General features: G+C 46.5%; 1 protein-coding gene across 3 annotated transcripts; it reads left to right on the forward strand.

Moving 5' to 3' along the window:
• Positions 1–31831: 31831 nt before the first annotated feature.
• Positions 31832–111008, forward strand: LOC144506652 (SAM domain-containing protein SAMSN-1-like). Of its 3 annotated transcripts, none has more exons than XM_078233053.1 (8): positions 31832–31894; positions 86938–87018; positions 90507–90665; positions 94451–94577; positions 99310–99464; positions 100847–101053; positions 104167–104311; positions 108109–111007. In XM_078233053.1, the coding sequence occupies exons 1-8, from the start codon at positions 31865–31867 to the stop codon at positions 108306–108308; spliced, it is 1104 nt and encodes a 367-aa protein (XP_078089179.1). In that variant the 5' UTR covers positions 31832–31864; the 3' UTR covers positions 108309–111007. The 3 variants fall into 3 exon arrangements, with proteins under 3 accessions (XP_078089179.1, XP_078089177.1, XP_078089178.1); XM_078233051.1 differs by lacking the exon at positions 31832–31894 and adding an exon at positions 49204–49364; XM_078233052.1 differs by lacking the exon at positions 31832–31894 and adding an exon at positions 49228–49364 and having other exon boundaries at positions 99313–99464; positions 108109–111008.
• The last annotated feature ends 881 nt before the right edge of the window (positions 111009–111889 follow it).

Genomic DNA, 111889 nt, shown 5'->3' on the forward strand with positions numbered 1-111889 from the left:
TTCCAGACACTCACCACCCTGTGTGTGGAAAAAATTGCCCCTCTGGACACTTTTGTATCTCTCCCCTCTCATCTTAAACCTATGCCCTCTAGATTTAGACTCCCCTATCTTTGGGAAAAGATGTTGACTATCTAGCTGATCTGTGCCCCTCGTTATTTTATAGACCTCTATAAGATCACCCCTCAGCCTTCTACGCTCCAGAGAAAAAAGTCCCAGTCTATCCAGCCTCTCCTGAGAACTCAAACCATCAAGTCCCAGTAGCATTCCAGTAAATCTTTTCTGCACTCTTTCTAGTTTAATAATATAACGGACTAGAGAAGGTTACAGAGGGAAGGAGGGATTAATCTTGAGGAGTTACCAGACTGGGAGCTAATGTAGATGAGCTAGCGAGCAGTCACAATATGGGCAGCAGAGCTTTGAATGATTTGCAAGTTATGGAGGTTGAGAGACCAGTCAGGAGAACACTCGAGTAATTAACTCTGGAAGTTGAAAAGTCACAGGTGAGCATTTCAGTCAATGCTGAGCTGAAGTAGGGATGTAGCCGAGTCGATCTTAATCCGAACGATAACATGGGCTTGGATGGATCACATGAATAATGATGATAATAAAGTTGAGTGATCAGCTAAGACTTTCATGATGCTGGAGATACAACACAATGAGGGGTGCTGGAAAAATAACCAATTGATTAGGCCTCCATGGACTGACCTGGACGCGGTGATGACGCATTTGTTCGGTTAGCCCATGGTTAGGGCCTATGTGGTCTTCCAGAGGGTTAAAAGTTTCACTGTCAGTGAAATAGCGGGCGGAACTCTCCGGCTGCGCTGGCCTAAAAGCCGGAAATTCCTGCCCGACCGTCAATGGAGTTCCACATTCTCCGCAACCCGCCCACTAAAATTCCAGTGGCGGGCAGGATGGGAGAATTCCGGCCAACAACTCCAAGAAGACCAATCATCACCATCAATCATTTCCATGGATGGCAAGGGACAGGAAGTGAGTGCGGTCTTGCCCACACTCTGAGACGTTCATGTGTCTTTGGTCTTGTGGATCAGGAAGTGGGAGCTGCCCATGACCGTAATAGTGGGGAGAGTGCTTGGGTTTCCCAACTCCACCACTGGTCAGGGTGAAACCTCCTGCCATTATGCAGGATGCGAAGGTTGCCCCTCGCATCTTATGTAAAGTATTGTCATTGGCATCATTGTTTAAGGCACGCCATGAGTCTTTACCAGATAACTTTGCCACAATCAGATCTGGAGATCAAGTGACTGTAAGTGACTGTAGATTGATTTTATGTACACAATTTGTTTTCCGTGTCTATCCACCACTCAATGCACTTTGCTGGAAAAAAATAAGACTGCTTAAATCAGAAAATGTTGCTGTAGTTATGTTTTCTGTAGCTTGGGGATATCTTCTTAAATCAACCCTGCAGACTACTTGCGGTAGTTCACAGTATAAATAGACTCTGTAGACTGTTTGCTCCAATGTGCTGTACAAATAGACTATGTAGACTGTTTGCTGAATAGATAAACTTTGTTTAGTGTAAAATAAGCTCTGCTCACTGTGAGTCCTGCTGTATATCACACTCCCAACCGATTAGCTGACACAATAGTGTCAATTAGACAGGGTTTAAGCAAGAAGACTCCCACACCGTTTTGTTTACATTATTCCTAAGACAACAAGCTTCATCCATCTTGTTTAATTGCTACATATTAATTTTCTGTTTTAATTCTCTTTCTTGAAAGAAATTCCTCTCAGAGGCCGGTATCTGATGGCGCATCCCTGGGTTTGTAGCAATGTCTTTGTTAAACATGTACTTGTGTTTGTCTAAGCGGTAACCCCTTTGTTCTGGAACCTCAGTGACTCTTTTGCTTAGCAAATGCTTTTTAAACCCTTTCGCCATCACACCTTGACTCCAGGGAGCTGTGAAAATGAGGATCTTATTAAGGTAAATAGCATAGACACGTGTAAAGTGACATCAGGTACATGTGAGAGGAAGGAAGGAATGGAAGGATATTTCGGATCGGGTAGGAGGAACATCCTGTGGAGGGTAATAATCTCGCCAGGGCCAGTCTTCTGGTATCACACCCCTTTATTTAACATATAGAAAAGGCGGGTCCACGGCTTACAGTAACACTAGTGTGAAGCTCTGGAACTATAACTCTGGTCGCCTCATTACAGGAAGGATGTGGAAAAGATTGAAAGGGTGCAGAGGCGATTTACAAGGATGTTGCCTGGATTGAGTAGCATGCCTTATGAGGATAGGCTGAGGGTGCTTGGTCTTTTCTCCTTGGAGAGACGTAGGATGAGAGGAGACCTAATAGAGGTATATAAGATGTTGAGAGGCATAGATCGGGTGGACTCTCAGAGGCTTTTTCCCAGGGTGGAAATGGCTGCTACGAGAGGACACAGGTTTAAGGTGCTGGGGTGTAGGTACAGGGGAAATGTTAGGGGGAAGTTTTTCAGACAGAGGGTGGTGGGCGAGTGGAATTGGCTGCCGTCAGTGGTGGTGGAGGCAAACTCAAAAGGGTCTTTTAAGAGACTCCTGGATGAGTACATGGGACTTAGTAGGATGGAGGGTTATAGGTAGGCCTAAAAGGTAGGGATATGTTCGGCACAACTTGTGGGGCCGAAGGGCCTGTTTTGTGCTGTAGTTTTCTATGTTTCTATGTTTCTATGTTTCTATAATACATCGCTTTGAGAGCGTGGGCTTTGAGCCCCTGCTGCTTGTCTCTCAGGGAAACTCAGCCAATCGGGAAAATCATACTTCAAAATTCCACAGGGAGATCTATTGATGATGTCCTGTGTCCTTCGTGGCCAAATATAGAATTAGATCATAGAATCCCGACAGCGCACGAGGAGGCCATTCAGCCCATCGAGCCTGTACTGACAACAATCCCACTCAGACTCAATAGCCAGGATGTACGATTAGCAAAGGAATCAGAAACAACATTGGGGGAAAACATCTGAAGCAGTGAGTGGCTAGGATTTGGAATGTACCGGATGCAGGGGTGATGGATACAGACTGGATACTAGTTTGAAAAGGAGAATTGTAGAAATACTCAAAGGAAGAAAAATTGCGGGTTTGCAAAAAGAGCAATAGAGTGGCACTAACTGGATTGCTCTTTAAATGAGCTGCTATCAACTTGATGGGCCGAATGGCCTCCTACAGTGCTATACAATTCTATGATTCCATAGAAGCTTTTCCTATCTTTTAATCCTTTTGCATTTTTTAAAAACTTTTTAGGTTTTTTTCAATTAGAACATTACTCTGTATTTATGTAGCGGCCTTAATGGGATTTTACAAGCCTCGCCTGAGCAAGGTCGTAAACTATCAGCCCTAGACTCAAAACATTGGCTCTATTCTCTCCCCACAGATGCTGTCAGACCCGCTGAGATTTTCCAGCATTTTCTGTTTTTGTTTCAGATTCCAGCATCCGCAGTATTTTGCTTTCATCTATGGAGACATCATGGAACAAAATCATCAGCATGGAACAGTTGGGCCGAATGGCCTGTTTCTGTGACACCAATTTCTACGTAATTCTAAACAATCACCATTGTGTTTAAAGATGTTTCAGAGCGCATAGAACCTGTGGGGGAAATGTCTGTGCCCAAAGTTAAAACGTCTGTCTTTAGATAAAAGCAAAATACTGAGGCTGCTGGAATCTGAAACCAAAAGAGAAAATGCTGGAAAATCTCAGCAGGTCCGGCAGCATCTGTAAGGAGAGAAAAGAGCTGATGTTTCGAGTCCAGACAACCCTTTGTCAAACCCTGCCCTGACTGCTTTGACAAAGGGTCGTCTGCACTCGAAACGTCGGCTCTTTTCTCTCCTTACAGATGCTGACAGACCTGCTGAGATTTTCCAGCATTTTCTCTTTTGGTTAACGTCTGTCATTAGTTTTATATAGATTTAAATTCTTGGGTTTAAAATGGGGGTTCCTGGTTAAATACAAAATGGAGGATTGGAGAGAATAAGTGAGGATGAGTTTTGATGTAAAGTTTCATCACACCTTTGGATCTAAATGCAGAGTTCTTTTTTATTCTTTCATGGGGTGCAGGTAGCGCTGGTAAATCCAGCATTTATGGCCCATTGCCAATTGTCCTTGAACTGAGTGGCTTGTTACACCATTTCAGAGGGCATTTCAGAATCACTCCCATTGCCGTTGTCTGTCTTTGATTTGATTTGATTTATTATTGTCACATGTATTAGTATACAGTGAAAAGTATTGTTTCTTGTGTGCTATACAGACAAAGCATACCGTTCATAGAGAAGGAAAGGAGAGAGTGCAGAATGTAGTGTTACAGTCATAGCTAAGGTGTAGCAAAAGATCAACTTAATATAAGGTAGGTCCATTCAAAAGTCTGACAGCAGCAGGGAAGAAGTTGTTCTTGAGTCGGTTGATACGTGACCTCAGACTTTTGTATCTTTTTCTTGATGGAAAAGATGGAAGAGAGAATGTCCAGGGTGCGTGGGGTCCTTAATTATGCTGGCTGCTTTGCCGAGGCAGCGAGAAGTGTAGACAGAGTCAATGGATGGGTGGCTGGTTTGGGTGATGGCCTGGAGTAACGTGTAGATCAGGCCAGGTAAGAACAGCAGACTTCCTTTGGGATACGAGTGAAACTGATGGATCTTTACAACAATCGATGATATGTTGGTAGTCACCATTACGGAGACGAGCTTTCAACTCCAGATTTTATGAATGGGGTTTGAATTTATGTCTCCAAAGCTCTGTTTACTGGACTAAGTAACCCAGTCAGATTCCCCCTGGGCCACCACCTGTGTGGGATTAAAACCACGCTCCAAGGTGTTACCTCATTTTTCAGTAAGCGAGCTTTGTAAACATTGCCATTATCATCACAGATCCTGAGCAGGAAGAGCTTTGGCATTTATCAGAACAGGCCATGGAACAGAAACTGTTTTCCACTCAAATTTCACAGCAATCTGTACCATTTATAGAATCCTTAACCCCCAGAGAGCAATGAAACAAATATTGGCTGACTAAAGTTTGCATCATCAAAGTCAAGGGCTTGTGGAAGACAAAGAGAGAAAGAAAAAGATCTTGACTTTTTACCTTGTCTTTTATAACCTCAGGAAGTCCTCGGGTGGTTCTTATTGAACGTGATGCGGTCTCACCCATCAATTGAAGAGCTGGCAAGAACCCTGTGTATTGAGTGCCACTCAGGCACTTAACTGGACAGCTGTGGGCCTTTTCCAGGATCAAGGACCCCTGCGACAGAAGCACACCCATTGAGAGTTGTCGGCCAATCAGAAGCTGGCAGTTAGATCACATGGCAGTGCCAACCGTTGAGACAATTAATCGAGGCCTAGTATCATTGCTGGATCCCACACCACAATGAGTGATGGGGGTGGGTGGATGGTGGTGCGGTTGAAGGTTGGGGTTGTGGGGGAAGAATGGGAATAGTGTCAGAGGGGTGGCTACCAGAGGGCACCACCTTCCTGTTTCTGGATCCTTCAATCAGGCGCTGAGTGCCTTTGAACGAGGGGAACCACCCCACCCCCCCCCCCAGCACCACCACCCCACGGAAGCCCTTAGGCAAATCCATTGGATCGTGTGCCATGCTCACTGCTGCCCAGTGGGCATTGATGACCAATTTAAGGGCCTCAATCGGAGGCGAGGTAGGGAGCCATGCACATGTCTTCCTGCCACGAACTTAATCAATGTTCAGGACTCATCACCCTATTGTCTGATAAATGCCCCCCCCCCCCCAACCACTAAACACACCACAGAGGAGGGCATTAAATCCATCCCAAAGTGCTTTGCAACCAGTGACTTACTCTTGAAATGAGGTTACTGTTATATTGTCGGGAAAAAACAACCAACGGTCACAGCAAGTTCCCACAACAATGGCAACAACTTGTGTTGATGCACCACCAGGTGCATTAGCGATTGAAAATGACATCCATAGAATCCCTACAGTACAGAAGGATGCCATTTGGCCCATCGAGTCTATAGTGACCACAATCCCACCCAGGCCCTATTCCTGTAACCCCACACATTTATCCTGCTAATCACCTGACACTAGGGTCAATTTAGCATGGCCAATCCACCTAACCCGCACATCTTTGGAGTGTGGGTGGAAACCGGAGCACCCAGAGGAAACTCACGCAGACACAGGGAAAAAGTGCAAACTCCATACAGGCAGTGACTGAAGCTGGAATTGAACCCGGGTCTCTGGCGCTGTGAGGCAGCAGTGCTAACCCCTGTGCTACCATGCCACCTACTTTGAGACATTGAGCCATATTAGGCAAAGTAGGAAGATAGCCAAAATCTTGGTCAAAGGGGTAGATTTTAAGAAGTATCTTAAAGAAGGAAAGAGAGATCAAAAGGTTAAGGAGGGAATTCCAGAACTTAGTGCCTAGGTAACCCACCAATGGTGGAGCCGTTAAAATTGCAGAGATGATCAAGAGATCAGAAATAGATAAGCACAGATATCTGAGAAGATGGGAGGGATGGAGGAGATTCGAGAGGCTGGGAGGGGCGAGGCTATGGAGGGACTTGAGAAGAAGGGTGAGAATTTTAAAATGGAGGTGGTGCTGAACACGGAGGCAGTGGAGGTCAGTGAGCACAATGGGTTGACAGGGTGAACAGGACTTAGTGAAACCCTAGAGAGGTTTGGAAAACAAGGGTGAGAATTTTAAAATGGAGGTGTTACTTCAATGGAAACCTGTGCGAGTCCGTGAACACAGGGGTGGTGGAGTGGACAGGACTTGCTGTGAATAAGGACAGAGGCAGTAAGGTTTAGGCAGACCTGAAAATGGAGGATGTGGGAGGGTGGCCAGGGTTGCAATGAAGCAGTTGAGTCTAGAGGTGGAATAGGCATGCTCAATCAACAACAGAGAAGCTGATTCAGGGCAGGATGTCATGGAGATGGAAATAGGTGGTCTTAGCGATGGAATGGGAGTGTAATTTGAAACTGATGTCACAGTCAAGGAGAGCAGCAATTTTGCAAACAGTCTGGTCCAATTTCAGACGGTGTTCAGGGGAGAGGGGCGGAGTCGGTATCGAGGGAACGGAGCTTCAGGCGGGATGGAAAACAATGGCTTCAGTCTTCCCAGTATTTAATTGAAGGGAATTTCTTATCATCTAGTACTGGGTGTGATAGTGAGGTAGAGCTGCGGTCATCGGTGTACGGGTAAAAACCGATGCTGCATTTTCGGACAATATCATGGAGGGGCAGCCTGTTGATCAGGAGGGAGCCGAGGATAGACACTTGAGGCAAACCAGAGGTAACTGCGCAGGAGCAGGAAGAGAAGCCATTCTTTTTGGTTATGTTTAGACAGCTAAGAATGGAGGAGGCTGGAGAGGTATTGGCAGACAAACAATGGTGCAGTTAACTGTGTCAAAGGCCAAAGGGAGGTTAAGAAGGACAAGGAGGGATAATTAAATAAAAGCAAAATGTTGCAGAGTGATAAACCTGAAATACAAACAGAAAGTGCTGGAAAAATCTCAGCAGGTCTGGCAGCATCTGTGGGGAGAGAAAGAGAGTTAAAATTTTGAGTCCAAGGTGTCTCTTTGGAGGAAGGATATTTTATCTTTGACATAGCCATATAGGATATGATTTTTTTACTTTAATAAGAGCTATTTTGGGTGATGTGACAGGGTCAGAAATCTGATTGAAGGGATTCAAACATAAGTTCTAAGAAAGTTATAAAAACATTGGAGTGTTGCAACAAATGGCGTTCCAGACCAAGACCTTCTTTTCTTCAACTAACTCCTCTTGTTTTGTAAGTTTTCTTTCTAAATATCTGTTGCTGTTGCTTTTCGTCCTGGTCTGTCCTGTGTCCATTCAAATTAATTCAGTTTTAATCACTTTATCCCAATCCATTTTTCTCCTCCCTTTGGAGAGTATTTGATCACATTGCAATCAGTATATCTTGACTGGCACTGCTTGAGGAATGCCCAGTGGTCTATGTTGAACACCACTGCAGGAGCGAGGGTGAGTTAGATCGGAAAGCTGTGGTGGGAAAAGTGAGTTTCTGAAACCTATGGATTGCATGAGGGAGTAAGAAGTGAGGATTGAGGGAGGTGAGGATTGAGGGAGGTGAGGAGATCTTGTAAACAGGGAGACTGTTGAAAGAGATGGAGTATATGAAAGCCTGGCCTGATACAGCCCTCTACATAACCTACCTGCCCTGATACCCCGACAATACGTTCCTCTGTGTTGTAGGTGCCCTGTGAACTCTCTCTACCCTGTGTGACTGTTAGGGTGTAAAATGGGTTCCAGCTGCAATGGAAGATGATTGGAACTGTGCAGATCAAAGTAGGATTCCTCACTCCAGGTGAGACATTGCGAATAGTTGGCTTTGCTCTTTGGATGTATGGAGCATGGACAGGCCATTGGATTGTATCGCTTGCTGCAACCTTCCACTTCCCATCCACTCCCTTCCCTTTGGAGCCTTGTATAATAGATACATGAATACGTACGCAGACACAAGACACAGACACATCCACTTAAAATCACACATGCAGGAGACAACATACAAATACACGCACACACACAAGACATACACATGTACACAGCCACTCAGAAACACACACAAACACATACACACAAAAGACATATATTTGTACACAGCCACTCACAAACACAGGGAAACACACACAAACACAAACACGAGACATACACATGTACACAGCCACTGAGACACACACACACACAGAAACACATTTATTACATCAGCTCCTATTCTTTTCTGACTGTGCTTTCTCCTGCTGCTTGTTACAGATTGGAACGTCGATTATCTGTACAAGGAACTTGTCAAGAATCCTGAAGGAAATCAGCTGCTTAAGGTAAAGGGAAAAGAAGCTAGGCTTTCTCACACCAGCCCTGGCTATTCATTACACTGAGATTTTAATACTTGCCAAATTCCAACTATGAGTTATTTGTCACAAGCTGTGTGTATGAGCATTGCTTTGCAGCTAAGCACCAATCAAGCTTAAAGAACTAAATCTAGAAATTTGATTTGATTTGATTTGATTTATTATTGTCACATGTGTTAACATACAGTGAAAAGTATTGTTTCTTGCGCACTATACAGACAAAGCATACCATTCATAGAGGAGGAAACGAGAGAGTGCAGAATGTAGTGTTACTGTCATAGCTAGGGTGTAGAGAAAGATCAACTTAATGCAAGGTAGGTCCATTCAAAAGTCTGACAGCAGCAGGGAAGAGGCTGTTCTTGAGTCAGTTGGTATGTATTCTCAGACTTTTATATCCTTTTCCTGTTGGAAGAAGGTGGAAGAGAGAATGTCCGGGGTGTGTGGGGTCCTTAATTATGCTGCTGCTTTTCCGAGGCAGTGGCAAGTAAATAAATAGAATTTATTTACAGAGTCACGTAATACAAACATGTGTCTCCTAACCCAACAACCACTGTTTTAGTCAGTTGTTATTTGTAGGAATGGAACTAAATCCCCAGTTCATGTCCTCCACCTGCCTGCACTGAAATACAATTCATAGACATTTAATATCTCTACAGCATTCTCCGCAACATTTATCTCTCGGGCTAACATAATTTAAAAAGATGATCTGATTGCTCTTTATGGGACCCGACTGTCTGAAAATTGGCTGCCACATTTCCCACATGAGTACACTTCAAAAATTATTCCAAATCGTTGCTTGGTAATAGGGAATTTGAATACTCCTGACATATTGCTGAAGCTTTTTATCTTGCGCTCATCAGGACAAACACAAGAATGCCAAATTTCAAACGATCAACAATTTATACTTCAAGAGAAAAGAGTGCTGCTTGGTTGCCAATGAGATCTGATTAGCTGGGCTGTTGTCATGGGGAAAGCAATGGACATTCCAAGCTCCTGGGTAATTCAAAAGAAGTGCAAAGCTTGAAACTCCATTTCTCTCTCCACGGATACGACCGGCTTGCTGAGTTTTCCAGCATTTTCTGTTTTCATTTCAGATTCAAAGTCGTGAATGTAGCCCAATCCATCACGCAACCCAGCCTCCCATCCATCGACTCTATATCCCACTGCCTCAGCAAAAGCAGTGACTTACACACCCCAGGCATTCTCTCTTCCACCTTTTTCCATTGGTCAACCTGGAATTTCTACGTTGGAAGAAGACCGGAAGCTACAACCCTCTGACTCGGAAGCAATAATTCTACCCACTGAACGACAATGGAGAGAGTGACAGAGCTGTAAACATGTTTTCAATTAAGAAACTTCAAAGCTTTGAGGCACATTAGGACATCCACGCTTTTGATTGCTTTTCTTTAATATTTCCAACCTTGAAAATTTCCAGCCTGCACAAATATTGGCCTGTGATATTTCTACATTGAATTTAGAGGTTTACAGCATAAAAACAGACCCTTCGGCCCAACTTATCCATGCCGCCCAGTTTTTAACCACAGAGCTAGTCCCAATGGCCCGCGTTTGGCCCATATCCCTCTATACCCATCTTATCCATTTAACTATCTAAATGCTTTTTAAAAGACAAAATTGTACCTGCCTCTACTACCACCTCTGGCAGCTTGTTCCAGATTCTCAGCACAGAATTGTCCCTCTGGACCCTTTTGTATCTCTCCCCTCTCACCTTAAACCTATACCCTCTAGCTTTAGACTGCCCTACATTTGGGAAAAGATATTGACTATCTAGCTGATCTGTGCCCCTCATTGTTTTATAGCCCTCTATAAGATCACCCCTAAGCCTCCTAAGCTCCAGGGAAAAAAAGTCCCAATCTATCCAACCTCTCCTGAGAACTCAAACCATCAAGTCCCGGTGGCATCCTAGTAAATCCTTTCTGCACTCCTTCTAGTTTAATAATATCCTTTCTATAATAGGGTGACCAGAACTGTACACAATATTCCAAGTGTGGCCTTACCATGTCTTATACAACTTCAACAAGACGTCCCAACTCCTGTATTCAATGTTCTGACCATTTACTGCACAGAAACAAACTCAAAAGCAAAAAATGCGTGGCAGATCTGACAGCGGCTGTGGAGAGAGAATAGAGCCAATGTTTCGGATCAGGATGAACCTTGGTCAGCGCAGACAGAAACAGACTACTTGGTCCAAAGTTAGTCTTTATGCACCACACAAGCCTTTTCCTATTTTGTTTCATCGAACCTGTTGTGTCTGTCTCTTTAAATCAGTACAGCAAAAGTGGGTCACCTAATTTGAGGGACCAATGGAAATTGAGAGTGAGTGATCATCCCACAAGTCCTCTCTCTCAGGCAGAATACACCTGGCAGCCATGTAGTAGACATGTAAAAGCTGGAGCGCTGCTCCAGGCAGCCTCTGGCTGGAACCTCCTGTACATAGTTCCTTGTTATCAATAAATACCTTTTGTCCCTAACAAAGTTTGCAACCTCTTGATGTCCGAAGTGTGCCCCACTATTACAGAACCCGATCAACATATTCTCCTCTTCCTTTCTTCCTCATGTAGTCATCTCAATTCTCTTTTTTTTTACAGGTACAACCGGGCAGCGAGGAGACAGAAGAGATTGGAACTTTAAAACGTCTACAGAAACTGGTCTGGAGCAAGAGGAGCCAGGTTTCCGATGATGGAAAGCAAGCCTCACTTCCTCACGGTAAGCATCGCAATCAATTTTCATTCCTCTGTTTCCCCAAGTTTCATTTCCTATCTTTACCCAAGTGACTCAAGTTTACTAGGGTACGTAAGTATTGGCAGCATCGCAACAGATGCCCATTTCTCTGGTCGCAATGGGTTATGCCCTTGAGGTGGACTTCTCTGCAGTGTCAGAAACTGATGCTCACCAACACACACAGACCTCTACTGTCAATCCAATCTCAAGGCAGCTGGTAAGGTATGACACTGGACACTAATACTTTCCCAGTTAATAGATTGATTCACGTAGTGCACATTGTGTATGCCTGTTTAGGATCTACCAATGATCCAGTGTTCCAGCATTCTCTCTTCGTGATATTTTCCCCAGCCAGGGGAAACAGCTTTCTTGCATCAAGCCCTGTGAAATTTTGGAATGCTTCAATGAGATAGCCTCTCATTCCTCTGAACTCTGGAGTGGAGATGCCGGTGTTGGACTGGGTTGGCACAGTAAGAGGTCTCACAACACCAGGTTAAAGTCCAACAGGTTTATTTGGTAGTACGAGCTTTCAGAGTGCTGCTCCTTCATCAGGTGAGTGGATAAAGGAGCATCACTCACCTGATGAAGGAGCAGCGCTCCGAAAGCTCGTGCAACCAAATAAACCCGTTGGACTTTAACCTGGCATTGTGAGACTTTTTGGTGAACCCTGGAGAATACAGGTTCAGTCTCCTCAGTCACATGGTGCAGCTGGAGGAGGTTACCGATATTGGGAGAGTGAGGCCATAGCGGAGTCTCAACATGAGAATGTGAAGTTTAAAGCTGAAGCATTGTCAGTCCAGGATTCAGTGTCAATCAATGAAGACAGAAGGCAACAAATGCTTGCCCTTTCAGATGGCTTTCAACAAAGTCCCACATACGTAATTAGTGTGTAAAATTAAAGCGCATGGGACTAGGGACAGTGTCTTGAGATGGATAGAAAACAAGTTGGCAGACAGGAAACAAAGAGTCAGGAAATGGCAGGTCGGGACTTAGTGGGGGCATCGCAAAGATCAGTGCTGGGACTCCAGCTATTCATATTAATGATTTAGAGGAGGGGACGAAAAGTAATCTCTCCAAATTTGCAAATGGCACCAAGTTGGGTGGGAGGGTGAGCTGTGAGGAGGATGCAGAGATGCTTCAGTGTGATTTGGACAAGTTGACTGAGTGAGCAAATGAATGGAAGTTGCAGCATAATTTGGATAAATGTGAGGTTATCCACTTTGGTAGCAAAAATGGGAAGGCAGGTTACTTTCTGAATTCCCATAAATTAGGAGAGACAGCGGTACCTGGGTGTCCTCATACACCAGTCGCTGAAGGTAAGCATGCAGGTGCAGCAGGCTATAAAAAAGACAAATGGTATGTTGCCCTTCAAAGCGAGGGGATTCAAGTACAGGAACAGGGATGTGTTGTTGCAACTATACAGGGCCTTGGTGAGGCCACACCTGGAGCATTGTGTGCAGTTTTGGTCTCCTTATCTGAGGAAGGATGTGTTGCTGTAGAGGAAGTGCAGAGAAGGTTTACCAGACTGATTCCTGGAATGGCAGGACTGACGTTTGAGGAGAGATTGAGTCAGTTAAGATTGTATTCACTAGAGTTCAGAGGAATGATGAGTAATCTCATAGAAACTGATAAAACTCTAACAGGATAGGACAGGGCAGATGCAGGAAGGATGTTCCAGATGGTGGGGGTGTCTAGAACCAGGGGTCATAGTCTGGAGAAGCAGGGTAGACGGTTCAGGAGAGAGATGTGGAGAAATTTCTTTACCCAGAGAGTGGTCAGCCTATGGATTTTGCTACCATAGAAAGTCATTGAGGCCAAAGCATCTTGAGCGGGATTTTACGACCTTGTTCATCTCGAAACCGTAAAATCCTGCCTGAGGTCAACGGACCTTCCCATTGTCTGCCCCTCTCTCGCTCTGATTCCCGTGGCAGGCGGGGCGGTAAAATTTCAGCCTGAATGTTTTCAAGAGGCAGCTAGATATAGCGCTTAAGGTGAAGGGGATCAAAGGATATGGGGGGAAGGTGGGATCAGGCTATTGAGTTGGAGGATCAGCTATGATCGTAATGAATGGCATAGCAAGCTCAAAGGGCTGAATGGCCTCCTCCTGTTCCCATTTCCAATGGTTCTATGTTACTTGTGGTGGGTTCACTGGGTTTCAATGTAGTATCAGTGAGGAGCCAATGCTGGGTCTGAATATCTCTGAGTTAGGAAATGAAAACCTGATGTGGGTGCATCTGCTGATTTCTATGCAGTCCACCCAAAACGGAATGTTGGTGTATGTTTGCTCTTTTAATTTGTTCTCAGGACACCCTTTGTGAGGCTGTTATTTATTGCCCAACATTAGTTGTTTTGAGAAGATCGTGGTTGGCCTTCTGGAGGAGGCCCCATCTACACTCTCAGGTAGATGTCGAAGATCCCATGGCATTATCTGACCGAAGGGTGGGGAAGTTCTTCCCGGTGACCAGGTCAATATTTATCAAAAGAGCGATGATCCGGTCATTAGCACTTGCTGTTTGTGGGACCAGAATCTTCCAGTCCGGCTGACAGTGCGCTCCCCCCCACCCCCACGGGTTCCCCTGGTGGTAGAGGGTGCAAACAATGGGAAACCCCATTGACAGTGACAGGATCTGAAAATCCCACTGCTGGCCAATGGCAGGTTGTCTCCGATGCCATGAAACATACGTGGGGTGGGGGTGGGGGTTGGGGGAGGGGGTGGAAACGGTTGGGGGGGCACAGGAGGGGTGACCTGGGGAGGGAGGTGAAAAATTCCATCCTGTGTTTTCTACATTACAACATTCACTACACTTCACAAAGTACTTCATTGGATGTGACGAGCTCTCGGGCTTCCCAAGGTCGGGACAGATGCTTTTTCAATGCAAATCTTTCCAATGTCCTTAGAACATAGAACATAGAACAGTACAGCACAGAACAGGCCCTTCGGCCCACGATGTTGTGCCGAGCTTTATCTGAAACCAAGATCAAGCTATCCCACTCCCTATCATCCTGGTGTGCTCCATGTGCCTATCCAATAACCGTTTAAATGTTCCTAAAGTGTCTGACTCCACTATCACTGCAGGCAGTCCATTCCACACGCCAACCACTCTCTGCATAAAGAGCCTACCTCTGATATCCTTCCTGTATCTCCCACCACGAACCCTATAGTTATGCCCCCTTGTAATAGCTCCATCCACCCGAGGAAATAGTCTTTGAACGTTCACTCTATCTATCCCCTTCATCATTTTATAAACCTCTATTAAGTCTCTCCTCAGCCTCCTCCGCTCCAGAGAGAACAGCCCTAGCTCCCGCAACCTTTCCTCATAAGACCTACCCTCCAAACCAGGCAGCATCCTGGTAAATCTCCTCTGCACTCTTTCCAGCGCTTCCACATCCTTCCTATAGTGAGGTGACCAGAACTGCACACAATACTCCAAATGTGGTCTCACCAAGGTCCTTGTCGTGAAGTTGCTCCCACAATGGAGTCATGTAGGGAGTTCCAGGTTTTTGATCCAGCTAGGATCAGTGAAAGCCAAGTTAAAAGGTGGGTGAGTAGAAATTTCTTCACCCAGAGGGTGGTGAATGTGTGGAACTCACTCCCACAGAAAGTAGTTGAGGCCAAAATTATGTGTGATTTCAAGAAGAAATTAGATATAGCTCTTGGGGCTAAAGGGATCAAGGGATATGGGTGGGGGGGGGGAGGAGGCGGTAAGGGGGATCAGGATATTGAATTCGATGATCAGCTATGATCAAATGAACGGTGGAGCAGGCTCAAAGGGCCGAATGGCCCACTCCTGCTTCTAGTTTCTATGTTTCTATATGAAATTATTAAATAATATGGACAAGTTGCGTAGATGAGGCTTGTACAGCTTTGAGTGTAGAGGATTTAAGGAGTGGACGGGGTCCAATCAAAGCTTTTAAGATGGTTAAAGCATTTAATAGGATAGATGGAGCAAAACTATTTCCTCCAATGAGTGAGAACAAGGAGGCATAATTTGAAAATTAGAGCCAGGCTGTTCAGAAGGGATGAGTCCTGATGAAGGAGCAGTGCTCCGAAAGCTCGTCATTCCAAATAAACCTGTTGGTCTTTAACCTGGTGTTGTGAGACTTCTTCCTGTGCCCACCCCAATCCAACGCCGACATCTCCACATCATAACTGAATGGGAGAGCAGGTTCGAGGGGACGAATGGCCTGCCCCCGTTACAATGTTCCTAAATAGCGGCAGCAGCGTCCAATTTGGGGCGGAGTGCATGTCTTGAAGGAAATCTTAAAGGTGATGGTCCCAATCAGACTAAAGATTGAATCATCTTGGCCTGTGATATCTGTGAATGTTCAGACATCCCAGGACCCCACGGAACACATCCCCAGGAAAGACAGCACCTTCAGGAGAAGCGATGATGAAATTAAGGGTAGAACTGACAGAGATGAAAAATGTTTCCCTTTGTTTTAAAACGCTGGCGGCATATTTTACACTCTTACTTGCATTTAATGTCACTATGGCAACCATTTTACGTTTCTCCTGACTCTCCCCTCCTCCCCCACGGAGGTTGTTTTGCCACATCGACATTTTTGAAGACACTGGCCCTTACAAACATTTCTTACACCTGTCACACACGTGTTTTCTTCCAGAGGGTGACATGAGGTCACAACACCATTATTCGTCTTTGAATATTTATTAGAAAACAGCTTTGGAAGTGGAGAGATTTGAGAAACCGGTATCATTCTCCTTGGAGCAAAGAAGGCCAAGGGAGATTTAAAAAACAGATGGCGCTGGAGCGAGGCAACTTCTTGTGGGCTGTCCCCAGCGTACCCTCTCATTCCATCTTTTATTCTCATTCTATGCTCTTAAAACTCTTACTCTTTTAAACTGTCTCATCCTATCTGTAACTGTAACACTATATTCGCACAGTCTCCTTTCCTTCTCCCCTATGTACTCTATGAACGGTATGCTTTGTCTGTATAGCGCACAAGAAACAATACTTTTTACTGTATCTTAATGCATGTGACAATAATAATTTTTAAAATTCATTTGTGGGACATGAGCATCGCTGGTTAGATCAACATTTATTGCCCATCCTTAGGTGCCCAAGGGCAGTTGAGAGTCAACTGCATTGCTGTGGCTCTAGAGTCACATGTTGGCCAGACTGGGTAAGGATGGCAGATTTCCTTCCCTAAAGGACATTAGTGAACCAGATGGGTTTTTCCGACAATGGCTTCATGGTCAAATCCAGATATTTTTTGATTGAAATTCAAATTCCACCATCTGCTGTGGTGGGATTCAAAATTGGGTCCCCCAGAACATTAGCGGAGTTTCTGGATTAATAGTCTAGTGATAGTACCACTGGGCCATTGCCTCCCCTAATCAAATCAAATCAAATCAAAGAAGTATTCAAAATTATGGGGCATCTTGGTGGAGTGAATAAGGAGAAACTATTTGCCCTGGCAGAAGGGTCAGTAACCAAAGGGTGCAAGATTTAAGATCATTGCCAAATGATCTAGGGCTTGGGGGGTGGGGGAGGGGGGGGGTGCTGGGTGGGGTGGGGGGGCTGGCGCAGGGTGATCAGAATTGTTTCCGTACAGTGGATACACTGCCTGACAGGACAGGGCAAGCAAATTTGGCGGTAACTTTTGAGAGGAAGTTGGATAAAGACTCAAAGAGGAAACGTTTAGAGAGCAACAGAGAGGAGTTGGACCAATTGGATCATCCCACTAAAGAGCTACCATGGGCATGATGGGCTGAATGGTCACCTTCCATGCAATTTTGTTTATTCTTTCATGGGAGGCAGGTGTCGCTGGATAAGCCAGCATCTTTACGGCCCATTCCTAACCGCCCCTTGTGATGGTGGTGGTGAGCTATCTTCCTGAACCCGCTACAGTCCATGAGGTGTAGGTAAACCCACAGTGCTGTTAGGGAGGGGGTTCCTGGATTTTGATCCAGCGACAGTGAAGGAACGGCCGATATATTTCCAAGTCAGGATGGAGTGTAACTTGGAAGGGACCTTTCAAGTGGTGGTGTTCCAATGTGTCTGCTGTCCTTGTCCTTCTAGATTGTAGCAGTCGTGGGTTTGGAAGGTGCTGTTGGAGGAGCCTTGGTGAGTTGCTGCAGTGCATCTTATAGATGGTTCACACGGCTGCCACTGTGTGTCGGTGGTGGAGGAATGAATGTTTGTGGAAGGGGTGCCAATCAAGCGGGGCTGCTTTGTCCTGGATAAAAATTTGGGGAACACAAGCTTGGTGTCAAGCTTTGCTTCCTTTCCTGGTTTTCCTTGCAATCGCTGACTTTTTTTGAACCAACCTTTCTATGCTCTGAGTCTGACCCTATCTCCAAGTTTCTCAGTTAATACAAAAGATAAACATGCACCATCTAAATGGAATACCAAGTGAAAGCATTGGCAATTCAAGACTCTTCCACCTATGGCATTGACCCAAACCTATTTACAATACTTGCGAATCATCAATTAGCTGTCTCATTGGATATAAATTATTCAAAAGCTTTTCTTATGTTGCCTGTATCCTAATGTGCCAAATCACATCCACAGAATCCCTTCAATACAGAAGGAGGCCTTTCAGCCCATCAAGTCTGCACCAACTCTGCAGCAGGGCATATCACCCAGGCCCTATCCCTGTAACCTAATGTATTTACACTGCTAATCCTTCTAACCTATACATCTTGGGGCACTAAGGGGCAATTTAGCATGGCCAATCCACCTAACTTGCACATCTTTGTAGTGTGGGAGGAAACCGGAGCACCCAGAGGAAATCCACGCAGACACGGGGAGAATGTGCAAACCCCACACAGACAGTGACCCAAGGCCGGAATTGAATCTGGGTCCCTGAAGCTGTGAAGCAGCAGTGCTAACCACTGTGCCACCGTGCCGCCCAGTCACCTGTCACCCCAGTGCCTGCTGGGACACATTGATTCCTGATCAGAGAGTGAGAGAGGTTTACAGCATGGAAACAGGCCACTCCTTTTTTTTAACCACTAAGCCTGCAATTGCCTGCATTTGGCTCATATCCCTTTAAACCCATCTTACCCCTATAACTGTCTAAACGCTTATTAAAAGACAAAATTGTACCTGCCTCTACTGCTGCCTCGAGCAGCTTGTTCCAGATGCTCACCACCCTCTGTGTGAAAAAAATTGCCCCTTTTGTATCTCTCGCCTCCCACCTAAAACCTATGCCCTACAGTTTTAGACTTCCCTACCTTTGGGAAAAGATATTGACTATCTAGTTGACCTCTGCCCCTCATTATTTTATAGACCTCTATAAGATTACCTCTAACCCTCCTACACTCCTGGGAACAAAGTCCCAGTCTATCCAGCCTCTCCTTATAACTCAAACCATCATGTCCCGGTAGCATCCTAGTAAATCTTTTCTGCGCTGTTTCTAGTTTAATAATATCCTTTCTATTGTGGGGTGACCAGAACTCTACACAGTATTCCAAGTGTGGCCTTACCAATGTCTTATACAACTTCAACAAGACGTCCCAACTCCTGTATTCAATGTTCAGACCAATTAAACCAAGCATGCCGAATGCCTTCTTCACCACCTTGTCCGCCTGTGGCTCCACTTTCAAGGAGCTATGAACCTGGAGCTATGGCCTGCAACACCTCGGTTTTAACATTCCCACCCTTGTTTTCAACTGTGGATTGATGTCAAAATTACACTCCTGGCATATATTGCTCCATTAGAAGTGCTATATAAATGCAGCTTGTTGTTGATCTCTCAGTGGGTGCGTACATACTTGAACATTCATCAAACAAGAACATGCCCCTTTAAGGTTCCAGAACTCTCTCTTTTGTTTTAGTTAGCAATTGATGATGGAGATTTGCTTCAACGTGAGAATTTCAATTACAGCGTTTGCCATTTGATTTAGTGCCCATGTGCTTTGTTCTAGCTGACCTCAAGGTTGCTGATGCAGAAACAATATCCCACAACCATTGTTAGGCAGGGTCAAAGTGACCTTGAGAGGAGGTCACGTACTGCTGAGTGATCATTAGAACGTAGCCAAAACATGCCATCCTCACACTCATTTCCTCCACCTTTGTAAGCCCTCATTTTTAACGCTGTTCCTTTATTGCTCCCCCCCCGACCCTCCACAGTTTCAGATGAGGGCTACCCCATAGAGAGGTCCCGCTTAGGCTAAGGAATGCGAGTGACAATTTCAACTGTTTTGCGGTGAAGCTGTGGTTCTGAGAAAAGGTACCGGTTCTTGCAAAGGCTAAAGCACCCTCAGTAGATATCACTCTAGCCTGAGTCAAAAGCAGTTCTGGTCACCTCACTATAGGGAGGATGTGATTGCACTAGAGGGGGTACAGAGGAGATTCACAAGGATGTTGCCTGGGACGGAGCATTTGAGCTATAAGGAGAGGCTGGATAGGATTGGATTGTTTTCTTTAGAGCAGAGAAGGCTGAGCGGGGACATGGTTGAGGTGTATGAGATTATGAGGGATGTGGACAGGGTGAGCAAGGAGCAGCTGTTCCCCTTGGTTGAGGGGTCAACCACGAGAGGGCATAGTTTTAGGGTGAGGGCCAGGAGATACAGAGGGGATTTGAGAAAATAAAATTCACTCAGAGGGTGGTGGGAATCTGGAATGCGCTGCCTGGGAAGGTAGTGGAGGCCGGAAACCTTATAACCTTTAGAAAGCATCTGGATGAGCACTTGAAATATCATAACATTCAAGGTTATGGAACAAGAGCAGAAAAATGGGATTAGTGCAACTTTAGTGGTAATTATTGTTGGTACAGACCTGATGTGCTGGAAAGCTTTCTCTGTACTGTACCACTCTATGACTCTATGACAAAAGCAACTCCAGATGTTTAAACCCATTAATCCGGCCTGTCACTCCCAATGCCACACTGAGGTTGTGCTGTGCAGTCCAAGTGCTATCAAGGATACAAAAGAATATGAAGCTAAATCTATGCAGCTGAGGTGCAGGTCCTGATCAAATTGAATGACAGGGCAGCTCAGAGTATTCATAGAATCCCTACAGTGCAGAAGGAGGCCATTTGGCCCATCGAGTCTGCACCGACCACAATCCCACCCAGGTCCTATCCCTGAAACCCCACATATTTACCCTGCCAATCCCCCTGACACTAGGGTCAATTTAGCATGGCCAATCCGCCTAACCCGCACATCTTTGGACTGTGGGAGGAAACCGGAGCACCCGGAGGAAACCCACGCAGACACGGGGAGAACGTGCAGACTCCGCGCAGACAATGACCCAAGCCAGGAATCGAACTCAGGTCCCTGGAGCTGTGAGGCAGCAGTGCCAATCGCTGTGCCAGTGTGCCACCCAAGGAATGGGGTTCTCTGGTTCTTGTGTTTTCCTTAATTTGTTCATGGGAAGTGACATCGCTGAGACGGCCAGCATTTATTGACTAGTTTCTCTGGAGAAGGTGGTGGTGAGCTGTTAACTGAGTGGCTTGCTGAGCCATTGCAGAGGGCAGACAAGAGTCAATCACATTGTAGCTCTGGAGTCACATGTAGGTCAGACCGGGTAAGCACGGACAATCCAGTCATCCATGATCACAATTACTGACACCAAACTATTGAACTCCAGAATTTATTTAATTCATTGAATTTAAATTCTAACTGTAGTGGTGGGATTTCACCTGTCTCCCTGTCATTATCTAGTCTAGTTCGCAACCATATGGATGGCACAGTGGTTAGCACTGCTGCCTCACAGCAACAGGGACCCGGGTTCAATTCCGGCCTTGGGTGACTGTCTGTGTGGAGTTTGCACATTCTCCCCGTGTCAAAGAACAAAGAACAAAGAACAGTACAGCACAGGAAACAGGCCCTTCGGCCCTCCAAGCCTGTGCCGCTCCTTGGTCCAACTAGACCAATCGTTTGTATCCCTCCATTCCCAGGCTGCTCATGTGACTATCCAGGTAAGTCTTAAATGATGTCAGCGTGCCTGCCTCCACCACGCTACTTGGCAGCGCATTCCAGGCCCCCACCACCCTCTATGTAAAAAACGTCCCTCTGATGTCTGAGTTATACTTCGCCCCTCTCAACTTGAGCCCGTGACCCCTCGTGATCGTCACCTCCGACCTGGGAAAAAGCTTCCCACTGTTCACCCTATCTATACCCTTCATAATCTTGTATACCTCTGCGTGGGTTTCCTCCGGGTGCTCTGGTTTCCTCCCACAGTCTGAAGATGTGCAGGTTAGGTGGCTTGACCATGCTAAATTGCCCCTTAGTGTCCCAAGATTTGTAGGTTGGATGGATTATCCATGAGAAGTGCATGGGATTGCGGGAATAGGGCTGGGGAGAGAGCCTGGGTAGCAAACTCTGTCAGAGAGTCGGTGCAGACTCGATGGGCCGAATGGCCTCTTCTGCAATGTAGTGATTCTATGAAAACCACCATGCTACATATGCCTGGATTCCTAAGTTGCCCAGTGTAAAAGCACTTACAAATCCCGCTGAGGGGCGACCTGATTGAGGTGTTCAAGATTATGAGGGGCGTGGATAGGGAGCAGCTGTTCCCCTTAGTTGAAAGGTCAGTTATGAGGGGACACAAGTTAAAAGTGAGGGTGGGAGGTTTAGGGGGGATTTGAGGAAAAACCTCTTCATCCAGAGGGTGATGATGGTCTGGAATGCGCTGCCAGGGAGGGCGATGGAAGTGGGATGCCTCACATCCTTTAAAAAGTACCTGGATGAGTACTTGGCACATCATAACATTCAGGGCTATGGGGCAAGTGGGATTAGGTGGGCAGGTCAGGACCTTTCATGCGTCGGTGCGGACTCGATGGGCTGAAGGGCCTCTTCTGCACTGGAGGACTCTGTGATTCTGTGAATGTGCCAACTCTGTGTCTCAGTGGGTAACACTCTCAGCCCTGAGCCAGGATTTGTGGGTGGAACTCCCACTCCAGGGTCTCAAGCACACAACTCAAGGCTGGCATGTCCAGTGGTGGCCAGAGGAGTTGCTGCAGTGGGTTGCCGTCTTTCAGAAGGGATATTAAACGGAGAGCCGGCCTGCCCTCTCGGGTGGATGCTAAAAGATCCTGTGGCGCTATTAGGAACAATAGCGGGGAGCTCTCCCCTGTGACCTCCGGCAGTACTCATCCCACAAACAACATCATTAAAAACAGATTATCTAGTCATTAGCTATAAGTGCTGTTTGACCTTGTTGTGTTGCAAATTGACTGCACCGTTCCCTATATTCCAACTGTGACTAGACTTGAAAAGTAATTAATTATCTGTGAAACATTTAAGGATATCCCGAGGTCATGAAATGCAATATGAAGGAACGTCGGGTCAGGAGGAGGCCATTCAGCCCCTCAACCACATGCCATCAATCAATTAGATCAAGGCTAATCTGTATGTTAACTCTATTTCCCCGACTTGATTTCATATCCTTTAATATGTACACTTTGCCCAACAAGGTCTGTTAATCTGTTTTAAATGTTTCAATTGACATCCCACCCCCCCCCATTTCCTCCCCCCCACTCCCCCTACCCCCCCACTCCCCCCGCCCCCCCCAACCCCCCCCCCCCACTTCCCCCACCCTTCCCCTCCCCCACACCCCCAGCCTCTACAATGTTTTGCGGAGAGTGTGTTCCAAATTCCCAGTTCCCTTTGTGCGAAGAAATGCTTCCTGGCATTCCTCCCCTCACATTTTAAGGTTCTGTCCCCTTGTCCTAGACCGGGGCAGCACGGTGGCAGAGTGGTTAGCACTGCTGCCTCACAGCGCCAGGGACCTGGTTCAATTCCGGCCTTGGGTCACTGTCTGTGTGGAGTTTTCACGTTCTTCTTGTGTCTGCATGGGTGTCCTCTGGGTGCTCCGGTTTCCTCCCACAGTCCAAAGATGTGCGGGTTAGGTGGATTGGCCATGGTGCATTGCCCTTAGTGTCAGGGGGGTTAGTAGGGTAAATAAGTAGGGTTGTGGGGATAGGGCCTGGGTGAGATTGTGGTCGGTGGAGACTCAATGGACTGAATGGCCTCCTTCTGCATTGTACGGATCCCATGATTCTACGATTCTATGATGATAGTCCACCAGAGGGTTAGTCTGTCTTTAGACAGCCTGTCAAATCATTTAAATTCCAGATTTACTTTAACAAGGGCTATCAGAAAGACAAGATAATGGCCAAAATCTCCTGTCCTCGTTCCCGGCTGGAATTTTCCGCTGCTGCTGGGAGTGAATGGAGTTTTTGCCAGAATGCCAAATTCTCCATCCTCGCTCACAACGCGTCCCTTAAGAGTTACTTGAAGGGATGACAGTGGATAGGCAATGGCAAACATTCAAGAAGAACATGGGGGAACTGCAGCAACTGTTTACTCCTGTCTGGCACAAAAGCAAAATGGATAAGAGGGCCAATCCATGGCTTACACAGGACATTAAAGAGAATATCCAATCCAAGGAAGAAGCACACAGATTGGCCAAGAAAAATAATAGGTCTGAGGATTGGGAACAGTTTGGGCATTCAGCAAAGAAAGACCAAGGGATTGATTAAGAAGGGAAAAATATAATGCGAAAGTAAGCTTGCAGGGAACATAAAGACTGACACGAAGAGATAGAGGTTGGTGAAGACAAATGTAGGCGCCCCACAGACCGAAACGGGGGAATGTATATTAGAGGACAAAGAAATGGCCGAGTAACTGAATACATACTTTGGTTCTGTCTTCACACAAGAGGACACAAATCAAATGCCAGAAATGTTGAAGAATGTAATATTTAGTCAGAGGGAAGAAGTGAGAGAGATGAATATTAGTAGAGAAATGATGCTGGGAAAATTGATAGGATTGAAGGTGGATAAATCCCCAGGGCCTGATAATCTACATTCCAGAGTACTTATGAAAGTGACTCGAGAAATAGTGATTTGATTTGATTTGATTTGATTTATTATTGTCACATGTATTAACATACAGTGAAAAGTATTGTTTCTTGTGCGCTATACAGACAAAACATACCATTCATGGAGAAGGAAACGAGAGAGTGCAGAATGTAGTGTTACAGTCATAGCTAGGGTGTAGCGAAAGATCAACTTAATGCAGGGTAAGTCCAGTCAAAAGTCTGACAGCAGCAGGGAAGAAGCTGTTCTTGAGTCGGTCGGTACGTGACCTCAGACTTTTGTATCTTTTTCCCGATGGAAGAAGGTGGAAGAGAGAATATCCGGGGTGCGTGGGATCCTTAATTATGCTGGCAGCTTTGCCGAGGCAGCGGGTAGTGTAGACAGAGTCAATGGATGGGAGGCTGGTTTGCATGATGGATTGGGCTACATTCACGACCTTTTGTAGTTCCTTGCGGTCTTGGGCAGAGCAGGAACCATACCAAGCTGTGATACAACCAGAAAGAATGCTTTCTATGGTGCATCTGTAAAGGTTGGTGAGAGTCGTAGCTGACATGTCAAGTTTCCTTAGTCTTCTGAGAAAGTAGAGGCGTTGGTGGGTTTTCTTAACTATAGTGGGGACCAGGACAGGTTGTTGGTGATCTTAACACCTAAAAACTTGATGCAGTGATGGTCATCTTCCAGAATTCTATAGACTCTGGAACAGTCCCTGCAGATTGGAAGGTAGCTAATGTCACTCCAATATTCAAAAAGGGGGGTGAAGAGAAAACAGGGAATTATAGACCAGTAAGTTTAACATTGGTACTGGGGAAGATTCTCAAATCCATTATCAAGGACTTTATAACAGAGCATTTAGAAAGCAGTGGCAGGATCAGACAGAGTCAGCATGGATTTATGAAGGGGAAATCATGCTTGACAAATCTGTTGGAATTTTTTGAAGATGTAACTAATAGAGTTGACAAGGGGAAGCCAGTCGATGCAGTATATTTAGACTTTCAGAAAGTGTTTGACAAAATCCTGCACAAGAGATTGTCGTGTAAGATTAAAGCACATTGGATTTGAGGAAGTATATTGAGATGGATAGAAAACTGGTTGGCAGAGAGGAAACAAAGAGTAGGAATTAATGGGTGCTTTTCAAATTGGCAGGCAGTAACTAGTGGTGTGCCACAGGGATCAGTGCTGGGACCCCAGCTATTCACAATATATATTACTGATTTTGTATGAGGGAACAAAATGTAACATCTCAAAGTTTGCAGATGATATCAAGTTGGGTGGGAGAGTGAACTGTGATGAGGATGCAGAAATCCTTTAGGATTACCTCGACAGGTTGGGTGAGTGGGCAAATCAATGGCAGATGCAGTATAATTTGGGTAAATGTGAGGTTATTCACTTTGGAAGCAAAAACAAGAAGACAGATTACTACCTGAATGGCTGTAAACTGGGAGAGGGGAGTGCGCAGCAGGACCTGGGTGTCCTTGTGCACCAGTCGCTGAAGGTAAGCATGCAGGTGCAGCAGGCGGTAAAGAAGGCAAATGGTATGTTGGCCTTCATTGCGAGAGGTTTTGAGTACAGGGGCAGGGATGTGTTGTTGCAATTATACAGGGCCTTGGTGAGGCCACACCTAGAGTATTGTGTGCAGTTTTGGTCACCTTTTCTGAGGAAGGATGTTCTTGCTCTCGAGGGAGTGCAGCGAAGGTTTACCAGGCTGATTCCGGGGATTGCAGGACTGATGTATGAGGAGAGATTGATTAGGGTAGGATTGTTTTCATTGGAGTTCAGAGAATGAGGGGGGGATCTCATAGAGACTTATAAAATTCTAACAGGACTAGACAGGGTAGGTGCAGGGAGATAGTCCTGATGGTGGGGGATCCAGAACCAGGGGTCACAGTCTGAGGATTTGGGGTAGACCATTTAGGACGGAGGTGAGGAGACATTTCTTCACCCAAAGAGTGGTGAATCTGTGGAATTCATTACCACAGGAAGTACTTGATGCCAAAACATTGAATGTATTCAAGAGGCGGCTGGATATAGCATTTGGGGCAAATGGGATCAAAGGTTATGGGGAGAAAGCAGGATTAGGCTATTGAGTTGGATGATCAGCCATGATGGTGATGAATGGCGGAGCAGGCTCGAAGGGCTGAATGGCCTCCTCCTGTTCCTATCTTCTATGTTTCTATGATTCTATTTCCCGCCGTGGATGAGACTGGTGAATTCCGCTTGATGCTTGGAGGTGTCAGTCAGACCTGGCAGTCAGCATTATAAAATTACAGACCACATAGAACATAGAACATTACAGCGCAGTACAGGCCCTTCGGCCCTCGATGTTGCGCCGACCAGTGAAATCAATCTAAAGCCCCTCTAACCTACACTATTCCAATATCATCCATATGTTTATCCAATGACCATTTGAATGCCCTTAATGTTGGCGAGTCCACTACTGCTGCAGGCAGGGCATTCCACACCCTTACTACTCTCTGAGTAAAGAACCTACCTCTAACATCTGTCCTATATCTATCACCCCTCAAGTTAAAGCTATGTCCTCTCGTGTTAGCCATCCCCATCCGAGGAAAAAGGCTCTCACTATCCACCCTATCTAATCCTCTGATCATCTTGTATGCCTCTATTAAGTCACCTCTTAACCTTCTTCTCTCTAATGAAAACAACCTCAAGTCCCTCAGCCTTTCCTCATAAGACCTTCCCACCATACCAGGCAACATCCTGGTAAATCTCCTCTGCACCCTTTCCAATGCTTCCACATCCTTCCTATAAAGCGGCGACCAGAACTGTGCACAATATTCCAAGTGCGGCCGCACCAGAGTTTTGTACAGCTGCAACATGACCTCCTGGGCCCGAAACTCAATCCCTCTACCAATAAAAGCTAACACTCCGTACGCCTTCTTAACAACCCTATCAACCTGGGTGCCAACTTTCAGGGATCTATGCACATGGACACCGAGATCTCTCTGCTCATCCACACTACCAAGTATCTTACCATTAGCCCAGCACTCTGTAATCCTGTTACCCCTTCCAAAGTGAATCATCTCACACTTTTCTGCATTAAACTCCATTTGCCATCTCTCAGCCTAGCTCTGCAGCTTATCTATGTCCCTCTGTAACCTGCAACATCCTTCCGCACTGTCCACAACTCCACCGATTTTAGTGTCATCCGCAAATATACTAACCCATCCTTCTACGCCCTCATCCAGGTCATTTATAAAAATGACAAACAGCAGTGGCCCCAAAACAGATCCTTGCAGTACACCACTGGTAACTGAACTCCAGGATGAACATTTCCCATCAACCACCACCCTCTGTCTTCTTACAGCTAGCCAATTCCTGATCCAAACCGCTAAATCACCCTCAATCCCATGCCTCCGTATTTTCTGCAATAGCTTACCGTGGGGAACCTTATCAAATGCTTTGCTGAAATCCATATACACCACATCAACTGCTTTACCCTCATCCACCTCTTTGGTCACCTTCTCAAAGAACTCAATAAGATTTGTGAGGCACGACCTACCCTTGACAAAACCGTGTTGACTATCCCTAATCAAAGTATTCCTTTCTAGATGATTATAAATCCTATCTCTTATAATCCTTTCCAAAACTTTGCCCACAACAGAAGTAAGGCTCACTGGTCTATAATTACCAGGGTTGTCTCTACTCCTCTTCTTGAACAAGGGGACAACATTTGCTATCCTCCAGTCTTCTGGCACTATTCCTGTAGACAGGAATCATAGGCCAATTGGCTGAAATTAAAACCGGAAAGCACTGGAAAACCCCAGCGGGTCTGGGAGTATCTGAGGCGAGGGAGAAACAAAGTTAATGATCGGAATTTCACCGGTCCGCCCACCACGGGAATTGGAGCAGGCGAGGGGCGGAGCGTGGGAAGGTCCCTCGGGCGGGATTTTCCAATTTCCATCCGTGTGAGGTCATAAAATCCCACCCAATATTTTGTGTCCGTGTGACTCTTCTTCAGAGCTGATTGGCAGTAGGCTGATCCTGCCTTGGTCAACGCTGATTCATCGACTGGAGCTCTCCATTCCAATTCCATTTCTTTGATCTTCCCTCCAATATTTTTTATGCTGTTCCTTAAATCGAATTCCCTTCTCACTAACGTTATGATCCCTGTCTCAGGTGGAATTTTCCTGTCCTGCCAACTTCTTTTGTGTTTTGCATGGATCGCCAGTCCCGCTGCCAGGGAACCCCTTTCCCCCACGGGAGGGGCTGGAAAATCCCACCCTCATGTCTCTATTTAAAGTCTATAATTTCCCAGGCCAAGAACATTCCTTCCAGACTCTGCCTTTGTTCGTGTTATGTTCCTTGTTACTGATTGGAGAAAACTTCTAATTATTTTGAAAGCCTCCATTGGGTTTCTCTCCTTTAATCTTTTCAGTTGCACAGAGAAAAATAAAATATTTTCCAGCCTTCATTCATGAAGATAAAGTCTCATTCAGGTGAATCATTGACCTTTCAATGTCGGTTCCCATTCTGGAGTGACCCAGAACTGCACAAAACAATCCCCAAGTATCCCAATCTATTCATATTTATGTATCTGCATCCCTATGTTGCTTCCCTTTGTTAAGGATTTTCAATGTTTAGACTGATATTTATTTCTATGCTTTTTATTTCACCTCTATGATACAACTTCAGAAGCCTTTGCAATTGGCTGTGCATGCCTCTGATCTGTTCATTCTGCTAACTTCATAGAATCATAGAATCCCTACAGCGCAGAAGGAGGCCATTCGACCCAAAGAACAAAGAAAATTACAGCACAGGAACAGGCCCTTCAGCCCTCCAAGCCTGCACTGACCATGCTGCCCGACTGAACCAGGAGGACCCTTCCGAGGACCATATCCCTCTATTCCCACCATATTCATGTGTTTATCCAGACGCCCCTTAAAAGTCACTGTCGTATCTGCTTCCACTACCTCCCCTGGCAGCAAGTTCCAGGCCCATCGAGACTGCCCTGACAATCCCACCCAGGCCCTATTACTGTAACCTAACATATTTGCCCTGCTAATCCCCTGACACTACGGACAATTAGCATGGCTAATCAATCTAACCTGCACACCTTTGGATTGTGGGAGGAAATCGGAGCACCCGGAGGAAACCCACGCAATGACGGGGAGAATGTGCAAACTCCACACAGTGACCGAGGCCAGAATTGAACCCAGGTCCCTGGCACTGTGAGGCAGCAGTGCTGACCACTGTGCCACCATGCCACCCATCTCTATCCCCATCAAAATTGCCTCAAATTTTGCTTTCTCCAAAATTTGGAGTCACTAACAGTGACTAACATTGGCATTGAGATATATAAGGAAAAGGTGGATAGGTTGGATTGAGGGGGATGGGGATAAGTTAATTAGGTGGGATTGTGGGATGTGGAGAGCAGGTATGTCAAGGGATATGAGAGATGGTGGGTGTGTGAGACTGAGGAACATGGAGAGGAGTAACAGAGTATCCTTCCATTTCTTTCTCCCTTAATTATTCATCTAGCTTCCCTTTCAATACATTCATGCCCTTTGCCCCAATAACTTCACATATTAGTGAATTTCATATCTAACCACTCTCTGGCTAAAGAGCTTTCTCCTGAATTCCTGACTGGATTTATTGCAGACCATCCTATGTTAATAACTCTGGTTCCGGTCTGCATGTGGAAACATCTCTGTGTCAACAATGTTGAACCTTTCCATAATCTTCCACTGCTCTGTCAACCCACTCCTCAGGAGCAAGGAGCCTTAGCCTCTTCATTCTCTATTGATACATAAAACCTCACGGTTCTGGTAAAATGCTAGTAATTCATTTTTTGATGATTCCAGCACCTCTTCTAGCATTTTCTCACATGGAGACCAGAACTGTTCACAATACTCCACAAATGGACAAGCCAAAGATCAGTGTAAATTTAGCAGAACGTCGCTGCTTTTGAATGCTATTCCTCTGGAAATGTAGCTCAATGTCTCTGTCTTTTCATTTAAATTCTTTAATGACCTTATTCACCATTATTTTTAATGATCCGTATCTTTGTACCTTGAGGACCCTCTATCCCTCTGCCCCATTTTGACACTCAAGTGCCCAAGGGATAAAAATCGCCTCTTTGTTCTTCCTGGTTATATTGAAGTCCATTTGCAAATTGCACACCCATTCTGCAAGTTTATTCACGTCCTCAGTATTAATATTAAGGGAAGACATTGGTGATGTCACGGGATGAGTGATTCAGAGACTCCCAGGCTAATGCTTTGGGGACATGGACTCAAATCCCATCATGGTGGCTGGTGGAAGCTCAATTCAATTAGTTAGTAACTCTGGTTATTGGAGCTAGTCTCAGCAATGGTGAAGATAAAAATATCATTAGTCGTGGTAAAAACTCATCTGATTCACTCATGCCCTATAGAGGAGGAAATCTGTCATCCTTACCTTGTGTAGGCTAAATGTGACACCAGATTCACAGCAATATGAATCATAGAATCCTAAGGGTGACACAGTGGCACAGTGGTTAGCACTGCTGCCTCACAGTGCCAGGGACCTGGGTTCAATTCCCGGCTTGGGTCACTGTCTGTGTGGAGTTTGCACGTTCTCCTCATGTCTGCGTGGGTTTCCTCCGGGTGCTCCGGTTTCCTCCCACAGTCTGAAAGACGCGCTGGTTAGGGTGCATTAGCCATGCTAAATTCTCCTTCAGTGTAGCCGAACAGATGTTGGAGTGTGGAGACTGGGGGATTTTCACGGTGTCTTAATTGTGGTGTTAACGTAAACCTACTTGTGACATTAATAAATAGATAAATAATAAATACAGTGTATATGAAGGCCACTGGGCCTGCACTGACAACAATCCCAGCCAGGCCCTATCCCCGTAACCCCATAATTTCGGACGGCCAATGCACCTAACCTGCACATCTTTGGACTGTGGTAAGAAACCGGAGCACCCGGAGGAAACCCTCGCAGACACGGGGAGAGTGTGCAAACTCCACACAGTCACCTGAGACCGGAATTGAACCCGGTTCCCTGGTGCTGTGAGGCAGCAGTGCTAACCATTGTGCCACCGTGCTGTGGTTGTGGGGTAATTGTCAATTACAAATGCTGACCTTGCCAGCAACACCCACAGCCCGTGAAAGAATAAATTGTTAGAAATGCAATTGACCTGTGTGCGTGTTTTTGGTTGATTAGTTCCTGGGCAGGCATCAGATGACCCCATGTGTGCGCTGAAACCATTGCATCCACAACCAAACCTGCAGGAGAAGAAATGCATTGCGGAGGCACAGAGGGAAGTATACAAGCCGGACCCTGACTGGGACCTCCCCTCCCAATCGCTGATCGCCATTCACAGCCCCAAGTGGTACGAAACGTCCGAATTCTCCTCTCCGTGGGACTGGAAGCACCATTCCTGTTGTAAGAAGCTGCAGGATTCCGAAGATCTGCGGTTTGATGGGACCCTGCTGGTGGAGCGCGATTGGTATCCCTTCCCTCCGCACACCTATCATTGCCAGAGCTTTCCAAGCTCCATGGCTGGAATGGACCTGCCGGAAGGATGGGTAGGTAAATGTTTCAACATGATCGAATGACCTTTTACCTTGAGCGCAGGGGCTGTAGCTGAGACTGTCAGACAGGAGGGAATCATTCCACTTTTCCTATTTGTGCTTACAATAAAAAAAACCTGCATTTATATAGCACCTTTCACAGGCTCATAATTCCCAAAAGCCCTTGAGGGCCCAATAACTACTTTGAAAAGCAGTCACTGTCGTTGTGAAGGGGAATGTGGCAGCCAGTGTGTGCATCAGGAGGCAGTGGTGTCCTGGTATTATCACTGGACTAGTAATCCTGATACGCAGGGAATGCCCTGGAACTCCCTGGTTTCGAATCCCACCATGGCAAATTTGAATTCTGTAAGAATCTGGAATTAAAAGTCTAACGATAACCATGAAACCATTGTCGATTGTCGGAAAAACCATTCTGGTTCATTAATGTCCTTTAGGGAAGGAAATCTGCCGTCCTTACCTGGTCTGGCCTACAGGTGACTCCAGACCCACAGCAACATGGTTGACTCACAACTACCCTCTGAAATGGTCCAGCAAACCACTCAGCTCAAGGACGACTAGGCATGGGCAATAAATACTGGCCCAGATGACAGTTCCTGAATCACAGAATTGCTGTGGCACAGAAGGAGGCCATTTGGCTCACTGCAAACAAGCATCATGACTTAGTGCCATTCTCTTGCCTTTACCCCGTACCCTGCACATTGTTTCTATTCAAATAATTGCCTAATGTCCTCTTGAATGCCTCGATTGAACCTGCCTCCACCACACTTCCAGACAGTGCATTCCAGACCCCAACCATTCATTGACTGATGGAATTTTTTCTCACATCATATTTGCTTCTTTTGCGAATCACTTTAAGTCCGTGCCCTCTTGCTCTTGAACAGTTTTTCCCGATCTACTCTGTCCAGACCCCTCATGATTATGAGCATCTCCATCAAATCTCCTCTAAGCTGCCTTCTCTCCCGGAACAGCCCAAAACTCTCCAATCAATCCTCATAACTGAGGTTTCTCCTTCCTAGAACAATTCTTGTAAATCTCTTCTGTACCCTCTCCAAAGCGTTCACATCCTTTGTTATGCTTCAAGGTTAGAAACTCCACAGTGTTTTATGAAGCCCGCTTGAATCATAAGTTTTGCATCTTGAATTTGGCGAGGATAAGCATGAGACGTTTCACTTCAGGTATGATTCAAGTGATCCACTGGGGAGCTTTGATCAAACAAAGTTTATTTAAGAATATAGTTAACATGTATAATAAGAAACTTAGCAAGAACTTTTATCAATTACAAACAAGAAACAAACAATCATGATAATGTGTTTCACTTGACAAAGATATCTACAATGTTCCAATCAAACCAATCCCATAGACAAAATTCCCTTTTCACAGGTTTAACACAGCACAGACTAATGCTCAAGTGATACTGGGATCGAGGCCAGTAGTTGAATTCTGCAGTCAAGTGCTCTTGAGACTCAGAACAGTTTGAAGACAAGACAGCTTCCCAAAGAACCAGTGAGAGTCTGATCCAGCCCCCAACCACAGCCCATTTTTATCCTTCAGAAAAGCAAGATCTTGTTTTCAGCTAACCAACAGAATTTTCAAAACAACAGGGAGAGAGGGAAAACACTTCTTTTTAGCTTGCTGTCACTTCTAAAACTAAAAGCACAAACCTGCAGCTCTAAACTGAAACTGATAATGAAATTCCTGTCACCGGAGCTGCCCGCAGTTTTTTTCTCCCCCCAACAATGACACCACCTTTGGCTGTGAGCATTAAAGGTACATTAACATCACACCTTCCTATAGTGTGGCCCCCAGAACTGTACACAATATCCCAGCTAAGGTCTGACTAGCATCTGTATAAGTTCAGTATAACCTCTTTGCTCTTGTACTCAATGCCCCTATTAATAGAGCCCAGAATACTATATGCTTTAATTGCTCTCTCCACCTGTCCTAATACCTTCAATGATCTAAGTACATATATACCCTGGTCCCTCTGCTCCTTCACTCCATTAGGAATTTTACCCCTTATTTTGTATTGTTCCTCCATGTTCTTCCGACCAAAATGCATCACACCACACTTCTCCACATTGAACTGCATCTGCCACCTATCTGCCCACTCCACCGACTTGTCCTTTTGAAGTTCTACACTGTCCTCCTCACAGTTTACAATACTTCCAAGTTTAATATCTCCCACAGATTTTGAAACTAAACATAGAAACATAGAAACTAGAAGCAGGAGTACACCATTCGGTTCTTCGAGCCTGCTTCGCTATTCGTCTTGATCATGGTTGATCATCGAATTCAATGTCCTGATCCCGCCTTCCTTCCCTTCATCCTTTTAGCCCCAAGAGCTATATCTAATTTCTTCTTGAAATCAGACAACGTTTTGACCTCAACTATTATCTGTGGTAGTGAATTCCACATATTCACCACCCTCTGGGTGAAGAAATTTCTCCTCACCTCAGTTCAAAAATGTTTATCCCTTATCCTCAAACTATGATCCCTAGTTCTGGGCTCCCCACCATTGGGAACATTCTTTCTGAATCTACCCAGTCAAACCCTGTTAGAATTTTATAAGTTTCTATGAGATCCCCTCTCACTCTTCTAAACTCCAGTGACTATAATCCTAACCGACTTAATCTCTCCTCATATATCAGACCTGCCATCCCAGGAATCAGCCTGGTAAACCTTCATTGTACTCCCTCTATAGCAAGGACATCCTTCCTCAGGTAAGGTCCACCAAAATTGCACAAATACTCCATGTGTGTCCTCACCAATGCCCTATACAATTGCAGCAAAGCATCCCTACCCCTATACTCAAATCCTCTCTCTAAGAAGGTCAACATACCATTTGCATTCTTTACTGCCTGCTGTACCTGCGCGCTTACTTTCAGCAACTGATGCATGAGGACACCAAGGTCTCACTGAGTATCCACCTCTCTCAATTTACACCCACGCAAGTAATATTCTGTCTTCCTAATATAAAGACTGACAAATCCCCAGGGCCTGATGGGATCTATCCAAGGCTGCTCAGGGAGACGAGAGATGAAATCGCTGGGCCTCTGACGCAAATCTTTGTCTTGTCACTGGACACAGGTGAGGTCCCAGAGGATTGGAGGATAGCTAATGTGGTCCTGTTATTTAAGAAAGGAAGGAAGGATAACCCGGGTAATTATAGGCCGGTGAGCTTGACGTCCGTGGTGGGGAAGTTGTTGGAGAAGATTCTTAGAGATAGGATGTATGCACATTTAGAAAGGAATAAACTCATTAACGATAGTCAGCATGGTTTTGTGAGAGGGAGGTCATGCCTCACTAACCTGGTGGAGTTTTTTGAAGAAGTGACCAGAATGGTTGACGAGGGAAGGGCCGTGGATGTCGTCTATATGGACTTTAGTAAAGTGTTTGACAAAGTCCCTCATGGTAGGCTGGTGAAAAAGGTTGGATCTCATGGGATAAAGGGGGAGGTGGCTAGATGGGTGGAGAACTGGCTTGGTCACAGAAGACAGAGGGTGGTAGTGGAAGGGTCTTTTTCCGGCTGGAGGCCTGTGACTAGTGGTGTTCCGCAGGGCTCTGTATTGGGACCTCTGCTGTTTGTGATTTATATAAACGATCTGGAAGAAGGTGTAACTGGGGTGATCAGTAAGTTTGCGGACGACACAAAATTGGCAGGACTTGCAGATAGTGAGGAGCATTGTCAGAGGCTACAGAAGGATATAGATAGGCTGGAAATTTGGGCAAAGAAATGGCAGATGGAGTTCAATCCTGATAAATGCGAAGTGATGCATTTTGGTAGAACTAATGTAGGGAGGAGCTATACGATAAATGGCAGAACCATAAAGGGTGTCGATACGCAGAGGGACCTGGGTGTGCAAGTCCACAGATCCTTGAAGGTGGCGTCACAGGTGGAGAAGGTGGTGAAGAAGGCATATGGCATGCTTGCCTTTATAGGACGGGTCATAGAGTATAAAAGTTGGGGTCTGATGTTGCAGATGTATAGAATGTTGGTACGGCCGCATTTGGAATACTGCGTCCAGTTCCGTTCGCCACACTGCCAGAAGGACGTGGAGGCTTTGGAGAGAGTACAGAGGAGGCTTACCAGGATGTTGCCTGGTATGGAGGGGCTTAGTTATGAGGAGAGATTGGGTAAACTGGGGTTGTTCTCCCTGGAAAGACGGAGGATGAGGGGAGACTTAATAGAGGTGTATAAAATTATGAAAGGCACAGATAGGGTGAACGGTGGGAAGATTTTCCCCAGGTCGGTGGTGACGTTCACGAGGGGTCATAGGTTCAAGGTGAACGGGGGGAGGTTTAACACAGATATCAGAAGGACATATTTTACACAGAGGGTGGTGGGGGCCTGGAATGCGCATGCCAGACAAGGTGGTGGAGGCGGACACACTGGGAACGTTTAAGACTTATCTAGATAGCCACATGAACGGAGTGGGAATGGAGGGATACAAAAGAATGGTCTAGTTTGGACCAGGGAGCGGCGCGGGCTTGGAGGGCCGAAGGGCCTGTTCCTGTGCTGTATTGTTCTTTGTTCTTTGTTCCATGCTGTAAACCTCTACGACTCTATGACTCTATGTCTGGAAAAGCAAGGGTCCCGATTTTGACCCCTGGGTAACACCACAAACCTTTCTCCAGCCTGAAAAATATCTATTGACCATTATACTCTGCTTCCTATTATTCTGCCAGTTTTGTGCCCCTGTTGTTACTGTCCCTCTTAGTCCATGAGTTATAACCTTTCTCACTAGTCTGTTGTGTGGCACTATCTCAAATACATTCTGAAAGTCTATGTACACCACATCAACAGCATTACCCTCATTGACCCTTTCTGCTACCTCCTCAAAACTCCAGCAAGTTAGTTAAGCACAATTTCCCCTTTAAAAATCCATGCTGCCTCTTCCCAGTTAACCCTTATTTTCCCATATTACGACTTATTTTTTTAAAATTTCATTTTATGAGATGTTGCTGGCTAGATCAGCATTTATCTCCCATCCCCAGTTGCCCTTCAAAGGTGGTGGCGAGGTGTTGTCCTGAGCCACTGCAGTCCATGAGGTGTAGCTACATCCAGTGTTGTTCGGGAGGGAATTCCAAGATTTTGACCTTGCGACTGCGAAGGAACAGTGATATATTTCCAAGTCAGGATGGTGAGTGACTTGGAGGGGAACTTGCAGGTGGTGTTGCTCCCAGGTATCCTAGATAGGGTGGACATGGAGAGGATGTTTCCACTAGTGGGAGAGACTAGAACCCGAGGGCACAACCTCAGAGTGAATGGACGCTCCTTTAAAACTGAGATGAGGAGGAATTTCTTCAGTTAGAGGGTGGTGAATCTGTGGAATTCATTGCCCCAGAGGGCTGTGGAGGCCAGATCATTGAGTGTCTTTTAGACAGAGATAGATAGGTTCTTGATTGATAAGGGGCTCAAGGGTTACGGGGAGAAGGCAGGAGAATGGGGATGAGCATCATATCAGCCATGATTGAATGGCGGAGCAGACATGATGGGCCAAATGGCCCAATTCTGCTCCTATATTTTATGGTCTTATGGTATCTGCTGCTATTGTCCTTCTAGATGATAGTGGTCATGGGTTTGGAAGGTGCAGTCTGAAGGATCTTCAATCCCAATTGATTGTTTCTCGAAGCTTGCCCACTACTGATGATAAACTAACAGGCTTATAATTGCTGGGGCTATCCTTACAACCTTTTTTGAACAAGGTGTTACATTTGCAATTCTCCAGTCTTCTGGCACCTCTTCTGAGTTCAGAGAAAACTGGAAGATTATGAGCAGCACCTTGCGATTTCCATTCGAATTCCTCCGATACCCGTGGATGCATCTCATCCGGTCTCGGTGCCTTGCCAACTTTCAGTACTAGCAGTCTATTCAACAGTTCCTCCTCATCAAACTGGAACCCTTCCTTTTCTGTTGCCGTGTCCTGGATAGCATCTAACTCCTTGACAAAGATCGATGAAAAGTATTAGTTTAGTACATCAGTCATGCTCCCAGCCTCCATGTGAAAATTTCTTTTTAGATCCCTAATTGGTCCTACTATTCCTTTACTCATCCCATAATCAAATCCCATGAACCAATTAAAAAAAAATACAAATGGCAATGTTCTGATAATGTTTTTTCAGCATTGATCGATATTGGCCCAGGTCTCTTCCAGCTAAGAGGGCAGACGTGGTCTTGATTCAACTTCTCAACTGAGAGACAGCACCCTCAGCATTTCAGCACCCCCTCCGTACTGTACTGCTGTGTCAACCTAGATCCAGTGAATATGGAACCTACAACCTCTGACTCCGAGGCAAGAATACTACCTCGGTATATTTGTACATGTGCACTGTGTGCTCTACTCTACAACAAGTTCCAGTGGGATATACACCAGGCTGGATTTTCCAGGTGTTGTCCTCACCCAGCGTCCCTTCTTCCCCTCAGTATAAAGGTCAGGGAGTGAGCTTGTCCCTGTTTTTCCGGCCTGCCCTGTGGCCATTTCATGGCCATCAGGTTATTAACTGGCTGGAAGTGAGGCTTTCACCCCATCTGTTGAGGAAATCCCACCTCAGAGAACGGGCCGGCCAATCAAATGTCCGGTGGCTCTCTGGATTCAGCAGTGCCGCCATGAGCAATGGCCACTGCTGGGACTGCAGCGAGTCCCCATCACCGTTCACTGTTGGAGCCTGATGCAAAGTAAGTCGGGGGTTGGGGGTCGGGGGGGGGGGGGGGGGGGTGGGGCTGGGGGGGAGGTGGGGGGATGGTGGTGGGGAGGGAATGTTGCTGGTTCCAGGCTGTCAGGGTCCGTTGGGGGTAGGGTGGGGTGTGGGCAGGAGGGGATGGTGTCGAGAGGTGTCTGGGACTGAGGTGGACAGGGCAAGGGGAGGGAAAACCTTGGGGGACGGGTTAAAGACCTGGGGTTACAAAACCTTTTGGGGTGGCTCTCTGGTGATCACACGAGCATGAGCATACCTAGAGTATTGTGCACAGTTTTAGTCATCTTATTTGAGGAAAGATGTAGTGACATTGGAGGCAGTTCAGAGGAAGTTCACTAGATTGATTCCAGAGATGAGGGGTTTGTCGGATGAAGAGAGATTGAACAGTTTAGGCCGACACTCTCTGGAATTTAGAAGAATGATGGGAGATCAAATTGAGGCATACAAGATGATAAAAGGTATGGATAAAGTAGATGTGGAGCGGATGCTTCCTCGCGTGGGGCATTCTAGAACAAGAGATCATAGCTTAGGATAAGGGATAGCAAATTTAAAGCAGAGTTGAGGAGAAACTACTTCTCCCAAAGGGTTGTGAACCTGTGGAATTCGCGATCCCAAAGTGCGGTGGGTGCTGGGACAGTGAGTAAATTTAAGGAGGAGTTGGACAGATTTTTAATCGGTAATGGTTGAAGGGTTATGGGGATAAGGCAGGAAAATGGGGATGAGGAGCATATCAGCCATGATCGAATGGCAGAGCAGACTCGATGGGCTGAATGGCCTAATTCTGTTCCTATATCTTAAGAACTATATTGGAGATGGCACCATGACCACACACACCCATGCCACACAACCCCCTTGACTGGCCAACGTGGCCACCACATTAAAAGTTGCCAGGCTGCATACTTGACATGGACTTCTCCCGCCATGGGTTAATTCCTGCCATGATGGGTGAGGCCCTTAAGTGGCCACTTTAGAGCACTGATTGATCCATGAGTGGGCAGGCCTCCCGAACCCTCACCCACTACTGGTAAAATTGAGGCAGGAATGGGGGTGGGCAGGTTGTGCCCCCATGGCATGGCACCCTATTCTCAGCCTTCCTAAGGCTGCCAACCCGCCCCAGAGCTGCTCACCCCCTTCCTATGACTCTCATCCTGCCCTCATTCACTTGGAGTCTGGTGTTGTTCCTGGGCTGGGCCTCAGTCGCATTACCAGCTGCAGCCACCATTCCTGGCGGCACTGCAGGCAACTGATTGCTATCTGCCTCTGACTGGCCAGCAGCTCTCAGAGCTGGCTTTTCTGCGCCAATGAGGGTGTGATTTCCATACAGGAAGCAACACTGCGAAGCTGCCTGAGCTCTTTGAATTCTGGCCCTTTGATTGTGTCTGTTTTTTAATCACTCCATCATTGGCAGTCCTGCCTTCAGCTCTGTTGGGTGGCAGTGGTTAGCACTGCTGCCTCACAGCATCAGGGACCCGGGTTCGATTCCCGGCTTGGCTCACTGTCTGTGTGGAGTCTGCACATTCTCCCCGTGTCTGCGAGGGTTTCCTCCGCGTTTCTCCCACAGTCTGAAAGATGTGCTGGTCAGGTGCATTGGCCATGCTAAATTCTCCCTCAGTGTACCCAAACAGGTGCCGGAGTGTGGCGACTAGGAGATTTTCACAGTAACTTCATTGCAGTGTGAATGTAAACCTACTTGTAACGTTAATAAATAAACTTTAACACCTTAAGCACTAGGATTATACCTGAACCTCTGCACAGACCATAACTTATAAATATCTTTCAAAATTAGCATTTGGAACTATCTGAATATTTGCTTAACGTGCTCAGATTAAATCCCATGGAATAATAAAAGCAAAATACTGCAGGTGCTAGAAATCTGAAATATAAACAGAATATACTGGAAAATCCCAACAGGTCAGGCAGCATCTTTTGTTAAAAATCATTTTACCGGACATGAACGGCACTGACTGGGCCCGTTCCTAACCTCCTTCCATTTCACAGGGCATAGGAGAGTCAACCACATTGCTGTGGGTCTAGACTAGACAGATTCCTTCCCTAAAAGACAGTAAGTTTAAGTATTAGTGCCACAAGTAGCCTTACATTCACACTGCAGTGAAGTTACTGTGAAAATCCCCGAGTCGCCACACTCCGGCGCCTGTTCGGGTACACTGAGGGAGAATTTAGCACGGCCAATGCACCCTAACCAGCACATCTTTCGGAATGTGAGAGGAAACCGGAACACTCGTGGGTTTCCTCCGGGTGCTCCGGTTTCCTCCCACGGTCCAAAGATGTGCGGGTTAGGTTGATTGGCCATGCTAAATTGTCCCTTAGTGTCCTGAGATGGTAGGTTAGAGGGATTAGTGGGTAAAATATGTAGGGATATGGGGGTAGGGCCTGGGTGGGATTGTGGTCGGTGCAGACTCGATGGGCCGAATGGCCTCTTTCTGTACTGTAGGGTTTCTATGTTTCACTCGGAGGAAACCCATGCTGACATGTGGAGAACATGCAAACTCCACACAGACAGTGATCCAAGCCAGGAATCGAATCCGGGTCCCTGACGCTGTGAGGCAGCAGTGCTAACCACTGTGCCACTGTGCCGCCCAGACGTAAACCAGATGTGTTTAGACTTTTAATTGCAATTTTCATGATTTTAATTAAATTCACATTTCACCATCTCGTTAGGATTTGAACCCAGATCTTGCTCTGGATTTCTAGTCAAGTCACAATCCCACTGTGCCACAGCTTCTCCATGGGGAAGAAAGCATCTTGAGTCTGTACAACTCTTCTTCAGAACCAAGGGATGTTTTGTTACATTAAGTGTAATAGTTATAACTATAGAGAGTTATAGAACAAAGAGATTTAGGGGTACATGTTCATAGCTCATTGAAAGTGGAGTCACAAGTGGACAGAGTGGTGAAGAAGGCATTTGGCATGCTTGGTTTCATTGGTCAGAACACTGAATACAGGAGTTGGAATGTCTTGTTAAAGTTGTACAAGACATTGGTAAGGTCAGTCTTGGAATACTGTGTACAGTTCTGGTCACCCTATTATAGAAAGGATATTATTAAACGAGAAAGGGTGAAGAAAAGATTGACTAGGATGCTACCGGGACTTAAGAACATAAGAACATAAGAAATAGGAGCAGGAGTAGGCCATCTAGCCCCTCGAACCTGCCCAGCCATTCAATAAGATCATGGCTGATCTGAAGTGGATCAGTTCCACTTACCCGCCTGATCCCTATAACCCCTAATTCCCTTACCGATCAGGAATCCATCTATCCGTGATTTAAACATATTCAACGAGGTAGCCTCCACCACTTCAGTGGGCAGAGAATTCCAGAGATTCACCACCCTCTGAGAGAAGAAGTTCCTCCTCAACTCTGTCCTAAACCGACCCCCCTTTATTTTGAAGCTGTGCCCTCTAGTTCTAGTTTCCTTCCTAAGTGGAAAGAATCTCTCCGCCTCTACCCTATCCAGCCCCTTCATTATCTTATAGGTCTCTATAAGATCCCCCCTCAGCCTTCTAAATTCCAACAAATACAAACCCAATCTGCTCAGTCTCTTCTCATAATCAACACCCCTCATCTCTGGTATCAACCTGGTGAACCTTCTCTGCACTCCCTCCAAGGCCAATATATCCTTCCGCAAATAAGGGGACCAATACTGCACACAGTATTCCAGCTGTGGCCTCACCAATGCCCTGTACAGATGCAGCCAGACATCTCTGCTTTTATATTCTATCCCCCTTGTGATATAGGCCAACATCCCATTTGCCTTCTTGATCACCTGTTGCACCTGCAGACTGGGTTTTTGCGTCTCATGTACAAGGACCTTGTGCATGATAGTTTGAGTTGCAAGGAGAGGCTGGATAGACTGAGACTTTTTTCTCTGGAGCGTAGGAGGCTTAGGAGTGATCTTATAGAAGTCTATAAAATAATGAGGGGCACAGATCAGCTAGATAGTCAACATCTTTTACCAAAGGTAAGGGAGTCTAAAACTAGAGGGCATAGGTTTAAGGTGAGAGGGGAGAGATACAAAAGGATCCAGAGGGGCAATTGTTTCACACAGAAGATGGCGAGTATGTGGAACAAGTTGCCAGAGGTACTAGTAGAGGCGGGTACAATTTTGTATTTTAAAAAGCATTTAGACAGTAAGATGAGTAAGATGGGTATCGAGGGATATGGGCCAAACGCAGGCAATTGGGACTAGCTTAGTCGTTAAAAAAAAGGCGGCATGGACAAGTTGGGCCAAAGGGCCTGTTTCCATGCTGTAAACTCTATGACTCTCTGACTCTAAGTGCACTGTCTAAATGTAAGTTGTTGTAATGTAACCCCAAAGACTGAAAATAACGTGACTCTTAACACAGCTTAGAATATTATCAATGCAATCGATCAGTGCGTTTTCAGGAGAAATATTTGGTAATAGTGTTTGACCTCTGTTAAGTCATGATTGCATTGGGTGTGGACAGGGGTATGTGTCACATTTACTCCACTGTCTCTATCCTTTCAGTAACTTTATGCAATCCCTTTCACTGCTGATGCAGCGATGGTTAGTCAACTGAAGGGGAGGAGGAAATGGTGAAAGAACGTGTGCGAAGGGTGACTGGATCTTGTCGTTATTGCATCTTGGCTCACCCTTTGTCGCTGAACCAGTCCACCTCCCCCTCATCACAGTGGGCAGCAGACTGGCATCCAGTGGGATTGTGGCATTGGAGGCACCTCACAGAATGTCACAGGTATGATCATTCCCTGATTGCTTTAACAGTGGGTCAGCAGAGTGATAATGGACTGCAGGGCCTCCCTCTGTGCTGTATATTCCTATGTCAAGGATGTCAAGGGATGTGGGGAGCAAAATGTTCATGGTGTTCAAACACCACCACCCTCCCTCCACCCTACAAAATTTATACCGTCTTGTCTCTATTTGAACAATCCTTTGGAAAAGGTGGAATTAAGCTCACTGGAAAGGACACAAGAACAATTGCTCCCAGAGTTGATCATTTCAACCATTGAATAGTTGGGCTTGTGATTTTAAATGTTCATCAGAATATTATAGTGAATAGTCACAAAGTTATTGCTTCACAAGTCTATCAATAACTAGATTTCAATAGATTAGTGATACATAACCAGTGCTTGGACACCATGAGCAAAGGCACATCGGAAATTGGAGCAAAAGTAGACCATTCGCTCCTTGGCTGCGTCGATGTTCAGTAAGATTATGGATGATGTTTTACCTCCACTTCACTTTTCTGCCCAATCTCCTTGCTTCCCTTAATGTCCAAAAATCGAGGGGAGGCGATGGTCTAGTGGTATTCTTGCTAGACTATTAATCCAGAAATTGAGCTAACGTTCAGGGACCCAAGTTCGAACCCCTGCTCACCATGGCAGATGGCAGAATTTGAATTCTATAAAAATAACTGGAATTAAGAATCCACTGATGACCATGAAACCATTGTCAATTGTCGAAAAAACCCATCTGGTTCATCAATGTCCTTTAGGGAAGGAAATCTGCCATCCTTACCTGGCCTGGCCTACATGTGACTCCAGAGCCACAGCAATGTGATTGACTCTCAATCGCCCTCTGAAATGGCCTAACAAGCCAAGGGCAATTAGGGATGGGGAATAAATGCTGGCCCATTCAATCTCTGCTTTGACTATTTTCAATGACTGCGCACTCACAGCTCACCAGGGGTAGAGGTTCCAAAGATTCACATTCTATTGAATGAGGATGCTTTGTATCAGTTGGTGGGCAATCTCTGAACCGGGGGCCACATGTGGCCCATCTGGGTGCGGCCCACAAAACATTTTGTTGACCATTGCCCACGCGTGGGGTTGCCACGTTCCACTGATTTCCGTCCATGTATTTTTTCGTATTGGTGTGACTGAAGTGATACACATGTTAAGCAAGGGTTCGTGAAGTGACGTGTGTGCTGATTGCTCACAATGTTGACTCTGAGAGCCGTGCGCTCCCTCTGTGTCCAAAGTGTCAATATTCCTTTTGCTTTTAGCACTTGATGTTGACCTACGATGGATCAGTCACGCCATACATCAAGGCAACGCACACACTTGAAGGTATTTCACCACCAAAATCACTCTAATGTCGTCAGTGTGTACCTCATCATCAGTTCTTTAGCAGGGACTCTTTATGGACTCGGGCAATGAAAGGAAATGGCGAAACAGGGGAGGAAATGTAATATCACGAAACCCTTCCAAACAGCACTTCCCCAATATAAATATACACAAGCACACACACACACACTCATATACAAGCACACCTGTGTGCAAGCACAGGAGAATACAAACACACACAGTCAGAAACGTAGATGGATTTATCAGCACTTCCAAACCTGAAGCTTTTGTCAACTAGAAGGACAAGGAAAGCAGACACATGGGACCACCACCACTTGCAAATTCCCCTCCAAGCCACTCACCATCCTGACTTGGGAATATATCGCCGTTCCTTCACTGTCACTGGGTCAAAATCCTGGAACTCCCTACCTAACAGCACCTTGGGTGTACCTACACCACATGGACTGCAAAGCTTCAAGGAGGCAGCCCACCACTACCTTCTCAAGGGGAGTTAAGAAATGAGAATGTTAGTCTTGCCAGCAATGCCTACATCCCATGAATGAATAAAAAACACACGCAAGCACGCACATGCACGCACACACGCGCACATCTACCTTCTCTTGCCTTACCCCAAAGCACATTTATCTCCATCTCATGCTGTCTTCCTTTCTGCATATGCACGCACCTCTTTCCCTCTGCATGCTCCTTACAGATACCATCATGCTCTCCCACCTTCTTCCACACAGAGGTATCTCCCAACTGCTCATCCGCTACCTCACTCACCCATGTTTATCCCTCAAACACTCATTTTCACCACTTCCTGCTACACACACATATCCCAACTCCACATCCTCCCCACACAGCGGGGGGCAATAGTATAGTAATCCAGAGACCCAGGGGAATTCTCTGGGGATCTGGGTTCAAATCCCACCGCAGCAGATGGTGGAAGTTTAATTCATAGAGCCATAGAATCCCTACAGTGCAGAAGGAGGTCATTCGGCCCATCAAGTCTGCACCAACCACAATCCCACCCAGCCCCTATCCCTGTAATCCCACGTATTTACCCTAGCTATTCCCTCGACACGATGGAGCAATTTAGCATGGCCAATCAACATAACCTGTGCATCTTTGGACTGTGGGAGGAAACTGGAGCACCCGGAGGAAACCCACGCAGACACGGAGAGAACGTGCAGACTCCACACAGATGGTGGCCCAAGCTGGGAATTGAACCTGGGTCCCTGGCGCTGTGAAGCAGCAGTGTTAGCCACTGTGCCACCGTGCCACCCATGATCCTCATCCTCATGATCACAAACGTGAGTCTTCAGCCAATTTGATTAATTCCCCAAATCAAGGAGCTTGACACCATCCAGGACAAAGCAGCTCACTTGATTAACACCCCATCTATCACCTTAAACATTCAATCCCTCCACCACAGTGGCAAACATGTGTTCCATCGACAACATTTACTGCAGCAACTCACCAGGATTTCTTTGACAGTACTTTTGAATCCTGCAATATCTACCACATGGAAGGACAAAAACAGCAGCTGTATGGGAACACCACCTTCTGTAGGTTCAACTTCAAGCCACACACTATCCTGACTCAGTCATACACTGCCATTCCTTCACTGTCATTGGGCCCAGATCCTGGACCTTCCTTCCTAACATCACTGTGGGTGTACCTACACCACAGGGAGTGCAGAAGTTTAATAAGATGTCTCACCACCTCTTTTTCAAGGTCAATTAGCGATGGGCAGTAAATGCTGGCCAAGCCAGCAACAGCCACATCCCATGAACGGATATATAAAAAATGAACTAATTGAAATGCTATTTTCCCTCTGCATGTCAATGGCTTTGTGCAGGGTAGTTCCGTTGGATGATAACTGGACTCTTAATTCCAGGGGCATTGTTTCAAATCCGACGTGGGATAATAAATTTCCTGAAGTATTTTATTATTTTTTAATTGTCTTTTACCAAGAAATATTACAATCAATTCTCCACATTCTCCAAGTTCTTTGGAAATTGGAAATCTTTGGCAGTTGGGAATGGGGTGCCATGATAGCACAGTGTTTAGTACTGCTGCTTCACAGCGCCAGGGACCTGGGTTCAATTCCTGGCTCAGGTCACCATCTGTGTGGAGTTTGCACATTCTCCTCATGTCTGCGTGGGTTTTCTCGGGTGCCCCGGTTTCCACCCACGTTCTGAAAGACGTGCTGGTTAGGTGCAGTGACCCGAACAGATGCCAGACTGTGGCGACCAAGGGAATTTCACAGTAACTTCACTGCAGTGTTAATGTAAGCCTTACTTGTGACTAAAAAATAAACTTTAATCTCATTTACTGAAATTTCTCAACAAATCTTCATTTTTGTCACAAGCAGATTTTACAGAGAAAACAGTTGATAAATGATTGATAAATTGGGTGTAAGAACTTACAATTAGTTAAGACAGCACAGAACAAAAAATAGGTAACTTAAACTTTATTGTTAGTCTGTGTCTAGCCAACTTGTTCATTTTAATAAGGAAGCTGACAATAAGGTCCAGATTTTGCCACACTGCGGATCTTGTCTGTTGTGGCAAAAATGGCAGATGAGTCTGGAATTCCATGTCCTACCCCTGAACATAGCACTCCTCATTGTCACCAGAGCAAGACTGGAGCCAGGTTGGCATCAATATGAGTGTGGTAAAGGAAGCAGCTGGCCATTTAAATTATCAGCTGCCTCCACTGAAATGACACTGTCGTAGGACAGGAGTTTGCAACCTGGAGTGTGCAGATTAGACCAGGTAAAAGGAGGTCTGAACTTGGTAGATTTGTTTGGATAGTCAGGGCACGCTTTGGAGATGCAACACTTTGGATAGGGCCTGGGACACCTTTGATCCAGGTAAGGTTCCCTTTGGAAGAGGAATTGTACCCTTTTGGATTGTTAAAAGTCAATGTGATTGTCTGTAAAATTGCAACAATGCATTGGAAATGTCAAAGCTGTCAAGGAACTGCCAAAGGATACGAGTTGAGTTGGCATGGAGTAGGTAAGGGCAATGGGTAGTGGGTAAGGGGCATTGGTTGCCATGAATGGGCAGAAGTGGACATATGGGCTATAAAGGGTCTTTTGGATGTGGGGAAGCATAGGCAGTATGGAGGGCATGGGGGTGGATAGAGGGGCATGTGTTGGCATGGGGCTATGAGGGGCAATGCATTGTGGCAGGCATGAGATGTCATAGGTTGGCATGGATGGGGAATTGGACTTGTGTGGTGTGGGTGAGCTGTAAGGGCTGTTTTTAAAAAATCTAATTTAAGCAAAGTGCCAGAGCATGGAGACAAGGCTTCTGCTCAGCCTGCCTCCCCACCCAACTGCCTCTGCACTTATTCCGGGGCCTGACTTCTACTCCTGCCCACCTCCTCAAGAACATGGAAGGCCTCATACATTGACATTTACACTCCCAGGACAGGTACAGCACAGGGTTAGATATAGAGTAAAACTCCCTCTACACTGTCCCCATCAAGCACTCCCAGGACAGGTACAGCACGGGGTTAGATACAGAGTAAAGCTCCTTCTACACTGTCCCCATCAAACACTCCCAGGACAGGTACAGCACGGGGTTAGATACAGAGTAAAGCTCCCTCTACACTGTCCCCATCAAACACTCCCAGGACAGGGACAGCACGGGGTTAGATACAGAGTAAAGCTCCCTCTACACTGTCCCCATCAAACACTCCCAGGACAGGTACAACATGGCGTGAAATACAGAGTAAAGCTCCCTCTACACTGTCCCCATCAAACACTCCCAGGACAGGTACAGCACGGGGTTAGATACAGAGTAAAGCTCCCTCTACACTGTCCCCATCAAACACTCCCAGGACAGGTACAACATGGCGTGAAATACAGAGTAAAGCTCCCTCTACACTGTCCCCATCAAACACTCCCAGGACAGGTATAGCACGGGGTTAGATACAGAGTAAAGCTCCCTCTACACTGTCCCCATCAAACACTCCCAGGACAGGTACAGCACGGGGTTAGATACAGAGTAAAGCTCCCTCGACACTGTCCCCATCAAACACTCCCAAGGCAGGTCGAGCATCGATTCCTTTACTCTGTCCTTGTGGTCGTGTCAGGTGAGGCAGAGAGTTTGCGATGTTTGAAAAGATGATGGAGGCTGGTGTTGAGAGGGATCGAGTACCAGATCTGTCATGATTTTTTGTATCCTGTCTGGGAATGTAGCTGAAACCTAAATGCCACAATGTGTTCAGGAGATTTCTTTGTCAGTTGGTATCGAATATCCTGCAAAAAATAATAAATGGCAATGAACTCAGTAATATAGAGTAATCAGAAAGCAAGTGGAGGGAGTGGATTTGTGATTTGCTGTGGGGAAATTGCTGTTACTTTTTTTGGTGATACATTTGTGAAAATTGCCAAAGTTTCTAATTTGCTGTTACTGGGTCACTTGCTGCTCTTGCTCTGGTTCGGAAGCTTTCAGTGATGTTCCTCTATCTCATCGCTGCAGATAAAGCTTCCGGCTTCTCTGAGGAAGTCAAATTTTAAGTGTTCTGATCTGACACACTTGTGGTTTCGTGACAGTTGCTTCTTCAGCTCTTGTTTAGCTGTGGCTGTGTTTCTATTTCCCTCACGTCGTGCGGGTTTAATCAGAGCTTGGAAAAATGATACGCCGAAAGCCCTCAAATGCTTCGGATAAAGAGAAATGCTTAAAGCCGAAGGTAAGTTTGGCATCGAGGGATTGTGACATGTCCTTGCTCTGTAGAAAGGGGAAACATCTTATCTGAGTATGTGGGATTTGGCAGCAAGAGGTTACTGTCCAGGGCTTTGAGCATTGAAGCCACTCCAGCAAAACAGTCTGAAATGCTCGCTGAGCTTTTGACTCTATCTTGAACATAACAAGATGGTAACAAACACCGAAAGTTGGACAGCCGCAGGAATTACTTTGTTTCAAGTTTATTTATTAGTGTCACAAGTAGACTTACATTAACACTGCAATGAAGTTACTGTGAAAATCCCCTCGTTGCCACACTCTGGCGCCTGTTCGGGTACACTGAGGGAGAATTTAGCATGGCCAATGCACCTAACCAGCACGTCTTTTGGACTATGGAAAGAAACCGGAGCACCCGGAGGAAACCCACGCCGACACGGGGAGAACATGCAAACTCCACACAGCCAGTCACCCGAGCCGGGAATCAAACCCGGGTCCCTGGCGCTGTGAGGCAGCAGTGCTCACCACTGTGCCACCGTGCCGCCCTTTGTTGGCATGTTTGGATTCTGTAGAAAGGCAGTGCCTAAGAAAGGGTTTGGTTGTTTGGCACTCTGTATAAATAGATCTGACTGGAGAGGTCCAGTGGACTCAGTGAGTAGGGATTTAATCCATTCGTACTGTTGAGTGGGAGGTGGTTTTCTTCCATTGCGATTCTGCATGATGGCAATGAATATCCAGATAACTGGTCCCTGGGATTTTGTATAGTGTGATAAAAAATGTAAGGTTTTCATTTGGAACTATACCTGTGGATGAACTCATGCCAAATGGATCTGAGGCAGAGAGATTAGACATGTCAGTCATGCTCTATCCCTTGGTGTCCAGGGCATAAGAGCGAGATCGGGATAAACGCAGCAAAATTCTCGCTGGTGGTCAGACTTCGCTGACCCCTGTGTAGAAGGTGCCCAAACCTGGATACAGGTGAACGTCGCACCTGGTTTGGCTGTGAAGGCTCTCAAAGTCAAATAGCTTTCCGAGGTCTTGGGCTCTGAGGCGCCTTCCGTAGATCTCTTTGCCTTTCGACCTGTCTCTTTTTTTTAAGATGTGGAGATGCTGGCATTGGACTGGGTTTTTTAAAAAAGATTTTCCTTATACCTTTTTCACCTTGGTTACCTGTCTTCATGTCCTTATGAAATATTGTTTCTTGTGTTCCGATGTTGGAGACTGTTACTACATTAAAGATCTATCCTTGTGCAAGTTGTTGCTGTCCGGACTCAGACTTCAGGAGTGAGCACTTGTCTGAGGAACTGCAGGGTGGCGATCACCTGTCAAGCCCCAATTCAGTGTGACTGAAAGTCCTCGGTCTGGGAGAGAGGTGATGCAGTTCGAAAGTGGGATAGGGGCTTGAGGGAGGGAATGAATATGTAATCATAGAATCATAGCATCCTGCAGTGTGGAAGGAGGCCATTCAGCCCATCGAGTCTGCACCGACTACAATCCTACCCAGGTCCTATCCCCATAACCCTCTGCATTTACCCTAGCTAGTCCCCCTGATACTAAGAGACAATTTAGCATAGCGAGTCCACCTAACCTGCACATCTTTGGACTGTGGGAGGAAACCGGAGCACCCGGAACAAACCCACGCAGACACGGGGAGAATGTGCAAACTCCACACAGACAGTGACCCAAGTTGGGAATCGAACCCGGGTCCCTGGAGCTGTGAGGCAGCAGTGCTAACCACTGTGTCACCATAATTGCCCCTGACTGGCATGTACTTTTTCTGAAATTGATTGCAGCTTCTAAAAATTATAACTGTCTAATTCTACAAGTCTTGTCCAGGGGATTTGGGAAGCTACCTGGATGAACGATCACTGATAGTAACTCCCAGTACCCATCGAATAATAAACTCCACACAAAGCTTCCTTGCGAAATTTCCTTTCCTTGACTCAAAAGGTTTTGATGAAGCAACGAACTCAATTTTTTTAATAGCTGTCAACCATTCAAGGCATTAAAGCAAGGTTTCTAATCTGTCTCTTTATGTCCATGCTTCCCCCCCTGTGCATGGTGCCTGTGCTATATACATTGGGTTTGGGAATATAGGCTGCATTGGGTCATAGTCTTAGGATAAGGGGGAGCAAATTTAAAACAGAGTTGGAGGAGAAACTACTTCTCCCAAAGGGTTGTGAATCTGTGGAATTCGCTCCCCCAAAGTGCGGTGGATGCTGGGACAGTGAGTACATTTAAGGAGGAGATAGACAGATTTTTAATTGGTAATGGGTTGAAGGGTTATGGGGAGAAGGCAGGAAATAAAATAAAAACAAAATAAAAATAAAATAAAATTCTCCCCCTATATCTTATCTTGTGGGGTTGCAAGGCAAAAAGTGCATGAGAGGAAATAACTGGAATTGCAGGAAAAGGAATGATTTGTTAAAATGGGACAATTCAGTGCTGCGTTCTGTGAGGGTTTTTGAAGTGTACGTTTGTATACCTGGCTGTGTTTACATGTCTGTGAATGTCTCCATGTGTATGTGGTATTCAATAAATGTGTTTGCATATGCTGCATTTCCATTTGTTGAATGTGGACATGTGTGTCTGTGTGTGTGTGTGAGTGTGTATGTAGCTGTGCGCGTAATGTATGCATGTCTTCAAAAATATGTGTACCTCTTTGTGTATGAGGGGATATATGTGCTATATTTGTGTGTGTACGGCTGTGATTTTCCTCCCTCTCTGCGCCATAATTCACGGCAGTGGGTGGTGGCACGCTGTTCGTACCAGCAGGATCTGTTGTTCCCACCATTGTCAATGAACGCATCCTTCACCATTGGGAAACCTGGGGCAGGGATGTAGCATCGGCAGGACTGTAATTTCCCACTAGTGTGAATGGCAACAAGATTTCAGCAGACATCCTTGTGTCTGTATGGATTATATTGAGTATGTTTGTGCGTGCGTGTATTTATGTGTGTGTGTATGTGTTTGCATGTGTGCGTGTGCATGTGTATGTATGTGTGCATGTGTTTGAGCACACGCGTGCATGTACAATTGTAAATGCTGTGTCGGGTCACTTTGAATCAGTTTGAAATTCATAGAGTTCCTTCAATGCAGGAGGAGGACATTCAGCCCATCAGGTCTGCAGCAACTCTCTGACAGAGCATCATATTTAGGTGCATGGCAAGATCTCACAAACAGCAATACCATGATGATTAGATAGTGAGGTTGCTTCAAGGACAAATATTGGCCCAGGACACCAGAGAGAACTGCTCTGTTCTCTTCCAAGTATAATACTTTACATCCACTTGAGAGGCCAAACAAGGCCTTGGTTTAACACCTTATCTGAAGGGCGGCACCTCTGACAGTGCAGCACTTCCCCAGTACTGCACTTTATGAGTCAGCCTGGACTTTGTGTTCAGGTCTTTGTAGTGGGAATTGAGCGTGCGACCTTTGGATTTAGCGGCTCAACAACTGAACCAACTGAACTCTAGCCCTAGTTAGAAAAATGAATCCACCTTCCTGCTTCATACCACAGTGCTTGGTCATTCGCGATTGTTTTGTGCTTCTGTGCAGAGGCACTAGAGCAAAGGGGTTTGAACAACCAAATTTTACAGATGATTTTAGGCAGCAGGTGGCAGACAGGACCATTCGCTCTTGCTGCGCACAATTTAATTCACTCCCTGTGGTGAGTTTGGAGGTGGGGAGGGCACATTTAATCAGGCCGGACGGTGGTGGGTACGATTCCTGCCATGGGAACCCTGCCACCTTCCAGCCTCTCCTCTGGCCAAGTCCGTGGCAGGAAGGCCCATGGACAACCATCCCACCCGCTGCCAATTGAGGCCTTTTTATTCTTTCATGCGATGTGGGCATCACTGGCTGGGCCAATATTTAATGCTTACCCCTAATTGCCCTTGAACTAAGGGCAGTTGAGAGTCAATCACATTGCTGTGGCTCTGGAGTCACATGTAGGGCAGGCCAGGTAAGGACAGTAGATTTTCTTCCTTGAAGGACATTAGTGAACCGGATGGGTTTTTATTTATTTATTAGGGTCACAAGTAGGCTTACATTAACACTGCAATGAAGTTACTGTGAAAATCCCCTAGTTGCCACACTCTGGTGCCTGTTCGGGTACACTGAGGGAGAATTTAGCACGGCCAATGCACCCTAACCTGCATGTCTTTGGAGTGTGGGAGGAAACCAGAGCACCCGGAGGAAATCCATGCAGACACGGGGAGAACGTGCAGACTCCGCACAGACAGTGACCCAAGTCGAGAATCAAACCTGGGTCCCACCTGGGTCAATTATAACAATTGCCAATGGTTTCATGGGCATCACTAGACTTTACATTCCTGCTTTTTATTGAATCAGATTGCACCATTTGCTATGGTGGGATTCGAACCCAGCTCCCCAGAGCATTACCCTAGATCTCTGGATTACTAGCCCGGTGAATATACCACTGCGCCACTGTCTCCTCACAGTGAACCAGAGGGTAACTGCTGTTGTCAACACAGCGGTGGGCCTGGGGCGGGTGGACGCTCACAGTGCAGTGAGCAGGACACGTAAACCCACGCAGGATTGCTCATGAGATCCCAGAGGGGTTCCCTCATTCAAAAGCACTCAGTATCTGATTGAGGGACCTGACATCAGGAAGATCCGCTCAAAACCACTCCCCTGTCCTAGATGATAACCACCACTCCCCACAAGCCCCCCATCCCACAAAGACCCCACCCTCACCACCCCCTCTCCTCTCTTCCCCCGTCCACACCCCACCGCCATCACTCATCTACAGCCTGGGATCCAGTGACAATTCTCGGCCTAGGGTAGGTGTCACACTGGCGCCACTGCCTCCCTGAATGTCTACAGCAGCTCCCAGGGGGAGAAGGGGGGTGGGGGGGGGCGGGGGGGGGGGGGGGGGGGCTGCGAACCTCCATCCCTCAGGCTGGTTGATCTTGTGGAAGGCCCACTGCTTGTCCAGTTAAGTGTCTGGGTGGCCATCCCCAAATAAGGCAATGCCAGGTTCCTGCTGCCTTTCCCAGCTGGGAGAAGGTGGGGGATGGGGGATCGGCGGGGTGGGGGGGGGGAGGGGGGGGAGGGAGGTTGGGGGGTTGGTGGAGGTTGAGGGAACCCAGTCCCCCCACCATCACCGCTATTAAATCCAGCCCACAATTCCTGGAACTGTTTTGAAGTTGGTCATTTTTCCTACGAACACATTGACGTTCTGAAGTTGAGAAGTGCAGCAAGTAATCAGAGACACTTCCCTTCCAACGAAGAATAACTACTCTTATTATAGATACGGGGTTCATTAGAATGGTTCCAGGCTTGAGGGACTTCTCTGTTCTTAGAACGGAGAAGATTGCGGGGAGGTTTAATAGAGGCGTTCAGAGTAAATAAGGAGAAACTGTTTGCAGTATCAAGTCAGTGGGTGATTGGAGGACATGCATTTTAGGTAAAGAGCAACTGAACCAAGGAGAAATGGAGTGAAATGTTTAATTGTTGCGATCTGGAACGTTCTGCATCAAAGTGTGGTGGATGCAGATTCAACAGCAAATTTCAAAAAGGAATTGGACATGAGAAGCAGAACGGAGGGAGACAGTTCAGCTCCTTGTGCTTTGAAAGAGGCATCAAATTTGCTCTATTCCTCTGCTCCTTTCCCATTGCTATGCGAGTTTTCTTTCCCCCCTTTCTTGATTACTTCTCCACTTTGCTGCCCTCACCCTCTCAGGCAGCATATTCCCGATTCAAACAATTTCTGGGTAAGTACAATTCTCAGCTACTCCCCTCTGACTCTTGCGTGGATGATCTGAAATCGGTGCTCTCTCCTCATTGCCTCTGCTGCATGCTGGTGTAGTTTCTCTCTATCAGCTAACAAAACCCCAAAAGGTGGCAACATTTACAAAAAAAATGACCACATCAAAACCCCTTTAACACCATTTTTGATATTTTTAGTGCGGAACCCCATCGCCTTTCATTTGCAGTTAAATGTCATTTCACTGTTTACCCATGTCAGCTGGCCTTGCACAGGGTTTGTTTGTAGAGTCCACAGTATCACGGACATGGGGACAGGAAGAGGCCATTCAGCCCCTCAGGTCAGCCCAATGTCCAACTAAATTCTGACTGAATTGTATCTTAACGCAATCTACCCGCCTTGGTTCCTTAACCCTCATCCCCTCACCCTATAAACCCTAATTCCCTCATCCTATAAACCTTCATCCCCTCACCCTACAAAAACGTAGCAGTTTCCATTTTGCAATGTTCGATTCATCCTCAGCCTTGCCGGCTTTGCGAGGGAGACAATTCCCGATTTTCACTCCCCTTTGTGTGTACACCTACTTCCTGATTCACCAGGATGCTGCCTGGGATGGAACATTTAAGTTATAAAGAGGGATTGGGTAAGCTTGGGTTGTTTCCGTTGGAGCAGAGAAGACTGAGGGGTGACCTGATCGAGGTGTTCAAGATTATGAGAGACATGGACAGAGTGGATAAGGAGCAACTATTCCCCTTAGTTGAAGGGTCAGTCATGAAGGGACACAGTTCAAGGTGAGGGACAGGAGGTTATTTTGATTTGATTTGATTTATTATTGTCACATGTATCGTGGTACAGTGAAAAGTATTGTTTCTTTCATGCTACAGACGAAACAAACCATTCATAGTTTAGGGGGATATGAGGAAAAACATTTTTACCTAGAGGGTGGTGAGGGTCTGGAATGCGCTGCCTGGGAGAGGGGTGGAGGCGGGATGCCTCACGTCCTTTAAAAAGTACCTGGATGAGTACTTGACACATCATAACATTCAGGGCTGTGGGCCAAGTGCTGACAGATGGGATTAGGCGAGGTGTCAGGTGTTTCTCGTGTGTCGATGCAGACTTGGTGGGCCAAAGGGCCTCGTCTGCACTGTACGATTCTATGATCTCCATGAATAGTCTGGCTCGAATGTTAGGATGATATCCCTTTGTTCGGATCGCTGCCCACAGGAAGAAGTGGTGCCTCTCCAGCTACCCTGTTGAATCCTTTAATCACCTTAAACACATCAATTAATTCACCCCTCAATCTATATTGACAGAATAAAACCTAACCTATTTCACCTGTCCTTTATAATTTAACCCTTTTGGCCCCGGTATCATTTGTTGACTCTATGTGACACTCTCTTTATGCCAAGGTATTTTTCACGGGGGTTCAGTACACATAACTAAAAGCATTTCCTCCCCATGAGGTCTAACCAGAGCATTTATTCATTGCAGGAAAGCAACATCAAATTTATTTTTCTTACTATCCCTCAAAACCCGCCCTCAGAATCACAGAATTGTTATAACACTGAAGGAGGCCATTCAGCCCATTGAGTTTGCACCGGCTCTCCGAATGAGCAACTCACCTAGCTCCATTCTCCTGCCTTCTCTCCACAACTCTGCACATTCTTCCCTTTCAGATAACAGTCCAATTCCCTTGGACCGAGCCTGCCTCCATTACACGCTCAGGCAGTGCATTCCAGACACCAACCAGTTGCTGTGTAAAAACGTTCTCCTCATGCTTCTTTTGCTTTTTACTTTAAATCTGAACTGTCTCATTCTCAAACCTTTCATGAATGGGAACAGTTTTTTCCCTCTCTGCTCTGTCCAGACCTCTCATGATTTGAGCATCCCTGTCAAAGCTCCTCTCAGCCGTCTTCTCTCTGAGGAAAACAGTCCCAACTTCTGTCATTTATCTTCATAACTGTAGTTCCTCACTCTTGGAACCATTCTTGAGAATCTTTTCTGAACTCTCTCCAATGCCTTCATATTCTTCCTATAGTGCGGTGCCCAGAATTGGGCAAAATACTCTAGCTGAGGTGAGTGACTTATACAAGATTAACCTCCTGACTCATGTACACGATGCCCCATCAGTAAAGACCAGGATATTGTGTGTTTTATTAACGTGGACGTGAACTCCTTAGCATGTGGAACAAAGATATCGATGCCAGGAAAGTATTAATCTTCATCCCAGGCCTTTGACCTTAACTTGGTTTATCAGACCAGCGTTGCCCAATGAACCCTGCCAACACCAAAGGGTTAACTCATCGATCATACCACCTCCCCAAGCACCTTCTTCCCTCAAAATGACCACAGTTTGAGGACAAGGTTATAACAGCCCTATGGCACCAATGCTCTGACTCTTGGTGCATTTTGGTTGGCTGCGGTGCCTTCTGTAAAAAAGTAAAGTTTATTTATTAGTCACAAGTAAGGCTTACATTAACACTGCAACAAAGTTACTGTGAAATTCCCCTAGTCGTCATACTCTGGCATACTCCAGGTCAATGCACCTAACCAGCACAGCTTTCGGGCTGTGGGAGGAAACAGGAGCACCCGGAGGAAACCCACACAGACACGGGGAGAACGTGCAGACTCCGCACAGACAGTGACCCAAGCCAGGAATCGAACCCGGGTTCCTGGAGCTCTGAGGGTAGCAGTGCTAACCACTGTACCACCATGCCGCCCATGGTAAAGCACCGATAAAACACCGGCACTCACCGCTCCTGGTTCAGCCATGTGGTGAGAATGAGAGCCAGCAGCCAGAACTGGTGACCATAGGACGGGAGTGGGTGACATTTTGATTGGACTTGATTTGTTATTGTCACACGCATCGGGATCCAGTGGGGAGTGGGTTGGGGAGATGGGTGTCTCCGAACACGCGCGTGAAGATCTGCAACAGCAGTTTGTCCCTGATAGCAACAAGGTGAATGGAAATGGATTAAGTATGTCATGTCACTTGGTGCAGTTCGACAGATTGTAGAGATAGTGTGAGTCCTATAGCCACGGTAGCTGCTGTAACAGGACCTTATCTCTGTAACTTCCTCCAGCTAAAGTCTCTGCATTTCTCCATTTCTGTCCTGTTGAGCATCTGGTTTCCATCCTCTGACCTTCAGCTGCCTGGGCCCTAAGCTCTGGAATTCCCTTCTTCAACCTTGCCAAGGGATAGGCAATAAATGCTGGCCAGTCAGTGACGCCCATGTTCCACGAATGAATTCAAAGTGCTCTCTGAACCTGCCCTGCCACCGTTAATGGTTTCTGCACATATACATCCAGGTCCCTCTGCTCCTGCACCCCCTTTAAACTTGTACCCTTTATTTTATATTATCTCTCCATGTTCTACCAAAATGAATCACTTCACATTTCTCTGCATAGAACTTCATCTGCCACCCATCCGCCCATTCTACCAACTTGCCTCTGACCTTTTGAAGTTCTACATTACCCTTGTCACACTTCACAATGCCTCTGTCTTTTTCTGATCTGCAGAATGGGAAGGATAGAGCGTAGTGGTATTTTTACTAAACTATTAATCCAGAAACTCAGCTAATGTTCTGGGGATCCGGGTTTGAATCCCGCCACGGCAGATGGTGGGATTTGAATTCAATTTTTTTTAAAATCTGGAATTAAGAATCCACTGATGAAACCATTGTCAATAGTCGGGAAAACCCATCCAGTTCTCTAATGCCTTTTAGGGAAGGAAATTTGCCGTCCTTACTTGGTCTGGCCTATATGTGACTCCAGAGCCACAGAAATGTGTTGGCTCTCAACTGCCCTTCAAGGGCAACTAGGGATGGGCAATAAATGCTGGCCAGCCAGCAATGCCCATGTCCCACAAATGAATAATAAAAAAAAAATTGAAATGAGCTGTCATATTAATATCAAATAGCCATGGAGTCTTGTGCCTGGGACAGATTGATAGGCGCCTGGCACAATAGGGTACCTGACATGAAGAATTTCTCAGCTGCACACCGAGGTCGGTGAACTCAGTCAACTGGAAGATGCTGTGGTGAGGAGGAGGGGGAGGATAGGTTGGTAATGGGGGTGGGGCGGGGGGGGGGGGGTGGGGGGGTGTGGGGGGCGAGGGGGAATGGGTGGGGGTGGGGGGGGGCGGGGGGGTGGGGGGGTGGGGGGGTGGGGGGGGGGCGGGGGGGTGGGGGGGTGGGGGGGGGTGGGGGGCGGGGGGGGGTGGGGGGCGGGGGGGAGTGGGGGGGGGGGGGGGCGGATGAAAGAGATCAGCCAGAGTGCAAGCTCCCATTATCCATCCAGGGCCACTTGCCAGTTCCATAGAATTTCAGGAAATGAACAGACTATTCGGCCCATCTGGTATATGCGGAGGACCCCGGAGGATTGGGGCGTGTGTCCGCGCCATCTACACTGTACTGTGTGTGAGTGTTGCACGACTGGAGGTGCCACCTTTTCTGATGTTAAACCATGGCCCCATCTGCCGGTTAGATAAATCTGATAGATACCGTGTCGCAGTTCAAAGAACGGGAAATACTACCATCTGGTGCATTGGCCAACACTCAACCAGTGGGAAAAAAACAATTTAGACTGGTAATGGGCATCGGCTGCTGATTGTCCACTGCATTTCTTTATGTATCAAGTCAATACACTTCAAAGATAAGCCATTGTCTCTGAAATGTGTAGGGACATCCTGACAATGAGAAAGGTATTATATAAATGCAAGTTCTTTCCTCATATAACAAGACTGCCTGTATCACAACATTTCTTGATGTGAAGCACTTTGACCGTGTGTTTTGGACCAGTGGTGTCATGGTTTCTTTTCTCGTTAGACAGGGTAGATTCAGAAAGAATGTTCTCAATGTCCAGAACTAGGGATCATAGTTTGAGGATAAGGGGTAAACCTTTTAGAACTGAGGTGAGGAGAACTTTCTTCATGTGCGGAATTCACTACCACAGAATGTAGTTGTCACCAAACGTTGTCTGATTTCAAGAAGGAATTAGATAAAGCTCTTGGGGCTAAAGGGATCGAGGGATATGGAAGGAAGGCGGTAGGATATTGGAAGGATATGAGGTATGGGAGGATATTGAATTCAATGATCAACCACGATCAAGATGAATGGTGGAGCAGGCTCAAAGGGCCGAATGGCCTCCTCCTGCTTCTAGTTTCTATGTTTTCATTTCTGTTATCAATTTAGCAAATCTTCACCACTATCTTTCCATGACTAATATCCTTCCTATGATTGGGTACCTAGAACTGTGCGCAAAATGTCAAGTGCTATTCTTTGTGCATTCATGGTAGACTCCACATTGTTCAAATGTGTCTAAGTGGTAGATTATCGTCACCATCATCTCACATGACTGAAGAGCCCATTGCGAGATTGGCACCGAAGTCCATAGAATGGGCAGACCATGCTGTCACTGTTGGCGCTTGGGCCAACTTCTGTAGCTGTGCCACCTCTGGCTTTCACCTAGGCATGTCTGATCTTGTGAGTAAGTTGTCCGCAAAATATTCTGAACCAAATTAGTGCTGTGTACAAAATATCGAACACTAAAGCATCGAAATAGGCCATTAACCCTATCAACTCTCTGTTTCTGTATCTGCTCCAAACAAGTCTCCTGATACCTTAATTCCTCTCACTCCACAAACTCAATAACACCTCGTAACATTTAAATTTACTTTCGTTTCTCCAAGCTTCTTATGTTTACCACCTGCGTCCTACCCTTAGTTAATGGTTTGGGAAAGTCAATATGTATGTAATTCTCGAAGCAGATGCTGTATTGGGTTTAGTCGTCCTGAAAGGGTTTGGGCTTCTCCCAACCATGAGGAGAGTGCGAGTTTGAGCCATTCTCCAAAGGAATTCTCCCACTCGGGTTAGAGTCATAGGCCACGATTTTCTGGTCACATTACGCCTGGCGCAGAACGTGTTAGAACAGAGGATGGCCGGAGAATCACGGCTAAGTGGTTTAAAGCATTATGAGCGGGCACCAAACCTCATCGGTATCTTCCCACCCACCGCTCCCGGACGTAATCTGGTTCTTACCCAGTAAGGGCGGGAACCAGATCAGCATATTAAATTGGTTTGCAAAAGTGGAAGCTGAACCACAGGCTGTCAATCAGGATTAGACTGTCTACATTGAGGTCAGAATCAATGGGGTACTTGAGGTGCAGTCAACCGTGAAGGGAAATCAAAATAAACACAGGTGGCTGGAGGATGATAGGAATTCATTGAGTTATCAGCTGAATCTTTTCTGAAATGTTGCACCTTGATCTTGTTACGGATCAAAGGCTTCAAGTGCAATGGAGAGGGTGGTAATGCTTTCTGCTTACTGGGAACAGCAACTTCAAATCAGGTCCCCCCTCAGCCTTTTCTGCTCTAAGGAAACCAACTCCAGCCTCACCAGACTCTTTCTGAAATGCTCCAGCCCAGGAAACATCTCGGGCAATCTCGTTTGCACCCTCTCGAGTGCAATCACATCCTTCCTATTGTGTGGTGATCAGAACTGCACACAGTGCTCTAGCTGTGGCCTAAACAGTGTTTTATACAGCTCCACCATAACCTCCCTGCATATTCTATGCCTCGGCCAATAAAGGCAAGTATCCCATGTGCCTTCTTAACCACTTTATCTATTTGTCCTGCTGCCTTCAGGGATCTTTGGACATGCACCCCAAGGTCCCTCTGGTCCTCTGTACTCCCTATGTTGGGAGTCCAGGAAAGTCTTACCCAGTTTAAATGCTGTTGCATCTGATGCAGTTTGAACGTTGCTGGGTCAAAATCCTGGAACAGCACTGTGGGAGTACCTAAACCACACTGGACTGCAGCAGCTCAAGAAGGCAGCTCACCGCCACCTTCTTAAGGGTAATTAAGAATGGCCATAGCCAGTGATGCTCACATCTCAAAGACTGATAACAAACAATAATTAGTTGCTAATTCATGCAATCTTGTGAATTAGCCACGGTTAAATTAAATTAGATGAAGAAAGATTGTGTGACTATAATACAGAACACGGTAAGTTCCAATTACTTAGCCACATGAACTAAACGTACAAAATGAGAAGTGCAGTCTGCCCCTATCTACAACCATCGGATAATGGGAGGATATGAGGTATGGGATATATTCCACCGGATAATGGAAGCTGAACATTTTTCTGTTTGGGGGCCCAGCAGGAACAATAATGTGGATTTATATAGCGCCTTTAAAGCAATGGAAAATCCCAAAGTGCTTCACAGAGCGACCATCACATCAAATCTGACAGTGAAATACTTAGTGAGGAATAACTGATCTAAAACTGGGTCAGAGAGGTAGGATTAAAGGAGGAAAGCAAGGTGGAGATGTCAAGGGAGGGGATTCCAGAGCTTCGGGCCCAGGCAGCTGAAGGTCAGAGGATGGAAACCGGATGCTCAAGAGAAATGCAGAGACTTTAGCTGGAGGAAGTTACAGAGATAAGGTCCTGTTATAGCAGCTACCGTTGCTATAGGACTCACACTATCTCTACAATCTGCCAAACTGCACCAAGTGACACACGCTGACATGACATACTTAATCCATTTCCATTCACCTTGTTGCTATCAGGGACAAACTGCTGTTGCAGATCTTCATGTGCGTGTTCAGAGACACCCATCTCCCCAACCCACTCCCCACTGGATCCCGATGCGTGTGACAATAACAAATCAAGTCCAATCAAAATGTCACCCACTCCCGTCCTATGGTCACCAGTTCTGGCTGCTGGCTCTCATTCTCACCACATGGCTGAGCCAGGAGCAGTGAGTGCCGGTGCTTTATCAGGTACAGAAGGCACCGCAGCCAACCAAAATGCACCAGGAGTCAGAGCATTGATAACCCTGTCTCCAAACGGTGGTCATTTTGAGGGAAGAAAGTGCTTGGGGAGGTGATATGATCGATGAGTTAACCCTTTGGTGTTGGCAGGATTTACCGGTCTGGTAAACCAAGCTAAGATCAAAGGCCTGGGATGAAGATGAACACTTTCCTGGCATCTATATCCTCGTTCCACATGCCAAGGGGTTCATGTTCGCCTTTTGAGTCTTTGTGGAAGTTGTTAGGTTTGCTTTATTGTTGATCAGTTTTGTCAGCAGTTTTGCATTATGGGATTTGTGGAATTGAGTGTGGGCAAGAGGAAGGGTGGAGCTTTACCGATTACTTGACCAAGTAATCAGTCACCACAACCTCTCTGGCTGTATGTGCTGTATGCGCTCTATCACAGTGACACAACAAATTGCATTTCGATAGCACCTTTAACGTTGCAGAATATCCCAAGACACTTGACAAGATTAAGACCAACAGAAACATTTTTGACACTAAATCATGGAAAGGGATTTCAGGATGGATGCTGGGTCAAAGAGGGAGGTCCTAAAGATAGTCTCAAAAGTGGGTCAGAGCGATAGAGACAAGAAGAGGATTAGGGAAGGCGTCCCAGGGCTTAGGGTTTAGGCAGTTGAAGGCAAGGCCATCAAAGGTGGAGGGATTAAAATAGATTATGCACAAGAGGCCAGAATTTGAGCAGATATCACAAAAGGTTGTTTGGGCTGGAGGGGATTACAGAGATAGAATGGGCTATGGCATGGAGCATAGTAAGCAAGGAAGAGAATTGAGTCATTATCAGATTAGAAGCCACTGTAGGTGACCATCTGAAAGCCCACGTAGAAAGACATGACTTGCATTTCTTCAGTACTTTTCACTTCACAACCAGTGACGTACTTTTGGAGTGTAGTTCCAGCATAGGAAATGCAGCAACAATTTTCACAAGCAAGTTCCCGCAAAAAGCAACCTGTCAGATTATCTCTTCTTAAATGCGTGGAGGTTTGCCAGCGTTTTAATGACTCCCACTGCACTGCTGCCTCACAGCGCCAGGGACCCGAGTTCAACTCCAGCCTCGGGTCACTTGTCTGTGTGGAGTCTGCATGTTCTCCCCGTGTCTGCGTGGGTTTCCTCCCACAGTCCAAAGATGTGCAGGTTAGGTTGATTGGCTACAGCCCACACTTGGAATACTGTGTACAGTTCTGATCATCCTATTATAGAAAGGATATTATTAAACTAAAAAGAGTGCAGAGAAGATTTACTAGGATGCTACCGGGACTTGATGGTTTGAGTTATAAGGAGAGGCTGGATAAACTGGGACTTTTTTTCCCTGGAGCACAGGAGACATCGGGGTGATTTTATAAAGGTCTATAAAATAATGAGAGGCACAGATCAGCTATATCCCTCTTTCCCCATCTTACCCATGCAACTGTCTAAATGCTTTTTAAAAGATAAAATTCCACCCGCCTCTACTACTATCTCTGGCAGCTCGTTCCAGACACTCACCACCCTCTGAGTGAAAGAATTGCCCCTCTGGACCCTTTTGTACCTCTCCCCAATCACCTTAAACCTATGCCCTCTAGTTTTAGACTCCCCTACCTTTGGGAAAAGATGATGGCTATCTAGTTGATCTATGCCCCTCATTAAGATCACCCCTAAGCCTCCGACGCTCCATGGAAAAAAGTCCCAGTCCCAGTTGCTGATAGCTCTTGTTACTCTTACTGAACAAAAATCTCTTGATCTGAATCTTGCACTGACTAGTGAAGCTATTTCAGAGGCCAGTTCAACCAACCACATTACTGCCGGTTTGGAGTCATATGTAGACCAGGTAAGGATGGTAGATTTCCTTTGCTGCAAGGATATTAGTGAACGAGATGGGTTTTTACAACAATCAGTGATAGTTGTGATAGTCACGACTTAGAATCATAGAGTCCCTACAGTGCAGAAGGAGGCCATTCGGCCCATCGAACCTGCACCATCAACAATCCTGCCCTATCCCTGTAACCCAATATATTTACCCTGCTAGCCCCCCTAATACTAGGGGCAATTGAGCATGGCCAATCAACCTAACCTGCACATCTTGGGAGTGTGGGAGGAAACCCGAGCACCCGGAGGAAACCCACACAGACACGAGGAGAACGTGTAAACTCCACACAGACAGTGACCCAAGGCTGGGATTGAACCGGGGTCCCTGGTACTGTGAGACAGCAGTGCTAACCACTGTGCCACCGCGCCGCCCACAATCTGATGGCTATGTCGATGGAGATGATGGCCTCCGACCCAGAGATGAGAACTATCCACTGAGCCACAGTGGCACAGTGGTTAGCACTGCTGTTTCACAGCACCAGGGATGTGGGTTCAAATCCGGCCTCGTGTGACTGTCTGGGTGGAGTCTACACATTCTCCGTGTGTCTGAGTGGGTTTCCTCCGGGTGCTCCGGTTTCCTCCCACAGTCCAAAGATGTGTTGGTTAGGTGGATTGGCCATGGTAAATTGCACGGAGGGGTGCCAAGCTGGGGGGATAGGGACTGGGTGGGATTGTTGTCGGTGCAGACTCGATGAGCCGATAGGGCTCCTTCTGTTTTTCAGGGGTTCTATGATTCTAACATGAGTGGAGGTGTTTGAGAACCAACTCCAACAGATATCCACCTGACAGGAAGTGCTTTAACATTTGGCCTGTAATTCTTTATACATTCAAAATGATAAGTTCACACATTTAAGACCCAAGCCTCTTCAACATTCACAGCATTTGACCCTAATCACATTTTCACTTTATATTTGGGCAGGCACATAATTGCAAGTTAGCAGTTGATGTATCTCACAGAGCGAGAGTGTTTGTGAGTGTGAAGGTGGGTCTGATTCACAAACTTATCAACTAATGGGCGGCACGGTAGCACCGTGGTTAACACTGCTGCTTCACGGCGCCAGGGACCTGAGTTTGATTCCCGGCTTGAGTCACTGTGTGGAGTTTGCACGTTCTCCCTGTGTCTGCGTGTGTTTCCTCCGGGTGCTCCGGTTTCCTCCCACATTTTGAAAGGCGTGCTGATTAGGGTGCATTGACTCGAACAGGCGCCAGACTGTGGTGACTCGGGGATTTTCACAGTAACTTCATTGCAGTGTTAATGTAAGCCTTACTTGTGAGTAATAAATTAACTTTAACTTTAATTTTTTCAATAGATAGAAGGCACAGTAGAAATTAGATGGTACACGCAGGCTCACTTGGATTCCAGCAAAATACTGCGGATGCTGGAATCTGAGACAGAAACAGAAAATGCTCAGAAGGTCTGACAGCATCTGTGGGGAGAGAATAGAGCCAACGTTTCGAGACTTGATGATCCAGACTCATTTTTGAAATACCAATCACTTCGGTCCATCGAGCTGTTAAAAGGAATTCCCACTTCTGCAAGCGGGCAATAGTGAGCCTTGCACAGATTACATTGCATTGTGGGGAAAAAACCCTCAACATTCTCCTCACAAAATTGTCCCTCTGAAAGGCACTGACTGTCATATGAACAGGGACGTGCATTTAACATTTCATCAAAATATTGATCAGGGAGGATCAGCACCAATGCATTTTTGTGAATCCGGCTGGGGTGGGCAAGGTGGTAGAGTTTCGGCTAATATATGTGGTGGAGTCTTTAACCATGCATTCAGATAAAGAGAAAATAGAGGCTTCTAGCAAAGATTTCAAAATAACCTGACAATCCTCACTGAATTATTTGTGGGGGTACCAGATACATCAGTGAGGGAAGATGCGATGGATTTGGTACAGACTGACTTGGGAAATCCTTTGGGAATTGAGATGGAGTTCTAAGGAGGATAGAGAACTGGATAGGAAACTGGTTAGAATGGTGTAGGAGCTAAGGGAACAAAAGAAAGTGCGGTGGTGTCTGACAGTGGCCAGGCCACCTCTAGCCACTGTGTAGATCAACAATTTTAAACGGAGAGGAAACAGTTAGCAGAAACTTGCAGATGATGTCAAAGTAGGAGGTAGCGTTAATTCTTTAGAAAACCAAAGGAAGAGGATGATAAGATTGAGAAGATGGGGGTGAAGGTTGGAGAGTGACAACTGGAATCCAACACCAGTGAATAAGTGTGAGGTGTTTTGGTCACAAAAAGATAGAAGCAGCAATGATGTTCAGAATGGACGTCGGGTTGGTGCTGAGGAGGAGCAGAGGGATTCAGGAATATTCGATTCACAGAGCAACTCTGCTGCAAAAGTAATCCAATTTCAATTCTCTCTCTCCCTTTCCCTTGGCTGATCTAGCTGTAGAGGAACAACTATAATTTTGCATTCAGGTTATTAAGATAGATTATTGCATCTGGAGGAGTGAAGGGCATTGCTGTGATGTCTAGTAGCACAGAAATATTTACAGCACTGAAGGAGGCCATTTGGCCCATTGTGTATCTCCAGTCTAATTCCACCTTCCAGCTCTTGTTCTGTCGCCCTGTAAGTTACAGCATCTCAAGTGTCTTTCAGATGTGAGTCTTTCTGCCTCTAGCACCATATCAGGCAGTGGTTCCAGACCCTCATCAACACCTGGGTGAAAAATTGTCCTTCATCATTTATCATAGTTTATGGAGTATTAGATGACTTGATGTATAATATGACCCAATTTTATCAGCACCAGAGACCATGGGCACAATGTTACCGGCTTGCCAGTCTATTGGCACAGTGAGCTGGTAAGATTGCGTGCGAGGCCATAAAATCTGGTTCGCACCCAGTTTGGTGTCGCACACGATGTGCCCGACCCACCATGGTAAATTGTGCAATCTGATTCAAGAAAAAGCAGGAATGTAAAGTCTAGTGATGCCCATGAAACCATTGGCAATTGTTGTAACTGACCCAGGTGGGACCCAGGTTTGATTCTCGACTTGGGTCACTGTCTGTGCGGAGTTTGCACGTTCTCCCAGTGTCTGCGTGGGTTTCCTCCCGGTGCTCCGGTTTCCTCCCACAGTCCAAAGACGTGCTGGTTAGGGTGCATTGGTCATGCTAAATTCTCCCTCAGTGTATCCGAACAGGTGCCGGAGTGTGGCGACTCGGGGGTTCTCACAGTAACTTCATTGCAGTGTTAATGTCAGCCTACTTGTGACACTAATAAATAAACTTTAAGTTTTAGGTTGCCATTCCAGACCACCTTGCAATGTTGGTGTCAATTTTTGTCTGATTACACTGCACCGAAACACCAAGGGAAATGTTACCATGTTATGTGTGAATCTAAGTTGTTGTTGTTATCACGCTAACTGGCTTTTAGTTACCCCGGTAACCTATGCCTCCCATTTTATCAATGAGTGCCACAGTAACCACTGTCCTGTTGATGGAATGGATATATACATTCTGGGATCCACACTCTGATGGGAGCGTTGTTAAATATTTGGCAGTTCAGTTGGGTTAGTAGAAGGTCAGAGGTCATATCCCCAAACCAAAAAGGGCTTGTAAAGTTGCTTTACTGTGTTTTGTTGGATACTGGTACCAACATCTTGGCTCAACTATCAAACTCTTACTTATGAGCCAGAAGATCATGGATACAAATCTCACTCCACAGGACCTGAGCGGACAATCCAGGTTAACAGTCCCAATGCAGTGCTGGAGGAGTACTGCACTGTCAGGAAGTGCAGATAAAACATTAATCTGAGATAAAGGCAAAATCCTGGGGTGCTGGAATTGGAAACAAAAACAGAAAGTGCTGGAAAATCTCAGCTAGTCTGACAGCATCTGTGGAGAGAGAATAGAGCCAGCGTTTCGAGTCTGGATGACCCTTTGTCAGAGCATTAGCTTGAGGACCTGTCTGCTCACCCTACGGGATGTGATGGTTCTCATTGGCACCATTTCCTAGGGTAGATTTCCCTGGTGTTCTTGTCAATGCTTATCCATTGGGATTTCAGAAAAAGCAGATTATCCCAATCCTGGTCAGCCATTGCTATTTGTGGGACCTTGCTGCGTACAGATTGGTTACAATCTATCTCGTATCAAAACAGTAACTACATTTCAGAAAAGAAAGACTGAATTGGCTGCAAGCTGCTTCAGAACTTCCTGTTGCTTTGAAAGCTGTGATATAAATTAGCTCGAGTCGGGGCTGCAACCCTCACAACGTTTAGGTGAGCACTTGCAACGCTGGTATACAAGGCTCTGGACCAAGTGTTGGAAAATGGGATGAGAGTAGAATCATAGAATCATAGAAACCCTACAGTGCAGAAGGAGGCCATTCGGCCCATCGAGTCTGCACCGACCACAGTCCCACCCAGGCCCTACACCCACATATTTACCCGCTAATCCCTCTAACCTATGCATCTCAGGACTCTAAGGGGCAATTTTTAACCTGGCCAATCAACCTAACCCGCACATCTTTGGACTGTGGGAGGAAACCGGAGCACCCGGAGGAAACCCACACAGACACGAGGAGAACGTGCAAACTCCACACAGACAGTGACCCGAGCCGGGAATCGAACCCGGGACCCTGGAGCTGTGAAGCAGCAGTGCTAACCACTGTGCTACCGTGCCGCCCGAATTGGATTGGAGATGCCGTCATCTCCAATCCAAGTTAAATGAGAACATAAATAAGAAATAGGAGCAGGAGTAGGCCATCTAGCCCCTCGAGCCTGCCCCGCCATTCAATAAGATCATGGCTGATCTGACGTGGATCAGTACCACTTACCCGCCTGATCCCCATAACCCTTAATTCCCTTACCGATCAGGAATCGATCCATCCGCGCTTTAAACATATTCAGCGAGGTAGCCTCCACCACCTCAGTGGGCAGAGAATTCCAGAGATTCACCACCCTCTGGGACAAGAAGTTCCTCCTCAACTCTGTCTTAAACCGACCCCCCTTTATTTTGAGGCTGTGTCCTCTAGTTTTAACTTCCTTACTAAGTGGAAAGAATCTCTCCGCCTCCACCCTATCCAGCCCCCGCATTATCTTATAAGTCTCCATAAGATCCCCCCTCATCCTTCTAAACTCCAACGAGTACAAACCCAATCTCCTCAGCCTCTCCTCATAATCCAAACCCCTCATCTCCGGTATCAACCTGGTGAACCTTCTCTGCACTCCCTCCAATGCCAATATATCCTTCCTCATATAAGGGGACCAATACTGCACACAGTATTCCAGCTGCGGCCTCACCAATGCCCTGTACAGGTGCATCAAGACATCCCTGCTTTTATATTCTATCCCCTTCGCAATATAGGCCAACATCCCATTTGCCTTAATAATTCAGTAGGTAGGTGCACGATGGCTTGCGCTGACACGATGGGCCAAATGGCCTCTTTCTGTGGTGTATGATGACTTGAAATGCATGTCATTTCTTATCATTTCCCGGAAGGCGATGTAGTGTGACCACATTCTGGCCTTCTTAAAAGGATGTTCTAGGAGTTGCACAATTCAAGTTATGCTACAGAGAGATGGCTTCAAGATACCAGGTTCTTGCCCTGTCCTCTATTTGGTAATTACGTCCCTCAGATACTTCACTCAGATGCTTGAATCTTGTCACGGCGAGGTGTCTCCTTGAAACACATACACGGTGGGTTGAATGGCCTCCTACTGTATCATGACTATTTCATTGTCTCGACATGCGGATGGATTTCTCTCACAGTGGCGGCACAGTGGTACAGTGGTTAGCACTGCTGCCTCACAGCGCAAGGGACCTGGGTTCGATTCCCAGCTTGGGTCACTGTCTGTGCGGAATCTGCACGTTCTCCTCGTGTCTGTGCGGGTTTCCTCTGGGTGCTCCGGTTTCTCCCACAGTCTGAAACATATGCAGGTTAGGTGCATTGGCCGTGCTGAATTCTCCCTCAGTGTACCCGAACAGGTGCCAGAGTGTGGCGACGAGGGGATTTTCACCATAACTTCATTGCAGTGCTAATGTAAACCCACTTGTGACACAAATAAATAAAAACTAAACCCTTTTTGATCATACTTCTTGGAGTGGCAATGGAGTATTCTGGAATTTGGTTTTGGTTTTTAAGCAAACTGTCTTTCCCTCAGTGGCCTGCCCACCCATCTCCACAGATCTCAGTGAAATGTACAATTCTTAAGGGACAGAAAGGACAGATGTTCGCAATGGGAGGCTGTGATCCCTGGCTATGGAGTCCAGAAGTGGAGGACAAGTACATGGATGGGAAAGGTTTAGAGGGATATGGGCCAAACACAGGCAAATGGGACTAGATCAGTTTAGGAAACCTGGTTGGCATGGATGAGTTGGGCCGAAGGGCCTGTTTCCGTGTTGCATACCTCTATGACTCTATAGCCAGAATTTTACCGCCCCGTCCAGCACAGGAATCGAAGCAAGCGAGGAGCAGACAGTGGGAAGGTCCATTGACCTCGGGTGGGATTTTACGATTTCAGGACAGGCGGCTCTGTAAAACCCTGGAATGGCTGGAATTTTACCACTTCGCCTGTCCCAAAATCAGAACGGCATTCTCCGTTGGCCTCGGGTGGGCCTGCCGGTAAAATCCCACCCCATGACTCTGTGACAAAGTTCCAGGATCAGGGGGCTGACAGTTCACACTGAGGTGAGGAGAAATCTCTTCACTCAGGTGGCCGTGAATTTTTGGAATTCTCCACCCCTGAGGCTGTGAAGATTTTTTTGCAGGATGTGGGTATCTCTGGCTAAACCCAACCCATCCCAAATTGCCATTGGGAAGGTGGTGGTGAGCAGGTGAATCGTCAGTTGTTGAGTTTATCCCAGACACAGACTGATAGAGATTGGACACATTGGGAATTGGTGTGTATGGGGATATTGTGGGACAATGGAAATGTCAGCCAGAACCGTATTGAACATTGTAGCGGGTGGAGAGGCGAGCTGGCCCACTCCTGTACCGTTTCTGCAACTCAACAGCATCATCTCATAGAATTCAATAGGATAGACAACATTAACATCAAAGAGTCTGCTCCTGGCGATCTTCAAAGGGTAGACAAAGAGGACTGTGTTTGCCGACTAACTGGGTCTGTGACAGTTAAAGTAAAGTTTATTTATTCGCCACAAGTAAGGCTTACATTAACACTGCAATGAAGTTACTGTGAAATTCCCCTCGTCACCACAGTCCAGTGCCTATTCAGGTCAATGCACCTAACCATTTAAAAGTCAACCCCATTTCAAAAAAGCATCCCAAATGACAGCAAATTGGTTAGTGTCAGACCCCACACTTGGACAATGTGTTACTTCTGAATGTGGGACATATGTAGTATAGAAGGAGCTTTACTCTGTGTCTAACCCCGTGCTGTACCTGTCCTGGGAGTGTTTGATGGAGTCAGTTTAGAGACAGCTTTACCCTGTATCTAACCCCGTGCTGTACCTGTCCTGGGAGTGTTTGATGGGGACAGTGTAGAGGGAGCTTTACTCTGCATCAAACCCCATGCTGTACCTCTCCTGGGAGTGTTTGATGGGACAGTGTGGAAACTACATGCCATATCTGTCCTGGGAGTGTTTGATGGGGACATTGGAGAAGGAGCTTTACTCTGTATCTAACCCTGTGCTGTGCCTGTCCTGGGAGTGTTTGATGGGGACATTGGAGAAGGAGCTTTACTCTGTATCTAACCCCGTGCTGTACCTGTCCTGGGAGTGTTTGATGGGGACAGTGTAGATGGAGATTTACTCTGTATCTAATCCCATGCTGTACCTGTCCTGGGAGTGTTTGATGGGGACAGTGTAAATGGAACTTTACTCTGTATCTAACACTATGCTGTACCTGTCCTGGGAGTTTTTGATGCTGACACTGGTTATCTTACATGGAAACTGTTTTGTCTTCCAGCACTCGCATCCTCACACTGACAGGCAAATAAATTACTGATAAATTATTCAAATGCCAGTGGCTTCTGCAATCGATGAAACTATTGCATGTTCCAACATGCAACTAAAACACTTTGCACACTGGCCAAATACGAGTTGTCACATGAACAAGGTTACAGATGCATTATTGATAGTGGACAGTTTAGTTTGTAACAAGGTGGGAATGTTCCTCTCTCAAACATTGCCCATACAAGAAGTGATCTTCTCTCTGATCACCTTGCTGTCTATTGGAGCTAACTCTACACAAACTGTGCTATGTTTCCCTGCATCACATCAGTATTTACACTTCAAATGTATTTAATTGACCAAAAGGAACATTTTCAAAAAATGGGCAGTACGGTGGCACAATGGGCGACACAATGGCACAGTGGTTAGCACTGCTGCCTCACAGCACCAAGGACCCAGTTTCGATTCCTGGCTTGGGTCTCTGTCTGTGTGGAGTTTGCACATTCTTGCCGTGTCTGCGTGGGTTTCCTCCGGGTGCTCCGGTTTCCTCCCACATGCTAAATTGCCCTGTAGTGTCAGGAGGATTAGCAGAGTAAATATGAGGGGTTACGGGGATAGGACCTGGGTGGGATTGTGGACAGTGTAGACTTGATGGGCCAAATGGTCTCCTTCTGCACTGTAGGGATTCTATGATTCTATAATTCTAAAATTAATTTAGGCATAGGTGCTATGTAAATGTAAGTTACTTCCAGCAGTCTGTCAGTGCTTTGGTGAGGAAGCACTGAAGGCTGTTTGTATTTACAACAGTCTGTGATTCTGGGACGGGAGTGTGTCAGTATTTACAGGGGTCTCCGGGAGTGTGTCGGTGTTACAGGGTTTCCCGGGGAGAGTGTCTGTATTTACAGAGTTCCCGAGGAGAGTGTCTGTATTTACAGGGTTCTCCAGGGAGTGTGTCTGTATTTACAGAGTTCCCGAGGAGAGTGTCTGTATTTACAGGGGTCTCCGGGGAGTGTGTCTGTATTTACAGAGTTCCCGAGGAGAGTGTCTGTATTTACAGGGTCTCCGGGGAGTATGTCAGTATTTACAGGGGTTCCTGGGGAGTATGCCTGTATTTACAGGGGTCTCCGGGGAGTGTGTTTGTATTTTCAGGGGTCTCCGGGAGTGTGTCGGTGTTACAGGGTTTCCCGGGGAGAGTGTCTGTATTTACAGGGTTCCCGGGGAGAGTGTCTGTATTTATAGAGGTCTCCGGGGAGTGTGTTTGTATTTACAGGGGTCTCTGGCATTGTGTCTGTACAGGGGTCCCCGGGGAGTGTGTCTGTATTTACACGGGTCTCCGGGGAGTGTGTCTGTATTTACAGGGGTCCCCGGGGAGAGTGTCTGTATTTACAGGGGTCTCCGGGGAGTGTGTCTGTATTTACAGGGGTCTCCGGGGAGTGTGTCTGTATTTACAGGGGTCTCCGGGGAGTGTGTCTGTATTTACAGGGGTCTCCGGGGAGTGTGTCTGTATTTACAGGGGTCCCCGGGGAGTGTGTCTGTATTTACAGGGGTCTCCGGGGAGTGTGTCTGTATTTACAGGGGTCTCCGGGGAGTGTGTCTGTATTTACAGGGGTCCCCGAGGAGAGTGTATGTATTTACAGGGGTCTCCGGGGAGTGTGTCTGTATTTACATGGGTCTCCGGGGAGTGTGTCTGTATTTACAGGGGTCTCCGGGGAGTGTGTCTGTATTTACAGGGGTCTCCGGGGAGTGTGTCTGTATTTACAGGGGTCCCCGAGGAGAGTGTATGTATTTACAGGGGTCCCCGAGGAGAGTGTATGTATTTACATGGGTCTCCGGGGAGTGTGTCTGTATTTGCAGGGGTCTCCGGGGAGTGTGTCTGTATTTGCAGGGGTCCTCGGGGAGAGTGTGCCTGTATTCATAGAAACCCTACAATGCAGAAAGAGGCCATTTGGCCCATCGGGTCTGCACCAACCACGATCCCACCCAGGCCCTACCCCCATATCCCTACACATTTACCCGCTAATCCCTCTAACCTACGCACCTCAGGACACTAAGGAGCAATTTTAGAATGGCCAATCAACCTAACCCGCACATCTTTGGACTGTGGGAGGAAACCGGAGCACCCGGAGGAAACCCACGCAGACATGGGGAGAACGTGCAAACTCCACACAGACAGTGACCCAAGCCGGGAATCAAACCCAGGTCCCTGGAGCTGTGAAGCCACTGTGCTACTGTGCCGCCCTATTTACAGGGGTGTCTGAGCAAGTCTATGAAACAGCAAGTTTTTGGAATGTGTCAATATTTAATTGGAGCCCGCTTGCGACAGTTGAATATCATGTCATGGTAGGAGCTATATGGTGATATTAGGAAGCTAAAATGGTGGTTAAATGTTAAACAGGATGAGTCAGCTCTTACTGCCCGTCAGTCCTGCTGTTTAGGGAGTGTTTCTGAGAATAATTCAGCTGCTTAAGATTGCATCATTGTAAAATTCTCCTGAGGCAGCGGGTATGAAAGTTGCCAAAGCAACACCGTGGAACAGAGTTCATTTTCCCTGCTATTTACTCCCTTCTTGTCTGAAGGACTGCTTCACTCAATGGTCTAGTCCAAAGTACGCCAGATGGTGACTGTTAGGAAGCTGTTCAACTGTGACAGGCATCACAAACCTGTCTGTTCCTGTCCTCACTTGGTGATTATAAACATACAGCCTTTCAGGTGGAGGACAACTCTGCATTAAATTATTTCTAATTTCCCTCCTGCAAAGCACTTTGAGATGCCTTACTGCAGCAATGGCACTATACAAATACAAGTTGTTGTTATTATCGCAGTGGCATGCAGAATTGCCCCTGAGTGTCCAAAAATGTTCAGGTTAGGTGGGTTAAATGAGGATAGGGCAGAGGGGAGGCCCAGGTGGGATGCTCTTAGGGAGAGTCGGTGCAGACTCGATGGGCCGAATGGCCTCCTTCTGCACTGTAGGGATTCTATGATTCTAACCCACCCAGACCCAAAAGCACTTCATTTGGTGTGAAACGCTTCGGAGTGTTCTGAGGACGTGAAAGATGTTATATAAATGCAAAGTTATCACTCTCTTCATCTCAAGATGTAGATACTAGCTGGCCGCTGGGTGTTCTGATTTAAGGTTTGGCAGCCGAGAGGCGAAAATCTTTCGGAACTGTGTGAAATTTGACCAACCGGCAGTGACGAGGGAGAGTTGGCTACATGATTAGTCGGCCATGTTTGGACATCACTTCAGGTTAATCTGGAGGTTAGCCAGCTACTTAATGCCGCTGTGGTGTTTGAGAAGAGGATGTCTTGTGGTGCAGTGGGCAGCATCCCTACCGCTGGGTCAGGAGCCCAGGGTTCGAGTCCCACTCCAGCACATGACGGCCAAGGGAAGGGATATATGAACTGTGGCCAAACTGGTCGATTGTTGAATCTTTCCAATGTGTCCGATGGCAGATGGTAAGGACGAGACGGTTTCCTGGTCTGCTACGCTGCGGGAGGCAACGGCAAACCACAGCGGTACTTTGCCAAGCACCATCATGAATCAATCCAATGGAGGTCCATCGTTGCAATTGCTCTCAAAGGGCATTATATCTGAAGGAGGAGCATTTGGGATTAGGAGCAAGATATGTCCACCGGAATTCTCTGGCCGTTCACACCCCGCTGGCACTACCAGCGCTGACGGAGAATTTGCCGCTCAGCCAAATCTCTGTTCGCTGCAGCGGGACTGGAGAATCCCAGCCATAAGACCATAAGACGATAAGATATAGGAGTAGAATTCAATCACTCAGCCCATCGAGTCTGCTCCACCATTCAATCATGACTGATAAGTTTCTCAACCCCATTCACCCGCTTTTCCCCGTAACCTTTGATCCCCTTACCAATCGAGAACCTATCTTTCTCTGTCTTACATACATTCAATAACCCGACCTCCTCTGTGGCAATTCATTCCATAGATTCACCACCCTGCGGCTGAAGAAATTCCTCCTTATCTCAGTTCTAAAGATCCAGTTATAAAGATCTCAGCTCTAAAGATCCAAGGGCTGTGTTCTTGGATTCTAGTATCTCCTACTAATGGAAACATCTTCCCCACACCCACTCTATCCAGGCCGCTCAGTATTCTGTAAGTTTCGATGAGATCCCCCCTCATCCTTCTAAACTCCATCGAGTACCAGACCCAGAGTCCTCAGACTCCCATATGTCAAGACCGGAGAATTTGACCCATCATTAGGATGGTTAAGCTGGCCCTCTCCAGCATCCTGACCATGATGAGTTTAGGGTCCTGTCCTGCTTAACCCACTGTCTGCCAATCCAACATTCACCAGGGTGATTTTTGAAAGAAGATAAATGTGGCAGGTCGAGTTGGCACCAGAAATAAAAGGACATGAATAGCTGCTGCATTGCTCTTGTTCTTCAGCGTAGGGCTCTGCACTCTGAATGTGCCCTCCACCATACTTCCAGGGGTTTGCAAATTTTCTTGGGTCAGCACTCTCATCGCTGAGTCAGAAGGTCACAGGTTCAAGTCCCACTCCAGGAACGTCAATCACTATTATCCAGGCTGACATCCCAGTGAAACACTTCCTTTTCATTCGTGGGACATGAGCGTCGCTGGTTGGCCAGCATTTTTTGCCATCCCGAGTTGCCCTTCGAGAGCAGTTGAGAGTCAACCACATTGCTGTGGCTCCGGACTCACATGTAGGCCAGACCAGGTAAGGACGGCAGATTTCCTTCCCTAAAGGACATTAGTGAACCAGATGGGTTTTTCCAACAATTGACAATGGTTTCATGGTCATCAGTAGATTCTTAATTCCAGATTTTTTTCATTGAATTCAAATTCTACCATCGGTGGGTTTCAAACCTTGGCCCCCGGAACATTAGCTGAGTTTATGAATTAATAGTCTAGTGATACTACCATTACATCCCCAGGCTTCCTTTCAATAAAAAATATTTTTTGAACGTGTTAAAAATGAGATGCAAGTCTCGGAGAGACTGTCTGAATTCTCACTGAGACGTCCTGTTCTGTACAGAGGATTTCATCATTGCTCTTAGCCAACACCATTTGGCTGTATTCATCGCGTCTGATTGCAACACTCAGTGTCTGCAAACTGGAACAGGAGGTGAATGCTTAAAGAGAGATTAAGTAAAAAATTAACTTCTCTGCTTCCCATTTTCCATTTCCCACCTCCAGTTCAGGGTGAGAGTTATTCACTCCTGTATTTGACTCAATAAGATATTTTGATCATAGTGACACTGGTAATTTTCAATATTGTCCAAGGATGTGTGGGTTAGATGAATATTGGCCATGCTAAATTGCCCCTTAGTGTCGCAAGATTGGGGGAATTAGCTCGGTAAATATGTAGGGTTATGGGGATGGGGCCTGGGCAAGATGCTCTGTCAGAACTGGTATTGGTCAGAACATTGAAATCATTGGTCAGAACATTGAGTACAGGAGTTGGGACGTCTTGTTGAAGTTGTACAAGACATTGGTAAGGCCACACTTGGAATACTGTGTACAGTTCTGGTCACCCTATCATAGAAAAGATATTATTAAACTCGAAAGAGTGCAGAAAAGATTTACTAGGTTGCTACCGGGACTTGATGGTTTGAGTTATAAGGAGAGGCTGGATAGACTGGGACTTTTTTCTCTGGAGTGTAGAAGGCTGAGGGGTGATCTTATAGAGGTCTATAAAATAATGAGGGGCATAGATAGATAAGGTAGATAGTCAATATCTTTTCCCAAAGGTAGGGGAGTCTAAAACTAGAGGGCATAGGTTAAATGTGAGAGGGGAGAGATACAAATGGGTCCAGAGGGGCAATGTTTTCACACAGTGGGTGGTGAGTGTCTGGAACAAGCTGCCAGAGATAGTAGTAGAGGCGGGTACAATTTTGTCTTTTAAAAGCGTTTAGACAGTTACATTAATTAGATGGGTATAGAGGGATATGGGCCAAATGCAAGCAATTGGGACTCGCTTTGTCGTTAAAAAAAAAGGGTGGGATGGACACGTTGGGCCGAAGGGCCTGTTTCCATGCTGGAAACCTCTATGACTCTATGACTCTGTCGGAGAGTCGGTGCAGACTTGATGGGCTGAATGGCCTCCTTCTGCACTGTCGAGATTCTACGATTCTGTTCTATGAAATAATTCTGATCAGTGCTGAGAAGGTCGGAGTAATGTTCTCACCATTTGATTCAAATTTCCCGATGCTCTCTTTGCCACGATACTTACGGAGTTGTTAATCTTCCCGGTCACTCCCTCAGCTCCACCTTCAATCCCCTCGTTCTCAGTTAAACATTTAGAGTCAGAGGCAGGGAGCTCTACTCGGGAAACTTCCTGACCCAGCAGGTCGGGCTGGGGAGGTAGGGGTGGGATGGAGTCGGACTTGCCACTCGAAGACTGTTTGGAGGCAGCCACAGTGACAGGTGGGTGCCAAGGCAGGCTGGTTAGAAGGTCCGCCTTGGTTCTCTGGGACTGTGGCCTGGTTGTAGTAAAAGACGTAAGGTCCTTTTGCCTCTGTTCCTCACTCAACCTCATATCCCTACACACTGCCTCGTACCCCTCACTTACCCTCCATAGCCCTCCCATGCTCCTTCATACCTCTTCATGCCTCTCACACCCTCCATGCCTCCCCTATGCCAGCTCATTCCCTTATGCCCCCCATGCCTCCTCTTACCCACATGCCTATCTCCCATGTGCCCTGTAATTGAGTCAATGAACCACATTATAGCAGTGACAATGTTCATACAGAAAGATTAATTTAGAAACCACCTTTGAAAAAAATCTGCTACTCTTACAACCTAATCAAAGAGACAGCGCCATTCACAGTTTCAAAAACACTTCATACCTCATCGTCCCGTTCTATTGAACTTACAGACTTTGAAAAAAATCAAAGAAAAATATCACTGTCATCTCATAAAGGAATCAACCAATCAAAGCAAATTCTCCCCCGTCATCTGCATATCTGCGCAAACAGATCACCACGACAGATTCCATTGGTGAATTTTGGAGCTCATCCAAGCATCCATAATGAGGACATCCTAAGAAACAGATGACTGGCCATCTGTTTATGTTGATATAGTTGCCAGGTGGCCTCATTTTACTCTCACATTCTTACCACATCACAAACCCCTCTTCCCTGCCCGATCAACCGTCACCTCCACCAATAAGTTCATTGACTTCTTTATCACTAAGATTCTCCCCCTCTATTGACTTTTTCCAACCTTCCCATAGCCCAATAAAATTCAACCTGGCCTGAGGCTTGAACCTCTCTCTAGTTTCTCTGTCATTTCCCCTCAGCCGCTTTTCGAGCTCATTTTGTCCGAGACTCATACTCTGCTCTGTTGATCCTATTCCCACTAAAATGTTGACCACTCGGCTGCCCACCTGCCCCGCACACCCCCCGCCACCCCCAACATAGTTGAGAAAGTCTGGTGTCATGGTTTGTCCCCTCAAAAAATACCTAACCCTCATCCTTTCTGCTTTTACACTTCATGCCACATTTTCCAACTTCTCCATAAGTCCTTGAATGAGATTTTTGATTTTGAAATCCATGGTATTTTTTGAATCTGTCAAATTCCCTCCCTAGCAGCACAGTGGGTGTACCTACACCATGGAGACTGCAGCATTTCTAGAAGGCAGCTCACCACCATCTTCTCAAGGGGCAATTAGGGATGGGCAATAAACATTGAGCTGAACCAGCAATTCTCACATCCTGTGGAAGAATAGATTTCCTAAATTAGCTTTCCTCCCTGGCCACCTCCCTGAAACATCTTTTATCAAAGTCCAAAATTGCATAATCCCCGAGCAACAACTTCCTCAAACCATATTAAAGCTGCTGACATGATAACAGGACTACAGTGGTTGAATGATGAGGACTGGATGTGTGAACTGTGTCATGTTCATGGTGGCACAGTGGTTAGCACTGCTGCGTCACAGCGCCAGGGACCCGGGTTCGATTCCTGGCTTGAGTCACTGTCTGTGTGGAGTCTGCACATTCTCCCTGTGTCTGCGTGGGTTTCCTCCGGGTGCTCCGGTTTCCTCCCACAGTCCGAAAGACGTGCTGGTTAGGGTGCATTGGCCATGCTAAATTCTCCCTCAGTGTACCCGAACAGGCACCAGAGTGTGGCGGCTCGGGGATTTTCACAGTAACTCCATTGCAGTGTGAATGTAAGCCTACTTGTGATGAATAAATAAACTGAACTTCATATTCCTTAGAGAATAGAAGATTGAGGAGTGATCCAACTGGGGCGGCACGGTGGTTATCACTACTGCCTCACAGTGCCAGGGACCCGGGTTCAATTCCCGGCTTGGGTCACTGTCTGTGTGGAGTCTGCACATTCTCCCCGTGTCTGCGTAGGTTTCCTCTGGGTGCTCTGGTTTCCTCCCACAGTCCGAAAGACGTGCTGGCTAGGTGCATCGGTACAAGAAAAACAGTTTAAGCTAGTTTCCTCAATTAACTAACTTCAAGTGCTCTCCAGTAGAGAGCTTGTATCTCCGTGCTTCAGTCTGGATGACCTGAAAACTGAAACAATTAATTTCAGTTAGATGTTAAATACTAAATACAAACCAAAGTAGACTTGTCAAAATGTCTTTTGTCATTTGTCCGGTCCAAAATGTAAAGAAGTGATGGATTTTGGGCCATTTCACAGTGTGGAACATTAACAGCATTATCTAGAGTGTTGTGCCAAATGGCCCCTGTTTCTGTTTAGTGGGTTCTATTTAAGAAATGTTTCCTTTACACCCAATGTCAGAGGAAATGTCACCAAGCAAGATTCACTGTGGCACCAAGTATCAGTTCTGCTTTCCTAATTTCCCATGTTTATAAGACCCATGAGAGAGTTCAATGATGGAATTTATTGACGGGAGAGTTAAAAATTCACAGAATCACAGAATCCCTATAGTGCAAAAGAGGCTACTCAGCCCATCGAGCCTGTACTGACAACAATCAGACCCAGGCCCTATCCCTGTAACCCTACCTATTTACCCTAGCTAGTCCCCCTGACACTAAGGGGCAATTTAGCATGTCCAATCCACCTAACCCGCACATCTTTGGACTGTGGGAGGAAACCGGAGCGCCCGGAGGAAACCCACGCAGACACGGGGAGACCACAGCCACTCACCCGAGGCCGGAGTTGAACCTGGGTCCCTGGCCCGGAACAAAGAACAAAGAACAGTAGCGCACAGGAACAGGCCCTTCGGCCCTCCAAGGCTGCGCCGAGGACGTTGTCCTGTCTAGACCAATTGCTGACCACAATTCAGGGATTATACTGGGCTGTGGTTTTCTCCAACTGTCTTTTGACCCAGTGCCAAGCAGTGGGTTTTTCTCAGTATCTCTGCTAGGATAGTGCTGGGGTGTGAACAATCCTGACTATTCCTGCTGTGAGCAGGGTGAACAACCCTTGGGAAAGAATACAAAAGCAGCATGACAGGGATGGACAGGGTGCTGCTGTTGTCTGTGGAAAGTAGGCCATGAGAGTGAAAAGGGTGGTGGGGTTGGTCGGGGTAGAGGTATTGTTAAGCATGAGGGCAGGCCCTTGAGACTATAATAGCAGGAGAGAGTGCTTAGAATTACCTAATAACTATAACTTGTCTTTTTGACTTTGTCATTATCATCAGTCCAAAGCTGTGCGGGTCAGGTTGATTGGCCATTCTGAATTGACCCAACTGTCAGGGGGATTAGCAGGGTAAATGTGTGGGGTCATGGGGATAGGGCCTGGGTGGGATTGTGGTCAGTGCGGGCTGAGTGTACTCCTTTTGCACTGTAGGATTCTATGATTCAATGAGCTCCCTGCTGGGTGACTCACAAACTTACCTCAAATCAGTCAAACTTGCCCCGGACACCCAGGATCGGCCTTCCAAAGGTTGCCTGGAATTATAGGAGAAAAGGGACACAGAGTAAGTAGGAAAATTCCTGAAAATATGAGACATTTGGCCAGTCTAATTGGGACAGTGACGGATTGTGAATGGTCCTCAGCCCTTTGAACTGAGGGCAAAGCTGGAACTGTGACGGAACAATGAAGCAAATTGTTCTTTTGTTTCTGTGCTGTTGTTCGCTCTGTCCTGGTGTAGATCTTGACTGGCTTCCACTTGTCCCTAGTAGCACACTCAGGTGACCAATTCACTTGGGTGGCACGGCGGCATAGTGGTTAGCACTGCTGCCTCACAGCGCCAGGGACCCAGGTTCGATTCCCGGCTTGGGTCACTGTCTGTGCAGAGTTTGCACATCCCCCCCATGTCTGCGTGGGTTTCTTCTAGGTGCTCCGGTTTCCTCCCACATTCTGAAAGACATGCTGGTTAGGTGTATTGGCCATGCTAAATTCTCCCTCAGTGTACCCGAACAGGTGCCAGAGTATGGCGACTAGGGGATTCTCACAGTAAATTCATTGCAGTGGTAATGTCAGCTTACTTATGACAATAATGAATAAATACATTTGTCAGGCCAGACAATCAGTGTCAGCAGCCATTTGACTATAGGGGCCATTGCATTCTGCCTTCACCCAATACTGGCACTGGCCAGGGATCAGGAGCTGGGACTCCTGTACCTCCCCTATCCAAAACCCCCACACACCCTCACGCACTCAGCCAATGGCAATCGCAGTGTCCCTGAGCTCAACTAACCCCGCACATGCCTACAATCAAACCTGGAGCCTTTCTGGTCTCACTGGGCAACGGATTCAACAAACAAATGTCCAGATCAGAACAACTTTCTAATTTTAAAAATCAAAAACTGATGAGTAGGGTTTTTACATCGAAACTGATTCCTTACTGGAAAAAGCAAGATAAACCCCAAAATTAACCAGGTTTCCCTGAGGTGGAAGCGAAACAACAAATATGTTAAAGTAACTAAATTTGTTCAAACAAGAGTTGCTGACAGGCATTTGATATTAAGAAGGATTTAGAATCACTGAATAATTGTCAAGACAGGAAAGGAGGATCCGAATGATATTAACATCATGAATGCTTCTGTTGAAGAAAGAAATACATTTCAGTCAATGAAGCACTGACCCTCTGACAGTGCAGCACTCCCTCAGCACTGACCCTCTGACAGTGTGGCACTCCCTCAGTACTGACCCTCTGACAGTGTGGCACTCCCTCGGTACTGACTCTCTGACAGTGCGGCACTCCCTCAGTACAGACCCTCTGACAGTGCAGCACTCCCTCAGTACTGACCCGCTGACAGTGCGGCACTCCCTCGGTACTGACTCTCTGACAGTGCAGCACTCCCTCAATACAGACCCTCTGACAGTGCAGCACTCCCTCAGTACTGACCCTCTGACAGTGCAGCACTCCCTCTGTACTGACTCTCTGACAATGCGGCACTCTCTCAGTACTGACCCTCTGACAGTGCAGCACTCCCTCAGTACTGACCCTTTGAGAGTGTGGAAATCGGAGCATCCAGAGGAAACCCACGCAGACATGGGGAGGACATGCAAACTCCACACAGACAGTGACACAAGCCGAGTATTGAACCCAGGTCCCTGGCGCTCTGAAGCAGCGGTGCTAACCACTTTGTCACCATGCCGCCTCTGTACTGACCCTCTGACAGTGCGGCACTCCCTCAGTACTGACCCTCTGACAGTGCAGCATTCCCTCAGTGCTGACCTCAGTACTGGGTGGCACAGTGGTTAGCACTGCTACCTCACAGCACCAGGGACCTGGGTTCGATTCCCGGCTTGGGTCACTGTCTGTGAGGAATTTGCACATGCTCCCCGTGTCTGCATGGGTTCCTCCAGGTGCTCCGGTTTCCTCCCACAATCTGAAAGATGTGCTGGTTATGTGCATTGACCCGAACAGGCACCAGAGTGTGGCGACTAGGGGAATTGCACAGTAACTTCATTATAGTTTAATGTAAGCCTTTTTTGTGACGAATAAATAAACTTTAACTTTAACTTTTAACATTTAAATTGACCCTAGTGTTAGAGGGATTGGTGGGATGGATGTGTGTGGCTGCAGGAATAGGGCCTGGGTGGGATTGTGTGGTCGGTGCAGACTGGATTGAACGAATGGCCTCCTTCTGCATTGTGTGGACCTGTGTGACCCTCTGACAGTGCAGCACTCCCTCAGTACTGACCCTTTGACAGTGCGGCACTCCCTCAGTACTGACCCTTTGACAGTGCGGCACTCCCTCAGTACTGACCCTCTGACAGTGCAACATTCCCTCAGTACTGACCCTCTGACAGTGCAGCACTCCCTCAGTACTGACCCTCTGACAGTGCAGCACTCCTTCAGTACTGACCTTCTGACAGTGCAGCACTCCCTCAGTACTGACCTTCTGACAGTGCAGCACTCCCTCAGTACTGACCCTCTGACAGTGCAACATTCCCTCAGTACTGACCCTCTGACAGTGCAGCACTCCCTCAGTACTGACCCTCTGACAGTGCAGCACTCCTTCAGTACTGACCTTCTGACAGTGCAGCACTCCCTCAGTACTGACCCTCTGACAGTGCAGCACTCCCTCAGTACTGACCCTCTGACAGTGCAGCACTCCCTCTGTACTGACCCTCTGACAGTGCAGCACTCCTTCAGTGCTGACTTCAGTACCGGGTGGCATGGTGGCACAGTGCTGGCAATTGTGGACTTTTTGGGGCCATTAATTGGCCTACCTATCCAAATGTTAAAACCCAACCCTGACTCTGTCTAAAACTTTAAACTCCAACCCCCAACATGTTCTAACTTTAAAACACCAATCCCAGTGTTATCCACAGTCTGGATCTAACCCTGGCCCAATCCAAACCTCTAAATTCAATGCCAACATTGTCCAGAATGCTAGACCCAACCCCCATTCTGTCCAATTCTCCAGACTCTGCCCCTATCCTGCCCAAACCTTTATAATTGGGACTGAGCTCGGGCACCTGATTGTCCACTCACCTGGTCATCTGAAGCACCTTCACAATAAATACCAACAAAACCTGCTTTTGGACAGAAAAGGTTTCTCTCAATTTCGGAACTTTGCATCGATTTGAATAGCCAATTAGATGCTTCTTTTCAGAAAAGGTTCGTTGATATTGATATCTTTTCATCTGTTCAGCGGAAAACAGATAAAAACAACAACCTCATATCTGAGGAACAGTAGCCAATCTCCATGCTCCACTGTTCTCTCATCAAAAAACTCAAAACTCACTTTTGGTATATTTTAGTTCATTGCAAAGGATGCTAACAACCTATCTTGCAACTAACTACTTTGGATGGAGTGTGAAGCACGCTGTACCTGTCCTGGGAGTGTTTGATTGGACAGTGTAGCAGGAACTTTACTCTGTATCTAACCCCGTGCTGTACCTGTCCTGGGAGTGTTTGATGGGGACAGTGTCGAGGGAGCTTTACTCTGTATCTAACCCCGTGCTGTACCTGTCCTGGGAGTGTTTGATGGGGACAGTGTAGAGGGAGCTTTACTCTGTATCTAACCCCGTGCTGTACCTGTCCTGGGAGTGTTTGATGGGGACAGTGTGGAGGGAGCTTTACTCGGTATCTAACCCTGTGCTGTACCTGTCCTGGGAGTGTTTGATGGGGACAGTGTAGAGGGAGCTTTACTCTGTATCTAACTCCGCGCTGTACCTGTCCTGGGAGTGTTTGATGGGGACAGTGTAGAGGGAGCTTTACTCTGTGTCTAACCCCATGCTATACCTGTCCTGGGGGTGTTTGATGGGGACAGTGTAGAGAGAGATTTACTCTATACCTAACCTCGTGCTGTACCTGTCCTGGGAGTGTTTGATGGGGACAGTGTAGAGGGAGCTTTACTCTGTGTCTAACCCCATGCTATACCTGTCCTGGGGGTGTTTGATGGGGACAGTGTAGAGAGAGATTTACTCTATACCTAACCCCGTGCTGTACCTGTCCTGGGAGTGTTTGATGGGGACAGTGTAGAGGGAGCTTTACTCTGTATCTAACCCCATGCTGTACCTGTCCTTGTCAAGCCCATGTATGAGGCCTTCCATGATGGAATATGCCAATGACACTCACTGATTGGGAACCAAGAACAAACACATTAATATAACCGCATTCAAGATTTCAGGACTCGTCATGTGCTCAGCAACCAATTAAATCGCTAGGAAATGTAACCACTGTCTTAGTGTAAACTGGAGAGAAGGAAATCAAGGCAGTGTGATCAGAGAGTGACTGGGACTGTCGCACTGTTCCCGTGTGTGGCAGCACCTTCATATGAGGAGAGGGGAAAATTGCTGCAGCTAAAAGTGACTTTAAAGAATAATGTTTGGGAGGACAATAAGCACTAGCAGTTCTCAAACTGTGTAGGCTCTAGTTTAACCCAGGTATAAATGGGCTTGTGACTAAACAGTGCTCTTTCTCTTGTCTCTATTACAGCGCACCACCAGTTTTGGGAGCTTCGACCGATTCAGACATCATCCACACACACCAAAGTCGGAGGAGAAAGCTGACAATAGTGTAGGTGTTCTTGTTGTCAGGTTCTAGTGACAGTGTGAATAGTGTGATCTTTTTGCACCATTTCAGGCTGGAGGACAGTGTGCCATTGCTCAACAGCTAACCAACTCTATTAGCAGCTCATAATTCTACCAACAGCTCATCCAACCTAATATACACTGCCTCTCACTTTTACTGACCCTATCTGTGTGTTTGTATTCCACACTTTATGGTCTTCCGTACTGTCCCTGCCTCTCTTCATATCTCTCGCTCTTCCTGACTCGATCACTCTCTGCCTCTGACAACATCTTTCCTAACCTCATGCATTCAGTCTCTCTTACCCTGACTATGAACAACCCTCTCCCAACATCCCCCTAACCCTAAATATAGACATCCCTCTCCCAATATCCCCCTAACCTTGACTATGGACATCCCTCTCCCACCATTTCCATGTGAGTGTGTGCATATGTGTGTGCATGTGTGTGTGTGCACAAACATGTTTGCTTGTGTGTGTACACTTCTTTTGAATAAATTGAAGACACAGCTTCTTCGTTTCTTTTGAGGGAGCAGGACAACTCCTCAGTTCTTAAGGACGAGCCCCTCCAGTCTCTTCATTTTATTGCTAGACTATTTATCTGCTCACTGGATTGAGATTCACATATCGGCCAGACCCAGCAAGGATGGCAGAAGAATCCTACAGTGCAGAATGAGGCCATTTGGCCCATCAAGTCTTCACAGACCACAATCCCACCGAGGCCCGATCCCTGCAACCTCAAGTATTTATCACGCAAATCCTCCTAACCCACACGTGTTGGGACAAAAAGGAGCAATTCAGCATGGCCAATCTGCTTAACCTGCACATCTTTGGACTGTGGGAGGAAACCGGAGCACCCGGAGGAAACCCACGCAGACACGGGGAGAATGTGCAGACTCCACACAGACAGTGACCCGAGGCCGGAATTGAACCCGGGTCTCTGGCGCTGTGAGGCAGCAGTGCTAACCACTGTGCCACTGCGCCGCCCCGCAAGGTGGTTTAAATTTCATCCGCTGCCATGCTGGGATTTGAGCCTAAGTCCCTCTGGGCCTCAAGACTCCAATCCTGCACCTCAACACTACAGTTTCCTCATGGTATCCCCAGTTTTCTGGAGACTCCTGGATAATTCTGGAGGATTGTCAGTCCTACTTTCTGGAGGCAATTTGACTGAAAGAGATCATGCCCAAAGTCAAGTGAGACAATGATCATGAGCAGGCAACGCAACTGGCTGCTTGATTCAGAGAAACTGAGGCTAACAGCGAGCGTGCGTGACTCAGAAAAAAGAGATTTGTATTTAGTTAGTGTCTTTCATGACTTCAGAACATCCCAAAGTGCTTCTCAGCCGATGAAAGTTCTTTCTTTTGTCACTCATTTGTGACAGTGTGGCCACTGTCATCATGTAAGGAAACTCCGCAGCCAATTTGTGCACAGCAAGCTCCCACGCACACAGCAATGAAAATATGACCAAATAATATTGTTGTGGTGATGTTGATCGAGGAATAAATATTGACCCATTGACGCTGGAGAGAAATCCCATTACATTACATTCATTACACCATGGGATTTTTTTTGCATTCATCTGAGGAAGCAAATAGACCACAATTGTAATGTTTCATCCAAAATGTGCACCTCTGACAGTGTGACATTCCCTCGGCATGGCACTGGGAGTGTCAGCCTGGATGTGTGGTCCTCATGTCTCTGGAATGAAGGTTTGGAACCCACAACCTCTTGAACAGAAGAGATGAGGGTTTTACCATAAAGTCAAAGTTATTATATGGACCAGAGATCCTCGTTGAAGCACAGGTTAGAGGTGGTGGGAGGGGATGAGGGTGTGGGGGGGGGGGGGGGGTGCGGGGGATATAGATTCATAGAGTCACTATGGTACAGAAGGAGGCTATTCGCCCCTTTGAGTTGACGCCAGCTCTCTGTAGAGCAATCCAATTCGTCTCAAACTCACCCACTCATCCACCTGATATCACTGCAGCTATGACAGTTCTATTCCCTCAGTGCCCATCTCATTTTCTTTTGAAATCATTGATTGCCAATGACTCCTCATTGTTAAGAATCTTCCAGAAAGACAACTTATGTCAGGAAGAACATATCTGTAACCCCAGGGAGCAAATGTGTTCCTGTCCGACTGTTGGTTGCCACCTCGGTTCTCATTGGTGGGGGAGGAGGAGTTGCCCAGGGTTTTAGGCCCAGATACACCATGGTGAGAGTGCCACCTGATGGCAGGGCAGATGAGATGCTGCCTAATGGAGGAGGTCTTTTCAAAATGGCCCCACCCACTGAAGACCAGCTGAGTGTGGAACCGGGGATAAGGATCAACAGCTCTCAATCAATGCGACCTCTGAATCACAGACCATAGAATGGTAATAGCACAGAAGGAGGCCATTCGGCCCATCATGTCAGTGCTGGTTCTCCCAAGGGTAAATTCACCGAGCACCATGCCCTGCCTTCTCCCTGTAGCTCTTCTATTTAAAATCATAATTCAAATCCCTCTTGAATGCCTCAAGTTAACACGCATCCACCTCAATCTCAGGTAGTGCGTTCCAGATCCTAACCACTCGCCTCTTTGATTCTTCCACTATTGCTTCTTTTGCCAATCCCATGCCCTCTCGTTCTTGATCCTTCCACCAATGAAGATATTTTTCCCCATCTACTCTGTCCAGCCCCTCATGATTTTCAATCAGATCTCCTCTCAACCTCTCTGCTCCAAGGAAAACAGTCCGAAAGTCTCCAATCTACCCACATAACTGAAGTTGACTGATTAATGTCAAAGTGAGAAACTCATCAGGCTTGAGAGTGATGCCTCCTGCAGTTGGACAGCCCACTGATACTCACTGTTTGGTCCAATGTGTGAAAGATGGTCTGCTGGTTTGGTATCAAGTATCTGATGCCTGTTCCTCAGTGAGCGGCCAAGGGTTATCAGGGTGAAAAGGAAACTGGAGATTTGGGATTATCCTGGAGTCTCCAGAAATTAAAATTTATTGGAAAAAAATCTCTCTACCTTTCCTCCTTGAAGATGCTCCTTAAAATCTTGTGGGTACAAATTGGCTTCCAAGCTTCCTGCATTACAACAGTGACTACACTTCATAGAATCATTAAACCGCTACAGTGCAGAAGAGGCCATTCAGCCATCGAGTCTGCACTGGCTCTCTGACAGAGTGTCTTACCCAGGCCCTCTCCCCCGTCCTATCCCCATCAACCTCACACATTTACCATGGCCAATCCACCTAACCTTTGAACTTCATGTTTACCTCAGTGGCTGTGATGTGCATAGGGACTTCCTGAGGTCACAGCAGGTGCTATAAAAATGCGGGTTCTTGATTAACGTTTTGCGGTAAAATTCCTTTCTGGGTGGAAACGTTGGTTAAAGAGGTGACTGGAACGTTTTTTTAAAAAACATGCCCCCTGTGAGGACGCGACCGGAAGGAGTTTGCAAGCTGAGTAACGAGGAACTTCTTCTCCTTGATAGAATGGTGAAGCTGAACAAAGCTCTGAAGCCGTTGGAGAACAGCATCCGGTAAAGTCTGGACAGAATGGGAGCGGCCTGGGGAAAACCATGCGCGCCATTTCCAAAACCATGAGGAAAAAAATGGCACGAAAATACGCCAAAGCTCTATCGGAGGAATTGGTGAGTTTTAATGTCACTTAACTGTGCTCATCCTAACCCGCTCACAAAGTGACCATTTTCTAATCACAGTGATAACATAGATTCATCAAAACCCAACAGTGCAGAAGGAGGCCACTTGGCCCATCGGGTCTGTACAGACAACAATCCCACCCAGGCCCTATCCCCTAATCCCACACATTTACCCCGCTAATCCCTCTAATCTACGCATCCCAGGACACTAAGGGGCAATTTAGCATGGCCAATGCACCTAACCTGCACATCTTCAGACTGTGGGAGGAAACCGGAGCACCCGGAGGAAACCCATGCAGACACGGGGAGAACGTGCTGACTCCACACAGACAGTGACCCAAGCCGGGAATCGAACCCGGGTCCCTGGCGCTGTGAGGCAGCAGTGCTAACCACTGTGCCACCGTGCCGTATCGTTAATGAGCGATACCACAGTTCCTACCAATTAACATGGCAGCATTTAAAAGGGCCAGTTGTCATATCAGGAAAATTAGCAGCAGGCTTTATAAAATTATAGAATCCCGACAGTGCAGAAAGGGGTCATTCAGCCCATCAAGTCTGCACCGACTCTCTGAGGGGCATCTTACCCAGGCCCATTCCCCCACCCTATCTCATAACCCTGTGCATTTACCGAAAATTCACATCTGAGGTCAACGGGGATTTCCGTTTCTGGACCCTCACCCGCGCCAATTCCATTGCGGGCAAGGTTGTAGAGTTCCGGCCTGTATGTCTCTTCATCAGAGTGAAGAATGTCAGATGCTGGGTTTTTCCAGCATTTTCCGTTTTCATAACTAGATAGCATCTTGTCAATGTTTGATTATACGCTAAAACATTTTAAACTCTAATTCTGTCTTAAACTTGTCAAATGTTGGTTAGACCACACGCATACTGTACATGGTTCTAGTCTCCATATTATAAAAAGAATATACATGCACCAATGAAGGTGCAAACATAGATTTACAAGAATGATATCACATCATGATACTCATCACGATAGAGTGACTAGAACAGAGGAGGATGAGAAGCTGAGGGGGTAAACTGATTGAAATCTTGAAAATTATGAAGAGATGTGATAGGATTGACATAGAGAAGAAGTTTCCATTCGTACGAGAGATCATAAAGAAAGATAGTCACTAATAAATCCAATAAGGGATTTGGAAGCAGCGTCTTTACCCAGAGAGTGCTGAGAATGTGAATTTGCCATGACAGGGAGTGGTTGAGGTGAATGGTGTAGATGCATTCAAGGGGCAGTTAGATAAACACATGAGGAAAAAAAGAATATGGCGGAAAAAAGAGGCATGCTATCAAAGTTTTTCACTTTACACTCATCAGAATGGCTAATGACCAGAAGGAATAGAAGGAGATGCTGATAGTCTTAGATGACACTGGTTGCAAGAGGCTTTTGTGTGGAGCTTCGACACAGCATGGACTAATTGAGTTGAATGGCCAGTTTTTGGCTGTAAATACTATGTTATACTCTACTCCCTCCAAACGTGGGGTACAGTTTGCACTAAACACCTGACTGTAGTTTAAATTTAGCAGCAACTCAGAGTGGAGTTGAAGCCAACTGGGCGAAAGGTCACATGGCAGAAGAAGAGTTCTTGATGTATACATAATACTGCCAGAAAATGCTGGAAAATCTCAGCAAGTCTGACAGCATCTGTGGAGAGAGAATAGAGCCAACGTTTCGAGTCTGGATGATTCTTCGTCAGAGCTGCAGACAATAGAATATAGGGGGATGCTTATATTGTTCTGGTGGGGTACAGGGGTTGAATTGACAAAGATTCCATGGACAAAGAGACAAAGAGAACGTAAATGGTGGTGATCGTGGCTAAGAATGGTGCCGATAGCGGCACATTAAGAGATCAGAATGTGCAAATGGCTGGACAAAGGTGAGCAGTGGCACCCTTAGACATGTAACAGACAGCCCTAGTGGGGTGGGGAGGAGGGGAGACAATGGTGAGGGAAAAAAGATGGAAAGCGAGATTTTAAAATAGATTAAGTGAGATGCACGTGAAGAGCTGCTTCACCTGAAAAGAATGGTGAGCAGGTAGGAGGCAAAGTGGAAGGTGTTTCACCTTCTGAAAAAGCATTGGAAGGTGCTGTGGGAATGGGGTGAGGTATTGGGGCTGACGGAGGAATGGACCAGGGTATCTCGGAGGGAATGGTCCCTGCAGAATGCTGACAGGGGGAGTGAGGGGAAGATGTGTTGGGTAGTGGCATCATAGAATCCCTACAGTGCAGAAGGAGGCCATTCGGCCCATCGAGTCTGCACCGACCACAATCCCACCCAGGCCCTACCCCCACATATTTTACCCGCTAATCCCTCTAACCTAGGCATCTCAGGACTCTAATGGGCAATTTTTAACCTGGCCAATCAACCTAACCCGCACATCTTTGGACTGTGGGAGGAAACCAGAGCACCCGGAGGAAACCCACGCAGACACGAGGAGAATGTGCAAACTCCACACAGACAGTGACCCGAGTCGGGAATCGAACCCGGGACCCTTGAGCTCTGAAACAGCAGTGCTAACCATTGTGCTACCGTGCCGCCTCCACATCGTGTTGGAGTTGGTGGACATTATGGAGGATGATCCTTTGAATGCGGAGGCTGGTGGGGTGAAAAGTGAGGACAAGGAGACGTATTCTAATTCTGGGAGAGAGGGGAGGGGGTGAGAGCAGTGGTCCGGGGAATGGGTTGGACGCGGTTGAGAGCCCTGTCAACCACAATTAATGGGAAACCATGATTAAGGAGAAAGGAAGACAAAATGGCGGCATTACTATGAAAGTGGCATCATCAGAGCAGATGCATCTGAGGCGAAAGAACTGAGAGAATGAGATGGAGTCCTTGCAGGATGTGGGGTGTGAAGAGCTGTAGTCGAGGTAGCTGTGGGAGTCGGTGGGCTTGTAATGGATACTGGTGGACAGTCTGCCACCAGAAATGGCGACAAAGAGGTCAAGGAAGGGGAGGGAAGTTTCAGAGGTGGACCATGTGAATGTGATAGAGGGGCGGATATTGGAAACAAAATTGAAACTGGTTATCGCGTCGGGGGGTTAAAATCACATGCCCTCTTAAAGGTCAGTTTGTTGCCAGCTTGGTGTTTCCGTGTGTGCTGCACTAAGTGCCAGAGTGCTAATTCCCCAGAATCAGACAAGGAACTTCACAGGTTGGACGGTTTTGAGTGAGCATGGGGCTTTTGACGTAATGTTTCCGTTTCATTGTGCAACTGTGGACAAAAGTTGCCCAGGGTTACGATGTCTGACCACTGCCAGGTGAGTAACTCCACACAGCAATGCAGGAGCCATTTTCTCCTGTCTTAAATGGTACAAGATGTGATGTCACAATCAGTGGAATATTTTAACGCCCAATGTTCATGACTTATCAGATTGAAGTTTTCAAGATATGAAGAAAAGCAATTTAAGATAGATACGGAGAAACTGATTGGTGATTCTAGGATGAGGAGACATAGCCTCAAAATTGGAGTCCGAACTTTCAGAAGCAAAATTAGGAAATGTTACACGCAAAGGGTGGTGAAAGATTGGAACTCTCTCCTGCGAATGGTAATTGATGCGCGATCAATTATAATTTTAAAACTGAGATTGTTAGATTTTTGTGAAACAAAAATATTGAGGCTGTGGGGCAGAAGTGGGTATGTTGATTCATTAAACTGTGAAATAGGCCCAACTTCTGGTTCCAGATGATCTCATTGGTTCTGGGAGTGAATCGGTGGCAGTTACAATTGTCCAAGGTTTTTGAGGAGAAAACTTGTGTTTTTCAGTGTGATGCCAATGCAGAAGATCCTGCAAGCCAAGCGATAGGAGAACATGAACCGGAAGAAGGTTCCCTGAAAGCTTGCGAGTCTATGGAGAGTCTTTATAGTCTGAACAGTGGTCAAAGCTCATCCAGTAAGTCAACTGAAGTGTTTTTCTGAGGATGTAGTCTGTCATAAGCCAGTAATAGTCATACGTCAGACGCCACACTGTCGAGTCACAGGGGCAAACCTTTCCGTTCCGCCCGCCACGGGAATCGAGGGGTGGACCATAGAAAGGTCCGTTGACCTCGGGCGGGACTTTCTGGTTTTGGGGCAAACACGGCCAGCAAATCCCACCCATAAAGTTTTATAACCCATTCTGTCTGTGCTGGCCTTTAGCCCCAAGAGCTATATCGAATTTCTTCTTGAAATCAGACAATGTTTTGGCCTCATCTACTTTCTGTGAGAGTGAATTCCACATGTTCACCACCCTCTGGGTGAAGAAATTTCTCCTCACCTCAGTCTAAAAGGTTTACCCCTTACCCTTAAACTATGACCCCTAGTTCTGGACTCCCCCACCATTGGAAACATTCTTTCTGAATCTACCCTATCTAACCCTGTTAGAATTTTATAAGTTTCTATGAGATCCCCTCTCACTCTTTTAAACTCCAGTGAATATAATCCTAACCGACTTAGTCTCTCCTCATATGACAGACCTGTCATCCCAGGAATCAGCCTGGTAAGCCTTCGCTGCACTCCCTCTGTAGCAAGGACATCCTTCCTCAGATAAGGACACCAAAATTGCACACAATACTCCAGGTGTGGCCTCATCAACACCCTATGCAATTGCAGCAAAACGTCCCTATCCCTGTACTCAAACCCTCTCGCTATGAAGGCCAACATACCTTTTGCCTTCTTTACTGCCTGTTGTATCCGCACGCTTACTTTCAGCGACTGATGCACGAGGACTCAAAGGTCTCGCTGAGTATCCACCTCTCTCAATTTACAACTTTTCGCGATATCCCTCAATCCCACCTACCCACCTTCTCCCCACATCTCTCTATTCCTTTTATCTATACAGACATATCAAATTCTTTAACTCTTTTGATCCTGTCAGCTTCAAACTCCACTGTGAAATTTACCACACAACTCAATTTCTCTTGGGATGAAAACATTTTCCCACTGTCCAGTGTCTTCCAAATTTCCTCATTCGTGTTTGCAACGCCTGAATCCCTCCTCAACGTGAACAGTTTTCCAAGCTTACCATCAGTATCAGTTCCTCTCAGAACCTTGAAAGCTGAAGTTACATTCCCCCAATACCTCTTTACGAAAGGCTTTGCCTATGATTTAAACGCAGGCACAGTCCGCTGTATTTTTCAACTGCCTTTCAGAATAGCGCTGAAATGAGGTGGAATTTCTTCAGCCCGAGAGTGAGAATTCTCAACTCCAGAGGGATGTGGAGGACAAGAGACCGGCAGATTTTTGGAGAGTAAAGACATCAGGGGATATTGGGGACAGCGCAGGAAAATGACACTGAGGGAGATCTAATTGAATGATGGAGTAGATTAGAGAAGCTGAATGGGCCAATCATAGAAACATAAAAACTAGAAGCAGGAGTAGGCCATTCGGCCCTTCGAGCCTGCTCCGCCATTCATTTTGATCATGGCTGATCATCAAATTCAATATCCTGATCCCCCTTCCCCCCCATATCCCTTGATCCCTTTAGGCCCAAGAGCGAAATCTAATTTCTTCTTGAAATCAGACAATGTCTTGGCCTCAACTACATTCTGTGGTAGTGAATTCCACACATTCAGCACCCTCTGGGTGAAGAAATTTCTCCTCACCTCAGTTCTAAAAACCTTATCCTCAAATTATGACCCCTAGTTCTGGACTCCCCCACCCTCAGGAACATTCTTTCTGAATCTTACCTGTCTAATCCTGTTAGAATTTTATAAGTTTCTCTGAGATCCCCTCTCACTCGTCTAAACTCCAGTGAATATAATCCAATCCAACTTAGTCTCTCCTCATATGACAGACCTGCCATCCCAGGAATCAGCCTTGTAAACCTTCGCTGTACTCCCTCTATCGCAAGGACATCTTTCCTCAGATAAGGACACCAAAACTGCACACAATACTCCAGGTGTGGCCTCACCAACATCCTATACAGCAAAACATCCCTATCACTATATTCAAATCCTATGAAGGCCAATATAGAAACTAGAAGCAGGAGGAGGCCATTCAGCCCTTCGAGCCTGCTCCATCATTCATTTTGATAATGATTGATCATCGAATTCAATATCCTGATCCTCTTCCCCCCATATCCCTTGATCCCTTTAGCCCCAATCCTGCGACGATCACCTGTATAAATTTCAAGAGTTAAAATGATGAACATCTTTTTCTGTTACCCTGACCATAGTCAGTGAGGAAATGTGCTGGTTTTAAACTACTTCAGCAGATTCAGAAGATAAGCAAACTCAGGCAAAGGCTGCCCGAGCGGGCAATGTGGTTAACAGTGCGTCACAAAAACAACCACCCACGCTTGCTTATCAGTGGCTCCGTGCCGATTCTTAAAGGTACAGAGAGAACTGTCAATTTATTCCATTCTCCCTGTGCCCGAGAGGGTACACTCTGCACCACCTGAGGTGTAAGGCGATTTCTCACTTTCTGACACGGAGGCCGGACAAGTGTTAATCCGGTCAAGCCTACCTCGAAACCAACATCCAGAAAGGATCCCAGGATTATTTATTCCATTGGTGCTTGTTGTGAGTGTGTTGTGCGCTTTTGCTTGCAAGAGTGATCATACTTTGAAAGTAAAGTTTGAGAATCCTTCACCTGTGAACCAAAGAACCAAACACATCCAGAAACCACACTTTCTTTTAACCTCATCGACATTTAGCATGGGGAATCTGGTTGTTTTTCTGCATTGTTTACCTGGTGATTTTTGTGTTAAATATGTCAAAAAGGAACTTGTTACAGCTACCCTGAATTTATTATTCAGCGACAGATCTTCGCTAGGTTGATGCCAGAGTTGAGAGGATTGGCGTATGAGGAGAGACTGGGACTGTACTCATTGGAATTCAGAAGAACGAGGGGAGATCTTATAGAAAGATATAAGATTATGAAGGGAATAGATAAGATAGAAGCAGGGAGGTTGTTTCCACTGGCAGGTGAAACTAGAACTAGGGGACATGACCTCAAAATAAGGGGGAGCAGATTTAAGACTGAGTTGAGGAGGAATTTCTTCACCCAAAGGGTTGTGAATCTGTGGAATTCCCTGTCCGGCGAAGCAGTTGAGGCTACCTCATGAAATGTTTTTAACAACGCCAGGTTAAAATCCAACAGGTTTATTTGGTATCACAAGCTTTCGGAGTGCTGCTCCTTCATCAGGTGAGTGGATAAAGGAGCATCACTTTTGTTCTTATGTTCTTCCTTTTCTAGACGAGCTAACCTAGGCTTTAGCCTATTGTTGTGTAAGTTTATACACGCTATCCGAAAAGTGAAACGATCCAAAATCCAAAATGTAATGGGCAACGTGGGTTTTGGATCAGCACTGAGATCTGCACACGTGCAGTAGCCCCTGTCTGCCAGCCTCCCGATAGCTGGCCAGCTCCATGACCTCTGCATCGCCGGCCATGCAACCCATCCCATGGCCTGATCACTGGCTCCCTGAACATGCCTGGGCCCCGACCCCATTCCCACCCTTCTGCAGCCCCGATCTTCCACCCCGACCCCATTTCCTCAACCCCCCCACCACCGGCAGTTCCAACCCCCCACCTGCAGCTCCAATCCCCCGCACCCCCCCCCCCCAAGCAGACTGCCACCTCCCCGCTGCACACCCCACCCCCCCCCCCCGCCACCTCATTGGCCAACCATGATCGCTGGCCTCCCCCTCTCCCCTGCAATCCTGACTACAGATACAGAGTGGCAGCGGGACCCCCCACACTCATGATCGCCCCCATCAGGCACCGCCCTATTAGGCTCTGCCCCCTTGGCACTGCCCCATACCTGGTGGGCAGTGCCAAGATGCCCCCTGGGCACTGGCACTTTGCACCTTGGGCAGTGCCATGGGGCACAGGCTGGCACTGCCTAGGTGCCAATGCCCAGGGGGCATCCCCGCATTGCCTGACCCCCTGGGGGGCCCTGATTGTCCCCCTTCACTCCAGAGGGGTTGGACCACCACCTCCCTACTAGGGGGCAGCTGTTGTGAACCCAGTCTTTCAGTCCCGGGCCTGCTAATTATATTTAAAATATATTTAAATGAAGCCCTGCATCGGTAATGCAGCTCCGTGCCTCTTTCCAGAGTGGAGCAGACAGCACTGGAAATCCGGCATTGGGAGACGTGCTTGGGGCCGCGCGCTCAGCACAGATCACACTAAACCAACCCCGCTTAAATCTCCCAGCCTGCTGCACTAAAAAACCAGTGCAGCATGATGGGAGAATGGCCCCATTGTTTCATACGGGCTGTGCAGACAAATCATACTATTCATAGAGTACATAGAGGAGAAGGAAAGGAGAGGTGCAGGATATAGTGTAAATTATTTAAAAAGAGCATTATTAAAGAGTCTAAAAGAGCTAGAGTGCAGTTTTAAGAGCATAGAATGAGAGTTAGAAATGGAAATAGTGGGTATGCTGGGGACAGCTCACAAGAAGTCACCTCGCTCCAGTGTCATCAGGAGCACTTGAAACTTAGCTCAATCACAAGGAAGGATGTACTGGAGAGAGGATAGCACTGAGAGGGGAGCAGGAGAGGAGTTGAGGGACTGGAGACAGAGGAGGTATTTAAACATGCCTGTGATGGGGGGAGAGAGGTAGGCGTGCTGAAGGCTTCGGGAAGAGGTGTAGATTGAGCTGCCTTCAGCAGTCCTGATCCTTCCCTGTCTCTTAAGCAGGCGGCATCGCGAGCAGCTCAGATGCAGCAAGTAACCGTGACAGTTTTAGGCTGGATGACGAAGTGCCCTACACAGGCCCGTTCTGCGGTCGAGCAAAGGTTCACACAGACTTCACCCCGAGCCCCTATGATACCGACTCTCTCAAGCTCAAGGTAAGATAATGCCGATGTATTTGGGTCGGGGGCATCTGTGGCTCACCTGAGTCACAGGGTTGTGTGTTCAAATCCCACTCCAGGGGCCAAATGCTGAATGTATTCCGGGTGAAAACTGACAGAGTGCTGTCTTCAGGATGAGATGTTAATCCCAGGCCCCGTCCGCCCTCTCGGAAGGATTGTAAATGGGTTCCAAAGCATTATTTTGAAGGGGAGTTCTCCCTGATCTCCTGGACAATATTTACTCTTCAATCACTGTCACTCAAAAACAAAGTTAATGGGTGGGATTGTACGGCCTTGCTCGATCGGGGACCGGAAAATCCCACCCGAGGTCAACGGACCTTCCCATTGCCCGCCCCTTGCGCGCTCTGAATCCCGTGACGGGCAGGGCCGTAGACTTCTGGTGAATGTTTCAGGTCAATGACTTTTCATCAGAACTGCCAGGTTATTGACCTGGAATGTTAAATCTGTTTCTCTCTCCATAGGTGCTGCCAGACCTGTTGAGTATTTCCAGAATGTTCTGTTTTTAAGATTTCTCGTATCCGCAGTATTTTAGTTTTGCTGGAACACAGCACCTCTGACAGAGCAGCACTCCTTTAGCAGCACGTTGAAAAGTTTCGGCCTGGACTTAAAACCTCGGTGGGGCTGGAACTTGAGTGTACAACTGAGCCACAGCCAACACCCAGATAGGCTGAAGATTTACTCAGATCCAACCCCGCTCACAGAGCAGAACAGCAAACGTTAGTTATATTGTGGTGCCAAGAAGCACAGGAATGCTCAAGGCAAAAATCTGTTGGCTGCCACAACCCCATCTTGGGCCATCCTGCTTTTTCCCAATGCCTCTCCCACTCCTGCCATGTCCCTACGTAGTCTCCATGTGAAAACACGACTGGAGAGCTGCAATCAAAGAGGGGAGGAGAGGAGAAGGAGGAGGCAAGAGGGGAACAAGAGGGAGGGGAGGAAGGTTTGGTGGGGAGGGGATGGGGGTCATGTCCAAGAGGAGAGGGGGGTAAGGGAGGACGGGGAAAGAGTGGGTAGGAAGGGGGAGGCTGGGAGGTAAAGAACGGGGAGGGGCATGGATTGTAGGGGGACGGGAGAAAAGGGGAAGAAGCAAGATGCGAAACAGGGGAGGGGGAGGTGAGTGGTGATAGTCGAGTAATATGGGGAGCGGAGGATAGGAGAGGAAATTAAATGAAGGAATGGGGTACAGAGGACAGGGGTGGGAGGGTGAGGGGAAGTGCCAGTTTGCCAAGTAATGTTCGCCTCCTACCCATTTCACCCCATCGGGTTAAAATCGACCCTTCTCTGTAACTTTGACTCAGTTACGCAAGTCATTTAAATTCAAAGTGCAAGGATTAACTTACCTCAAAACGTTCTTTCAGAAAGGTGACATCATCGATATAATTAATAAGCCAACCATGGGCACGTGGACAGGAATGCTGAACAGCAAGGTGGGAAACTTCAAGTTCATTTACGTGGATATCCTGCCCAATGAAGACGCCATCCCAAAGAAACTGAGAATGGACAGGAGGAGCAAGCAGCCAGTCCCTGATTCCCTGCAGGATCTATTGGAAAGAATCCAATTGTCGGTTAGTACTGTATGCTGCTTCCTTTGTTCCCTCCCCTCCTGTACCAATCCCAATTACACTGGCTCTTGCACTCAAAGAAACCTTACACCTTACTGGCACAGTGGTTAGCACTGCTGCCTCACAGCGTCAGGGACCCGGGTTCGGTTCCCGGCTTGGGTCACTGTCTGTGTGGAGTCTGCACGTTCTCCCTGTGTCTGCGTGGGTTTCCTCCGGGTGCTCCGGTTTCCTCCCATGGTCTGAAAGACGTGCTGGTTAGGGTGCATTGGCCGTGCTAAATTCTCCCTCAGCGTACCCGAACAGGCGCCGGAGTGTGGCGACTAGGGGGATTTTCACAGTAACTTCATTGCAGTGTTAATGTAAGCCTACTTGTGACACTAATAAATAAAAATAAATCAATAAATTGCGAATCTAGCTATTGAGTTTTGGGAAGTCTGCTGAATTGTATTGGGGGTGGGGATGTGACGGGTAAATCAGCTGATGTTAACGTGTTCACTTTCTGGTGTGGCTCACTCAGAATAACAATCTGAATTAGAAATCCTTCTCGCTATTCCCCAATGCCCAAAGCACTGAAAGTAAATCACATGATGTTGCTCCCTAAAATTGAGCTCCTTTTAAAGGACCGCAGGAGACTTACAGCACAGAAGGATGTTTCATCTCATTGGAGCAACCTAGCTAACGCCACAACCTAGCTAATGCCACAGCCTAGCTAACGCCCCAGCCTAGCTAACGCCACAACCTAGCTAACGCCACAACCTAGCTAATGCCACAACCTAGCTAACGCCACAACCTAGCTAACGCCACAACCTAGCTAATGCCACAACCTAGCTAACGCCACAACCTAGCTAACGCCACAACCTAGCTAACGCCACAACCTAGCTAATGCCACAACCTAGCTAATGCCACAACCTAGCTAACGCCACAACCTAGCTAATGCCACAACCTAGCTAATGCCACAACCTAGCTAACGCCACAACCTAGCTAATGCCACAACCGAGCTCACGCCACAGCCTAGCTAACGCCCCAGCCTAGCTAATGCCACAACCTAGCTAACGCCACAACCTAGCTAACGCCACAGCCTAGCTAACGCCCCAGCCTAGCTAATGCCCCAGCCTAGCTAATGCCCCAGCCTAGCTAATGCCCCAGCCTAGCTAACGCCACAACCTAGCTAATGCCCCAGCCTAGCTAACGCCACAACCTAGCTAACGCCACAACCTAGCTAACGCCCCAGCCTAGCTAATGCCACAACCTCGCTAACGCCACAACCTAGCTAATAGAACATAGAACATAGAACATTACAGCGCAGAACAGGCCCTTCGGCCCACGATGTTGCACCGACCAGTTAAAAAAAAAAACTGTAATGCCACAGCCTAGCTAACGCCACAGCCTAGCTAATGCCACAGCCTAGCTAATGCAGCTTTACCCAATAACCCTTTTTTTCCAATAATGCTCCAATTCCCTTTTGAATGCCTAGGTCAACCCACCCTCCCTCTGACTCCCAGACAGTGCATTCCAGGTCCTAACCACTGGCTGTGTGAAAAGGACCCTCATTCTCAGGTATACTCGAGTTATGGTTCTGTTCCTGGGCTAGTAACAAACCAGACTTAAACTAATTGAGTTCAAATCTCACCATGGCTTTTTTGAGAATCTGGACCAATCTTAAATAAATCTCACAGCTAACAAGCGGGTGTCAGTATAATTGAAGCTGTTAGATTGTCACCAATGTCTTTTAGGAGAGGAAACCTGCTACCACACACTAGTTTCCATTATGTGACTCCACCCTGATTCAAGTTCAATCTCTAACTGGTCTCAAAAATCATATCCAAGTTAACTAAGGGGAGAGGTGATGGCCTAGTGGTATTATCGCTGGACTATTAATCCAGAAACACAGCTAATATTCTGGGGACCCGGGTTCGAATCCCACCACGGCAGATGCTGGAATTTAAATTCAATAAAAAAATCTGGAATTAAGAATCTACTGATGACCATGAAACCATTGTCGATTGTCAGAAAAACCTATCTGGTTCACTAATGTCCTTTAGTGCTGTCCTTACCTGGTCTGGCCTACATGTGACTCCAGAGTCACAGCAATGTGGTTGACTCTCAACTGCCCTCGGGCAACTAGGGATGGGCAATAAATGCTGACCAGCCAGCGATGCCCATGTCCCAAAAATGAATAAAATAAAACAATGAATCAGTGTCAGCGAGGTCAATATTCCAGAAACGTTATTCCATAACAAGCTGTTTCCATGCCTTCTCTACCAGTTGGAGCTGCCTCTGTTGTGTACTGCCGATGTGATCTCTCCAACAGTGCAAAGTTAACTCACCATCTTAGTTACTATTTTTCATGATAAACAGCCCTGCGGGGGACATGTTTTACCAATAGGGAACTCTCCACCTCAGTGTCAAAGGATGGATTTCATGCTCACACCACTCCCTCCTCCCCACCCCCACTGTGAGAGCTGATTGAAGGGTGAATGGTTCTGGTTGGTGGTTAGCACTGCTGCCTCACAGCACCAGGGACCCAGGTTCGATTCCAGCTTTGGGTGATTGGCTGTGTGGAGTTTGAATGTTCTCCTCGTGTCTGCGTGGGTTTCCTCCGGGTGCTCTGGTTTCCTCCCACACTCCAAAGATGTGCAGGTTAGGTGGATTGGCCGTGCTAAATTAGTGTCCCAAGATGTGTAGGTTATATGGATTAGTGGGGTAAATGTGTGGGGTTGTGGGGATAGGGCCTGGATGGGATGCTCCTTCGGAGAGCCGGTGCAGACTCGTTGGGTCAAATGGCCTCCTTCTGCACTGTAGAAATTCTATGATTCTAAACTCTATGGCACGGAGATAGAACCAGAGCGTTAGTTCATCGGTGGGGTGTGGGGGGGGGTTCCTCATTAGGAAAGCAGCATTGCTGAAATCACTCTGAAATGTTTGGAGAATAATCAACCAAAATATCCCGGGACATTGCACAGGAGCATTTATCAGACAGAACTTGATGCTGAGAGACATGAGGAAATATAGCAGGCTCAGGTGGACAAAAGCTTGGTCAAAGTGGTAGGTTAAAGGCTCCTTCTTGTCCCTTTCCCTTTGTAATGATTCTGATTTTCATGTTTCACTCCTTGTAGGATCTTTATTCCACATTCCTTTTAAATGGCTACCAGAATCTGGAGGATCTCAAAGATCTCAAGGAGAGTCACCTGATCGAACTTAACATCACGGATGTAGAGCAGAGAGCAATGCTCCTGACTGCTGCTCAACAGGATTATGATGGTAAGGACAATATTGACCTTCTACTTGATGGTGTTACTCTATCAATCTCTCTGCATGAAGACAAGTCATAATGTCGCTGGCAGCATCATTATTTTATTTTATTCATTCATGGAACATGGGTGTCACTGGCAGACCAGCATTTATTGCCCATCCATAGTTGTCCTTGTTCAGAGGGCAGTTGAGAGTCAACCACATTGCTGGGGCCCTGGAGTCACATGTAGGCCAGACCAGGTAAGGACGGCAGGTTTCCTTCCTTAAAGGACATTAGTGAACCAGATGGGTTTTTCTGACAATCGACAATGCGTCATCAGTCGACGCGTAATTCCAGATTTGTTTTCCTGAATTCAAATTTCACCATCTGCCGTGGCGGGATTCGAACCCGGGTCCCCAGAACATTAGCTGAGTTTCTTGATTCATAGCCCGGCGATAATACCACTAAGCCATTGCTTCCCTTATCATTATCATTACTTCATCTTTCATGTATTAGTTTTCACAAGAATGTTCCTGTGTCCTTGAAGACGTTTGCCAGAATTGTTCATTCATATTTTTTAATGTGCTTTTTTGGGATGTGTCACTGGCCAGGCCAGTCTTTATTGCCCATCCCTAATTCCCTTTGAGAAGGTGATGCAGAGCCACTTCCTTGAAGCGTTGCAGTCGGTTTAGTGTAGGTACAAACATAGCACGGGATCCACACCTATTTCTTTTGACTCAAAACGTCATTTGATAATTCTCAATTTCTCTTATCCTCTATTCTTTGCTCCTGTATTATATGTGAAGGGTAGTGATGGGGAGAGATACAGGGTGAAGGGGTGTGCAATAGTGTTGAGGCCAGTTAGTTCCACATACACAAAGAGGAAAATCAGAATAAAAGAACACAAAAGCATACAAAACCTGAGTCGCAATAGGCCATTTGGCCAATGAATAAGATCATGGCTGATTAGGTTTCGGCCTTAACTCCAATCATCTACACACCCCCATGATGATTAACACCCTTCTCAATCAAACAAATGTCCATCTCAGCCTTCAGTATAATCAATGACTCGGAATGATGTGGCGATGCCGACGTTGGACTGGGGTGGGCACAGTAAGTGGTCTCACCAGATTTAAAGTCCAATAGGTTTATTTGGAATCAAGAGCTTTCGGAGAACTGCTCCTTCATCAGGTAAAGGCACCTGACTCACCTGATGAAGGAGCAGCGTACTGAAAGCTTGTGATTCCAAATAGACCTGTTGGATTTTAACCTGGTGTTGTGAGACTTCTCACAATGACTCGGAATCCACTGTTCTTTGGGGAAGAGAATTAGAAACACGAATACCACTCTGAGAGCGATGGAGGGGGGGTGGTGGGGGGTGGGGGGGGGGGGGGTGGAGAGGTGGGTGGCGAGCGGGGAATGAGGGAAGTCAGTGTGTGTCTGCAGTCAGTCTGTCAGAGCTTCCGAAGTGCAGTGACGTGGGCTTGAAACGTTGGGTGGAATTTTCCCGTCCCTTCCGCCACAGGACTCGTAGCGGGCGGGATACGGGCCATGCAAAGGTCCATTGACCTCGGGCCGGGATTTACTGGTCTTGAGACGAGCGCAGCCGGAAAATCTCGCCCGTTGACTCTGTTTCTCTCTCCAGAGATGCTTTCAGATCTTCCTTTTTCAGTATTTCTTTTTTTTAATTACTCTTGACGCCATTTAGCCCAGATGCCAGCAGAGTCTGTTGGGATTTTCATGGCTCACCCTTGCCTCCGAGGCTCTGCCCCTGTTGTGTTTATTTTTGAGGCCTCATCATGGCAGGAGAGGCCCTCGTTGTCATCCACTCTGTGTCCAACTGAGGGGCCTGGTTCCATTGGCTCTCCTGCGTGTGGTAAGCGGGTGGGAGGCTGTGTCCTTGTCAAGGGAACAAAATGTCAGGACGTGGCTTGATTTGCAGTTAGCGTTCTGATGTGAGGAAATGCAGCAGCGAATTAATGTGCAGTAATCTTAAACAAATTGTGGTGAACCATCGCTGGTTCCCACTGGATAGTACTGAGCCAGGGTCTGGCCAGTACTACAAGTATGTACATATGTTGCTGTTGGGTTAGGGATGGGTTGTGCTACTTGTTGCTGTTGGGGTTAGGGTGGGGTTGTTACACCTTTGTATTGTAGTGTTGTGGTACATCCCAGTCGGGCTCCACCTCCTGGGAGAGGTATAAAGGTCCCTGCTCTGGCTGGGACCCCTCAGTCTGGGATCGTGTATATAATTGATAGCTGCTTTGTTACAGCAAATAAAAGCCTTTATTTCCTGAGCATCAAGCCTTGTGTGTGATAACGCGCATCACAAATATAATCAATGAACAAATCCTCTGTTATTTAATGATCTTGGTTGTAGAAGAATTATTGCCCCAAGGCAGTGGGGAGAACTCCCCTGCTTGTTTATGGGTGGCACGGTGGCACAGTGGTTAGCACTGCTGCCTCACAGCGCCAGGGATCTGGGTTCAATTCTCGCCTCGGGTCACTGTCTGTGTGGAGTTTGCACGTTCTCCCCGTGTCTGCGTGCGTTTCCTCCGGGTGCTCCAGTTTCCTTGTACAGTCCAAAGATGTGTGGGTTAGGTTGATTGGCCATGCTAAATTGACCCTAGTGTCAGGGAGATTAGCAGAGTAAATATGTGGGGTTACCTGAATGGGGCCTGGGTGGGATTGTGGTTGGTGCAGACTTGAAGGGCCAAATAGCCTCCTTCTCTACTGTAGGGATTCTATTATTCTATGAAAATAATGACCCCAGAAACTTTCACATCCACCTGAGATCACGGGCAAGGCCTAAAATAAACATTTCATCCAAAGCTGGCACCTCTATCAGTGCGGCATTTCTTCAATATTGTACTGAGTATCAGCATGTAGCTCGTACTCGAATTTCTGGAGTAAAAGTTGCACTAAGGAGGGAAATATCATGTCAGTTGCAGCTTTGTGTTCTCACTTCAGACACAGAACACTGTGACTCTAGAGAATTTGAACCCACAACCTTTCGCGATTGAAGTGTGAACACTGCTCACCTCACTACAGAAAACACGACTTATCCATTCTAATCCAACTGAGCCCAGCAAGGTATTGTCAATTAGCAGATATGGCACTAGTTATCATGTTGTGGTGGGACTACCTTTCTGCTGTCCTGTCTCAGAGCACAATGCTTGTGGTCTACTTGTCTTGCACTGACTCGAAGCCATGTTTAAAGTTCAGTGAGTTTGACCTTGGGCGCTACCTTAAGGCAACAATGCACCGGAGACTAAGGAGACCAAGCCTTGCAATCTCATAGTTCATTGTGGATGACTGCATCCACCATCATGGCCTGTGGGAACCTGGCTGAGGGTTGGTGACCCCTACACCCGAAAGGAAGCCTCCCGAAATGAAGGGTGGGACTGAGGGGCATGAGGCAAAGGTGGGTAGGAAGGATTGAGGGATATGGGAGGGGGAAGGTGGAGAGGTGAGATTGAGGAAGATAAGAAGATGGGCAGGTAAAATTAAGGGAAATGGGGAGAACGTGGGCATGTAAGATTGAAGGAGAACGGGAGAAGGTGGGGAGGTACGATTGAAGCAGAAGAGGAGAAGGTGGGGAGGTTTGAAGAGTATAGTGAGAAGATGGTGAAGGCCAAGAACCTTGGGCATTGCAATACCACCTTCATATATTGAGTGTTCTCTGGGACTTGGCAAAATCTAAGCACCCAAACCCACAACCACGTGTCTCCCATACAGGAGCATTATTTAATTATATCTTCCTAGTTACTGGTAAACAGATCATGATGGATAAACAGAATGATAATTCTATACTTCTGTATTACAGTTCTAAGTGAAGAGGAAGAAAAAAATGATGTTCTAACTGCGGACCAACCCTCTGACTTGAAGCTGGAACAAGCACACTTGGTGGAATGTCCCAGGGACTCTGGCTGTTACGCTACATCTGAAATCTCAGACAATGGCAAAGAAGACTTGGATTTGGAGAATTTGCCGGAAATGGTTGGGCGTGTTTCTCTTGATGAATAATTGCAGTGGGAATAATCAAGTTGTACAGTTTGGAGTCATACACTCAGCCTATGGATGTTTGAGGGTTTTCAGTGCATTGACATCTACAGACTCACATTGAAATGTGGTTTCCTTTATTTAATCTGAATCTACACGAGAAAGCGATGGGCACAGTTTTGGATTCACCCTGTGATCTTCCAAAAAGCAGGGAGCACCTGGTAAAGAATGTGTTGATTATCGCAACTTATTGCAATTCAACCGGCTGAATTTTTCCATGAACATTGGTAACCTGAGGTCAGGGGTCATTTCCATGTTGTGAACATGCCTGAGGCGAAACTTTGTGGGTGTGGCCAACAAGGGCACCGCCTCTCCGATGTCCACTTAGCACAAGATGGAAGTGCTACACTGATGATGGGCAATCGCTCACACCCAGAACTATCTACTGAGTCCATCTGCAGGTGAAACGCATGGATTTGCAGGTCATTGCAGGTGGACTGCCTGAGGGCTAATAATTTGGATCTTCAAAGTGACCATTGCTTACACCACAACCTCTCGCTGTGGTCAGTAAGTGAGCTGTCGACAAAACAGGGATCCCATTCACCTACAGCTAAATCCAACCCCATGTAAAAACTGTGGCCAATTGTCTCCCTTTATTGACTTCACAGCTCTATCGGGCGCGCAACCGACATCTCCCTGTAGCCACCTCGGAGAGTATTCAGAGGATGTGAGGAAATGTTGGGAAGCCGCCCTAAAGATTTTTTTCTCTAAATTTCCCAGCTATAGCTGCTTACAAGGAGAAAACTCAGCCCAATAAATCCCCTGTTTTTTTTACCTGTATATACTAGAAAAGGGTGAATTGGATAAGTACTTGAAGGAGAAACATTTGCAGGGATATAAGGAAAAGAGAGTGGAATTTGTTGTTCAGCTTGGTCAAGGAACCACCGGAGGCAAAGTGGGCCCAGTAACCATCTTCTGTGATTTCCTGGGAGGCACTCGGGCTAAGATCACTCCTCGACTAGGACGGATGAATCAATGTTAACGCAATGATCGGCTGAACAAATTGACTTCATCAATGACAGAGTGGAACAGTTTAGGGGTTTGATGGGTTACAAATTTGGAAAAACAGATGACTTGCTGACTAAAGCTGTACTTTCAATGGATCTGCATTTAAAGAAGCTGTACTCTCCGGCAATGAAAGTGTTCATCTGTTCTGTGTCTCTCACCACCAGCTACAGCATGATGGGCGGCAGGAAGATCTATCCCCATCATTCTTGTTCTCTACGCCATACCCAAAATGTTGAGCTTGGAAGTACAGCATCTACATTTTACCAATTTTGCCAGCTCGCTGGATTGCTTCAGATTTTCTTTTGCCCAGTTAGGGTCAAAATGTGAAAGGACCAGTGACAAATGGGAATGGCCATTTGGTGAACTATGTGGAAATGGATGGCCTTTGAGCATTTGGATCATAATCATCAATGGGACATTGCTTTCGAGGGGAAGATATTTGATTGAACCCTTTCCATTTGATTAAGGCACCATAAGTATAGGTGGCTAAGTGGTGCAGTGATAGCATGCCTACTACTCAACTAGAAGGCTCCAGATTTGAGTCCAGTGCCAGGACTTGTTGGCCGCGGAAGGAGCGTTTGTAACCCATTCACAACATGGTCAATGGGCTGGTACTCAGCTCAGGAATCCTTCCACCATTTTGCCCACTATTCCCTAAAAGGTATGGGTGTGGGAATACCTTTGAAAAAAAACATACGTTATTCCAGAGCCCGTGTTTTGTAGTAATGGGAATAGCGTTGCTAATAATGGTCAGATGTATTCTACCAAATGTAGGTTCCCACTGAAGTTACCGGCAAAAAATCTTCAAAACAATTAGGAGAAATTTGACCTCAGAGAATATAAATGTGTGGCGAAAGTTCAATATTTTCCCACTGTGAAACAAGGTTTTGTGTTTGTATGTATGGGTGTGACTAATTTAATTAGACTGAAGAGAGTTAGACTGTATGACATAAAAAGGGTTAGATGTGAAGTTAAGTGTTTTGAAGTGGAAATTGAGCATGGCTAAAATGGGAACAGTGAGCAGCTGAAATGGAAATTTGCATTAGGAAGATAAGGGAAGTGACTTATAGTTAACTTTTATATCTCAAAAAGGGCATATATACAATTGAAAGAGATTGTAAATGAAGTAAAGTATTAAGTTTATGTTTACCTAAAAGTAAATAGTGCCATGAAATAGCTGTAAATTCTGGGAAAAGGAACTTCTAAAAGAGGGTAAAATAACAGAATTAAGGATGAGAGAAAGAAAGAGAGGTGGAAGACTGTATCACGAAGTGTGGTTTTGAGGTCCTGAAGTAGCAAGCACTGGTAGCAAACTTGTGAATAAACAGCTGCCACCACCTTCAGAGAAAAGTGTTTGCGTCTGCAAAGTTTCAAGACAAGCTTTGATCCCAGTATTGTATGAGGAAGAGAGAGAGAAGCTTATGTAAGACTTCCCCTATAGCAACAATAAATTTGTGGCAATGTTACTGGTATTTTGTAGATTAAAATCTATCATGACTGTTCCCTAATAGGGATGCTTAGCTCTGAATTAATTAAGCAGAAATCTTTTTTAGGAAATGTCTGTAGAAGTATATTAACTATGTAAATGTAATTTTGTGTCTTTATGTTTCATTGTTTCTTTTTTTAAAAAATAAATGTTTAGTTTTCAAAAAGTTCCCAAGTGGTTTGGAATTGTTTCTCCTGATTCCAGATACCTGCTCATAAAATACAATTTTAAATGGTTGTGATAACTTGTTCAAGTTTCCCTTTGGGATTTTGGCAGCTTGGCACTTATCACCTGCCATACCATAAGAAATAGGAGTAAGAGACAACTGGGCATGTATCAGGTGATAGAAACGACTTGGCGAGGGTTAGGGTGAGGAGGTGAGTGATCTATGTGAAAAGGAGAGGCTTGTTGAGGTTCCTCTTCCTGTTCCCAAATAGTCTTATGATTTTATGGAATTAAAATTAAATGCAGCAACTCTGGAAACACAATTATTGCTTCATCCCATACTATATTGACACACACAGAACTCGGAACGACACAGCACACATACAATACTGCACAGATATACATGCAACACACATAAAGGGATACATGCAGGGCAAGATTCCCTCCATTTTTCTTTGGAGCACGCAGTTCATTTAGTTATATGTACAGTCCCTTTAAAACCTTTTGCGCATGGGGGCTTGCGGTGTGCTGTGCAACTACACAACTTAAGGGGAATATTTGTGCAGGTGTATGGGTATACATACATGGATACAAACATATGAACACACGTAAATAATACAAATACACATATGCGGCCATAGGCATTTCTACACAGACATCAATATGTTAAACATGCAACCACTGCTCTTTTTTTTACTTTTTTAGTGGTAAATGAAAAAAAACCCAGGATTTTTGGTGTAACTAGCTAGGTCAGATGTGTGACTTTTAACCAGGTTACAGAAAGTCCCCTTTACTCCTTTCTTCCTTCGTCACACAGTTTCCATGACGATCGTTCGAATCACTCGCATCAGTCCATTTCCTAAGCTTATTTTAAACTTTTTATGTG

This window comes from Mustelus asterias, chromosome 17 (assembly GCF_964213995.1).
Source record: "Mustelus asterias chromosome 17, sMusAst1.hap1.1, whole genome shotgun sequence".
Lineage (NCBI taxonomy): Eukaryota > Metazoa > Chordata > Chondrichthyes > Carcharhiniformes > Triakidae > Mustelus > Mustelus asterias.

Bases quoted from the DNA above. Each gene is read 5' to 3' on its own strand.
- LOC144506652 (XM_078233051.1), top strand. From the start codon at position 49,308: ATGATACGCCGAAAGCCCTCAAATGCTTCGGATAAAGAGAAATGCTTA. The intron at 90,666-94,450 runs GTGAGTTTTAAT...TGTGTTTTTCAG, and splicing joins AAGCTCTATCGGAGGAATTG to TGTGATGCCAATGCAGAAGA. The intron at 99,465-100,846 runs GTAAGATAATGC...ACGTTCTTTCAG, and splicing joins CCGACTCTCTCAAGCTCAAG to AAAGGTGACATCATCGATAT.